General features: G+C 43.0%; 1 protein-coding gene across 1 annotated transcript; it reads left to right on the forward strand.

Moving 5' to 3' along the window:
* Nucleotides 1-24,132: 24,132 nt before the first annotated feature.
* On the forward strand, nucleotides 24,133-97,013 carry SDHA (succinate dehydrogenase complex flavoprotein subunit A). The gene is made up of 15 exons (XM_075826864.1): nucleotides 24,133-24,262; nucleotides 34,773-34,862; nucleotides 38,829-38,990; nucleotides 40,982-41,125; nucleotides 41,891-42,055; nucleotides 43,085-43,233; nucleotides 44,855-44,979; nucleotides 50,191-50,359; nucleotides 58,786-58,981; nucleotides 64,727-64,898; nucleotides 65,815-65,933; nucleotides 78,262-78,373; nucleotides 79,171-79,301; nucleotides 82,259-82,369; nucleotides 96,775-97,013. Exons 1-15 carry the CDS (start codon nucleotides 24,194-24,196, stop codon nucleotides 96,859-96,861), a joined length of 2,001 nt encoding a protein of 666 aa, XP_075682979.1. The 5' UTR covers nucleotides 24,133-24,193; the 3' UTR covers nucleotides 96,862-97,013.
* Nucleotides 97,014-135,456: the final 38,443 nt, after the last annotated feature.

Consider the following 135,456-nt stretch of genomic DNA (forward strand, 5'->3'; position numbering starts at 1 on the left):
GTACTAGCGACGGCCACCCTGTCTTGCAGTAATTGTACCTGCGTCTATAGCACGCAGGTAGAAATACACGCATTAGCTCCGAATGGCCGAGCATGTTCCGTGCCCGACCATTCAGCACCTTACAATGACCCTGATTGGCGGGGCAAAATGACTTGCCCCGCCAAACAGCGCCCTTCAACGATGCTAGCGGCGCGATGATGTCATCGCGCCGCTTCCATGCTTCAAAGGCGCTGATTGACGGGGAAGTCATTCTGCCATGCCAATCAGCGCCATTGAACGACGCGTCGGTCAGCTCCAGCAGACCTGCTCAGAATAGAGCAGATCTGCATTGCCATCGGACGGCGCGGGAACGGGATCATGTGAGCATGTAAAGTTTTTTGTTTTTTTCTAATAAACCTGTGAGTGGCATTATCTACAGAGGGGTTGTCTATATGTGGGGATGTGGGCCACTGTATACAGGGGGATCTATATGTGGGGATGTGGGGCACTATCTACAGGGGGGGGTCTATATGTGGGGATGTGGGCCACTATATACAGGGGGGTATATATGTGGGTACTATATACAGGGGGTCTATATGTGGGGATGTGGGCCACTATCTACACGGGGGTCTATATGTGGGGATGTGGGCCACTATATACAGGGGGATCTATATGGGGATGTGGGGCACTATCTACAGCGGGGTCTATATGTGGGGATGTGGGCCACTATATACAGGGGGTCTATATGTGGGGATGTGGGGCACTATCTACAGGGGGTCTATATGCGGGGATGTGGGCCACTATATACAGGGGGGTCTATATGTGGGGATGTGGGCCACTATCTACAGAGGGGGTCTATATGTGGGGATGTGGGCCATTATATACAGGGGGGTCTATATGTGGGGCACTATCTACAGAGGGGGTCTATATGTGGGGATGTGGGCCACTATATACAGGGGGGTCTATATGTGGGGATGTGGGCCACTATATACAGGGGGGTCTATATGTGGGTCATTATATACAGGGGGGTCTATATGTGGGGATTTGGGCCACTATATACAGGGGGGTCTGTATGTGGGCCACTATATATAGGCAAAAATGATGTGTAGAAAAGGCAGATCCAGCACTCGAATATTAAAATTCCAATTAAGCGTGGTCCCGGGATTTTTGTTTTACCCCTGTTTTTAAAATGACCTAAATAAAAATTGGAATTTTAATATTCGAGTGCTGGATCTGCCTTTTCTACACATCATTTTTGCTTCAATAGCCTGCAGTCGGGATCAGTTCAGGAGGATCTGCAAGCACCTACAGCTTTTTGGATTTACTATATACATTTGGCATCAGTCAAGCATTTTGAAAAACGCATTGGAAAACGCAACTATAGCGTGGTGGTTATGAGGTGAGCAAAACTTTTGGTAAAATATTTTTTCATTTTTCACTATATATAGGGGTCTATATGTGGGGATTTGGGCCACTATCTACAAGGGGGGTCTATATGTGGGGATGTGGGCCACTATATACAGGTGGGGTCTATACAGGGACGTAGCTAGGGGGGGCAGGCGGGGCATGTGCCCCGGGCGCAACTTAGAGGGGGGCGCCAGCGCCACCTCCTCCTGCACTATGATTGTACCTGTGTCTATAGCATGAATGGCCGGGTACGGGGGGGGGGCTTCATCTACACGGGGGGGGGACTTTATCTACGAGGGGGACTTTATCTATGGGGGGGCTTTATCTACAAGGGGGACTTTATCTACGGGGGGCTTTATCTACGGGGGGTGTCTATCTACAGGGGGGCTATATACAGGGGTGGGCGATATATGGAGCACTATATACAGGGGTGGGCTATATCTACAGGGGGGCTATATACAGGGGAGGGCGATCTATGGAGCACTATATACAGGGGTGGGCTATATCTACAGGGGGCTATATACAGGGGTGGGCGATCTATGGAGCACTATAGGGGGAGCTATTTGTTGGATGCTATATACAGGGGTGGGCTATATCTACAGGGGGGCTATATACAGGTGTGGGCTATCTGTGGAGCACTATATATACAGGGGTGGACTATATGTGGAGCACTATATACAGGGGTGGGCTATATCTACAGGGGGCTATATACAGGGGTGGGCTTTCTGTGGAGCACTATAGGGGGAGCTATTTGTTGGATGCTATATACAGGGGTGGGCTATATCTACAGGGGGACTATATACAGGGGTGGGCTATATCTACAGGGAAGCTATATACAGGGATGGGCGATCTATGGAGCACTATATACAGGGGTGGGCTATATATACAGGGGTGGGCTATCTGTGGAGCACTATATACAGGGGTGGACTATATGTGGAGCACTATATACAGGGGTGGGCTATATCTACAGGGGGGCTATATACAGGGGTGGGCTTTCTGTGGAGCACTATAGGGGGAACTATTTGTGGGATACTATATACAGGGGTGGGCTATATCTACAGGGGGACTATATACAGGGGTGGGCTATATCTACAGGGGGGCTATATACAGGGGTGGGCGATCTATGGAGCACTATATACAGGGGTGGGCTATATCTACAGGGGGGCTATATACAGGGGTGGACTATATGTGGAGCACTATATACAGGGATGGACTATATGTGGAGCACTATATACAGGGGTGGGCTATATCTACAGTGGGGCTATATACAGGGGTGGGCTATCTGTGGAGCACTGTATACAGTGGTGGGCTATATCTACAGGAGGGCTATATACAGGGATGGGCTATCTGGAGCACTATATACAGGGGTGGGCTATATCTACAGGAGGGCTATAAACAGGGGTGGGCTATCTGTGGAGCGCTATATACAGGGGTGGGCTATATCTACAGGGGGGCTATATACAGGGGTGGGCTATCTGTGGAGCACTATATACAGGGGTGGGCTATATCTACAGGGGGCTATATACTGGGTTGGGCTATACGTGGAGCACTATATACAGGGCTGGGCTATATCTACAGGGGGCTATATACAGGGGTGGGCTATCTGTAGAGCACTATAGGGGGAGCTATTTGTGGGACCGTATATACAGGGGTGGGCTATATGGCGGCACTATCTACAGGGAGCACTATGGGGGCACTATCTACAGGGGGCTCTATGGCAGACACTATCTACAGGGGGCACAGTGTGTGTGTGTGTGTGGGACACAGTGTATGGTGCTATTATAATTAGAGGTGCAGTGTATGGCGCTATTATATTTAGGGGCGTAGTGTGTGGTATAATGATAACTTTTATCTTTATTTATAGGTGTAGAAATGTTGGAAAAGTGAGAAGCTGAAGACATCTGAGCGGCAAACTGCAGAAATGGGCCTTGACCCAGTCATCATAGAGGTCTGGACCGGATGGAGAAAAAGAACTAGAATTTGAGATGTCACCGGTGAGTCACTTAATGTAAATGTTCATTCTGCCACTAATCAGCACTGTAGTCATTGTATGATCTGCAGCGAGATGATGGGTGGTATGATTATGATATGATTTATTTTTTGTGAAACAGCATTTCCCAGCATATCTGTAATGATGGGGGTAGGGAAACAGACAAGTGAGCCCTAATCTACCCGCCACTCAGTCCCTGCCTACTTGCAACGACCCGCCCTAGGCGACGGGGTACAACTGGGCGACGGTCCCTACACTCAATAAGTGAATGACAGACAAACAGACAAGGGAACACAGAACCTAAGGGAAACGGGGCAGTTGCCCACGGCAACACCGTGAGCAACAAGAGTAGTAAACGAGCCGAGTCAAACCAGGAGAGTACGAGGTGCCAAACGCAGAGCAGGAGAGTAGTGAACAAGCCGAGTAAAACCAGGAGAGCACGAGGTACCAAACGCAGAGCAGGAGAGTAGTCAGTAAGCCAGGGTCAATACGAAGCAGGGACAAATAGTACAAGAAGCTGCAGCAGGGCCAGGAAACCAACAGAGAAGATTCACAAGCAAAGAGGAACAGGAAAGGCAGGTATAAATAGACAGAGGGCGGGAGCTAGCTCCGTCTGGCCAGGCTGCGATAGGCTCTCCCACTCCTAAGCCTGCCATCCTGAGTGGTGGAAGATGGAGTCAGTCTCACAGACCTAGAAGCAGGTGCAGACTGATTACCTATGGGCATTGATAAAGAAGCTGTGCCTGGCAGATCCTTTACAGTACCCCCCCCCTTTTAAGAGGGGCCACCGGACCCTTTCTAAGTGGACCTGGTTTATTGGGCAAATGAAGGTGGAACCTCCTGACCAATATCCCAGCGTGAACATCCCGGGCGGGTACCCACGTCCTCTCCTCAGGCCCGTATCCTCTCCAATGGACCAGGTACTGGAGGGAGCCTTGGACTATCCTGCTGTCCACAATCTTGGCCACCTCGAATTCTACCCCCTCAGGGGTGAGAACAGGGACCGGAGGTTTCCTCGAGGGAGCCAAGGACGGGGAGCAGCGTTTAAGGAGGGAGGCATGAAACACGTCGTGTACTCGAAAAGATGGGGGCAACTCCAGTCGGAAGGAGACAGGATTGAGGACTTCAATGACCTTGTACGGCCCTATAAACCGGGGAGCAAACTTCTTGGACGGGACTTTCAGGCCCAAATTTTTTGACGATAGCCACACCAGATCCCCGACCATAAACAAGGGGTTAGCAGAACGTCTTCTATCTGCCTGAGTTTTTTGTATGCTCTGGGACGCCTCTAGGTTCTTCTGAACCTGGGCCCAGACTGTGCACAGTTCCCGATGAACGACTTCTACCTCCGGATTGTTGGAACTACCAGGTGAAACGGAGGAAAACCGCGGATTAAACCCAAAATTACAGAAAAAGGGGGAGACCCCTGATGAGTTACTGACCCGGTTATTAAGGGAAAATTCGGCGAGGGGAATGAATGAGACCCAATCATATTGACAGTCAGAGATAAAACACCTTAAATATTGTTCTAGAGACTGATTAGTCCTCTCAGTTTGGCCATTAGTTTCAGGATGGAAGGCAGAGGAGAAGGACAGATCAATCTCCAACTTTTTACAGAAGGCTCTCCAAAACAATGAAACAAATTGTACCCCTCTGTCAGAAACAATATTGACAGGGACCCCATGGAGACGCAGGATGTGTTTGACAAACAAGGTAGCTAACGTCTTAGCATTGGGTAGTTTCTTGAGGGGCACAAAGTGGCACATCTTACTGAAGCAGTCTACTACAACCCACACCACAGACTTGCCTTGAGATGGAGGCAAATCAGTGATAAAATCCATAGAGATATGGGTCCAAGGTCTCTGGGGAATGGGCAAAGAACGTAGTAAGCCCGCTGGTCGGGACCTGGGAGTCTTGGACCTAGCACAAACTTCACAAGCGGCGACGTAGGCCTTAACGTCTTTAGGCAACCCAGGCCACCAATAGTTTCTGCCAATGAGGTGCTTGGTACCCAGGATGCCTGGATGACCAGATAGTGCGGAGTCATGATTTTACCTAAGTACCCTTAGCCGGAATTGCAGGGGAACAAACAGCTTGTTCTCAGGAAGGCTCCCGGGAGCTGAACCTTGATCAGCCGCAATCTCAGAGACTAAATCAGAATCAATAGAGGAAATGATTATACCTGGAGGCAAAATACAAGCAGGATCTTCCTCCGAAGGAGGGCTGGCCATGAAGCTACGAGACAGTGCATCAGCCTTAATATTTTTAGACCCAGCCCTATAGGTAACCAAAAAGTTGAATCTGGTAAAAAATAACGCCCATCGAGCTTGTCTCGGGTTTAGCCTCCGGGCAGATTCTAGGAAAACCAGATTCTTGTGGTCGGTAAGGACCGTTACCTGGTGTCTAGTCCCCTCCAGGAAGTGGCGCCACTCTTCAAATGCCCATTTAATGGCTAAGAGTTCGAGGTTGCCAATATCATAGTTACTCTCAGTTGGCGAAAACTTCCTGGAGAAGTAGGCACAGGGGCGGAGATGGGTGAGGGACCTGGTACCCTGGGACAAGACAGCCCCCACTCCCACCTCAGATGCGTCAACTTCCACGATAAATGGCTCCATTTGGTTGGGCTGAACCAGCACTGGGGCACTTCTTAATGACCTCAAAAGCCTGGACAGGAGGCCAGTGGAGGAGATCAGCACCTTTGCGAGTGAGGTCCGTAAGAGGCTTAGCGATGACCGAGACGTTAGCAATAAATCTCCTGTAATAATTAGCGAACCCCAAAAAACACTGTAACGCCTTCAGGGAGGCAGGTTGGACCCATTCCGCCACAGCCTGAACCTTGGCGGGGTCCATGCGGAATTCATGAGGAGTGAGGATTTGACCCAAAAATGGTATCTCCTGTACCCCAAACACACATTTTTCGGTTTTGGCAAACAGTTTGTTTTCCCGAAGGACCTGGAGCACCTTCCTGACATGCTCAATGTGTGAGGACCAGTCCTTGGAAAACACCAGTATGTCATCAAGGTACACTACAAGAAATATCCCCAGGTAATTTCTCAAAATCTCATTTATGAAATTCTGGAAGACCGCAGAGGCATTACACAACCCAAAGGGCATGACGAGGTATTCGAAATGGCCTTCGGGCGTGTTAAACGCAGTCTTCCACTCATCCCCCTCTTTGATGCGAATAAGGTTATACGCCCCCCGTAGATCCAATTTAGAGAACCATTGGGCCCCCTGAACCTGATTAAAGAGATCAGGAATCAACGGAAGGGGATACTGGTTCCTTACCGTGACCTTATTCAGGCTACGGTAGTCAATGCATGGCCTAAGACCACCATCCTTCTTCCCCACGAAGAAGAAGCCAGCACCTACCGGAGAAGAAGAGGGACGAATGTAACCCTTGGCCAGGGATTCCTGGATATACTCTCTCATGGCTTCACGTTCGGGACAAGAAAGATTAAATATCCTACCCTTAGGAAGCTTAGCTCCTGGTACCAATTCGATAGCGCAATCGTATTCTCTATGAGGAGGTAACACTTCGGAGGCCTCCCTAGAGAAAACATCAGCGAAGTCCTGAACAAACTCGGGTAGCGTATTCGCCTCCTCAGGGGGAGAAATAGAATTAACAGAAAAACATGACGTACAACATTCATTACCCCATTTGGTTAGCTCCCCAGTATTCCAGTCAAACGTGGGATTATGCAACTGCAACCAGGGAAGGCCTAAAACCAAATCGGACGATAATCCCTGCATCAACAGTACAGAGCATTGCTCCAAATGCATGGAGCCAACAAGGAGTTCAAAAACAGGGGTATGCTGTGTAAAATAACCATTAGCAAGAGGAGTGGAGTCGATACCCACTACCGGGACAGGTTTAGGCAAATCAATCAGAGGCATAGCAAGAGACATAGCAAATTCCACAGACATAATATTAGTAGAGGACCCTGAATCCACGAAGGCACTGCCGGTAGCAGACCTACCACCAAAAGAGACCTGAAAGGGAAGCAAGATCTTAGTACGTTTCCTATTTACTGGAAATACCTGTGCGCCCAAGTGACCTCCCCGATGATCACTTAGGCGCGAAAGTTCTCTGGCTGCATTCTTACGCTTAGGACAGTTGTTCACTTGATGCTTGTCATCCCCACAGTAGAAGCAGAGACCATTCTTCCTGCGGAATTCTCTACGTTGTTGGGGGGACACGGAGGCCCCGAGTTGCATAGGTATCTCTGAGTCTTTCGGGGAGGAACGAAGCAACGGAACTTCGGGAGGCATCATGGGGGAGTCGGAGGAGAAAACACATAAACGTTCATGTTGTCGTTCCCTGAGACGTCGGTCAAGTCGTACCGCTAAAGCCATAGCCTGGTCTAGGGAGTCAGAAGAGGGATAGCTAACTAGCAGGTCTTTCAGGGCATTCGACAGACCCAACCTAAACTGGCACCTTAAGGCAGGGTCATTCCACCGAGAAGCTACGCACCACTTCCTAAAGTCAGAGCAATACTCCTCAACAGGTCTCTTACCTTGACGTAAGGTCACCAGCTGACTCTCGGCAAAGGCAGTCCTGTCAGTCTCGTCATAAATAAGTCCGAGAGCAGAAAATAAACAATCAACGGAGGAAAGTTCAGGGGCGTCAGGAGCCAAGGAGAAGGCCCACTCTTGGGGCCCTTCCTGGAGCCGGGACATAATTATACCCACCCGCTGGCTCTCAGAACCTGAGGAATGAGGCTTTAAATGAAAGTAAAGCCTACAACTCTCCAGAAAGGAGAGAAAAGCCCTCCGGTCCCCTGAGAACCGGTCGGGCAACTTGAGGTGGGGTTCAAGAGGTGCGGTGAGGGGAACTACCAAGGTAGCATCAGGCTGGTTGACCCTCTGAGCCAGGGCCTGGACCTGTAGGGAGAGACCCTGCATTTGCTGAGCCAGGGTCTCACGGGGGTCCATAGTGGTGTCAGGGACCGGGTAGACTAGGTATGGGCTTGTGATTATGTAATGACCGGGGGGTAGGGAAACGGACAAGTGAGCCCTAATCTACCCTCCACGCTGTCCCTGCCTACTTGCAACGACCCGCCCTAGGCGACGGGGTACAACTGGGCGGCGGTCCCTGCACTCAGTAAGTGCACGACAAACACGACAAACATACAAGGGAATACAAGCAAGGGAAAGGGGCAGTTGCCCACGGCAACACCGTGAGCAACCAGAGTGGTGAATGAGCCGAGTCAAGCCAGGAGTGTGCGAGGTACCAAACGAAGAGCAGAAGAGTAGTCAGTAAGCCAGGGTCTGTATGGAGCAGGAACAAAATAGAAGGAGCTGTAGCTGGGCCAGGAAACCACACGAAAAAGAATCACAAGCACTGGAGGAACAGGAAAGGCAGGCTTAAATAGACCGAGGGCGGGAGCTAGCTGAGTCTGGCCAGGTTGCGATAGGCTCTCCCACTCCTAAGCCTGCCAGCCTGAGTGGTGGAAGCTGGAGTCAGTCTCAGGGATGTAGATTCAGGTGCTGACTGATTAATTAAGGGAGTTAACCCCGAAGCTGTGCCTGGCAGATCCTTTACACTGATCTTGGTTATGGTGCTGTATATATGTCAGAGCTTGTTTCTAGTGCTGTATTTATGTACTGAGCTTGGTTGTGGTACTGTATATATGTTATAGCTTGGTTCTGGATCTGTAATTATATAGGATATATTTATAATAACAAAATTGCAGGGCAGATGGAATTGTTCTCAATTCATTGTATATTTCATGGGAACCTGTCTGGTAGTTTTAACCCCTTGAACCGCCACCATGCGGTAATACATGACCTGACAATATTTCCAAACATTCCCTTATATGTTTTTTTCAGATGCAGCAAAATCTTTAAAATCCACTTTTAAAACGGCGCACACTATTTGCTAATTACTCATTAAAGGGTTATGGGGCGGTGCCGCTATCCTGAAGAGTCACATAGTCCTGCCTCCAAACCCAGCTTTCCATGTCTGATTGACATCTACCTGGCTGATACAACTTTCTCGGATGTGCCTTGTGGTACTATACACAAGGGGGGGCTGTGTTGCACTATACACAAGGGGGCTGTGTGGCACTATACACAAGGGGGAGCTGTGTGGCACTATACACATGGGGGAACTGTATGGCACTATTTACAAGGAGGAGGGCTGTGGCTCTATCTACAGGAAGCTGAGTGTGGCGCAATCTACAGGGGTCTGTGTGTGGCACTATCTACTAAGGGGGGCTGTGCTGCACTATCTACAAAGGGGGGCAGTGTGGCACTATATGCAAGGGAGGGGGCTGTGTCGCACTATATACTGTGGGAGCTGTATAGCGCTAGATACAGTGGGGGCTTTATGGTGATATCTACAGGGGGCAGTATGGCACTATCTACAAGGGGGAGGTGGGGGCGCTATCTACAAATGGGGTGTGACACTGTCTATAGGCGGGGCTATATAGCACTGTCTGCAGTGGGGCTATTTGGCACATTCTACTGGGGGCACTATTTATAAGGGGGGCTTCTTGTGGCACCTGGGGGGGGCCCAGTCAAGTGTTTGCTATGGGGCCCAGTCTTTCCTAGTTACGCCCCTGCCTTGAGTCCTTTCTAGTTGCCCAGAGATGACTGAAGAGATTTACCCAATCTACGATCATGTAACCAGGATTCCGGTAACACGATTGAAGAAGGTAGTCGCCTGTGATTATGCTGCGGTCAATCAGGGTTGCCAAACTCCACTTCAGATATTTCTGGACAACTGAGCTAAAAATCACGGACAGACCAAATGTTTTACGGACACATCACTAAATCATTGCCTGCGCACTGTGCAGTGTTCTAGGAGTAACTCACCAGTCACAGACTCACTTGTAGCTTTCACCTGCTAACTTCGGTGATGTTTTCTCTGATTAGTCGTTCACTTTCCCTAGCGCCGCACACAGCACCAGGATTTAAATAGCGCCACACAACCCCCCCTTGTAGATAGCGCCACACAGCCCCCCCTTGTAAATAGTCCCACACTGCCCACCTCGTAAATAGCTCCACACAGCCCCCCCTTGTGAACAGCACCACAATGCCGGCCCTTGTAAATAGCACCACACAGCCGCCCTTGTAAATCGCTCCACACTGCTGCCCCTTGTAAATAGCACCACACCACCACACTGCCCCCTTGTAATTAGCGGTGCACAGCTCCCCCTTGTAAATAGCTCCACACTGCCCCCTTGTAAATAGCTCCACACTGCCCCCCCTTGTAAATAGCTCCACACTGCCCCGCTTGTAGATAGCTCCACACAACCCCACTTGTAAATAGCTCCACACTGCCCCCCTTGTAGATAGCTCCACACTGCCCCCTTGTAAACAGCACCACACTCCTCCCCTTGTAAATAGCACCACACAGCTCCCCTTGTAAATAGCACCACACAGCTCCCCTTGTAGATAGCCCCACACTGCTCCCTTTGTAAACAGCGCCACACTGCCCCCCTTGTAAATAGCTCCACACTGCCCCCCTTGTAGATAGCTCCACACTGCCCCCTTGTAAACAGCACCACACTCCTCCCCTTGTAAATAGCACCACACAGCTCCCCTTGTAAATAGCTCCACACTGCCCCCCTTGTAGATACCCCCACACTGCTCCACTTGTAAACAGCCCCACTCTGCCCCCCTTGTAGATAGCTCCACTGCCCCCCTTGTAAATAGCTCCACACTGCCCCCCTTGTAAATAGCTCCACACAGCCCCCCCTTGTAAATAGCGCTGCACAGAACCCCCTTGTAAATAGCTCCAAACAGCAAACAGAGTGGAGAGCGGTAGTGGTAGCCTACCGCTACCACTCTCCGCTTTGCCTAACGTGACTCACCGAGGTGGTCATGTTACAGAGGTCCTCTTCTGGCTGGGATCAGTGACAGCCCGGGAGTGGACCAGTCCAGTCACCTGACCTGAGTCACCGGACCTCATGTCGCTGATATGAGGTCATGTGACTGGATTGGTCCATTCCAGGCACCGACCTCACTTGGCAGCATATTTTCAGATTCCGCTGTCAAGCAGAATCTGAAAATATGCCAGGCCGCGGCCTTTGCACTGTGAATGTACATTTTGGTGCATGCGCAGTGCAAAGTTCTGGGAGAATAAGGAAAAATCCCAGACGGTGCTTTTTTCTGCCGGACGCTACGGACGGCAGAAAAAAACACCCATTTTTTGTGGACTGTCCGTAAATTTATGGACGGTTGGCAACCCTGGCGGTCACGGACCGTGGCAATCAAAGCGTTAAATAGCTGGGGTTAGAATATTTTGTGATCCTAGCTGTATTTAGCCAACTTCTCTAAGAAGAGGAGCTGTTAGCAACAGCTACTGCTAAGAAAATGAACGCTCACCGGAGCGCTCATAAACCTTTTCTACAGCAACGCCAAAAAATGTTGTCGTAGACTAAGGACCTGCATCGCCTGCTGTCAAAAGACCGAGGGCGGTCATTAAGGGTTTAACCACCCTTACCTCGCAAATTCTTCAATGTGATTTTTTTGTCCTTTCTATCAATATTGTTGGGATAATGTGATCATTATGCTGCTATAAATCAATAGTAGGATGTTTAACCCCTTAATGACCGGCGATATGCCTTTTCACGGCGGTCATTAGTGGGCTTTATTCTAGAGCGTCGTCTTTTCACGGCTGGGCTTTAGAACACGATTGCTGATATCTCCAAACCCTAGCTGTTAGGTTACAGCTGGGGACTTGAAGACAACATTAGGGGACCCTCTGAAAGGAGGTGACCGCTGTGCGCCAAATACATCGGTTAGCCACTATTAAAATACGCAGCGCCAACGACTGGATAAACAAGACACCAGGAGGAATAACTGCCTGATGAAGGTCTAAATTAAATTTGCTAAAATCACGAACTTGTGTGCCTAATACTTCTTTTCTGCTGAGAACACTGTTAGAGTAATTTGTATAAATAAAATAACTGTTATTGTAATTCATATTAATATTATCAAAATGACTGCATCATATTGTTTGAGATATGTATTAGATATGTTTTTAATCTTCTCTTAAATTAATGTATTCCCTATCATCTAAGATAGGGTAAAGATGACATCATCTGGCATTTCAAAACTAATGAATAGCAGGATTCATACTAGGAAGAAAGTCATTACCTTATATGAAAGTATTTTTTTATGTATTCCGATATGTACTTGGCATCATCTGATTGGTTAATGTGTGTTAAGTGAAAGCATGAACCTATAAATAAAGGCTCTGTCCAAAGCCATTTTAGATTTCTGTACATTAAACCATTGTAAACCAGAATCTTACAGTTGGAGGCCCCAGCGAGATCTCATCAAAACCCGCCTGATCCAAAACTAGCATGGAATTTCCCTTTGGAGAAAGGGACAGTAAAACTGGTGAGTAAACCATTGTCTTGCTAATCAAACTCTCCCTCTCTCTGTGGGGTAAGTCCCTTGCGGGTCTTGTGGGCAGCAGAGAATCTCTGTGAATTTGTCTGGGATACTGTACGTGTTATATGTGTGCGCTTTATGTATGCCAAGTGTATGATTGAAATATGAGGGGAATAGCTGTTTGGCACTGTTAGTGTCTATTATGCTGTGCAAGGTAATGATGTATATAGGTGTATGCTTCTATTAATATTAATGTATGATAAGAGCCATATCTGAGTCAGCGGAATGGTCCTCTTCAGTATGGTAATCCCACCACAACTTCTATTACTAGGCTCTCCAGTACTGCTAGTAATCCTCACATTAAGGGTTAATAGTAAATCTTGCTATGCATAGCTGAACTTTAGAAAAGGTGGGAGGGAAACAGAGGGAGTAGATATTGTGGTACTACAAGCCCCAGTTTCTTGCATGTTCCTCATCCTGATTGGTTCTCCCTCTGCTGCCTTATCTCTTCTTGAAGAGATCCTGTTACACAGCTCATCCAGCTATGTCTGTTCTTATCCCCCTTCCCCCTCCCCTTCTGAAAGCCTGGAAATATCTTTGTCCAGTGTCTTCTGTATCTTTATTATAAAGTAATAGTTTTAAGTAGGTATTGGCATTTGTAAAACCACTGAAACCAGCCGCCGCCACCCCCTCCTGCAGTAATTGTACCTGCGTCTGTAATACACAGATACAAATACATGCATTAGTTCTGAATGGCCAGGCACGGAACTTCACGGAGCCTTACAATGACGCTAATTGGTGGGGTAAAATGACTTGCCTTGCCAATCAGTGCCTTTTAACTACGCTAGTGGCGTGATGATATCATCGCGCCGCCTCCGTTGTTGAAAGGTGCTGATTGACGGGGGAAGTCATTCTGCCCTGCCAATCAGCGCCTTTCAACGACACTAGCAGGGCGATGACGTCATTGTGCGGCTTGCATCATTCAGCACCAGAAGACCTGCTCAGAAGAGAGGAGGTCTGCATTGACACCAGACGGCACGGGATCATGTGAGTATGTAAAGTTTTTTGTTTTTCTCTAATAAAACTGTGAGTGTCATTATCGACAGGGGGGGCTTTATCTACAGGGGGGTCTATATGTGGGGATGTGGAGCACTATATACAGGGGGAGCTATATGTAGGTCACTCTCTACAGGGGTGGGCTATATGTGGGACACTGTATACAGGGGTGGACTATATGTGGAGCACTATCTATAGGGGTAGCTATTTGTAGAACATTATCTACAGGAGTGGGCTATATGTGGGACACTATTTACAGCGGTGGGTTACATGTGGGGCACATGTGGGGCACTATCTACAGGGGGAGCTATATGTCAGGCACTATCTACAGAGGTGGGCTATATGTGGAGAACTATCTAAAGGGGAGCTATATGTAGGGCAGTACGGTGGCTCAGTGGTTAGCACTACTACCTTGCAGCTCTGGAGTCCATATGTGGGCACTACAGGGGGCTGTATGTGGGGCACTATCTACAGGGAGCTGTATGTGGGGCACTATCTACAGAGGCTCTATGGGGGTCACTATCTACAGGGGGCATGGTGAGTGTGTGTGTGGGACACAGTGTATGATACTATTATAATCAGGGAACGGTGTATGGCGCTATTATAATTAGAGGTGCAGTGTATGGTGCTATTATAATCAGGGACACAGTGTATGATGCTATTACATTTAGAGGTGCAGTGTATGGTATTATATTTAGGGGTGTTGAGATTTTATCTTCGTTTATAGGAGTAGAAATGTTTTAAAAGTGAGAAGCTGAAGACATCTGAGCGGAAAACTGCAGAAATGGGCTGTGGCTGGGAGTAATCATCAGAGTGGTCTGGACCGAAGGGAGAAAAGAGAAAAATAACTAGAATCTGAGACGTCACCGGTGAGTCACTTAATGTAAATGTTTATTCTACCACTAATCAGTAATGTAGTCACTGTATGATCTGCAGCAAGATGATGGATTGATTATGATTTGACATTTTTTTGTAAAACAGCATCTCCCAGCATATCCTTACCATTATTTGGGAGCTGTCGTTTTACGCCGTAGAACCCTATACCGCAGGGGTTGTACTAAATTAAGCTGTATTTGTTCTCGCGGTGTATATATGTACTGAGCTTGGTTCTGGGGCTGTATATATGTACTGAGCTTGGTTTGGGGGCTTTATATATGTACTGAGCTTGGTTCTGGTGCTGTATTTAGGTACTGAGCTTGGTTCTGGTGCTCTGTATATGTACTGAGCTTTGTTCTGGTTCTGTATTTATGTGCTGAGCTTGGTTCTGGTGTTGTATTTATGTACTGAGCTTTGTTCTGGTACTTTATCTATGTACTGAGCTTTGTTCTGGTGCAGTATATATGTACTGAGCTTTAGTCTGGTGCTGTATTTATGTACTGAGCTTGGCTCTGCGGCTGTACTTATGTACTGAGCTTGGTTCTAGTATTGCATATATGTATTAAGCTTGGTTCTGGTGCTGTAAATATATGTAAAGCTTGGTTCTGGGGCAGTATTTATATACTGAGCTTGGTTCTGGTACTGTAATATATATATATATATATATATATATATATATATGAGCTTGCCTCTGGAGCTGTAATTATATAAGATATATTTATAATAACAAAATTGCAGGGCAGATGGAATTGTTTTCAATTCATTGTATATTTAATGGGAACCGGTCTGGTAGTTTTAACCCCTTGAACAGTCTCCATGCGGTAATACATGAGCTGACAATATTTCCAAATGTATGTTTTTTTCAGATGCTGCAAAATCTATAAAATCAACTTTTAAAACCGGCGTACACTATATGCTAATTACTCATTAAAGGGTCATGGGGCGGTGCCACTATTTTGAATAGTCACATCGTCCTGCCTCCAAACCCACCTTTCCAGGTTTGATTGACATCCCCTCGCTGATGCAACTTTCTTTCATTTGAGGAGGCTGGTAGTGATGTAGAACAGCCAGGGGGATGTCAATCAAAATCTAGGGGGCGCCATTACAATTTTCGCCTCCGGCAGCAGGAAAGCTAGAATCGGCCCTGAGGCTACAGGCCACTTTAGGCCTGCAGCCTATAAGGTGCTGGGAAGACTCCCAGCGCATGCCGGCGTGATGACATCACTGCATTACGCTGGACTGCGCATGTGTCCCGATCATTGCAAGAATGGGGCAAAGTAAGCACAATATATTTTGGGGGGGGGGGCTGTGGGGCACTATATACAAGGGGGGAGCAGGGTGGCACTATATACAAGGGGGGAGCAAGATGGCACTATATACAAGTGGGGAGCAGGGTGATACTATATACAAGCGGGGAGCAGGGTGGCACTATATACAAGCAGGCTGTGTGGCACTATCTACAAGGGGGGCTGTGTGGCACTACTAAGGAGGGACTGTGTGGAACTATCTACTAGGGGGGCTTTATGGCACTATTTACAAGAGGGAGGGCTGTGGCGCTATCTACAGGGGTCTGTGTGTGGCACTATCTACTAAGGGGGGCTGTGTGGCACTGTATACAAGGGAGGGGGATGTGTGGCACTATATACAGGGGGAGCTTTATCGCGATATCTACGGGGGGGCGGTATGGCACTATTTACCCCGGGGAGGTGGGGGTGCTATCTACAAGTGGGGTGTGACACTGTCTACAAGGGGGCTGTATGGCACAATCTACAGGGGACACTATCTATAACGGGGGGCTGCGTGTGGCACCTATGGGGCCCAGTCTTTCCTAGTTAGGCCCCTGGTGGTAACAGTGTTACTGAGCCTCAGCCAGTATGGGAGAGTGGGATGTTGTACTTAGGACACATGGACTTAACCGTATGATGCTGTGAGTCACTGCCTCCCCGCGGGAATACTGTTCCATACTAAAAACATGTTTTAGTATGGGACAGTATTCCCGCGGGGAGGCAGGGACACCTTGCGTCAAACATAACTATGATGCTAGGAGCTCGGCTCCCTGAATTGTGTTCGGTCTGGGAAATGCAGCCGACGTGCAGTCCGTATATCAAGGACCGAACATGGTCGTGTGCATGAGGCCTTAAAGGCTATGTACACCTTTGAATTATTTGTTTATTTTTATTAATAAAAATGTCTATCAGTGTGTATGGTGCAAATTTCTAAATACTTTTTATTAAAAATAATTTTTACATTTTGAGATACAGCTGCTCTGTATCCTGTATACAGAGTAGCTGTATCTGGCACTGAAATATGTATCAGTCAGGTCAACCGGACTGATGGGTTCAGTGTTAGCTGGTCCTGCGTGTTTATGACACGCAGAATCGAGCTGTTACCGATCACATCTAAGTTCATAATTTAGATGTAACCGATAACAGGTGATCCGGCCAATGAAATATTTTTTTTTATTTTTTTTTTACCTTAAATGCATTTTTTCCATCTATTGTAATCTCGCCCTCTTGGTTGTGGACTAATATTTCAGTTTGTTCTACTGTCTTCTCTACGGCCATTCACAGTTTGCAATGCATGTGAATTTCCTGTATATGGGTGGTGTTACAGTCAAACCTAGGTCCTGTGTCTCATGATCTACAATTAGGTCCAGAATTATTTGGACAGTGACACAATCTTCATGATTCGGGCTCTGCATGCCACCACATTGGATTTGAAATATAACAACGGAGATGCAATTCAAGTGTAGACTTTCAGGTTTAATTCAAGGGGTTGAACAAAAATATCCTGTGAAACGTTTAGGATTCGCAACCATTTTTCTACACAGCCTCCTCATTTCAGGTACTAAAATAGAATGAAAAAAACACGGCGCCACATAGTGCAGATGAGTAAAAAAGGGACAGGGGAACACATAATATAACGTGCTCACCTTGAGAATGTGAATACTGGCAGGTACCACAGTTAAGAGTGTGGAATGCACTTAGCAAATTGACGAGAAAACGCTGCTGCCCGGTTCCATAGGCAATAATCACAAGGAGTTGCCGATATTAAGATAATGTAAAAAGCAGAAAAAGGAACCACAGTGGCGCTGCTTAGGATGAAAATGAACCCAAGTTCATGTTCAATAACGATTGAAATAGAATGGATGCTACGCGTTTCAACACCGGACTGGTGTTTTCATCAGGCAAGAGAAATACATACAATCGACATAGGTATATATATAAGGGGGTAAACATCAAGATTGTAATAATTAATTGATTGAATACGTTGCAACAGCGTGCCGAAAAAAACGCCAAAGAGAGGCGGGTCAGAGTTCAAAGATCAAAGAAACACGAGGCTGGTTGTATACAGCCACGGAAAAATACAAGTGTATAAACATTAACAATATGAAAAATTGTGTGTGTAAAAAACAAAAGCAATACAAAAACGGCAATACAAAAAGGACAAAGTTATTATAAATAAAAACATAAAAACTCACCAGGGTAGAGAGGAATGACAGCTAAAAGCGGAGCAGTAATATGATAGGGCTTAATCGGAGTCGATGCAAACGCAGGGAATACGGGAGCCAAAGGTATTGGAAAAAGAGGACATGAACCGCAAGATAACACGCAAAAAAGACAGTCAGTTTGGATGGGAAGGAAACAAGGGGAAATAAAAGGGTGAGCTGTTGTAAAAGTAATTTTAGATATGACTGGAAGAAGCTTTTGTATAAATGGATCACTAGTCAAGATAGTAAAATAAGAGGACATGAGTCGCAAGATGATACGCGAAAAAGACAGTCAATTTGGATGAGAAGGAAACAAGGGGAAATAAAAAGAAAAGGGTGAGCAGTTGTAAAAGTAATTTTAGATATGACTGAAAGAAGCTTTGTATAAATGGGGACAGGCATAATACACTGCAATGTATTATAAATGTGATCAGATAATCGCATAGTGAAGTCCCCTAGTAAAAAAAAAAAGTAAAAACATTTTTTTTTAGAAAAAGTAAAAAAAAAAAGATGAAAAACCCACTTTTCCCCTTTACAAACTGCTTTATTATTAAAAAACAAAATAAAGTAAAAAAGTTACACACATTTGGTATAGCCGCGTCCGGAACGACCCCAACTATAAACGTATTACATCATTTAACCTACACGGTGAACGTCGTAAAAAATTAAATAAGAAAACATGTTTTGAAAAAAAGTGATCAAAAAGTCGCATCTACTCCAAAATGGTATTGATAAAAACTACAAGTCGTCCCGCAAATAAAAAAAGCCCTCATACAACTGCATCGGCCAAAAAATAAAAAGTTATGGCTCTTCAAATATGGAGACAAAAACAAATAATTTTGAAAAAAAAAAAAGTGTTTTTAATGTGTAAAAGTAGTAAAACATACAAAATCGATACAAATTTGGTATCGTTGCAATCAACCCACCGAATAAAGTTATTGTGTTATTTATACCACACGGTAAACGACATAAATTTAGGATGCAAAAAAGTGTGGCGAAATTGCAGGTTTTTTCCTATTCCCCCCAAAAAAAGTTAATAAAACGTAATCAATAATTTATATGTACCCCAAAATGGTGCTATTAAAAATTACAACTTGTCCCGCAAAAAACAAGACCTTATACAGCTATGTTGACGCAAAAATAAAAAAGTTATAGCTCTTGGAATGCGAAGATGGAAAAACTTAAAAAATGGCTTAGTCATTAAAGGGAATGTGTTGTCAGCAAAACATGTTTTTTTTTTTTTTAGTTAAACAATTAGTGTATAGGTGATTAAACATTGTTCTAATTTATTTTTTTTTTTTTCACGAGTCAGAAAATATTATAAATTGGATTCAATTGGATTCTAATTTATAATATTTCCCATTGCTGGTCACTAGATGGAGCCATTCCCAAAATTGCAGCATTGCATGTGGTAAAGCAACCACATTGCTTTATGCTGCAAAATTGGGTAAAAAGCCCTCGCTCTAGTGAGCTCTCAGCATCCCCCCCTCCTTTATCCTGGCTAGTGCCGGGAGAAACGAGGGGTTTGAACGGTCTAACCTCCTACACTGTGTGTCGCCATTTTTTGAGCTAACACACAGTGTAGAAGGTTTACATACAGTAGTAAACACACACTGAACACAAACATACATAGAAATCCCATACCTGCTCCAGTCGCCGCCGCCGCTCCCTCCGGTCCATCCGCTCCGTCTGCTGCCGCTGCTCCATGTGCACAAGTCCGGAAGCCGCGACCGGAAGTAGTAATCTTACTGTCCGGCCGCGACTTCCGGTCCACAGGAAAATGGCGCCGGACGGCGCGCATTTCAAATTGAACTGTGTGGGAGCGACGCATGCGCCGTTCCCACACAGCGGCGTACATGATAGTGGATGGAACGGGCCCCGTTCGCAGTCCCTATGGGACTGGAGCTGCCGTATTCCATGTCTGTATGTGTCGTTAATCGACACATACAGAAATGGAAAAAAAAATGGCAGCCCCCATAGGGAAGAAAAAGTGTAAAAATAAGAAAAAGTAACACACAAACACACAAATTAATCCAAATGTTTTTAATAAAGCACTAACATCTTTAACATATTAAAATTTTTTTTGTGGAATCACTGTTCCTTTAAAGGAACAGTGTCATCACAGAAAATTTTTTCATATGTTCAAGATGTTAGTGCTTTATTATAAACGTTTATATTTATTTGTGTGTTTGTGTTTTACTTTTTCTTATTTTTACACTTTTTCTTCCCTATGGGGGCTGCCATTTTTTGTTCCATTTCTGTGTGTGTCGATTAACGACACATACAGACATGGAATACGGCAGCCACAGTCCCATAGGGACGGCGAACGGCTCCCGTCCCATTCACTTGTGTGTACGGCGTCTGTGTGGGAACTGCGCATGCGCCGCTCCCACACAGTCCAACTTGAAATTGGCGCCGTCCGGCGCCATTTTCCAGTGGACCGGAAGTCGCGGCCGGACAGTAATATTACTACTTCCGGTCGCGGCTTCCGGACTTGTGCACTTGGACCAGCAGCAGCAGACGGAGCGGACGGGCCGGAGGGAGCCGCGGCGGCAGGAGCAGGTAAGAGATTTCAATGTATGTTCGTGTTTGTGTGTGTTTACTACTGTATGTAAACCTACTACACTGTGTGTTAGCTCAAAAAATGGCGACACACAGTGTAGGAGGTTACACCGTTCAAACCACTCGTTTATCCCGGCACTAGCCAGGATAAAGGAGGGGGGGATGCTGAGAGCTCACTAGAGCGAGGGCTTTTTACCCAATTTTGCAATGCTGCAATTTTGGGAATAGCTCCATCTAGTGACCAGAAATGGGAAATACTATAAATTAGAATTAATTTATAATATTTCCTGACTCGTGAAAAAAATAAAAAAAATGTGAACAATGTTTAATCACCTACACACTAAATGTTTAATTAAAAAAAAAACAACATGTTTTTCTGGCAACACATTGCCTTTAAGGTCTAAAATAGGCTGGTCATTAAGGGGTTGAGCAGGATTAGGAAAATATGGCTGCCATCATCGCCGGAACTCAGCGGTATCTTACAGCTAACATCCGGCTATAATGGCGGGGACCTAAATTAACCCCTTCAATGCAGCGTTCAAACGCGATTGCTACATTTAAGATGTTTGCAGCTCATCGGAACCCCAGCAATGAAATTTCCGGGGTTCCGGTGGCTGCAATGGCAACCGGAGGCCTAATACTGGCCTCCCAGTCTGCCTAGCACGGAAGCCGGTCAAGATCCGCCCGGCGGCGGAGCCTGATCAGCTTCCGTAGCCGCCGGCTCAGGAGCTGATCCAGCGTCATCAGCGGTGGAAGTCAGCTGTATGTTACAGCTGACATCCACCTGTAACGGCAGGAAACCGACCTAGCTCCGATCCCTGCCATTAACCCATTCGATGCAGCGATCACTGCATCTTAGCGGTTACTAGCAGATCGCAAGCCCTGACAGGCAATCAGGACTGGCGACTGCTGCTATGGCAACAGGAGACACAATGGCCTCCTGCTCTGCCATTACGGAAGGCAATTAGGCCCCGCCGGGAGGCGAAGCCCAATCGGCTTGCGGTCAGTAAATAACTGACAGATCTAATATATTGCACTATGTAGGTAGTGCAATGTATTAGAAAAAACAAAACATCAGACAGTTGGACCTTCAAGTCCCCTAGTGGGACTTGAGAAAAAGGGTATAAAAAAGTGTAAAAAAAAAAAAAAACAAGTTTGAAAACATAATAAAAGTTTCAAGTAATAAAATAAATCAAGTCCTTTATTATTGAAAACAAATAATAAACCATATGTATTTCGTATCGCCGCAACGGTAACGGCCTGAGGTATCAAAATATTATATTATTTATTGCATGCGATGAACAGCGTAAAAAAATAACTCTAAAAAAATACTAGAGCTTCTGTTTTTTGGTCACTTTGCCCTACAAATATTGGAATAAAAAGTGATCAAAAAGTCGCACGTATCCAAAAATGGTACCTATAAAAACTATAGCTTGTCTCGCAAAAAACAAACCCTCATACACCTCCGTCGACGATAAAGTTAAAGAGTTATGGTTCTCACAACTTGGCGACAGAAAAAATACATTCTTTTTACAAAAGTAATTTTATTGTGCAAAAAGTTGTAAAACATAAAAAAATGCTATAAATATGGTGTCGCCGGAATCGTACTGACCCGCAGAATAAAGTTAACATGTAATTTATAACGCATGGTCAAGGACCTAAAACTAGGGAACCAGGAAGGGGAGGGCCAAAAACATTTCTGCTGGAAGTGACGGTGCCCGTATTATACCAGGACAACACTTTCCCAGTTCCCCAAACTGCAAAGGTGCGGAGTGTGGACCAAAAGGGGCATAAGAAAAGACGCCATATATCAGTGCAACACCGGCCTGTGCAGAAAGGATTGCTTCACAGCGTAACACACATCTATGTATCATTTTATTATTTTTTTTACCCCATTATTATACCACCTGACTATGCCCCTGATGTACTCTGCCCAGCTCACATATGCCCCACATTATAAACTGAAATACCAGTAAAACTCCAAACAAAACTACTACCAAGCAAAATCAATGCTCCAAAAGCCAAATGGCGCTCCTTTCCTTCTGAGCCCTACAGTGTGCCCAAACAGCTGTTTACTTCCACATATCTGGCATCGTCACACCCGGGAGAACCCTTTTAACAATTTTTGGGGTGTGTCTCCAGCGTCATAAGCTGGGCATGACATATTTGCCACTGAAATGGCATATATAGTGAAAAATATAAATTTTTAATTAGCACCAACCACAGCGCATTCATTTATGAAATAGACCTGTGGGGTGAAAGTGCTCACTACACCCCTTAATAAATGCCTTGAGGGGTGTGGTTTCCAAATGGGGTGACTTCTCAGGGGTTTCTTTTTATTATTTCACATCAGAGCCTCTGCAATTGTGAACCAATACTTTGTAAGTCGCCAAATTAGGCCTCAATTTCGCTTGGTACTCTTTTACTCCTGAGCCTGGTCGAATGTCCAGGCAAAAGATTAGGGCCACATGTAGGGTGTTTCTAAAACCGGGAAACAGCGCATAATAATTAGAGAGCGGTCTTGTTATGGTGGCACAAGCTGGGCACCACATATTGGCATATCTATGTAAAAAATTCAATTTTCACTCTGCAACATCGAGTGCACACTAATTTCTACAAAACACCTGCGGGGTTAACATGCTCACTACACCACTAGGTGAATGCATTGAGGAGTGGTTTCCAAAATGGGGTCACTTCTGGGGGGTTTCCACTGTTTTGGTCCCACAGGCGCCCAGAAACCAATCCAGCAAAATCTGCACTCCAAATGGCGCACCTTTCCTTCTGAGCCCTGCTGTGTGCCCAAACAGCAGTTTATGACCACATATGGGGTATTGCCCTACTCGGCAGAAATTGCTTTACAAATGTTGGGGTTTTCCTTTATTTGTTATACATCTAAGAGTACAAAGGAGGCAAAAAAGACATAATTGTTTATTGCTGCTGTATTGAGGGAAAGGTCTGGTTCTTACATATGAATTCAGTGTAATAGCTCACTAGGCTCCCCAATATGCACGTATACTGCTTCCCATAGCCCCCTCACGCACGTACACTGTTCCCTGTGGGTCAGACCCTCCTCAATAACGACCCCAGACCCATCTTTACCACCAAAAATACAAAACCCAGACTAGATACCACCTCAATCCAGACCAGACCATCCTTAGCTCCTCCAACACAGACCCCCAGAGCAGAACTCCCTACTCCAACACAGACCAACTAAGCCGTTCACAGCGTCTCCCCCGCCGCCCACTCTGCACGAAGGTGCATAACCGCGATCACGTCAGCATCTCCAAAGATATCCTACAGATTCCACCACATATATTAGTAGCGTCCAATGACGACTCTCTGACAAGTTAGAAGTCTCCGCCCATGTCACATGACATTATGTAACCGTTTGCTCGTTCTGATAAAGTTCTGTGAAAAGGGGCGGTGCCTCCCTAGTAGAACGCAGTATTTGCCCTGCTTGTCAGGCGCCGGTGTTAGCTGGCAACATGGCAGCGCTGAGTGCGGCAGCTTCGCGGCTCCTGGGAAAGAGGTTGTTGGCAGGCACAAGCCGTAAGGTGAGCAGTGATGTTGCATAACATGTCGTGAACTCAGGACAACAGCAATATGCTTTTCTACTGTACATAGCGCCGCGGTTTGTTGTGTAACAGAGGTAGCGGAGACTGGGCGGGGCCAAGTGAAGGTCAACTCCTCTCTTTGGAGTTCGGTGCTGATTACTGGCTAGTAGGGACACGGTCATGCTTTTTATTCTTTTAGTGATTGGTTGAAGGGCGTGGTCACGTGGGACTGCGCTGTGTTGTCACCTTTTCGCTAACTGGAAAGGGCAAAGGGTGACGCTTTGAGAGGGCAGAGGACATGGCGCGTGATGCCTTCTAGTCACTTCTCATGAGGCACGAACCAATGGCAGCCTATGGGAATTACCAGTTTAGGAACATTTGCCTCTGAGACCTCCAGACACGTGTGAATAAAGGCAAAGAGAAGTGATCATGGAGTGTCCTATTAAAACCATGATACAAATCTAACTAGTATGTTTATTGTCTTTAGTTATGATCAGTTGGCTGAGTCCACATTACAACTAATGATAATACTTGTGATCATCTGAGGGGTTTTACAGAAAGCAGCGAAGTTCTTAGACCCACAATGATGTTAATGGGGGAAAACAACAGCGATTCCACCCAAAGGTTTGCTGCGTCAGTAGATAGAAAATTGTTGTCATACAGGAACTAGAATTATTCACTTTATAGGCTATGTACAACATTTCATCTATTATTTATTTTCATATATTTGTTTGAGATGATAAACAACTTTCACATTTCACTTTTATTATTAATTTTTGTTTTACTTTTTACGATCTAGCTTCTATGTATCCTGTATACATAGAAGCTGCATCCTTCTGGTTCCGTCAGATCAGCAGGACTGACCGCTCCTGTAAAAAATCGAATTAACCTGATGAACTTTGATGTCGTCCGTGCAGCGGATCTGACGGAATTGGCTTTCTATACATAGAATCTGTGTCTTGAAAAGTAAAAAAAATTTAAATAAAATTCGATTTAAAAGTTGCTTAAAATCACTTTACATAGCCGTTAAAGGGGATCTGTCCTCAGAATATGGTGTCCTGCCAGCATATTATAAGGACCCATCGACTGGGGTTTTATATCAAATGGCGCAAAAATAGTTTGGTAAATGGCCAATAAGACAGAACACAGTGGGCTCATGTCTGTGTGTGCATAGTCACCCCGCTGATTGAGGGTTTTTCCTATTGAATTCCATAGGGAAGAAGAAATCCACAATAATTCTGTTACAGATTACCTGCAAAATCCACGATTCCAGATAGTTTTGTTTCACCACATTCTGAGAGCCATAACTTTTTTTTTTCTTTTTCCATGGATATGAGGGACGGGCTGTAGTTTTTATTGGTATCATTTTTTGGTACGTCCAACTTTTTGATCACTTTTTATTAAATTTTTTTTTTTTCGATCTAAAACGACAAAAAACGGGTTTTGGCAGTTTAAATTATTGGGTTTTTACTGCGTTCACTGTGCGAGTTAAATAATAATTGTAATATTCAGACTTTTACGGACGCAGCAATACCAATTTTTTTATTTTTACATTACTTTAGAGGAAATATGGGGAAAAGGGTGGTTTTTTAAAAATCATTATATATATATATATATATATATATATATATAAAAAACGCAGTAACGGCACCAGGACTTCAGGGTAGATGAAACAGGGTGGATTTATTCACCTCAAGTGAGTGACGTTTCGGTTCAACAGAGAACATTTCTCAAGAGATATATATAATTTTTTTTATTTAATGTTTTTCACCACTAATAACTTTATTAACCCCTTCCCGCACCTTGACGTAACTGTACGTCAATGTGTGCAGTAAGTTCGCGCACCTTGACGTGCAGTTACGTCTGTGCTTTGACAGTTAACCGCCGCGCGGCGCTACACCGCAGCGGTGGTTAACTGTGCAGGGCGTCTGCCCTGCAATCCCCGTTGCCGATCAGCGGCCTATCGCCGCTGATTTCGGCAGTTAACCCCTTAATTGCGGCGTTCGATTTGAACGCCACAATTAAGGTGTTTAGCGCCGATCGGCAGCCCCCATGTAAAATCACGGGGGCTGGCGATCGCACCGATGGCAATTGGACGACAGACAATGACTTCCGGGTTGCCATGTACAGAAGCCTATGAGGACCAGCCGGAGGGTGTTCGTCGTAGTCTTCCTGTCAGTGTGACTGTCACGTCACAATGACAGTTGGAGTACATTACACTACGTGTGTAGTGTAATGTACTCTAGCAGTGATCAGAGCTGCAAGTCTAAGTGTCCCCTAGTGGGACAAGTGAAAAAAGAATAAAAATGTTTTTAAAAAAGTGTAAAAATAAAAGTTAGAAGTGACATAAACATGAACTGCTTTTTTTCCTATAATAAGTCTTTTATTATAGGAAAAAAAATGAACACGTAAAAAAAAAAAAGTACACATATCTGGTATCACCGCGTTCGTAACGACCCCAACTATAAAACTGTAATATTATTTTTCCTGCACGGTGAACACCGCAAAGAAAAAAAATGAAAAACAAAGCGAGAATCACTATTTTTTGGTCACCACCCCTCACAAAATATACAATAAAAAGTGATCAAAAAGTCGCATGTACGCCAAAATTGTACCGATACAAACTACAGCCCGTCCCGCAAAAAACAAGCCCTTACACAGCTTTTTTGACTGAAAAATAAAAAAGTTATGGCTCTCAGAATATGGTGACACAGAAAATAAATAATTTTCTAAATACGTTATTTTATTGCGCAAACGCTGCAAAACATAAAAAAACCTATATACATATGGTATCGCCGTAATCGTACCGACCCGCAGAATAAAATATAACGGTCATTTATAGCCCAGGGTGAACGCCGTAAAAAATAAATAAAAATCATTGTCAGAATTGATGGTTTTTGTCACCTGGCTTGCCGAAAAATGGAATAAAAAGTGATCAACAAAATCGCATGTACCCCAAAATGGTACCAATGAAAATGACAGATTGTCCCGCAACAAATAAGCCCTCATGCAGCTCCGGTGGTGAAAAAATAAAAAAAGTTCCAGCTCCCAGAATATGGCGATGCAAAATGTGCAGAGCGTTCCAAAAGCGGATAGGATCGGGTGCCATTTATAAGTGCGACACTGGCCACATATCTGCAGATTATTATTTATTTACCCCATTATTATACCCTCTTATTATGCCCCTGATGTACTCTGCCCAGCCTACATGTGCCCGCACATTATAAACTGAAATACCAGCAAAACGCCAGAGCTACTACCAAGCAAAATCTGCGCTCCAAAAGCCAAATAGCGTTCCTCCCTTCTGAGCCCTACAGCGTGCCCAAACAGCCGTTTACGTCCACCGATATGGCATCGCCATACCCGGGAGAACCCTGTTAATATTTTATTTGTGGTATTTGTGGCACAAACTGGGCACAACATATAGTGCACTAAAATGGCACATTAGTGGAAAATTGTAATTTTCACGTTCCACCATCGGCTGCGCATTAAACCCTTTGCGCACCATGACTTAATAGCATGTCGTGGTGTGGGGGGTGATATATGGAGCGTCACACGCGCTGAGCCCTGCGCCATACGCTGCGGGTGTCAGCTGTGTATTACAGCTGATACCCGGGACTAGGGATGTCACGATACCAGAATTTGGACTTCGATACCAATACTTCGTTTAGTATTGCGATTTCGATACCAATTTCGATACTTTTGAAAACAGTAATAAAAAAAAAAATTCTTCCGTTTTCTGAGGTGAGGCGCGACGTGTGATGAATTTTGAACGCGCCTCACATTAATAGTAATTAATCCCATCATGTTTCTCAGTCATATTGGGTTAATGTGCGAGGTACATGATGGGGTTAATTACTATTAATGTGAGGAACATGGAGGTTAAATTCATCGCACCTCGCGCCTCACATTAATAAGTGAATGAAAGCCGTGTTTATTTCATTTTTTTACAGCGTACACATCATAAATGATGCAAAAACATTGTTGTGCGCGCCATTACTGAATTAGTATATTTTATGTATTGAGACTTATTTTAATGTTTATTGTAAAAAAGGCGTATGTGTATTTTTTTTTTAAATTTAACAATACTTTGTTTTTACTTTATTTTTAAACTTTAATGTACTGACATATATCAGATATGTGCCAGTACATTAGCCTGTGGACAGATAGCACACAGGCAGTTGTTAGGACATACTTGGGTATGTCCTAACAACAAGAAATATGGTAAGACAGCCCTGGGGTCCGTCAATAGACCCTGGGCTGTCTGCCCATATATGGTATGGCCCTCGATCGTGTCACAGGAATTCCCTGTGACGCGATCCAGGGGCATCCCCCCTTCTCATTTTCCCCTGAATGCTGCAGTCCGCTGTGATCGCAGCATTCAGGAGAATAGCGGCGGAGATGAGAGGTTTCTCTGATCTCCGCCGTTATAGAGCGGGGCTGCGGCTGTGTAATACAGCCATTGCCCCGCTCCTGACAGGAAGTGCGTGCGCGGTCAGCATGAGGAGGTGCGGCCGGCGCTGCACTAATGAGCGGCAGTTCAGGCACTGAAGACAGAACATGGGGGTGTTTTGTAGCGCGCCCGCCATGTTCTGTTTTCAGTGCCGCCGCTCATTAGTGCAGCGCTGGCCGCATCGCATCATCCTGACTCCGCAAACTTATCATGACTGAGGAGCGGGGCTGTGGCTGAATTACACAGCCGCAGCCGCGCTCCCATACATTCATGTGTTACTATACTGAGCTGTGCGGCTGCGCAGCTCAGTATCGAAATACAGGAAATAGCGGTATCGAACCGTTTAGGGATGCACAGTATCGAAACAGTATCGAAGTTTCGATGCACCGTGCATCCCTACCCGGGACTAACGGACAGAAACAGCGATCGCGCTGTTACAGGAGCCTGTAAAAATCACAATATACTGCAATATATTAGTATTGCAGTGTATTCTACCAGTGATCTAACGATCGCTGGTTCAAGTCTCCTAGGGGGACTAATAAAATATGTAAAAACAAAAGTAAATAGTTATTAGTGGAAAAACTTAAATAAATATATACATACACAAAATTGGTATCGCTGCGTCCGTAAAAGTCCAAGCTATTACAATATACCATTATTTAACTCGCACGGTGAACGTCGTGAAAAAGAAAGCATTTTAAATGGCAAAATCGCAGTTTTTTGGTCACCTTGGCTCTACCAAAAAAATGTAATAAAAAGTGCTCACAAAGTCTTCGGTACCAAAAAATGGTACCAATAAAAACTACAGCTCGTCCCGCAAAAAATAAGCCCCCACACCGCTCTATTGACGGAAAAATAAAGACGTTGTGGCTCTCGGAAAGCGGGGAGGAAAAACGAAAAAGAAAAAGCAAAACATGGATCAGTCCGGAAAAGGTTAATTTATTTTCTAATGAAAAAACATTTATGACCACATGTGAGGTATAGCCGTACTCGGGAGAAATTGCTTTACAAATGTTGGGGTGCATTTTCTCCTTTATCCTTTGTGAAATTTAAAAAATTCAACATTTTAGTGGAAATAATGTTGATATTAATTTTCACGGCCTAATTCTAATAAATTCTGCAAAAGATGTGTGTGGCCTAAATGCTCACTATACCACTAGATAGATTCCTTAAGTGGGGTTACTTTTGGGCGGTTTCCACGGTTTTAGTACCTCAGGGGCTTTGCAAGTTCGACATGACACCCAAAAACTATTCCAGCTAAATTTGTGCTCCAAAAGCCAAATAGCGCTCCTTCCCTTCTAAGCCCCGGTGTGGGTCCAAACAGCAGTTTATTACCACATATGGGGTATTTATGTAATCAGGAGAAATTGTTTTACAAATGTTGGGGTGCTTTTTCTCCTTTATGCCTTGTAAAAATTAAACATTTCTAAGTTCTTACAGAAAAAAAAGTCGATTTTTACCTTTACAGACTAATTCCAATGACTTCAGCAAAACAACTGTGGGGTCAAAATGCTAACTTTACCCCTAGAAAATTTCCTTGAGGGGTGTAGTTTCCAAAATGGGGTCACTATTGGGGGGGTTTCCACGGTTTTCATCCCTCCAGTGCATTGCAAACGTGACACGGCACTGAAAACTATTCCAGCAAAATCAGAAATCCAAAATCCAAATGGTGCTCCTTCCCTTCTGAGGCCTGCTGTGGGTCCAGACAGCAGTTTATTACCACATATGGGGTATTGCTATAATCGTAAGAAATTGCTTTACATATGTTGGGGTGCTTTTTCTACTTTATTCCTTGTAAATATTTAACATTTTTACGTTTTTTCACAAAAAAAGTAGATTTTCATCTTCACATACTAATTCAAATAAATGTAGCAAAAAAACTGTGGGTTCAAAATGCTAACTATACCCCTAGATAAATTCCTTGAGGGGTATAGTTTCCAAAATGGGGTCACTTTTGGGGGGTCTTTACTGTTTTGGTACCACAAGACCTATTCAAACCTGACATGGTACCTAAAATAGATTCTAAAAAAAGGAGGCCCCAAAATCCACTAGGTGCTCCTTTGATACTGAGGCCTGTGTTTCAGTCCATTACCGCACTAGGACCACATGTGGGATATTTCTAAAAACGGCAGAATCTGGGCAATAAATATTGAGTTGCGTTTCTTGGGTAAAACCTTCAGTGGTACAGAAAAAATTTATTACAAATAAATTTTCGAAAAAAAAAAATGAAATTTGTAAATTTCACCTCTACTTTGCTTTAATTCCTGTAAAACGCCTAAAGGGTTAAAACACTTTCTGAATGCTGTTTTGAATACTTTGAGGGGTGCAGTTTTCAAAATGGGTTGATTTATGGGAACTTTCTAATATATAAGGCCCTCAAAGCCACTTCAGAACTGAACTGATCCCTGAAAAAATAGGCTTTTGAAATTTTCTTGAAAATATGAGAAATTGCTACTAAAGTTCTAAGCCTTGTAACGTCCTAGAAAAATAAAAGAATGTTCAAAAAACGATGCAAACATAAAGTAGGCATATGGGAAATATAAACTAGTAACTTTTTTGTGTGGTATTACTATCTGTTTTACAAGTAGATACATTTAAATTTAGAAAAATGCAAATTTTTGCTAATTTTCTCTAAATCTTGGTGTTTTTTACAAATAAATATTGAATTTATCGAACAAATTTTTTCCCTAACAAAGTACAATATGTCACGAGAAAACAATCTCAGAATCACTTGGATAGGCAAAAGCATTCCAGAGTTATTACCACATAAAGTGACATGTCCAATTTGAAAAATCGGCTTCGTCCTGAAGGCCAAAACAGGCTCAGTCCTGAAGGGGTTAAACAGTTTGTTTTTTTTTTACACCATTTACTAATCCCCCTAGGGGACTTGAACCAGTCATTATTAGATCGCTGGTACAACATACTGCAATACTAATGTATTGCAGTATATCGTCTCTATAACGCCTCAGATGCGGTGGTCGCGATTGAACGCAGCATTTGAGGGGTTAAACGGCCAGGAACAGCGGCATCGCTATTCCCGGCCGTTAGTCTGGGCTGTCCGCTGTAAAACAGGGCTGACACCCACAGGGTATGGAGGGCACCCAGCCCGTGAGCGCCCTCCATACTTTCCCTTGACACTTTAAAGCACAGACAAGGCAGCAGTTCAAAAAGTAAGTACAGCATACATAAAAGAAGTGAAGGGTTTGGTATACAGTCAGGTGCGGAATGGAGACATGGAAAGTTGTGTTTCCACTGGAGGTCTTCTTTAAAATAAGAAAAATCCTATATTCCCCTCCTGTGGCAATTCTTCCCTGGTCCCCTTGTGGTCTCTGTACATGCAGCCTCCAGAGATGACGTGTCATGGCGACACATGACTGCTGCAGAAAGTCACAATCACAGGCTGCACTGGTCACATGTGATGTCATTGTTAGAGGAACGGCGGGGGACCACGGAAGCACTGCCAGGGGAGGTAAGTGTAGTGTTTTGTTTTTTAAGACACTCGCCGCAGGTAAATCTGCACCAAAATGCGCATGATTTGGTGCAGATTTTCTGCTCCGGACTTGCCCACGGCTTTCTGCCTGACCAATTGCATTATTGTTGTTTTGTAATGGGCAGCAATTGTTCCTGAACTGGGTGGTTTGGGCCTGGTACGCCAGTACTAATTCACACATGTGTTGGGTAATATGGCATATTTTATTGAAAAATGCCACATTTTATAGGACGTTCACTGCAACTCTTTTTAAGAGAAAGATGGTGGAAAACTTTCATGCAGGCAGTGCAAAAGCCACAGTTAAAAAACCTCTACCAGTATATCAAAACTCTCTGAAGAAAGCGGCTGTCACTCAATGGAGCCAATCCGAGATCAGACCCCCCCCCCCCGGGCTCCAGTAAGATCAGACAGTGCTTTCCGCATCATGTAAAGTTCATGAAGGAGTGTCCGATGTATGCGGAGATTGGTGCCACGTGACTAGGACGATATGTGCCATGCCCTTAATGACATTGATTCTCTAACCTCTAATATTTTAGGCATTTTAACTATTCCTGTTTTTGTAACTAGCTCTTGTTCAGAAAGAGAAACTGTGGAAGTTATGTGCAAACCAATGCTATAAGGAGCTTCTGTATTCATAGCGTTCTGAAGGACTTTTGTTGCCTTTTAATGGGCATTCTGTGTGATGTGGCGAGTTGTCATTCCAGGGCATTTCTTTTGTTTATTTCAGTGTTGGCTTGAGATATAAAGCCTTGTTCACACAGTGCAGATTTTGCATGTATTTTCTGAGCGTAAACCAGGAACAGAACCTAAAATAGAAGAAATATAGAAAGGAAGGCCTTAGGTCTGCTGTCCTGAGTCCATTTCTAGTTTTGATTAAAAAACGCATGCAAAATCTGCACTGTGTGAACAAGACCTAAGGCAGGCTTTACGTGTTTGGATAACACATATGATTCTAGTATTGCATGGCGATTGTGACTACGATTTCATCATGGTATCGAATAATCGCCACACAGTCACGATCAGCGCTATGGTCGAGCAATCGGTAAATCATGCATTTTATCAAAGCCACCGTAGTTCGACTGCTCAACAATTAAAGCGTTAAATGGGTATTCCCACCTTAGATGTTTACGGCATATTCAGAGTATATGCCGTAAATGTCTGATAGGTGCTGGTCCCAGAGTTGTGACCAGCACCTATCTCGGCCGCCACATCCAGACAAGGGATGAGTGGAGAGGTGGCCCGCTTGCTCGGGTGTTTACCAGAACTCTCATGGAAATCAATGGAAGGAGGTGTGCAAATGTGTCGACCTCCATTTATACCCTGCCTGGATGGTGTTGGGTTCTCAGATAGGTGCGGGTCCCAGAGCTGGCACCCACATCTATCAGACGTTTATGGCATATCCCATGAATATTCCTTAAATGTCTAAGGTGGGAATAACCCTTTAAAGAGGCTCTGTCACCAGATTATCAGTACTATAGTACTATTATTATATAGTACTATCTCCTACATAATCTGATTGGCGCTGTAATCTAGATAATAGTGGTTTTTATTTTGAAAAACAATGATTGAGCAAGTTATGAACACTCTTAGATTTATGCTAATTAGTTTCTTAATAGACAACTGGGCGTTTTTTTACTTTTTACCAACTGGGCATTGTAAAGAGGAGTGTATGACGCTGACCAATCGGCGTCATACACTTCTCTTCATTCAGGTTTAGCTGTACTCACAGCACAGCGTGATCTCGCGAGACTCCCACATAAACTTTACCGAAGTGTCTCGAGAGTGAATAGACATCGCTTCCAGCCAGGATGCGATGTCTATTCATACTCCCGACACTTCGGTAAAGTTTCTGTGGGACTTACTCACACAGCACAGCGTGATCTCGCGAGATCGCTCTGTGCTTTGAGTACAGATGGACATGAATGAAAAAAAGTGTATGACGCTGATTGGTCAGCGTCATACACTCCTCTGTACAATGCCCACTTGGTCAGAAGTTAAAAAAACGCCCAGTTGGGAATTAAGAAACTAATTGGCATAAATCTAAAATTGCCCTCTGTGGATGCTGCCGCAGTGCCCTCTGTGGATGCTGCCGCAGTGCCCTCTGTGGATGCTGCCGCAGTGCCCTCTGTGGATGCTGCCGCAGTGCCCTCTGTGGATGTTGTACTAGCGCTCTGCCCGGGACTCCGCTCTGGGGAAGACCCTGACATACTGTCCATATATGGACAGCGATGTCAGGGAATTCCACAGCGTCCCGGAGCAGAGCCTGTACTAGCGCTCTTCTCGGGACTCCGCTCTGGGGAAGACCCTGACACACTGTCCATATATGGACAGCGATGTCAGGGATTCCAGAGTCTAGCGGAATTTTCTGGTTACCTGCTATCAGAGAGCAGTGCATTGTGGGTGCTCAGATAACAGGTTGAGCAGTTGAGTCTCCTGTCTGACAGCAGAGCACAGATAAACCACTGTTTGCAAGAGCAAGCATACAAATCGAGAGAACCTGAAATAACTGAACAAAACTGTAACATGTTGCTGTAATATTTTTATATAATAAACTATTTGTCTTCTAGAAATGGACAGCAGTGTCCCCTGCGTTAACTAGGACTTTCCACTTCACCGTGTACGGCAAGAAACCTGCATCTGCTCAAGTCTCTGATTCGGTAAGCTTTGCTTTGCTTTCCACAAAATATTTTCCACATGGTACAGTCAAGCCCTTATATTCTTGTGCTGATTGGTGCTATATGTTTATAGCCCGGCTCTAACCCTTATTTCCCTAGTGTAATATTATTATTGTACATAGTTACATAGTTGATAAGGTTGAAAAAAGACAGAAGGTGGCAACCCCCCCCCATGAGGCAGAATCTAATTGCCCCATACTAAGGGGAAAAAAATCTCCTCCCCAACTTCAAATATGGCAATTAAAATAGATCCCTGGATCAACGCTCCATGTACAGCATCTAGTTCTCATAACTTGTAATATTATAAGATGTCCAGGCCCTTCTTGAACTTGTTCAATGAATCAACCATCACAACACCCTGTGGCAGAGAGTTCCATAGTCTCACTGCTCTTACAGTAAAGAATCCCCGTCTGTGATGGTGGTGAAACCTTTTTTCCTCTAGACGGAGAGAATACCCCGTTATCCTTGTCACAGGCCTAGGTGTAAGAATATCATTAGAAAGATCTCTGTACTGTCCATTCATATATTTGTACATTGTATTGAGATCGCCCCTAAGTAGTCTTTTTTTCTAAAATGAATAGCCCCAAGTTTGATCACCTTTCTTGGTACTGCAATACACCCATTCCCTTAAAGAGAACCTTTCACCTGCCCATACATGTGCAGCATGTAATGGGCAGGGCTGTACAAATCCTGGGGCACTTAACATTTTTTCCCTATCTTCCTCCGTTATCTAGATATCAGTGCCGTTTTATATTTGGCACCCAATATTGAAATAACCCCCTGAACTGTCAATGGGGCGTGTAATTGGCAAGGGAGCATGTAACATCGCTGTGACACTGTCCAATCAGCTACGGACAATGTAACAGCAAGAGCTGGAGAGAGGAGAACGTGTGTGCAGCTCGAATCTGAGCGCGCACCCACCCTCTCACTCTTCAGCTCTCGGCAGACAAGACTGATCTCTCGCGAGAGAGCACACAGTCTTGTTGTCCTTGTCTGGCGAGAGCTGAAGAGAGAGCATGCACAGGCATGCTCGCACCGCTCTGAGCTGCGCATGCGAGCTCACACGCTCTCATCTCCCCAGCTCTTGCTGTGACACTGTCCGTAGCCGATTGGAGAGTGTCACAGCGATGTTACACGCCCCCTTGACCCATTGACAGTTCAGGGGGTTATTTAAATATAAAACGGCACCGATATCTAAATAACGGAGGAAGATAGGAAAGAAATGTAAAGTGCCCCAGGATTTGTACATCCCTCCCTATTACATGCTGCACTCAGCTGCACATGTATGGGCAGGTGAAAGGTTCTCTTTAATTACGTTGGTTGCCCTTCTTTGCACTCGTTCTAGTTCAGCCACGACCCCCTTATACACAGGTGCCAAAAATTGTACACAATATTCCATATGTGGTCTGGCTAGAGATTTGTATTGAGGCAAAACGATGTTCTTGTCATGAGCATCTATGCCTCTTTTGCTGCATCCCATGATTTTATTTGCCTTGGCAGCAGCTGCCTGGCGCTGGTTGCTTAAGTTTAATGTCTATCGATATACCCAAGTCTTTTTCAGCGGCAAGCGTCTTTATTTCCATTGTTGACCTGTGTTATGTTGACCGCTCTTAAAAAAGCAATGTAGGGAAATCTGAGTTATGTTTACTTTTTACAGACCATTTTACATTTTGAATGTAGACTTAATCGGGTAGTACATTGCATTACTTACCTTATACCGATCCTGAGTTTGACTCCATTATAGTCCAGAGCTGTAGACACAATGCTGGAGACTTCAGAGCTGTAGTCTGCCAGGATTCATAGCTTGATCAACGTCTGCACACAAACATTTCACAAACTCATAGACCCAACGCATCTCCTAACAGCAACCACACTGAATGCGGCTCTGGGCTGTAGTGCAAGCTGTAACTCTGGCTGGGATGGTTAAAACACGAAATGGTTTAGGAGCCAATTTGACTTTAGTGCTTGGAAATAAGAACTCTCATAGACCTCCGTAGAAAACCAACCAAAAAGATGAATGCAGCAACAAATTTCTTAGTGCATTGGCCTCCTGGCCTATGTGCGGTACCAGATGCAGGATCAGAACAACTTATTAACTGGGTCACTCAAATTTGTATGTAGGTTGATATTCTATAAGGTGGTGGACATACAGTGCTTTGCAAGAGTATTCATCACCGCCTCCCTCTTGGTGTTTTTCCTGTTTTGTTGCATTACAACCTGGAATTAAAATGGATTTGAAATTCGATTTTAAGTAATGGACCTGACAACATAGTCCAAATTGTTACAGTGGAATAAAAAAACCCTAAAAACTTGTTTATCCCCTTCATTCACCAGGACGTGCCGGTACATCCAGGTGCAGGGGGGGTTTTACAGCTGACACCCTGGACTAATGGCCAGGAACAGCGTTAGCGCTGTTCTTGGCCGTTTAACTCCTCAATTGCTTTGTTCAATCGCGACCGCAGCATCTGAGGCGTTATAAAGTGGGGGGAGACCCCCTCCGACAGCTCATCGGCGCCCCCACAACGCGATCGTGGGTCACCGATGTTTGTCATGGACTGCCTTCACTCTGCCTTTGTTAAGCCTGTAAAATGACTATACACGGCAATAAATTAATATCTAACGATGGCTGGTTCAAGTCCCCAGGTTGACTAATAAACTGTAAAAATATAAAAAGTGAAATCAAGTAATTTAATTTATTTTACTTTTTTTTAATTTTTATTTTAAACCTGCAAAATCCTGAGTGCATAATTTTTCACTCCCTTTGCTATGAAACCCCTTATAAGGGCTGGTCAAACCAATTAACTTTAGAAGTCACATAATTAGATGAATAAGGTCCCCCGTGTGCAGTCACATGATCTGCCACATGATGTCGGTATAAATAACTTGTTCTGAAAGGCCCTAAGCCTGCAACACCACTAAGACCTAGTTTTTTTAGCGCTGATTTTGACTTGAAACCAGCACCAAAGAACGGCCCAAATCTCCCTATATTGATATTTTTTGCCTGGCGTTGTTTTGGGAAAAAAAAAAGCGTCGTGCCCTATCTTGAAGCGGTTTCCGCCTCTGAACCTTCATTGAAATCAGTAAGCGGCAGAAAAAAATTGCGGCGCTCGTTTAAAGTGTTTTTTAGTGCGGTTTTTTTAATTCTCTTCATTAAAGTTGTGAAGTATAAATCAGGATTGGGTTATTTAAAAACAAATATCCCAAACTTTGATCATCTTACAGAGCGTCATTATAACAAAATGGAAGGAATATGGCACAACTACAAACATGACAAGAAAAAGCCTCCCACCAAAACCCACAGACCGGGCAAGGAGGGCATTAATCAGAGATTCAACAGAGAGACAGAGGATAACACTGAAGGAGCTCCAAAGATTCACAGCGGAGATGGAAGTTTCTATCCATAGGACCAATGTAAACCGTACACTCCACAGAGTGGGGTTTTATGGAAAAATGGCGAGGAAAAATCCAATGCATAAAAAAAACCAATGGGGAAAACATGTTTTGAGTTTGCCAAACAGCATGTGGCAGACTCCACCATCACATGTCAGAACGGGACCCCAACGCAGATGTGGACAAATCCCCCGAGAGACTTGTATCTGTAATTGCAGCAAAAGGAGGCCCCAAAAAGTATAGCCTTTCAGGGGTAAATACTCACACAGTCCTTTTTTTTATTTTTTTTATGTCTTAATAGTTTGTGTTACAGTAAAAAAAAATACATATTTTGCACCTTCAAAGTGGTAGGCATGTTGTGTAAATGGCACAAACCCGTTAAAAAAAATAAAAAAATCCCCAAGGTTAAAATGCAACTAAACCGGAAAAACCACAAGCGGGTGACTACATTCGCAATGCAGTGTACGCTAACCTCATTTTTTTTTTTTGGTCTTAAAAAAAATCTCTTTAATATGGGCCACTGTATTGTCCACTTTCTTAAATGATTTTGTTTTCCAGATTTCCACACAATACCCTGTAGTGGACCATGAGTTTGATGCAGTGGTGGTGGGCGCTGGTGGTGCAGGATTACGAGCAGCGTTTGGCTTATCTGAAGCGGGCTTCAATACAGCATGTATCACCAAGTTATTTCCTACACGGTCTCACACCGTGGCAGCGCAGGTGGGTGCTTCAGAGTCATTTACCATAACATTGTGTTACTGAAATTACAATTCAATTTATCGGCTCTACTACAGTTTTTCATTTCCGCTTGAGCACTAATTCATGAAGTATAGGGTGTATAAAAGACCGGAACTTTAAGGCCATGTTCACACATGGCTGATAGGCTGCGTAAAAGTACACGACATATCTGTCCTGGAAACGGCAGGGAATTCCGGCGAAAAACCGCACCAAATTGCAGAAAACCCCAGTCACCGTTGTCATAGTGACACTTTCTTGTGTTCTTGTCCAGACCGGCCTCCAGGGATGACACTGCAGCAGTCACATAGGAAGAAGAGTCATCCTAGGTGGCTGGGCTGGACGATAACAGAAGAAAGCGTCGCTATGACAACGGCCGGTATGTAAGTATTCGTTTTACACCAAAAAAAGTGTTGTGTTTTTTTTGCAGGTTTTACCCACCTATTGAATTGATTCCAAAGCATAAATTGACGTTTTGCAGATAAAGTAAACGCGCCGCAGGTCAATTTATGAACTTTTTTTTTGGGCAGATTTTTTTTTTTTACTGCAAATCTCATCCACTCTGCTGCTACTTTAATACGTTGCATATTTTCCGCAATGAAATCCATTGTGGAATATCCGCCATGTTTACGCTACGTGTGAACATACCCTAAGCATTACTAGCCACTTTAATACTGGAGTTATTTTGAGCCTTAGGCCCCATGCACATGGCCGTACACGTAATCACGATCCATGATTACGGGCACAGCCGGCCGCGGACAGCCGCCCGTATGGGACGCACAGTCCGTAAAAAGCAAAAAATAGGAGTGAATGGGTCGGTAATTACGGATGAACTCTACGGTCGTGTGCATGGTGCCTTAATGACCAGCGATCTTCTGCATGTGCTGGCGAGGCATCTGATCTTTGCCTTTGCAACCAGCCTCCCTGTAACATCTCCAACTGTCGGGTTTAAGTACTAGCAGGAGAGTTGGCTTGCTTTATATGTGGAGCTCTACTTTAGACCAAGATCACACACACCGTTTTTTGGTGCAGTTTTTGGCTGTTTTTTGAGCCATACATAGAAATGGACACAAAAGAAAGGAGATGCATCCGACTTTTCTTTGAACCTTTTTCTTCCTTTTGGATTCCGTTCTGGCTTTGGCTCAAAAAGCGGAGCTAAAAACTGCATGTGTGATCCTGGCCCTAAAATGATACACCCTATAAAGGAGAGTATTTTATCACTTGCTCAGGTCCCCTCTATTACCAAAAGTTACGCTTCCTTCCCCAGGTCTCCCTCCCCTCCTTTGTCTCTGACTGCACTTCATGGACCTATGTCTGTGTGGAATGTATTTCCGCATTGTATTCTCTTTGCATGTACATTACGTTAGGCCATATGCCAAGTTTAAAGGCCTGTATAATTCCATTGCATGGTTTTTGTCACCCTGCTTTCACAGTAGCCCTCTGGATTCCTCAGTGTGGCCTTCAGCTACTCAAATCCTATAATTCCTTTGTTCTAGCGTGTGGGTGCTGTCATTTCATTACCACCACCTATAATTCCTTCTTTCTCTACTCCCTTCAGACCAAGCAGAAATACATCAAAATAGTATTTTTATAGTCCATAAACCATCCACCAATCGAAATTGCCATTCACATAGTCATTGTGCATCCGGTCTGATATGGATGCATCAAAAGGGAAAAATAAGGTAACTCAAACCGACACCAAGCATGATATAAATCCAAAAAGCTTGTATCCAGGCCACGTGTGGCACTATCTATATATCTACTGTATATGGACTAGACGGACCAGCAGAGGCGTTCTTGCCTCTCTATGCAATCTTTCCTTTCCATTCGAACACAACCTAAGGTCATATTTTATATTTTCTCAAATTGTGCACATTTGGCTCTTAGAAAATCCAGAACGTGAATGCAGATTTATCCGTCCACTGTAAGTTCTGGTTCTTTATAATTCTGATCATTTAACCTCTTGCATTATTTAGGGAGGAATAAACGCAGCTTTGGGTAACATGGAAGATGATGACTGGAGGTGGCACTTTTATGACACCGTGAAGGGCTCTGATTGGTTGGGTGATCAAGATGCCATCCATTACATGACAGAGCAGGCACCTGCTTCCGTTATTGAGGTGAGTGCTGGTCCATTTTCGTTAGCTTTTTTTTTTAAATTATTATTATCTATTATTATTTTGTACAGCAACATACCATGATACAGATAGGAAGTGGCATTGGTCTTTAATTGCATAAGACAGGATGACCGGTTCTGAAAATGGAAAGAAAACGGGCTAGGGTATAGAAAAACTAATGCACCTATATGGCATAGATGGTTCGTTTTTACCTTTGTCCAAACAGAGTTGGGCTTGGAATAATATATTTGAGAAATTCTATTCATGTAGTCCTATAGTATAACCGTTATATGGCGTATACTTCCTCTAGCAATTGGTGTGTATCCGTCAGTTTTAAGGCGTTTGCCCTCAATACCTGTTAGCCAAATTCGGACTGTTAACATATTACAGATTTTGTATTTATTGTTTTCCCTTCTATTGGCTCAAAAGATTGGGCTTTGTAAAGTACATATTAATAATGGACGTGTTCTTATAAATATGTAGTCATGGAATAGAATCGCTGGTAATAGTTGCATGGACAGTAAAATTTATTGCATGAAATTTTGTTTTGTCGAGTGTTCCAAATGTTTTTGGTCGTTTCCTAGTAAATGCATATTGAAAAGTACTACGGTACTTTTTATGGCCTAAAACTTCAATTTTACCATTTAACTTTTAATCTTTTTCATATAAGCCTAATGTTTCTTCACATCCAAAACTTGCTTGTGCTTGGTATTTATTTCAAACCTGTACATTTTAAAAAGCCAAATGTTTCTGTCCTTTTCCGGGCAGCTTGAAAACTATGGAATGCCTTTCAGCAGAACGGAGCAAGGTAAGATCTACCAGCGTGCTTTTGGAGGGCAAAGTCTGAAGTATGGTAAAGGTGGGCAGGCTCATCGCTGCTGCTGTGTGGCAGACAGAACTGGACATTCATTGCTACACACCTTGTATGGAAGGGTAAGGCAAAACATTAAAAAGCATAAATAAGGCCTCTGTTTTTAATATGTATTTAATGTATAGAAGTATATTTATACCCTCTCCTATCTATATATATATATATATATATATATATATATATAAGTTGTGCGGCCTCCCAGCTTAGTATTGTAATACATGAATGTAGTTAACCAGGGCTGCGGTTGTGTAATACAGCCATTGCCTAACGAGTGCGCGCGCAGTCAGCATGAGGTGATGCGACCAGCGCTGCACTAATGAGCGCCAGCACTGAAGACAGAACATGGCGGGCGCACTGCAAAACACCCCCATGTTCTCTGTTTTCAGTGCCTGCGCCGCAGCTCATTAGTGCAGCGCCGGCCGCATCACCTCATGCTGACCGTGCTTGCACACTTGTTGTCAGGAGCGAGGCAATGACTGCATCACACAGCTATAATGGCGGAGATCAAAGCTGACTGCAGCATTCAAGAGGAAAATGAGAAGGGGGGATCCCTGTGATGCGATCGAGGGACATACCATATATGGGCAGACAGTCCAGGGTCCATTGAAGGACTCCAGGGCAGTCTGACCATATTTCCTGTTAGGGCATACTTAGGTATGTCCTAACAGCTGCCCGTGTACTATAAGTACACAGGCTAATGTACTGGCATATACCGTATTTTTATAACTATTAGACCAAGTATTGAGTGCATATATTGTACATTCTTTTCAGTAGGCCTACATTTCGGTATTAAAAATAATTTTTGAAATTGGGCTTATTTAATATTCTAATTTTCTGAGAGACAAAATTTTGGGTTTTCGTTAACGGTTAGCCATAATCATCAACATTAAAAGAAAAAAATGCTGTAAATAGATCACTCTGCGTGTAATGAATCTATAGAATATAGGAGTTTCACTTTTTGAATTGACTTACTGAAATAAATTAACTTTTTGATGATATTCTAATTCATTGAGATGGATATAATATATTTTCTTTCAAAAGTGTACCGTTTTAATGCTTTGCAATAAGGCATCTTTAATCCTGTGTTACAGTCTCTCCGATACGACACCAGCTATTTTGTAGAATATTTTGCCTTGGACCTCCTAATGGAAAATGGAGAATGCCGTGGTGTTATTGCTTTATGCATGGAAGATGGATCCATACACCGTTTCAAGGCTAAAAACACAGTAATAGCTACAGGGTAATATATTTATTTTTAATTTGCAGCTGACATTAAATGTTTTGCCCGGTCTGGTCATGAAATTAAGGTTCTGGTGCTCTCAAGAAGCCATCTGTAAGAAACAAACACCTTTTAAAGGGTTGTCCGGGTTTTACATCTCTCTTGCTAAGAGCAGGAACGCTGATAAAAAATATAATATTTCAATCCTCCATGGCGCTGGTGGTCCCCGCTGGTACTTTGTTGACTTGTTCTGCAGTGATGACCTACTGTTCTTGCACGTGACTACTGCAGACAATCACTGGCCTCGGTGGTGATGTATGGCACAAGACCGCATGAACGACACGTCATCACTGTAGGACAAGTCAACAAAGATCGGTGGGGAGCAACGGTGCTGGAGCGGTGGGGGATTAAACAGGTGAGTATTGTGGGTTTTTTTTGTGTTTTCTTTTTTTTTTTTTAATCAACTTTCCTGCTCTTTAATATACATTTTATTTTCCATAAAGTTTTTTTAGATGCTAAAAATAAAAGGGAATTATGTAGTATGTTATGCTTGGTGCACAAAAATACTGTTCACAACGCACCTTCCAAGTTTAACAAATAAATGCCTTACATTTGCTTGCGTTTGCTGAAATGGCCGTTGCACATGACAGAGTCCGTGAAAAAGGACCGACTTTCCGATCCGTGGAAAGATAGGACATGTCCGATCTTTCCATGGATCCCGGTCGGCGTACACTGTCATGTTCATGAGGCATATTGGTGTATTTAGACGTTGCAGTTGAGGTGCGGGTAAAACCAGCGAAATAAACGTAAGCGTTTTTACCAGAATTTGGTGCCTTTTTTCGGTAAAAAATAAGTTGAAAAATGCATTTTTTTATGTGATTTTTTTTTTTTATTTTTATTTATTTTTTCTTTTTTTTTTATCTGCACTTTAACCGCAATGTCTGAATACTCAGAGAGGGGACGTAGAGAACTCCTCTTTTTCTCACTATTTACAGACTAAGGCCTCATGCACACGTCCGTACTTTTTATCCGCAATTAGGAATCCATACATTTCTATAGGCCACGGACACCTTCCCATATATTTACGGGTAAGTGCCCGGGCCATGGAAGTGACCCGCAAAAAATAGGACATGTCGTATTTTTTGCGTTTACGGACCAGGCGCCTATACTTTATAATGTCAGCACGGCGGTGCACAGTCCCGCGGCCTGTCAGTGCCATAACTGTGGATCTTACACACGGATACGGACGTGTGCAGAGAGCCTTATTACTACATTTAGCTATGAGCTAAGATCCTGGAGACCAAAAAAATTGAGAAAATAAAGCTTTTAGTTCGAGAACCTCATCCGGAAGGCTGTCCTCTGTCAGGTTTCCTCATCATAGTATCATCTTTATTGCCCATCTGCTGTTTTGCCTTTTTTGCACTGAACCTTTTCATCTCTATAGCTCTGTTGAAGAGCCATATACCGACCATGTTTGAGATCTCTCGTAACCCCCTTCTTACATCAAGTAATGGGCGCTTCCTGGGAGCTTGCTGATGAGTGGACATTATTTATTAAGAAGTGGTTTAGCCGAAAAGAAAAAAATATGATTTTAATTTCTTTAAATCTAGATGGCTTACTCTCATTATCTTTTATCTTCTAGAGGATACGGCCGTACTTTTTTTAGCTGCACTTCAGCGCACACATGCACAGGTGATGGCAATGCTATGGTGACACGAGCTGGCCTTCCCTGCCAAGACTTGGAGTTTGTACAATTTCATCCAACAGGTATAGTCTTTGTGTACCTCTAATATTGTACGTACTGCTTCAGTGTTTTAATGTTTCATTTTATTGGAATAATTGTAGTATTATGCAAACTCAAGGTGACTGTCCACCTTTAAACACCATGTAGTTTTTAGACCCAACATTAGGCCCCAATTTTTTTTTGAGTTATTTATATATATATATATATATATATATATATATATATACTCGGAGTCCTGAGAGAAGCGTGCTGCTGATATCAATGCGAGCACGCTTCCGTGTTTGTAGTTGGAACAGAATATCTATACACAATTTAATATCGCTGGCGCAGTAGCCAGCTTCATAATGAACAGACCCCTGATGAAATAATTACACCGAAACGCGTAGGGTCAGACAGAGGGGATATATAGCGTAGGTGACAGCATCATTGATATTTTACCCTGACACTGGGGCTCTCAGGAGTGGTAACTGGAGACTCCGGTGTTGTGGGTGCTAGCCGCTGTAACACCAATGTTTAAACGTCTTTTGATCCCATATATCATATAAGTATATTCATTCAGTAGGGTTCGCAATTGAATCAGTAAATGAATTCTCCTATATAGATTTTTTCAATAATTTAGCACGGTGGGCTTTTGTCACGGTGGTGATTGTATCCCTGATTTTAGCGAGTTATTTAATAAAAATGTACACATTTTACTCATTAGTCACGATCGGTGAATAGGTCCAACATTAGGCCCCAATTTTTTTTATTTCCAATTAACATTATTCTTTATAGCGGTCAGAGCTCTGTTTTGCTGACCCTTAGCTCCAAATCCTTGTGTAGACATAGACATATCAGAAGTTTTTTTTGAAAGTACAGTTACTCTTTAACCCCTTCCTGACATCCGCTGTATAAATACGGTGCTATCGAAAGTGATTCCCGCAAACCGCAGTACAGTTACGTTGCGGTGATAGTGCGGGCTCAGCAGCTGAGCCCGCACCATCACCCCCTGGTGTCAGCTGTATGCTGGCCTCCGATCCGGTCGATTAACCCCTCAGATGCTGCGCTCAATAGAGATCGCAGCATCTGAGGGGTTTTTAAGCCACCGGCACCCCAGCAACGTGATCGCTCGGTTACTGGTAGCTGCAATGGCAACCGGAGGCATAATACTGGCCTCCCGATTCGGAGTCGGGGCATAAAAGGCTTCTGGTGCGACGGCAAGATGGCACCGACTCCACTTCCGGCTCAGAAGCTGAGCCAGCGTCATCAGCAGTGGGTGTCAGCTGTATGTTACAACTGACACGCTGCTGTAACGGCAGGGAATGGAGCTAGCTCCGATCCCTGCCATTAACCCCTTAGATGCATCAATCGCTGCATCTTAGTGGTTTGTAGCAAATCGGCAGCCCTGCCATGCGATCGCAGGGCTGCCGATGGCTACTTTGGTAAGAGGAGGTTACTCTGCCGTTTACGGAAGCCTATTAGGCCCTGTCTGGAGGCGGAGCCTAACCAGCTTGCTGTTAATGAACGACTGACGGTTCTAATACATTGCAATTCCACGGTAGTGCGATGTGTTAGAACAGCAATCAAACAGTTGGACCTTCAAGTCCCCAAGTGGGACTAAAAAAAGCGGAAAAAAGTTGTTAAAATGTTTGAAGCAATAAAATAAAAAACAATTGCCTTTTTTCCCTTATGAAGTCCTTTTATTATTGAAAGAAATTAATAAACCATACATATTTCTTATCACCACATCCGTAACAGCCTGAACTATAAAAATATTATGTTATTTATCCCGTGCGGTGAACGCCGTAAAAAAACAAAACCTCTACACTACAAAAACAATGCCAGAATTGCTGTTTTTTGGTAACTTTGCCTTCCAAAAATTGGAATAAAAAGTGATCAAAAAGTTGCATGTATCCAATAATGGTACCAATTAAAAACTACAGCTCGAACCGAGGGTAACATTTCTTCTGTTTCAAACGGCGATTTATCAAGGCCCTAAATTTAGGGAACCGGGAAGTGTAGGGCTCAAACATATCTGCTGGAAGTGAGGGCACCTGTATTATACCAGGACAACACTTTCCTAGCAAAATTCTCAAAACTGCAAAGGTGCAGAGTGTGGACCAAAAGGGGGATAAGAAAGGAAACCGTTTATCAGTGCGACACTGGCCTGTGCATAAAGGATTACTTCACAGCGTACCACACATTTATAGATTACAAATTTTATTATTTACCCTCTTATTGTGCCCTGATGTATCCCGCACAGCTTACATGTACCCCCACATTATAAACTGAAATACCAACAAAGCTCCAAACAAAACTACTACCAAGCAAAATCCGCGCTTCAAAATCCAAATGGCGCTCCCCCCCTTCTGAGCCCTACAGGGTGCCCAAACAGCTATTTGCTTCCACCGCGCCATCCGCAGAGCAATCGGTTAAGGAAAAGAACTGTGGGGTGAAACCGCTCACTACACCCTTAAAGAGAACCTTTCACTTTCCCAAACATAACCGATAAAAACACAGGGACATATACAAAACCACCGAAAAAGGCCATACTTACAAATGGACACAGCCAGGTCAGAAATGCTGATGAAAGGGCGAGCAGGTGCTTTAAATAATAATAGCCACTCCCACTGGTCTTGAGGGGAGTGGTGTGTGGTGCATGGGATGTGTAGTAAGAAATAATAAATGAATAGTGTGTGTGCAAGTGTAATACTATAAGTGAAATATAGGGGGCAGTAATAAATGAAGTGCCTCAATAGAAATAAATGGATAATGGGGTGCAAGTGAGTGAAACATGGAGGGATAGTGTGTACGTCATGAGGCACAACGTGTATAGCCAGGTAGAAGCCTATTTGTGACGCCTTGATAATTCATAGAGCGGGCTACCCTGCTTGCTATGCCAAACAACAACACACCATGCTCTCCCAGCATCAAAGACCCGGCTGTGTCCAAGAGAAGCGAATATACATAATAATGAATAATACCTGGGGTATTGGTAATCATTTTGGCCAAAAGGACGCAAGCTCGCAATCCACGACAAGGATCCCCAGACTTGCGCAGCATGTTATAGGAAAAGCTTCACAAACACGGTCTCACGTAAACGTATTTTTCGAACTCCTTCCGATATTTACATATCGGTGACGTTATATTTGGTGCCCGATATGTAAATAAGCCCCTGAACTATCAATGGGGCGAAAAAGCAAGGGGGCGTGATGTCTTCGCTCTGACACTGTCCAAACAGCTGCAGACCGTGTCAGGGCGACTTGTGCTGTGTTCCCTCCCGGGAGAACACACACAGACTTGGTGGTTGTGCCGCAGATAGCGTGTGGCGCGCCCTCACGCATGCGCGCACGGCCGTTCACTCGCACATCGACATCACCACTCCCTCCGCCACGGAACGAGAAGAGACGACGAGGAGATCTCACATCCGTCGTTGTGCACGCGAAAGGCCGTGCGCGCATGCGTGCCCACGCTATCTGCAGCACAACCACCAAGTCTGTGTTCTCGCGGGAGAGAACACCGCACAAGCTTCCCTGACACTGTCCGCAGCTGATTGGACAGTGTCAGAACGAAGACATCATGCCCCGTTGCCTTTTAGTTAGTTAGAAACGCCCCATTGACAGTTCAGGGGCTTATTTACATATCCGGCGCCAAATATAACGGCACCGATATGTAAACAACGGAGGGAGTTTGAAAAATAATTTTACGTGAGGCAGGGTTTGTGAAGCCCTGCCCGTTACATGCTGCACTCAGCTGCACATGTTTGGGGATGTGAAAGGTTCCCTTTAATAAATGCCTTGAGAGGTGTAGTTTCCAAAATAGGGTCACTTTTCAGGGCTTTATTTTATTATTTCACTTCAGAGCCTCTGCAATTGTTAACCAATACTTTGTAAGTTACCAAATTAGGCCTCAATTTCTCGTGGTACTCTTTCACTCCTGAGCCCTGTCTAATGTCTAGGCAGAAGATTAGTGCCACATGTAGGGTGTTTCTAAAACCAGGAAAAACAGCATAATTGTTAGAGAGCTGTCCTTTCATGGTGTTACAAGCTGGTCACCACATATTGGCATATCTATGGAAAAATTTGCTATTTTTCACTCTGCGATTTACCCATACGGGGTTAATATGCCCACTACATCCCTAGGTGCATACCTTGAGGGGTGTAGTTTCCAAAATGTGGTCACTTCTGGGGGGTTTCCAATGTTTTGGTCCCACAGGGACTTTGCAAATGCAACATGGTGCCGAGAAACCAATCCAGCAAAATCTGTACTCCAAAAGCCAAATGGAGCTCTTTCCCTTCTGAGCCCTACCGTGTACCCAAAAAGCAGTTTATGACCATATATAGGGTATTGCCGTACAGTTTATTACCATATATAGGGTATTATCCATATACGGGTGCCGTACACCCTCAGATGAATTCCTTGTGGGGTGTTGTTTGCAAAATGGGGTCTCTTTTGGGGTGTGGTTTTATTTTTTTGCCATCACATGACCTATTTAAACCTGACATGGTGCCTAAAATATAATCTAATAAAAAGGCCACAAAATCCATTAGCGGACAAGGGCCACGTGTGGGATATTTCTAATAACTACAAAACCTGGGCAATAAATATTGAGTTGCGTTTCTCTGGTAAAAATTTCACCTCTACGTTGCTTTAATTCCTGTGAAACTTCTAAAGGGTTAAGAAACTTTCTAAATGCTGTTTTGAATACTTTTGAGGGGTACAGTTTTTTAAAGGGGGTGATTTATGGGGGTTTCTAATATATAAGGCTCTAAAAGCCACTTCACAACTGAACTGTCCCTGTAAAAATAGCCTCTTGAAATTTTCTTAAAAATGTGAGAAATTGCTGCTAAAGTTCTAAGCCCAGTAACAACCTAGAAAAAATAAAAAGATGTTCAAAAAACGATGCCAATCTAAAGTAGACATATGGGGGATGTTAATTAGCAACTATTGTGTGTGGTATAACTGCCTGTCTTACAGGCAGATGCATTTAAATTTTATAAAAATGCATTTTTTCGCTACATTTTGTAGTTTTTCACATTTAAATACTGAATGTATCAACCAAATGTTAGCACGAACATGAATTCCAATGTGTCACGAGAAGACAATCTCAGAATCACTTGGATAGATAAAAGCATTCCAAAGTTATCAAATAAAGTGACACATGTCCGATTTTGAATAAGGAAGTTGGAAACTGGCTGCAGCAGGAAGGGGTTAAAAGAAAATTGTAATTGTTTTTAATTTACCATTTCTTTCAGGTATTTATGGAGCTGGGTGTTTGATTACTGAAGGATGCCGTGGTGAAGGAGGCATTCTTATTAACAGTGAAGGTGAAAGATTCATGGAAAGATATGCACCTGTTGCTAAGGACCTCGCCTCTCGTGATGTTGTATCCCGGTCTATGACCATTGAGATTCGCGAAGGAAGGTAAGTCTTCCTTCAAATATAAGAATCTACTAAAGGGATACAATTCATGATTAAATATATTTGTAGTAAAAACTGTAAAAGAAAAAAGCTTATTCTTTTACAGTAATACAGGAGTTTGCTTACATTCCTTTTCATAATTTCCATTTTGTTTAACTTGATTTATAAATCAAATTACATATACTTGTATATTAAAGAAATAACTAAAGTAGCATAAAATAGGGTAAACAAGCTTTAACCGCTTCCTGACCACCGACGGTAAATTAACGTCGGCGCTTGCTGGGCTTTGTGCAGCGCTGACATTAATTTATGTTCCTCCTAAAGTCGGTGATCGGGTCCCCCAGAGTGCGTCTAACACCCAGAACGGGCTGTTGCTATCAGCCTCTGGTCCGGGTGCTCTCATCAGGGCCTGATTGGTTGAGGTCCCAATCATGTGATCGCTATGATAGCCAATCATAACGACCACAGGGAAAGTTTGATGTAGTAACAAACTTTCCCGGCACTTGATGGTTATAACTTTCTCTCGCCTCCTGTCAGTGTGAGTTCGGAGGAGAGAGAAGACAGAGAGTGTTAGCAGCGTGATCGGGTGTCTCAGAGTAGCGCTGACACCCAGATCTCGCTGTTAACACCGGCCTCTGGTCCCGGAGACATGATCGGGACCTGATTAGTTCAGGTCCCGATAATGTGATCGCAGGGAATGTTTGTTGCTGCAACAAACTTTCCCGGTGACCGATTGCGGGTGCTGCCGTTGGTGGCATGGTAAAACCGGAGGCCATACAACGGCCTCTGGGTCTGCCATGCATGGAAGACTATATGATCCTCATATGCTTCCTGTCAGTGTGACTCTCCGCGTCACACTGACCGTTTATAATACGTTACACTACATAGGTAGTGTAATGTATTATAGCAGCTATCGGAGCTGCAAGTCTTCAAGTGAAAAGTAATAAAAATGTTTTATAAAAGTGTAAGAACAAGTTATAAGTTACAGAAACGTTCGTAACGACCCAAACTATAAAACTATAATATATTTCCTGCAAGGTGAACACCGCAAAAAAAATAACAATGCCAGAATCACTATTTTTTGGTCCCCACCCCTCCCAAACTATAGAACAAAAAATGATCAAGAAGTCGCATGTACCCCAAAATAGTACCAATAAAAACTACAACCCGTTCCGCAAAAAACAAGTCCTTACACCGCTTTTTCGACAGAAAAATAAAAAAGTTATGGTGACACAAAAACAAAACTATTTTATAGAAAAGTGATTTTATTGCGCAAACGCTACAAAACATAAAAAAACACTATATACATATGGTATTGCCGTAATCGTATGGCCCCCGCAGAAAAAAGTTAAATGCCGTTTATAGCGCACAGTGAACCCCCCCCGTAAAAAAAAAAAAAGACAAAAAACATTGTCAGAATTTGTTTTTTTTGTCACCTTGCTTGCCAAAAAATGTAATAAAAAGTGATCAAAAAATGGCATGTACCCTAAAATTGTACCAATGAAAACTACAGATTGTCCCGCAACAAATAAGCCCTCACACCGCTCCGATGGAGAGAAAATAGAAAAGTTCTGGCTCTCAGAATATGACAACGCAAAATGTGCAGAGCATTCCAAAAGCGGATAAGATCGGGCACCATTTATCAGTGCGACACTGGCCACACATCTATGAATTATTATTTATTTACCGCATTATTATACCCTCTTATTATGCCCTGATGTACTCCGCACAGCTTACATATACCCTGATGTACTCCACACAGCTTACATATACCCTGATGTACTCCGCACAACAATAATACCCTGATGTACTCCGCACAACTTACATATACCCTGATGTACTCCGCACAACTTGCATATACCCTGATGTACTCCGCACAACTTACATATACCCGGATGTACTCCGCACAACTTACATATACCCGGATGTACTCTGCACAACTTGCATATACCCGGATTTACTCCGCATAGCTTATATATATATCCTGATGTACTCTGCATAGCTTACGTATGTCCTGATGTACTCTGGACAGCTTATGTATACCCTGATGTACTCTGGACAGCTTACGTATACCCTGATGTACTCTGCACAGCTTACGTATACCCTGATGTACTCTGCACAGCTTACGTATACCCTGATGTACTCTGCACAGCTTACGTATACCCTGATGTACTCTGCACAGCTTACGTATACCCTGATGTACTCTGCACAGCTTACGTATACCCTGATGTACTCTGCACAGCTTACGTATACCCTGATGTACTCTGCACAGCTTACGTATACCCTGATGTACTCCAAACAAAACTACTACCAAGCAAAATCTGTGCTCCAAAAGCCATATGGTGCTCCCTCCCTTCTGAGCCCTACAGCGTAGCTAAACACTAGCTTACGTCCACATATATGACATTTTATATCCGGGAGGACCCGCTCAACATTGTATGAGGTATTTGCCTTCAGTGGCACAAACTGGGCACAACATATTGTGCACTAAAATGGCATATCAGTGGAAAATTGTAATTTTCACTTTGCACCATCTGCTGCGCATTAACCCCTTCGCACACCACGACTTAATTGCATATCGTGGTGCGGGGGGTTAAATATGGAGCGGGCTCACGCGCTCAGCCCGCTCCATATGCTTCAGGTGTCAGTTGTGTACCACAGCTGACACCCGGAACTAACAGGAACAGCAATCGTGCTGTTACAGGAGCCAGTAAAAATGACATTATGCAATACATTAGTATTGCAGTGTATTGTACCACTGATCTATTGATCGCTGGGTTAAGTCCCCTAGGGGGACTAATAAAATGTGTAAGTAAATAAAGTTATTAGTGAAAAAAATATATAATAAATTTAAAGTCCAAAAAAAAACCTTTCCCATTTTTCCTCTAAAGTAGTGTAAAAAATACACAAAATTGGTATCACTGCGTCCGTAAAAGTCCGAACTATTACAATATACCATTATTTAACTCGCATGGTGAACGCCGCAAAAAATAAAGAATTTAAAACGCCAAAATCACTGTTTTTTGTTCACCTTTTTAGCTTTTGAAAAAAACGGACGAAAAAGTTGTATGTGCCAAAAAATGGTACCAATAAAAACTAAAGCTCGTCCCACAAAAAATAAGCCCTCACACCACTCCGTCGACCAAGAAACAAAAAAAGTTCCGGCGCTTGGATTGTGGTGAATCAAAACGTTAACAAATCGTTTTTACTTTGTAAAAGTAGTAAAATATATAAAAAAACACGTATAAATTTGGTATCACCTTAATCGTATCAAGTCTCAGAAAAAATTTAAGTTGTCGTTTTTACCGCACGGTGAAAGCCGCAAAAACGAAACCCAAAACACAATGGAGGAATTGTTTCCAATTTCAGCCTGCAAAGAATTTTATTTGAGTTTCCCAGTACATTAAATGGTGTCACTAGAAACTACAACTCCTCCTGCAAAAAATAAGCCCTCACACCACTCTACTGACGGAAAAAGAAAAATACTTTATGGTTCTTAGAAAGCGGGGAGGGAAAAATTAAAATGAAAAAGCAAAAAAATTGAGTCCTGAAAGGGTTAATTAAGCTCTACTGAAAAACCATTTATGACCACATATGGGTATTGCCGTACTCGGGAGAAATTGCTCTACAAATGCTGGGGTGCTTTTTATCCTTTTATCCCTTGTGAAAATGAAAAAATATATATTTTAGTGGAAAAAATGTTGATATTCATTTTCACAGCCTAAATCTAATAAATTCTGCAAAAGACCTTTGGGGTCTAAATGCTCACTATACCCCTAGGTAGAGTCCTTAAGGGGTATAGTTTCCCTAATGGGGTCAGTTTCGGGGTGTTTACACTGTTTTGTTATCTCAGGGGCTTTGCAAATGCGACATGGCACCCGAAAACTATTCTAGCTAAATTTGAGCTCCAAAAGCCAAATAGCGCTCCTTCCATTCTGAGCTCTGCTGTGGGTCTAAATATCAGTTTATTACCACATATGGGGTATTGTCGTAATCAGGAGAAATTGCTTTACAAATTTTGCGGTTCTTTTTCTCCTTTATTCATTGTAAAAATGAAACATTTCTATATTTTTTTTTAGAAAAAAAAGTCTATTTTCATTTTCACGGTCTAATTCCACTAAATTCAGCAAAAACCTGTGGGGTCAAAATGCTAACTATATGCCTAGAAAAATTCCTTGAGGGGTGTAGTTTCCAATATGGGGTCACTTTTGGGGGTTTCCACTGTTTTGTTCCCTTCAGGGCGTTGCAAACGTGACATGGCACTGAAAACCAATCCAGCAAAATCTGCTCTCTAAAATCCAAATGGCGCTCATTCCCTTCGGAGCCCTGCTGGGGGACCAAACAGCAGTTTATGACCACATATGGGGTATTGCCTTAATCGGGAGAAATAGCTTTACACGTTTTTGGGTGCTTTTTTATTCTTTATTCCTTGTAAAAATTCAACATTTTGAAAGATTTTCATTTTCACAGACTAACTCCTGTGGAGTCAAGATGCTGACTATACCTCTAGATAAACTCCTTGAGGTGTGTTGTTTCCAAAACAGTGTCACTTTTGGGGAGTTTCCACTGTTATGGCACTGCAAGACCTCTTCAAACCTGACATAGTGCCTAAAATATATTCTAAAAAAAGAAGGACCCAAAATCCTCTAGGTGCTCCTTTGATTCTGAGACCGGTGTTTCAGTCCATAAGCACGCTGGGGCTACATGTCGGATATTTCTAAAAACTGCAGAATCTGGGCTATAAATATTAAGTTGCGTTTCTCTGGTAAAACTTTCTGTGTTACAAAAAAAATTACATTTTTAAATTTCCCCTCTACTTTGCTTTAATTCCTGTGAAACGCCTAAAGAGTTACGAAACTTTCTGAATGCTGTTTTGAATACTTTGAGAGGTGCAGTTTTTAAAATGGGGTGATTTATGGGGTCTAGCTAGTATATAAGGCCCTCAGCCACTTCAGAACTGAACTGGTCCTTGAAAAAATAGCCTTTTAAAATGTTATTGAAGATGTGAGAAATTGCTGCTAAAATTCTAAGCCGTGTAATGTCCTAGAAAAATAAAAGAATGTTCAAAAAACGATGCAGACATAAAGTAGACCTATGGAATATGTAAAATAGTGACTCTTTTGTGTGGTATTACTGTCTGTTTTACAAGCAGAAACATTTAAAGGGAATGTGTTGCCAGAAAAACATGTTTTTGTTTTTTTTAATTAAACATTTAGTGTGTAGGTGATTAAACATTGTTCAAATTTTTTTTATTTTTTTCACGAGTCAGGAAATATTATAAATTAATTCTAATTTATAATATTTCCCATTGCTGGTCACTAGATGGAGCTATTCCCAAAATTGCAGCATTGCAAAATTGGGTAAAAAGCCCTCGCTCTAGTGAGCTCTCAGCATCCCCGCCCTCCTTTATCCTGGCTAGTGCCGGGATAAACGAGGGGTTTGAACGGTCTAACCTCCTACACTGTGTGTCGCCATTTTTTGAGCTAACACACAGTGTAGTAGGTTTACATACAGTAGTAAACGTACACAAACACGAACATACATTGAAATCTCTTACCTGCTCCTGCCGCCGCGGCTCCCTCCGGCCCGTCCGCTCCGTCTGCTGCCGCTGGTCCAAGTGCACAAGTCCGGAAGCTGCGACTTCCGGTCCACAGGAAAATGGCGCCGGACGGCGCCAATTTCAAGTTGGACTGTGTGGGAGCGGCGCATGCACAGTTCCCACACAGACGGCATACACAGAAGTGGATGGGACGGGACCTGTTCGCAGTCTCTATGGGACTGTGGCTGCCGTATTCCATGTCTGTATGTGTCGTTAATCGACACATACAGAAATGGAACAAAAAATGGCAGCCCCCATAGGGAAGAAAAAGTGTAAAAATAAGAAAAAGTAAAACACAAACACACAAATAAATATAAACGTTTTTAATAAAGCACTAACATCTTTAACATATTAAAAAAAAAATTGTGATGACACTGTTCCTTTAAAATTAGAAAAATCATAATTTTTTCAAATTTTCTTTACATTTTGGTGTTTTTCACAAATAAGCAATGAATTTATTGATGACATTTTTCCACTAACATAAAGTACAATATGTCACGAGAAAAAAAAATCTCAGAATTGCTTGGATAGGTAAAAGCATTCTGGAGTTATTACCACATAAACTGACACGTGTCAGATTTTAAAAAATGGGACTGGTCCTAAAGGCCAAAATGAGCTCAGTCCTGAAAGGGTTAATGGTACCTACAGTTATAGTGAATTATCATTTTGTAGCACAAAGCTTTTATATTTGGCATATTTTTAAAGGCATACACATCAAAAGAAAAGGTATCCGTGGCACTCACCATTTGTAAAAAGTCTTCTTTATTGAGATAAAAGCATAGTCACAGGATCCACGCATGTCTTTTCTGTTTTCGTGTATTTATTTGGACTGTCTTTTGTTATACTGTTGAGTACCTGCAAATCAAGATTTTTAGAAAAATCTTCGCCCAAACCCATTTATGGTTTGATTTAGGCCAAGTCTTAATCCCATGGGTGTGCAGGAATCTGGGATCTGCGTTACTCTGTGCAGGTTGCTTGCTTTGAAGGACTAGTTTAGCTGCCCGTGATTCTGCTTTTTTTTACATTTCTAACAAAATCGTGAAAAATTCACAGGTGGCTGCCTTCCACATTAAGCCTGCAGGCTAAAGGACCGCTTAATGAAACCACTAAATGTGTGCACGCCTTCATACAGCAGCCCACATCTCCGCTTAATCATCCCCCTGTAATATGACTTGTGAAAAGGAGGGTATTTTAGAGTAACGGCAATCCTACATTAATTTTCAGGTTTGGATGCAGAGGTGTCTTAATTTCTTGTTAATATCATTGGTGGGAAACAGCACTATGGGTTTAGGCCCCCTCCCACTAGGATGCGGACACTAGGTCTTGGTTCCACCCTGGCAGGCCATACCCTTCCCACAGATACTGGCTAATACAGTTTTTAGTCTAGTGTTCGTAGGAGGAAGACGTGACCTGAGGTCTGCTGCCGTTTTTTTTAATTTTAGTTTTATTTATTTCTGATCTTTAGTTGCAGGATGGTTGTCAGCCTGTTCTTGGCCTAATCCGCTTCCTGCAGGTGTCGTGAAACCATGAAGCTCTGCACTAAATTTCCCTCATCGCTGGACTCTTAGCCTGTCTCTTCTGCTTTTGTAGACAGAGTTTCAGTAACCCCACTATATGTGCAGGGTTACTGAAGAGTGACCTGTGTTTACACGAAGACTCCTGGGGGTTAGTATGTCATCCAAACATATCCCTCCAGGAGGATCCTGTTGCATAGTCTTTCTCAGGATGTGATTGGGAGTGTGGGAAGTCATTTTTATCTTACTCCTGGGACAATGTTTTGTTTGTGGGACAAATGGCGATTTGCGCTTTTTGGCGCCGCTCGTCCCGCCAGTGCTGTGCTTTGGCTTTTAATATTAGCCCCCGGCTTTTTCTATGCCTGGGCTGTAGTTTTCTCCGTTTTTACTCCGCTTGTGACAGGCCGGCGGCAGTTTGATGGGCTATCCCCTCCCTCCTCCGTGCCATCTATTGATTGCAGGAATGTTTCCCCGGGAGGTGGGGATGGGGCGTATATTTATAGACCTTCGGCGTCTCTTCTGTCTTCAGGAATCAAAATTAACAGTTGTCATGCAGGTGTTAATACGTGGTGTAAGGGACTCTTTATATAAAGGGTGATCCCATCTCCCCTTCTCAGGAAGTGGCACCCTTATAGCGCAAGATGCTATGTTTTCCAAACCGTAGGGAATTTAAGAAGTTTCTATCGAGTATAGACGTTCTAACAAACGTCTTACGGTTTAAAAATGTGCAGAACGGTTTCCTTTCTGGGGGACATGATCTCAAGATGGTCTGTTTTTTCCTTTAGTGGATCCACCTATCTCAAGGCTATCATGGACCCCTGCCATCTCATTGTCAGACGTGGCTTCACTTAGTGACCCTCTGATTTAAGCCACAGGTTATGCATTGCTCCTGGCTTTTGCATTTGCTTAGATGGGTAAGCCTGTTTGTTGTGGGATTAGCAGCAGTGCTGCAGGATGTATTCATTGGGGACGTAGATCCTGCCTTCTTATTTTGGTTTGTTTATGACCTGGGACATGTTGTTGTTTTGACTATTTTGGTTGTTTTCTCCTGGGACCATGGACATGTTTTTTTTTGTTTTTTTTTCTACTACTGCTTTTGTACAAATTGAATTAGCCAGTGTCTATGGGAAGGGTCCGGCCTTCCTGGGCAGAGCCAAGACTCTTTTCTACCTTCTGTTGGTGGCCTATACCCATGGTGCTGTGTTCCCCAATGAATCCAACAAAAATTTTGAGTAAAAAAATCTTGTTTTGCTTCCATTCTGTATTACACATTCACTTTTTTTTCCTCATCATATCTTTTTTTTCTTCCTTTACAGAGGCTGTGGGCCAGATAAAGATCATGTCTACCTACAGCTTCACCATCTTCCACCTCAACAGTTGGCTTCCCGTCTGCCAGGCATCTCAGAGACTGCAATGATCTTTGCAGGTGTAGATGTCACAAAGGAGCCCATACCTGTGTTGCCCACTGTCCATTATAACATGGGGGGCATCCCAACTAACTACAAAGGACAAGTAAGCCTACTAAGAGATTATCTAACTATTACACTGCTAATTAAATTGTATTATGGAGCACTGTAACGCTCTTCACTGAACTGTAATTCTATATTTGTATATTTTTTGCTTTGTCACTTAGGCTAATAATAATAATAATAATAATAATCTTTATTTATATAGCGCCAACATATTACGCAGCACTTTACAATTTAGAGGGAACATGAAACAAACAATATCAGACATTACATAGTGACAAAGTTCATTTACAATTCAAACCTGGGGAGTGAGGACCCTGCTCGCAAGAGCTTACAATCTATGAGGACATAAGGGAGACACAAAGTGTAATAGTGTTTGTTCTGTACAATGGTCCGGCCATTTTTATACACATGCGGTAGTAACATAAAGCTGCATGAGCCGGTCACCAGCCAGTATCCGTGTATGACGGACACGAAGAGAAGGAGTGTGAGGGAATCTTATTCTGATGACTAATCTAAATGGAGGGCCATGGAAAGGAGTCAGATTAGGGAATGTTATAGGCCTGTCTAAATAGATGTGTTTTCAGGGCACGTTTAAAACTGTGGATATTGGGAATTAATCTGATTGTCTGGGGTAGCACATTCCAGAGGACGGGTGCAGCACGAGAGAGATCCTGGAGACGGTAGTGGGAGGTTCGGATTATGGAGGATTTTAATCTAAGGTCGTTGGCAGAACGTAGAGCCCGAGTAGGGTGGTAGACAGAGATGAGGGAGGAGATGTAAGGAGGTGCAGCACTGTGGAGAGCTTTGTGGGTGAGAGTAATAAGTTTGAATTTTATTCGGAAGGGGATGGGCAACCAGTGCAGTGACTGGCACAGATTAGAGGCGTTGGTGTAGCGGTTGGTCATAAAGATGAGCCTGGCTGCTGCATTGAGGATAGATTGGAGAGGGGAGAGTTTAGTGAGGGGAAGACCGACTAGTAATGAGTTACAGTAGTCAAGACGAGAGTGAATCAGAGCAACAATGAGAGTTTTGGCGGTTTCCTCCGTAAGAAAAGAGCGGATTCTGGAGATGTTTTTGAGGTGAAAATGACAGGAGCGTGAAAGTGATTGTATGTGAGGAGTAAAGGAAAGATCTGAGTCAAAAATAACCCCGAGACAGCGGGCGTGCTGCTTAGGAGTTATGATAGTGCCACACACAGAGATGGAGACATCAGGTTTAGGGAGGTTAGTAGATGGTGGGAACACAAGGAGCTCAGTTTTAGAAAGATTCAGTTTCAGATAGAGAGAGGACATGATGTTAGAGACAGCGGACAGACAATCACTGGTGTTCTGTATTAGAGCAGGGGTGATGTCACGGGAAGAGGTATATAATTGGGTGTCATCAGCGTAGAGATGGTACTGGAAGCCAAATCTGCTGATGGTTTGTCCAATAGGAGCTGTGTAGAGAGAAAAGAGGAGTGGACCTAGGACTGATCCCTGAGGAACCCCGATATCAAGGGGAAGAGGAGAAGAAGTGGAACCAGCAAATGACACACTGAATGAGCGGTCAGAGAGATAGGAGGAAAACCAAGAGAGAGCCGCGTCCTTGAGGCCAATAGAGTGGAGCATGTTAAGTAGGAGTTTGTGGTCTACAGTGTCAAAGGCTGCAGAGAGATCCAAAAGAATCAGGAGAGAGGATTTACCGTCCGATTTAGCCGCCAAGAGATCATTTGAGACTTTAGTAAGGGCAGTTTCTGTGGAGTGTAGAGTGCGGAAACCAGATTGTAAGGGGTCAAGAATGGAGTTAGCAGAGAGATAGTGGATAAGGCGAGAGTAGACCAAGCGTTCCAGGAGTTTGGAGATGAAGGGCAGATTAGAGACTGGTCGGTAGTTGGCAGCGCTGGATGGGTCAAGTGTTGGTTTTTTCAATAATGGGTTTATAATGGCATGTTTAAAAGCGGAGGGAAAGATACCAGAGGAAAGAGAGAGGTTAAATATTTTAGTCAGGTGACTAGTGACAGCTGGGGAGAGGGACTGGAGGAGGTGTGAGGGGACAGGATCACTAGGGCAGGTAGTAGGACGAGAAGAAGAGAGGAGCCTCGAGACTTCTTCTTCAGTTATTGGGTCAAATGCTGAGAGTGAAGAAGAGGGAGTGCGGGGGGGAAGGGGATCGATGTTACTAGGGGACTGGGAGTTAATATCATGCCGGATGTTGTCAATTTTAACTTTAAAATAATTGGCCAGGTCTTCAGCACTGAGATCTGTGATTGGCGTCTGCACTTTAGGACTAAGGAGGGAGTGAAAAGTATCAAAGAGGCGTTTTGGATTATTAGATAGTGTGGAGATGAGAGAAGTGAAGTAGACTTGTTTGGCGCGGTGAAGGGCAGAGTTGTAAGTTTTGAGCATAAATTTGTAATGGAGGAAATCTGCTGACATGTGCGATTTTCTCCACAGTCGTTCGGCACATCTCAAGCACCGCTGAAGAAAGCGGGATTGAGGCGTGTGCCAGGGTTGTCGTCGTCTTTGTCGGGTGGTTCGGAGTGTAGTGGGGGCTGCTTCATCCAATGCATTTTTGAGAGTGTTATTATAAAGTTTGGCAGCCAGATTGGGACAGGAGAGGGAAGAGATAGGGGACAATGAGGACTGTAGACTGTCTATGAGTTTCACAGTGTTAATGGCATGTAGATTTCTGTATGTCTGATACGTAGGGATGACCTGAGGAGGCAGAGAATATTTGATAGTAAAGCAGAGAAGATTGTGGTCAGAAAGCGGGAGAGGAGAGTTAATAAAGTCAGAAACTGAGCAGAGCCGGAAGAAGACCAGGTCAAGTGAATGCCCGTCTTCATGTGTAGGAGAGTTAGTAAGTTGTGACAGACCGAGGGACGAGGTTAAAGATAGAAACTGGGAGGCAGATGAGGAGATTGGGTTATCAATGGGGATGTTGAAGTCACCCATGATGAGAGTGGGTGTTTCAGAGGATAGAAACTGTGGAAGCCAGGCAGCAAAATGATCCAGGAATTGGCGGGATGAGCCCGGTGGGCGGTAGACAACTGCCACTCGGAGGGGAAAAGGGTGAAAGAGTCTGAGGGTGTGGACTTCAAAAGAGGGAAATGTGAGTGAGGGGACCGGGGGAATGACCTGGAAAGTGCAGTGTGGGGAAAGAAGTATACCTACTCCTCCACCCTGCCTGTTCTCAGTTCTGGGGGCATGAGAGAACTGGAGACCACCATAAGATAGAGCAGCAGGGGAAGCAGTGTCAGACAGGTGTAGCCATGTTTCTGTAAGAGCCAGAAGGTTGAGAGAGTTAGAAAGGAATAAGTCATGAATAAAGGTGAGTTTGTTGCACACGGACCGAGAGTTCCAGAGAGCACAGTTAAAAGAGACAGGAGAAGACATACAAGGAATGGCAAGAAGATTTGCAGGGTTTCTATGTGTGGCAGGTAAGTGGTTGAGCTTGGCAGAAGAAAAGGGAGGCCCAGGGTTGGGAGAGATGTCCCCTGCAGCGAGTAGCAGGAGAATGGAGAGAGACAGCAGATGGTTCTGTGATTTATGAGAGTGTTTTTTATGTTGGGCAGTGGGATGAGATGGGTTAAGTTGACTGAGGAAAGTGAATAGTGAATGGGAGCTGTACATGGGCGAGGCAAGGAGAGAGGGACTGATGTAGACTGTTTTTGGGCAAGTCTTAAATGGGCGATAGGGTTGAAAACCAAGTGCAGCTATAATGATGAGAGCGGTGGCAAACATGTTTGTTTACAGATAGTTACAAATCTAATATTGAGAGCGTGAGCTAGTTTGTCTGGTTTGGTAATGCAGCTTACCTGTCACTGACCCTGTGCAAGTGCCATGTATAACTGCCAGGACACTTTGACAGTATGACACTTAGACAGGGATGACTTCTGCCGTCGTGCCCCCCTGCACGAGTGCCTTCCCCATATGCTACATCTAAATTTATAGGGGAGTAGATGCTCAGATCTAGCCCTAATTAAGCTCGTTCAGCTATTAATCAAACCAACTAGACACATGAGGTGAAAAGCTATGCAGAGATAAACAAACAAACTAGCAGGTCTGGATGATCATAAAACTTAACGACGATCAAACACTTTGACAAAACTTTGAGATAACATTAGACTATATAGCAAGACAGGAAAGCAGAGTACCATAAAATAAAAGTTTCAGCTTTTTGAAATGCAGCTACAGCAGGGATGAGGTTCATGCAGGAATGAAATAGATTATATACCATAAAATAAAAGTTTCAGCTTTTTGAAATGCAGCTACAGCAGGGATGAGGTTCATGCAGGAATGAAATAGATTATATACCATAAAATAAAAGTTTCAGCTTTTTGAAATGCAGCTACAGCAGGGATGAGGTTCATGCAGGAATGAAATAGATTATATACCATAAAATAAAAGTTTCAGCTTTTTGAAATGCAGCTACAGCAGGGATGAGGTTCATGCAGGAATGAAATAGATTATATACCATAAAATAAAAGTTTCAGCTTTTTGAAATGCAGCTACAGCAGGGATGAGGTTCATGCAGGAATGAAATAGATTATATACCATAAAATAAAAGTTTCAGCTTTTTGAAATGCAGCTACAGCAGGGATGAGGTTCATGCAGGAATGAAATAGATTATATACCATAAAATAAAAGTTTTAGCTTTTTGAAATGCAGCTACAGCAGGGATGAGGTTCATGCAGGAATGAAATAGATTATATACCATAAAATAAAAGTTTCAGCTTTTTGAAATGCAGCTACAGCAGAGATGTAGTTCATGCAGGAATGAAATAGATTATATACCATAAAATAAAAGTTTCAGCTTTTTGAAATGCAGCTACAGCAGAGATGTAGTTCATGCAGGAATGAAATAGATTATATACCATAAAATAAAAGTTTCAGCTTTTTGAAATGCAGCTACAGCAGGGATGAGGTTCATGCAGGAATGAAATAGATTATATACCATAAAATAAAAGTTTCAGCTTTTTGAAATGCAGCTACAGCAGGGATGAGGTTCATGCAGGAATGAAATAGCTTATATACCTGTATGAAGAGAAGAGAGATGGATGTTAGATCTGTGCCATGTATAACTGCCAGGACACTTTGACAGTATGACACTTAGACAGGGATGACTTCTGCCGTCGTGCCCCCCTTCACATCACATTTTTTGGCCTACGCTTAGCGTGTATGTGGGGAAAGCTCCTGACGTTTACGTTAAACGTGTCCATAGGGCTCCACTAGCCAGACAGAGGCCAAATGTCCGTACTTTTGGCCTCCGTCGGGCTGATATACGTCAGTAGACCCTTTCATATTTGTTGGAGGATGGTAAGTGTACTAGACTACACTTTTCCATCCCGATAGACCCCGCATGGAAAAAACAGTATACCGCGCGGTATACTTTTTTTAACATAGGAATCTATGGATGACGTATGCCATTGTATGATATACGTCATAGTTCTACATTTAGTGAATAAGTCATGGGCTTTTCAATAGCCTTTCATAGCGCATACTCTAAACGGATATTATTATAGTCTATGGGCGACGTATGCCTTAAACGGATGCTTAATAGTGGCATCCGTTGATCATAGACTATAATAGTATCAGTTCAGTGTATACGTCATTAAAGTTCATGACGTAGGCATTTAATGTACGCCATTAAATTCTATGGTGATGGAAAGAAATATTAAGACCGTCCGAACCTACGTTTAACGTATAAGACGGTAGCTTTTCTCTAAGTATACGTTAAAACGTAGGCCAAACACCTGATGTGAACATAGCCTTAATGTTTTTGCTGTTTTTTTTCTTTCTTTCAGGTGATTACACATGAAAATGGTGAAGACCAAGTGGTTCCTGGCCTTTATGCATGTGGTGAGGCATCTTCAGCCTCTGTACATGGTGCCAATCGGCTTGGTGCAAACTCCCTCCTAGATTTAGTTGTGTTTGGCCGTGCCTGCGCACTTAGCATAGCAGAAACCTGCAAGCCTGGTATGTCTTTACTTTTTAATAATTTTTTGTTCTTCATTAGGGATTAATTATTTTTACTTTATGGTACTCAAAGATCATTTTTTTAAATAATTATTGATCAATTTATTCGTATTAATTTAAATGGGCTTACTAAAGGTAAAGTGTAACCGTTGTTTGTTTTTTACGCATAAATCAATAGTACAAGCGAATATATGAAACTTTGGTATATATCTTCTTAGAGAAAATTGCCTCTTTCACCACTTCACAGGCTTCTCCTCCTCACCCCTGCCACCTGTACTGATCACTCACTCTCAATTCACTGCTAAAATTCATGTGCAGTGAGGCAGAGGTGAAGACAGGTTACACCTGCCTATAGAAGGCTATGGAGGGCGAAGCCAGAGGAGGGAGCTGCTGTAAAGTAAAACACTTGCTAGCAGCAGCAAGGAGACACTTACACAGCAGTTGTAGTTGTGAATCCAGCACTGGGGTAAGATTAAACACTAGAAGCAGCAGTGTCTGTCTCTTTCAACGGTCTCCCTCATCTTCCTCCCTTCTCCGTAGATTTCTATGGGCAGCATGTAACCTGATTCCCCAGTGAGCTGTCTTCATCTCTGTCTCATTGAATATCTATTTTAGCAATGAATCGAGAGTGAATGATCAGTGCAGGAGGAGGGGAAGAAGTTCTCCAATATGATATATTCCAAAGGTTCTTATATTAGACTATTGATTTAAGGAAAAAAATTTAAATGACGGTTACACTTTAAGCAAGTGTAATCAAATGAAACCTTTTTATCATCACAGTATACAATTAATGAACGTATGGTCATGTTGCTTGATTTAGTGACATATAAAAAGCGTCTCAATACTTTATCTAATATTTCCATTCAATGTAAAAATCCCTTTTAAATAAGAAATACTCGACGTTCATATTTTCTAGGAGACACATTGCTTCCAATAAAAGCTAATGCCGGAGAAGAGTCTGTTGCAAATCTGGACAAATTACGGTTTGCCAATGGGGGCACGAGAACTTCAGAGTTGAGAATCAACATGCAGAAGGTATTACACTACACCAGTGCTTTAAAACATTCATGCTTATAAATGTATTCTCTTTCCATATGACTCAACGCACCAACAACCACCCATTCATCAAATATTAAAATAATAGTTGCCTTATATTAAGAACAAATAAGGAATTGAACTGTGTGCAGGATGTATGCAGAGTTTTTAATACATGTTGCCTTTTCCCAAAATGTGTGTGATATCTTTGCTTACATCCAGAGCTTCCATAGATGAAGGGACCATCTGTGAGTTTTCCTTATCTCTGGATGGGCTAGTTGGAAATTAAAGGCTATAATGCCTTTAGCTGCATTCCCAGATATATAAAAAAATTTCAGTATTGTAACCTGGTAACACAATTCGTATGATTAAAAAAAAGTCAATCTTGTCCAACCTATTCTCATAGTTGATAAGGTTGATAAATGGCATTTGTCCAACCTATAATTCTACCGTATTGGATACTTTTAACTCATTACACCTTTTAAAGGCTATGTAAAATTATTATTTTTTATAAAAGTTTTATTTTATTATGAGCAACTTTTGAATTGGTTTATATTTAAAAATAAATAAAAAAATACTTTGAGATGCAGTTTTTTTCTATCCTCTATACATAGAGGCTGTATCTTGTGGTCAAATCCATCAGGTCAGCAGGACGGACTGCTTAAAGAGTCTCTGTCACCACATTATAAGTGCCCTGTCTCCTACATAAGGAGATCGGCGCTGTAATGTAGGTGTCAGTAATGCTTTTTATTTAAAAAAACGATCTATTTTCACAACGTTAGGAGCGATTTTGGTTTATGCTAATGAGCTTTCTTAATGCCCAAGTGGGCGTATTTTTACTTTCAACCAAGTGGGCGTGGTACAGAGGAGTGTATGACGCTGACCAATCAGCATCATGCACTCCTCTCCATTCATTTACACTGCACTAGCGATATAGTTATATCACTATGTGCAGCCTCATACACAAGCCCTAACATTACTACAGTGTCCAGATAATGAATACACATGACCATCCAGCCTGGACGTCATGTGTACTCAGAATCCTGACACTTCTGACTCTTTTCTTTGAGATTTCCAGCAAGGGAAACGAAATCTCGTTTAGCTCCGTAATCTCGCGAGATTTCGTTTCCGTTGCTGGAATCTCAAAGAAAAGAGGCAGAAGTGTCAGGATTCTGAGTACACATGACGTCCAGGCTGGATTTCATGTGTATTCATTATCAGGACACTGTAGTAATGTTAGGGCTTGTGTATGAGGCTGCACAGAGCGATATATCTATATCGCTAGTGCAGTGTAAATGAATGGAGAAGAGTGCATGATGCTGATTGGTCGGCGTCATGCACTCCTCTGTACAACGCCCACTTGGTCGAAAGTAAAAATACGCCCACTTGGGCATTAAGAAAGCTCATTAGCATAAACCAAAATCGCTCCTAACGTTGTGAAAATAGATCGTTTTTTTAAATAAAAAGCATTACTGTCACCTACATTACAGCGCCGATCTCCTTATGTAGGAGACAGGGCACTTATAATGTGGTGACAGAGCCTCTTTAAGTGAACCCTGGTTCTGCGTTTCTCTTGCATGTAGGATCCAACTCGTATCGATCGCATATAAGTTTATGAAGTTTAGCATTTACTGAAACAGTCAGTCCTGTTGACCTGACAGATTTGGCTTTGACCGCAAGACATATCTTCTATGTATACAGGATACATAGAAGCTGTGTCTCAAAAAGTTAAATTGATTTTATAAAAAAAATAATTGCCTTCAAAAGTGTACATAGCCTTTAATTAGATTTACAACCATCTACATGCTGTCGCTAAATATATTCTACAATATAAAGTGTTTCAATTCCTTTAGCCATACACTTTCTTTACATAGCACTTTCAGTATTTGCAGATACTACTGAGCTCTGTAAAGGATTCAACACAGAGGAGAATAATATAATATTACAGAGGGATTTGGGGAAGCGGAAGTTGCGGCAGAGAAATGGCAAATTAAGTTTATTCTGGTTAAATGTAAGGTTATGTACTTTGGCTGAAGGAAACAAATTCTACAATTATACATTAAATGGTAAAACACAGGGTAAAACTGCCACTGAAAAACACTTGGGGATATTGGTGGACAGTAAATTTAACTATGGCAACCAGTGCCAGGCAGCTGCTGCCAAGGCAAATAAAATCCTGGGATGCAAGAGGCATAGATGCTTATGAGAAGAACATAGAGTTTCCTCTATACAAATCACTAGTCAGACCACGGAATATTGTGAACAATTCTGGGCACCTGTGTATAAGAAGGACATGTCTGAACTAGAACGTGTGCAAAGAAGGGCGACCAAGGTAATTAAGGGAATGGGTGGATTGCAGTACCAAGAAAGGCTATCAAACTTGGGGCTATACAGTTTACAAAAAAAAGACAGCATAGGGGTGTTCTAATTACAATGTACAAATATATAATTGGACAGTACAGAGACCTTTCTAATGATCTTTTTACACCTAGGCCTGTAACAAGGACAATAAATTTGGTATCACCGTAATCGTATTGAGCCAGAATAAAGAGAAGTTGTCGTATTTACCGCACGGTGAAAGCCATAAAAACAAAACCCAAAAAACAATTGAGGAATCGCAGTATTTTCCAACTTTAGCCCGCACATAATTTTTTTTCAGTTACCCAGTACATTATATGGAACCATAATAAATGGTACCAAAAGAAACTTCAACTCCCCCTGCAAAAAATTAGCCCTCACACCTCTCTATTGACGGAAAAATAAAATAGTTATGGCTCCTGGAATGCGGGGAGTGAAAAATGAAAAATCAAAAAATGTCTACATCCCGAAGGAGTTAATGACCAGCTATTTTTTGCGTTTTTCCATCGTCGCATTCCAAGAGCTATAACTTTTTTTTATATTTTTTATTTATCTATTTTTTTCTTTTTGCAAACGCTACAAAAGAAGCAAACAAAAAGAAAAAAAAAATCAGCAAGATGTCCCATGACAATAGCATCTCTGAACACTTATACCATTTTTTGCATATTGTAGAATGTACAAACAGTATAAAATACTTCAAATGGTCCTGGATAAAGTGATGTCAGAGGTAGAGATTGTACCCCAAAGACAAATTGAAAAAGTGTAAAAAGTCGTAGGACATAAACCACACTAAATAAACCTTAAAGAAAGGGAAGGATACAGGGGGGTGGGGGGAAGGGGAAAGAGGATGGACACGTGTATCCTCCATTGTTGCCGTGACGTATTACAGATATTAAGGAATCCTATTATGATTGGTGTCACACCAGATACCAAGTTGTGGAGCCAAAGCATGCAATTAGTTTTTGTTTTGTATGAAGTGGTAAGAAAGGTATAAAGTTCTCCCATAACAAAAAAAAGGCTTCAGTTTTGTGCTCTTATCGAAGAAAGGTTTCCACCCAATCCATTCTGAAAAGATAAGAAGATATTTTTTCTAGGAAAATGCGATGCGAGGGGGGGTGCGTTATTTATCCAAAGCTGGAGGATCGCGTTCATAGCAGCCGGAGAGACATAATACAGTAATTTGTTGTGATTTTTCGGAGAGGGGGTCATGGAAGGTGGCAGTATTCCAAATAGACCCCACTTCTGGGTGGAGGGGCATTGTGTAGACAGGGTGTTTGACACAAAATATTGTACTTTTCGCCAAAAGTCAACAATAGTTGGGCATAACCAGCGACAATGTAATACGTCTGCGTGCGGTGCGCCACACTTCAAACATGAATGGTCAGAGGACAACCCCAGGGAAAAAAATAAATTCTAAAAAGTATCCCTCAGCCTTGGTTTGCCTTCCCTAATACCCCCTATCAACCTCCTAACCCGTTTCTGTTTGATCTCGATTGTCACTGCTGCTCTTTCTGTTTGTTTACACCCCTTGCTTCTGGTCCTGGCTGTTTCCTGTCTTGTAACCCACCATTCCCATGATCCGTTGCTGCATCTGAGGAGACAGCTTGAATCCCCCCCCCCCCCCCGCTTCCTCCAAAGCATCTCTACTATTTGCATACTGCCACGCCCCTCTATAGTCACAGGTCCTTCCCTGCTCTAATTCCAGGCAGCTCCCTCCCTGCACACGGTCTTACACACTAGAATCATCATTATCCTTTGTGCCTCCATCTATCCCTGATCTAAGTACAGGGACCCATCTCCCTCCCCGCCCCTTTCACAGCCTGATAAATGTAAGTCTGCCCACTCCACCTATGTCACACATCTTGGTACACACAATCCAGTCAGCACATTTTCCTCACCTGCTGCTGGATCTGTTCCAAGAGATCCTGTATTAGGCCCTGTTCACACTGAGTTTTGCAGGCAGAAAATTCTGCCTCAATATTCTGCCTGGAATTCTGAGGCAGATTTTGTTCTGCCTGCACGCCATTTGCCTGTTTCTCGCAGCGTTTTTGCCCGCAGCCGTTGAGGGCCGCGGGCAAAAACGCAGCGAAAAACACTTTCTCTGCCTCCCATTGATGTCAATGGGGAGTCAGAGACGTAAACGCCCGAAAATAGGGCCACTTCTTTTTCCTGCGAGCGGTAAAACTTGTAAAAACGCCTCCGCCTCCCACTGAAACCAATAGGAGGCGTTTTTGGGCGCGTTTTCCGACGCGGTTTCCTCAGTATAGGCCATCAATATCTGATCTGTCAGGGTCCAACAACCGGCACCCCCGTCGATCAGCTGTTTTGAAGGGGCCACAGTGCTCGTAGGAGCGCTTCTTCCTCTCCATTTCTTTTACTGCTCACATTGTGAATCGCGGTTCACAGTATTACAGCCTTCTCCCATTCAAGTGTATACTGTAATACTGTGAACCGCCGCTACCAGTGTGTCCGCGATTCACAGTGTGAGCAGTAAAGGAAATGGAGGGGAAGAAGCGCTCGTACGAGCACTGTGGCCCCTTCAAAACAGCTGATCTGCGGGGAGACGGGCCACCCCAGATCAGATATTGATGGCTTATCTTGAGGATAGGCCATCGATTTTTGTAGACTGGAAAACCCCTTTGACACCCCAAATATGATTACTTTATGGAAAGTAGACCCCAAGGTATTAATTTAACGACATATCAAAGATTTGAAAATCTGCCGTGTAAAATGTCTGTAGCAGATTAGTTTTGTAAAACCTCATCTATTTGCCTTGTACTCCGCGTGTTATGTGGTTACTTTGGCCACGTCACAGGTTGTCCGACCAAAGATCACTATGTCCCATAGCCTACACCGCAAGTAATGAAAGTCAATGTGGTCGCGTTGTGACCTGCAAGTAACTGCGACACGACTGTTTGGATTTCTTGCAACTGAAGCCCGGTGATACAGCTGTCTTTGGGCACACAGTAGGGCTCAGAAGGGAAGGCCCGCCATTTGGCTTTTGGAGTGCAGATTTTGCTGGATTCGTTTCTGAGCACTGTCGCATTTGCAAAGACCCTGTGGGACCAACAACACTGGAAATCCACCAGAAGTCAACCAATTTTGGAAACACCCCTCAAGGTATTCACCTAGGGGTGTAGTGGGCATGTTAACCCTGCAGGTGGTTTCCAGAAATTTGTGTGCACTCGATGTTGCAGAGTAAAAATGGGAATTTTTCCATAGATGTGCCCAACTTGTGCCACCATAACAAGACAGCCCTCTAATTATTATGCTGTGTTTCCCGGTTTTAGAAACACCCTACATGGGGCACTAATCTTTTGCCTGGACACTCGACTGGGCTCACGAGTGAAAGAGTACCATGCGAAATTGAGGCCTAATTTGTCAACTTACAAAGTATTGGCTCACAATTGCAGGGCTCTGATATGAAATAATAATAAAAGAAACCCCTGAGTAGTGACCCCTATTTGGAAACTTTATCCCTCAAGGAATTTATTAAGGGGTGTAGTGAGCATTTTCACCCCACAGGTCTTTTGCATAAATGAATGTGCTGCGGATGGTGCAAAGTAATAATTGGAATTTTTCCCTAGATATGCCATTTCAGTGGCAAATATGTTGTGCCCAGCTTATGCCACTGGAGGCACGCACCCCAAAAATTTGTTAAAAGGGTTTTCCCGGGTATGGCGATGCCGTATATGTGGAAGTAAACTTCTGTTTGGGCACTCAGTAGGGAGGCAGCACCATTTGGCTTTTGGAGCGTGGATTTTGCTTGGTAGTAGTTTTGTTTTGTGGTATTTTAATTTATAATGTGGGGGGGGGGCATATGTAAGCTGGTCAGAGTACATCAGGGGCAAAGTCGGGTGGTATAATAATGGCGAAAAAAAACAACATAATCCATAGATCTTTGTTACGCTGTGAAGCAATCCTTTCTGCACACGCCGGTGCCGCACTGATATATGGTGTCCGTCCTTATCCCCCTTTTGGTACACACTCCGCACTTTTGCACTATTTATCTGTGAGTCTAACTTCGCATGGGACTATACACAGTGTTCCAAATTATTATGCACATTGGATTTAAGTGTCATAAACATTTAATTATTAGTTTTTCAATTAAACTCATGGATGTATTGTGTCTTAGGGCTTTTTGGATCATTGTAATCAATCTCAGACACCTGTGATAATTAGTTTGCCGGGTGTGCCCAATCAAAGGAAAACTACTTAAGAAGGACGTTCCACATTATTAAGCAGGCCACAGGTTTCAAGCAATATGGGAAAGAAAAAGGATCTCTCTGCTGCCGAAAAGCGTGAAATAGTGCAATACCTTGGACAAGGTATGAAAACATTGGATATTTCAAGAAAACTTAAGCGTGATCATCGTACTGTGAAAAGATTTGTGGCTGATTCAGAGCACAGACGGGTTCGTTCAGATAAAGGAATAATGAGGAAGATTTCTGCCAGACAAATTAATAGGATTAGGAGAGCAACTGCTAAAATGCCTTTGCAAAGCAGCAAACAGGTATTTGAAGCCGCTGGTGCCCCTGGAGTCACGTGAACCTCAAGGTGTAGGATCCTCCAGAGGTGTGTAAGTGTGCGTAAAGCTATTATTCGGCCACCCCTAAACAATGCTCACAAGCAGAAACGGTTGCAGTGGGCTCTGAAATACATGAAGACTAATTTTCAAACCGTGTTGTTTACTGATGAGTGCCGTGCAACACTGGATGGTCCAGATGGATGGAGTAGTGGATGGTTGGTGAATGGCCACCATGTCCCAACAAGGCTGCGACGTCAGCAAGGAGGTGGCAGAGTCATGTTTTGGGCTGGAATCACGGGGAGAGAGCTGGTAGGCCCCTTTAGGGTCCCTGACGGTGTGAAAATGACCTCTGCAAGGTACGTAGAGTTTATGACTGACCACTTTCTTCCGTGGTACAAAAAGAACCGTGCCTTCCGTAGCAAAATTATCTTCATGCGTGACAATGTACCATCTCATGCTGCAAAGAATACCTCTGTGTCATTGGCTGCTATGGGCATAAAAGGAGAGAAACCCATGGTGTGGTCCTCAACCCTATTGAGAACATTTGGAGCATCCTCAAGCAAAATATCAATGAGGGTGGGAGGCAGTTCACATCAAAACAGAAGCTCTGGGAGGCTATTCTGACATCCTGCAAAGATATTCAAGCAGAAACTGTCCAAATACTCACAAATTCAATGGATGCAAGAATTGTGAAGGTGATATCAAAGAAGGGGTCCTATGTTAACATGTAACTTGGCCTGTTAAGTTTTTTTGATTGAAAGAGCTTTTGATTTCTGTAAATATGACCTCCTGATGCTGCAAATTCAACAAATTACCATTTTAGTTCTCTTTACAGCCTTTAAAATGTTTTGATCTCTGTTGGGCATAATAATTTGAAACGGTGCATTTTGAGTTTTTTACGTCTAGAAAAAAATCTGTTATTAGGAGATTTTGTTCAATAAAATTCACATTATACTCCAACGGTTGATGGCTTGAAGATTATACTGACTGTCCTTTGCATCGACTATTTAGGAAAATCAGCGAAAAATAACATTTGCATAATAATTTGGAACGCGGTGTAGGAGGACAATTTGTTGGCCATAATGTATGAAAAGTTTCCTCCGATCAAGGAATATTGACATCCAGAATCCACCTCCATTTTGCATTTTACTTCATTCAGTGTTACCTCAGGATGCTGCTTATGTCCCTTTTTGTGAGTTTCTATTATGTTGACAAATTCTGAGGCATATTCACTGACCTCTAATTAGGGCTGGGCGATTTTGCCAAAAAATAAACTGTCGTTTTTTGATTTTTTTTCAACCCTATGAGCGGTTTTCTATTTGAATCCTGTTTGTTTTTTTTTTTTATAACTATTCAATAAACTGAAAAAAATACCAAGAGATAATTTAAAGAAGAACTCCCATGAAAATGTTTATTTCTTTGTGTGTTTGTAATAGGCATCCTGTACACGTATATATTTGTTTCCTCACCGAGCGCGTCTAGCTTTCAATACAAAGGCTCCGTTCGGTTCGGCCATGCGGTCACAGCGGCAGTAAAATGGCAGAAAACTTCACTTTAGGCCCCCAGGTTGTACCCCCATAGATTTAGTGCCCACTGTAGATAGTGCCGCGCAGCCCCTCTCCCTGTAGGTAGTGCCTTTGGGGCTCCCTCTAGGAGTGGAATCCCCAACCAGAGCATTGCCGACGGTCTGGCCGGGGATTCACCGTCAGAGGCAACCCCAGAGCTATAGTCCCGGGCAGAGCGCTACTAGCACTCTGCCTTGGACTCAAGCTCTGCTCCTGACATCACTGTCCATATATGGATTTAGATGTCCGGAGCAGAGTTGAAGTCCCGGTAAATGCTCTGTTCTGGTACTCCGGCTCTGGGGAAGCCCTGACGTCACTGTCCATATATGGATAGTGATGTCAGGGGCAATCCCAGAGACAAAGTCCCGGGCAGAGCGCTACAAGCACTCTGCCTGGGACACTACTCTACTCCTGACATCACTGTTCAAATATAGACAGTGATGTCAGGGGCTTCCCCAGAGATGGAGGCCCGGAGGAGAGCTGCTTCTAGCGCTCTGCTTGGGACTCCTTCTCTCCTCCTGAAATCACTCTCCCTATATGGACCGTGATGTCAGGGACTTCGGCACCAATCTCCGTTTACATTCCCCACTCCACCATTCTTTTTCTGAATGACCTCCCGCCATTGGCTGGCCGCATATGAATTCATAAGCTGACTGCCAATAGAAGACTAACAGATGCAGTACTGGCATGCCGTGCCAGTACTGCGGAGTATTAAGTCGGGCTGACACAGTGTGTCTACTCTCTCCTCACGTGTCCTGTGTCTCCTCTCTCCTCACTGAATGACTGTCAGTGTCAGCGCAGGGGTGCAACAGTGGGAAACGAGCGACTCCGTTTTAGTCACAGGTGACAATGCGGCGGGGTGGAGCTTCTTCCCGTAGCTCAGCCTGACAGTGAGATTATGAAATCGGTTCTATGATTTAAAAACAGAATCGTCACATGACTCAAGGGCGAATTAATCGAATTCATTTTATTAATCACCCAGCCCTACCACTAATTCAGGAACACCACTTGATATATTAACCTTATGGGCTGAATTGTGTGAGGAGTTCTCTTTTACTTGTTTGTGTCTTGGTATATTTTGTCCCTGGAGACACACTCTCTGTATGTGACCGTGCCGTTTACATTTGTGGTAGACAGCATTTTTAAAATGGCATTGATCTCGTCTGATTTTCACCACAGCTGTATCAACTCTTTTGTGGGCTTGATGTGCTGCTTTGTGCAGACTGTAATGTAGCATTGCGCTCTCTATTATGCAGCAGATTTACATTTGGATTATGTATATTACCAGAAGATGTCTGTATTTCTCTTGTATGAAAAAATGGCGCCTCTTAAGCCAGTGCCTCCTCTTGAGCTATAGCGAAGGTTAAGTTTGGCTTGGCTAATAATTTCCTCTGAAGCGCCTCCTCTCTGATACCACACACAAGTCTGTCTCTTAATAGGGACTGTTGTTAAAATTGCAGTTTTCTGACAATCTGCGCAGCTCACAATGTAAGCCGCAATACGTTCACCTGGAAGCTGATTCCTTTTATTATAATGGAAACGCCTCTAAGTTTCAGATGGGGTAGGAATAAAATGATTTTTTTAACACTGTAATGATCTCCCTGGGTTTAGTAGGGGACACCAGAGAACGGGCAATATGAAATGCCCTGGGGCCCATGACAGCAGCACGACTCTGAACAGCATCAGATACTTTTATATGCTCCTAGGTAAAACATGACTCCGCATATGTATTCCTTAAATATGGGTTTGAGACATCAAATTCCTCCATTTGACCGATGGTAGCCATTTTATAGTTGTATTATTGTATAAGCCAGTGTTTCCCAACCTTTTCAGGCTCGAGGCACCCCTGGGGAAAAAAAATGTCCTCAGGGCACCCCTACCAAAAATTGTTTACAAAAAGACAAAAAAAACGCAATCTTTGTTCACACAGCATTTTTTTTGTAAGGCCGAAAAAAGAATCTGCCTCAAAATTCCTTCAGTAATTTTGAGGCAGATTTTGAACTGACCGCATTGTTTGAGCCATTTTTTTTTTTTGTAGTGTTTTCTGTCCACATTTTTTAAGCAGTCAAAGATAATACAAAAACCGCAGGCAAAAAATCAATCTAAACAAGCGCCGCAGGTTTTTTTCTGCGTCCTATTAATCATAATGGGAGGTCAGAGGCGGAAACCACTCAGACCCACCATGAGTGGGGGACTCACAGTAAAATGACCATCAGCCCCCCACTCAGTAAAATGACCATCAGCCCCCCACTCACAGTAAAATGACCAGCCCCCCACTCTAGTATCACGACCATCAGCCCCCCACTCTAGTAAAATGACCATCACAGACAGAAAGTGTGCTTACTCCTGGGGAAGGAATAAATAAGGAGGTATCAGAGGAGAGAACTACAACTTCCAGCATGTCCACGCCGTTATTATGGGATATCAGAGGACATTACAGGGAGAAGGTATAAGAGGACTACAACTCCCAGCATGTCCAGGCTGTTATGGGACATTAGAGGACATTACACGGAAGAGGTATAAGGAGAGAACTACAACTTCCATCTTTCCCCTGGCTCCAGTTCTCACAAAATTGCTGAAAAACTATTAAGAAATACTTACCCTGCCCAGGTCCGCAGCGTTGGCTCCTCTCCCTCTGTCAGGCTCTTCTAGTGGGAAGTGGTGGGCGGTACGTACGTACGTACGTACGTACGTACGTACGTACGTACGTGCGTGCGTGCAGCCTGCGGCTGGTCCTGATAGGCTTCCTGTCTACAGGAAGTTACTGAGTAGTTCCCGATGCACACTGTCGGTGACCCGCGATGGCATGTTCGAGGGCCCCCCCCCCCCCCGATTCTGAAAATTTAAGTGCCGCAGCATTTAAAGTGTTAAGCGGGCGGAATTAATGTGAGCAAAGCCGTCACCTGTCGAGTATGGAGCGTGCTCAGCCCGTGAGCGCGCGCTATACTTCCCCTTGGCGACATCGCAGTAATAGTACGTCGTATGTCGCCAAGGGGCCAATATATAAGGCCCTCAAAGCCACTTCACAACTGAACTGGTCCACGTAAAAATAGCCTTTTTAAATTTTCTTGAAAATGTGAGAAATTGCTGCTAAAGTTCTAAGCCTTGTAACGTCCTAGAAAAATAAAAGGCCGTGAAAAAAACGATGCCAAACTAAAGTAGACATATGAGGGATGTGAACTAGTAACTACTTTGTGTTGTATTACTTACTATCTGTTTTACAAGTAGATATATATAAGTTTAGAAAAATGCTAATATTTGCACATTTTCTCTAAAATTGAGTTTTTCACAAATATTGAATTTATCGACCAAATTTTTTCACTAACATAAAGTACAATATGTCACGAGAAAACAAACCGAATCGCTTGGATAGGTAAAAGCATTCCAAAGTCATTACCACATACAGCGACACATGTCAGATTTGAAAAAATCGTGTGTCCACAAGGCCAAAACAGGCTGTGTCCTGAAGGGGTTAAACCACTGTGACAAACGGAAACCATTTGCACCGGATCCGTCACCATTGAAATCAATGGTGATGCAAAACGAAACCTATAGCTTCCGTTTGTTTGTCAGGGTTACGTTCATGGGTTCCTCTGACGGAAAGCTCCGACGGAACCCATGAACGGAGTCCCAACGCAGATGTGAACGAAGCCTTAACAAAATGGAGAATGAGAGGAAAAACAAGCAAGTCTACACATATGCGAATGAACATGCAAATAACGGACTTTTTTTTTTTTTAAAAGCCTCCTAGTTACAGTGCCATCTAGTGACACTGGACAGACATAACAGTCAATACATTACAGTAACTGTGTAACTTATAGAGTTGTATTGAAGTCAAGCCATGTAATCTGGAGCACACAATTTGTTTTGGCTACAGACTATGCAGAGTCATGCTGCTGTATTCCGAACTGGCCCGGTACTACAGGAAGGATGTGAAAAGTTGAGTGCGGTTAACGCTTCCATGGATGACATCAAAACATATGACCGAGGTACGTAGGGGTCTTTTTAATAGTATTGGTTGAACATCTTTAATTGCCGTAGTTTCCTTTTTTTATCCTGCCTGTCGCTGACTGGCAAAATTATCTCTGTAGACCAAAAATTTGTCACGTTCGCCAATTTCATAACACATTGTATCATTCAACACCCATAGGTGGCACATATTGTCAGTTGTTTTAGAGTGTGTGCAAAACGAGGCACGTGAAGTATTGGCAAGGTAATGTTGTATGAAATTGGCCCAATGAAGGGCATCAGAGTGGCAGGCAGGTGCCTATACGTTTGGTATGCCGAACAACTTTGCTAATATGAGGCTGATTTCAAGAGTAACCCGTCTCCTAATTCAAGGGTTTTTGGAACGGATTTTCAAAGCATTTTTCATTTTTACAAGCGTTTTTGAAGCGTTTGCCAATGAGAAATAAGAAAAAAAAATCATCTTGTAAAACGCTTCAAGAAGTGCTCCGAAATACGCCAGCAAATAAGTTGTTCGCACATTGGAAAAAGATTTTACCACTTAAGCAAACAGATGTGGCTAAATAAAAAATTTGGGTGAGAGTCTATTCACACAAGGTGATCAAACACACGCTGTGGTTTCGTGGAAATCCGAGCAAATACTGTGATTTGACTGTACAATGTGAATAAGCTCTTCGTGGCCTGTGGCATGAGAGACTCTATAATGGTCATCTCCATTCTGGTTTTCTCTGATTCCAAGTGGCCGGGGCTATTGTGCTATGATTTGAGGATTGATGGGTTAATGATTCGATGGTTTTATAATCCTTTTATCTCATTTTAGGAATCGTTTGGAATACTGATTTGGCAGAGGCACTTGAATTACAAAACTTAATGCTTAATGCACTTCAGACCATTTATGGAGCTGAAGCCCGCAATGAAAGTCGTGGTGCTCATGCCCGAGAGGACTATAAGGTGAGAATGTTAAAGGCCTTATTCAGATGGCCGTACTCAGTCCATGATATACGGATCGCGTGTCGGCCGTATGTCCCGAACCGGCCACGGTTCAGGGAGCCGGCTTCTAGCACCATCGTTCTCTATAATGCGAGTAGTCCCTTCCTTCCTGAAGAAATACTGTCCCGTACTGAAAACATGATTACAGTATGTGACCGCATTCCCGCGAAGAGGCAGGGACTCCTAGCATCATACATAACTGTGATGCTAGGAGCCGGCTCCCTGAACTGTGGACGGTCCGGGGAATACAGCCGACACACGGTCTGTATATTCCGGACCGAACATGGCCGTTTGAAAAAGGCCTAATGTATATTTTAGATGGGCTTTTGTGTATAAAGCCTCTTATTATGGTTTTTTAACCCTTTGGCACCGCAGCCATTTTTTGGTTTTCCATTATCCTTTTTTCCTCCACACCTAAGAAAGCCATAACTTATTATTTTTTTTTACGTTGAACACAGGCTTGTAATTCTGCAGCGCTCTCTGTCTGTGTTTGTTCTCACGGGAGGGGACACCGCGCAAGCCGCCCTGACACTGTCCGTAGCTGTACACTGACATTGTCAGAGCAAAGAGATCACGCCTCTTTGCCATTTAGTTAGATAGAAACGCCCCATTGACAGCTCAGGGGCTTATTTACATATCAGGCGCCAAATAGACTGGCACCATTATGTATAACGGAGGAAGATAGGAAAAAAATGTAAAGTGAGACTGTGTTTGTGAAGCCCTTCCTATTACATGTATGGGCAGGTGAAAGGTTGTCTTTGAAACTCATGCACAAGACTGTTCCGGTTTTGCAGATCGCAAAACATGGATACTAGTGGCTTCCATGTGCTCTCCGTTTTTTGTTTTTTTTGGGTCTTATATACTAAAATGGGTAAGACGGGCCATAAATACAGGCAATAATAGGATTTGTTCTATAATTTGCCGAACTTATACACAGATCCGCAAAAAAAAGGACCTCAAAGAAATGAATGGTTCAGTATGCTATCTGCAAAAAAACCGGATGGGACACTGAAGAAATAAGGCCCAATGCACACAAACGTATTTTTGCGACCGCAATTCACCCGCAAATCTGCAGGTGAATTTCGGCCCCATTCATTTCAATGGGCCCATGCACACGACCGTAGTTTCCACGGTCGGTGCACGGCCCAGGTGCTTGGCCCAGGAGCCTGGACCGCAAAAAGAACGGCCGTGTCTTATTACGGCTGTGTTTTGCGGTACAGGCTCATAGAAATTCATGCACGCGGCCGTCCGGCCAGAAAATCATGGCCGTGCACCTGGCTAAGTTCTTAGGCCTCATGCACACGACTGTAGTGTTTTTCTGGTCCGTATTTTGCAGACTAATTGTCATCCGTAGTGCTTCCGTGTGTCATCCACAAAATGCGGATCATATAAAAACGTTCAAGGAAATTTCCTAACGTCGCTTCCACAAAATTACGGGTATCACACGGAGGTGTATCCGCAGTTTCCACGGGTCCATTGACTTCTATGGTCAAGTCTGTAGCAAATTTGTGGGCCGTAATAAGACCTGTCTTGAGATTCTGCGGCTCATATTTACGATCCTGGAAGGAACCGTGAAAACCACGGTCATGTGCATGGTGCCATAGCAATGAATAGGTCTGCAATTCACTCGCAGATTTGCGGGTGAATTGCAGACGCAAAAACACGTTCGTGTGCATGAGGACTTAGGCTCCATGCACACAAACGTGCTTTTGCGGCTGCAGTTCCTCCGAAAAGCAACGGGAGAATTCCGGCCCCATTCATTCCTATGGGCCCATGCACACGACCGTGGTTTTTACGGTCCGTGCATGGCCCAGGAGCCTGGACCGCAGAAAGAACGGACATGTCTTATTACAGCCGTGTTCTGTGGTTCAGAGGAAATAATGGACGCGGCCATGTGCACGGCCCGTGATTTGTGGGCAGCTCGGGGGTGACACTCCGCGGCCGGCCGACCCGAAAATCACGGCCGTGCACATGGCTACGGTCGTGTGCATGAGGCCTTATGAAATGACCCTGCCTTACGTAATCTGTATTTACGAGTTTATACTATGCCAAACCTGCACCCCGAAAAAAAGAAAATAATTTCCGCTTTTCCGTAGGAATTACTAGATATTCGAGTTTTCATTTTTTAGCATCTTCTAAAAGGAGCACCAATCTTTAGAATCCAAAAACAGAAAATAACAAAAACACTCATGTTTCTCTCTCCTGTTTTACGCCAGATCACAAATTTAACTCTTGAAAAACAATAGACAGGCAGTGTATACTTCTCTTTAGAGGCAGCCCCCTCCCCCTAGAGTTCAGGTGGAAGGGGGATCGGTCTAGGTTGCGTACTTATTGTCTGCAGAGTGAGGAATGGTACCGCCATGTAATGCTGTTGTCACTATGTGTGTACTACTGCTGGTACGGTTACTGCACCTTTCACGTGTTTTACCGTGCATTGCTGTGGTTTTGCTTCTTCAGGTGAAACAAGATTTTTTGCCATCCTGCACGAGTGAAAGCCCCCTTAAAAAGTTATTCCTGTCACAAAGTAATTACATATCGTGGCAAAGTAATGGCATGTCGTTTGGATTGCTATCGCTTTCTGATCGCCAGGGGTCCGCCTGCTGGTTATCTCATTGATCCCGAGATTAAATCGGCCACATCGCCCTTTCCATATTGAAATCATACACTCCCTGCATAATTCATACATAATGGAAATGAGGATTTGTCTTCTAAAGGGGATTTACTGTCATTTTACATATTTTTATTGGTTTTATTAATACTGTAACATTTGCTACAAATTAACAGTTTCGTTCCTGAAAGCTGAAATATCTAAGACACATTGGAGCACTGCTCGGCGGCGCCACTAGTAGTCGTTAAACTGCCCTATTCCACTTTATAAAAAAAAATTTTCTTTTATGCTACTCTACTTTTTGTTTTAGGTCCGAGTTGATGAATATGATTTCTCTAAACCACTGCAAGGACAGCAGAAGAAACCATTTGAAGAACACTGGAGAAAACACACACACTCATATGTTGATAAGAAGGGCAAGGTAATTTGGTTGCAAGTATCTTCTCTGTATATGTTACAACAGGCTTTAACCCCTTCCCGCCATCCGCCATATATATATACACGGCGCTGTCGGGCACCATCACCGCCGGGTGCCCAGCTGTATGTTACAGCTGGCACCCTGATGTAACGGCAAGGACCGAAGCTAGCCTCCGATCCGGGTGATTAACCCCTCAGATGCTGCGTTCAGTAGAGATCGCAGCATGTGAGTGGTTTTTAGCCACCGGCACCCCAGCAAATTGATCACTGGGTTTGCACTGGCAACCAGAGGCCTAATACTGGCCTCCCGGTCTGCCAGCAACGGAAGCCTCATATGCCCCGCTCGGAGGCGGGGCCTAAAAGGCTTATGGTACCATTGGCAAATGGTGCCGGCTCAGCTTCCGGCTCAGGAGCTGAGCCGGCGTCATCAGCAGTGGGTGTCCGCTGTATGCTACAGCGGATACCACGATGCAACGTCAGAAACTGGAGCTAGCTAGGATTCGAAAGCCATCGCTGCATCTTAGTGGTTTGTAGCAAATCAGCAGCACTGCCATGCGATGGCCTCCTGTTTGCCATTACGAAAGCCGATCAGTCCCGACCAGAGGCGGAGCCTGATCGGCTTGCTGTCAGTGAACAACTGACCGTTCTAATACATTGCACTACATAGGTAGTGCAATGTATTAGAACATCAATCAGACAGTTTGAAAGTGTGAAAAAAAGTTTCAAGTAATAACATAAAACACAATCGCCCTTTTTCCCTTATCAAGTCATTTATTATTAAAAAAATAAAATAAAACTATACATATTTGGTATCGCCGCGTCCGTAGCGACCTGAACTATAAAAATATTATGTTACTTGTCCCGCTCAGTGAACGCCGTAAAAAAAAATACTGCCAGAATTTCAGTTTTTTTGGTCACTCTGTCTTCCAAAAATTGAAATAAAAAGTGATCAAAAAGTTGCATGTATCCAAAAATGGTACCTATAAAAACTATAACTCGTCTCACAAAAAAGCCCTCGTACAGCTCTGACGACAAAAAAATTAAAACGTCATGGCTCTTACAACATTGTGACAGGAAAAATACGTTCTTTTTACAAAAGTAATTTTATAGTGCATAATGTGTGGCGAACGCTATATATAAAAAAAAACGATGCCAGAATTGCTATTTTTTGGTCATCTTGCCTCCCAAAAAAAAGATTAAGTGATCTAAATGTCGCATGTACCCAAAAATGGTACCAATTATAACTACATCTCGTCCCGCCAAAAAACAGCCCTCATACCATTACGTCTATGAAAAAATTAAATAAGTTAAGGCTCCAATAAGTCAGGAAATAAAAAATATGCAGTTGTGCTGGCCCGAGGGGAACATTTTTTCTGTTTCAAGAGGCGATTTATCAAGGCCCTAAAATTAGGAAACCAGAAAGGGGAGGGCCCAAACATATCTGCTGGAAGTAATCTATGGATTGGATTATTTTATTGTTTACCCCATTATTCTACCACCTGACTATGCCCCTGATGTACTCTGCCCAGCTTACATGTACCCCCACATTATAAACTGAAATACCAGTAATACTCAAACAAAACTACTACCAAGCAAAATCCACGCTCCAAAAGCCAAATGGCGCTACATCCCTTCTGAGCCCTACAGTGTGCCCAAACAGCTGTTTACTTCCACATATATGGCATCGCCATACCCGGGAGAACCCTTTCAAAAACTTTTTGGGTGTGTCTCCAGTGGCACAAGCTGGGCACGTCATATTTCCCACTGAAATGTCATATCTAGGTACAAATTAAAATTTTTACTTTGCACCATCCGCAGCACAATCATTTATGGAAAACACCTGTGGGGTGAAAATGCTCACTACACCCCTTAATAAATGCCTTGAGGGGTGTAGTTTTCAAAATTGGGGCACTAAGGGGTTTTCTCTTATTATTTCACAGAAGAACCTCTTCGATTGTGAACCAATACTTTGTAAGCCACCAAATTAGGTCTCAATTTTGCATGGTACTCTTTCACTCCTGAGCCCTGTCCAGGCAAAAGATTAGGGCCACATGTAGGGTGTTTCTAAAACCGGGAAACACCGCATAATAATTAGAAAACTGTCTTGTTATGGTGGCACAAGCTGGGCACCACATATTGGCATATCTATTGAAAAATCCCATTTTCACTCTGCAATATCGAGTGCACACTAATTTATGCAAAACACCTGCGGGGTTAACATGCTCACTACACCTCTAGGTGAATACCTTGAGGGGTGCAGTTTCCAAATGGGGTCACTTCTCAGGGGTTTCTTTTTATCATTTCACATCTGAGCCTCTGCAATTGTGAACCAATACTTTGTAAATCGCCAAATTAGGCCTCAATTTCGCATGGTACGCTTTCACTCCTGAGCCTGGTTGAATGTCCAGGCAAAAGATTAGGGCCCCTTGTAGGGTGATTCTAAATCCGGGAAACACTGCATAATAATTAGAGAGCTGTCTTTTTATGGTGTCACAAGCTGGGCACCACATATTGGCATATCTATGGAAACAAATCCCATTTTCACTCTGCAACATCGAGGCCTCACTAATTTTTACAAAAGACCTGCAAGGTTAACATGCTCACTACACCCATAGGTGAATACCTTGAGGGGTGTAGTTTCGAAATGGGGTCACTTCTGGGGGGGTTTCTACTGTTTTGGTCCCACAGGGGCTTTGCAAATGCGACATAGCGCCCGGAAACCAATCCAGCAAAATCTGTACTCCAAAATCCAAATGGCACTCCTTCCCTGCTGAGCCCTACCGTGTGCCCAAAAAGCAGTTTTATAACCACATATCGAGTTCTTCCGTACTCCAGAGAAGTTTCTTTACAAATGTTGGGGTTATTTTTTTCATTTATTTGTTGAGAAAATTAAAAATTTTGAGCTAAAGCAACGTCTTATTGAAGAAAAGGGATTGTTTTTATTCTCACTGCCCAATTCTAATAAAATCTATGAAACCCCTGTGGGGTCAAAATGCTCACTACACCCGTAGATTAATTCCTCATGGGGTGTAGTTTCCTAAATTGAGTACATTTTTGGACGTCTTCTCTGTTTTGGTTCTTCAGGGTCTTTGCAAATGCGACATGGCCTCCGCACACCATTCCTGCTAAATTTGAGCTCCAAAAGCCAAATGGCGCTCGTTCCCTTCTAAGCCCAGCCGTGTGTCCAAACAGCCGTTTATTACCACATGTTGGGTACTGTTTTATTTGGGAGAAATTGCTTTACAAATATTGCTTTTTCTCCTTTAGTCCTTGTGGAAATTAGAGAAAATTAGCTAAACCTACATTTTCTTTTGAAAGAATGTAGATTTTAATTTTCACGGCCTACTTCCAATAATTTCTGCAGTAAACCTGTGGGGTCAAAATGCTCACTATAGCCCTCGATAATTTCCTTGAGGGGTCTAGTTTCCCAAATTTTGTCACTTTTGGGGGATTTCCACTGTTTTGGCACCGCAAGAGCCCTTCAAACCTGACATGGAGCCAAAAATATCTTCTAATAAAAAGGAGGCCCAAAATCCACTAGGTGTTTCTGAGGCCGGTGCTTCAGTCCATTAGCGCACTAGGGCCACATGTGGGATATTTCTAAAAACTGCAGAAGCTCGGCAATAAATATTGAGTTGCATTTCTCTGGTAAAGCTTTCTGTGTTACAAAAAAAAATGGATTAAAAATGAATTTCTGCAAAAAAAATAAGAAATTTTGTAAATTTCACCTCTACTTTGCTTTTAATTCCTGTGAAACGTCTAAAGGGTTAAGAAACTTTCTAAATGCTGTTTTGAATACTTTAAAATGGGGTGACTTATTGGGGGCTTGTAATATAGAAGGCCCTCAAAGCCACTTCATAACTGAACTGGCCCCTGTAAAAATAGCCTTTTGAAATTTTCTTGAAAATTAGTGAAATTGCTGCTAAAGTTCTAAGCCGTGTAATATCCTAGAAAAATAATAGAATGTTCAAAAAACGATGCCAATCTGAAGTAGACATATGGGGGGATGTTAATTAGCATTCTCGTCCTGCAGTTAAACTGTCACCGCTTGTAAACAAACGGTGACAGGACAGTGACTTCAGCTGTCACAGACAGCTGAGCGTCACAGCTATCGGCGGTGGGACCAATCACGGCTCTCCCCCCCCCCCCCCCCCGTGGATCGCTGTGATTGGTCAGTCACTCCAGACTGACCAATCACAGCAGAAAAGTGAATTGCCGCCCTTCCTCTGTGACGGATCTCCTCATTTCTGTCACAGTTGTGACAGTTCTGAGGAGATCGGACCACAGTGAATTTAGTGTGTCCCCTCACAATTGTAAAACAGCACACAAACCCGTTTTTTAACCCCATAGAGCTCCCCAATCCACCTCCCCTTCCCTCTCCTTTTGCCTAGTTACTTAGTTTGTTAAAAAAAAAATAAAATTTTTTTAAAAAAAATCTAAAAAAATTATAGGTAGTGTAGGATATATATAGGTGATTATTTGATGTGTGTGTATATATATATATACACACATGTATATTATATACATACATATATACGTTATATAGTGTGTATGTATGTATATATATATATATAGGTAATAATATACGCTATATATATCGTGCGCAGACGTCCAAAAAAGAGTGTTAACCCTTCCTGCGCTGACGTTTTAGGCGCGATTTTTTTTTTAGCATAAAATAAAAAGTTAAAATTTTAAATCTAAAAAAATTTAGTAGTAGTTTTAGGTAGGTTTACATATATACACACACGCATACACCAGGTTTCTGACGACATTTCAGACGTCGTTTTTTTTATTTGTCATAAAATTTTTAAAAAAGTATAAAGTTATGGCTAAACAGAATTACACTGTGGAGGAGGCCTACGCCATGCTGTGTTCAGACACAGACACGGAAACCGCCAGTGAGGATGAGGAACAGTTCCTTATTTTGTCATCCTCTAGCGATAGTGAGGAACCCCCACAAAGGCGGAGTAGGCAGAGTGACAGTCACTCAAGTGACTCCAATTGGGTGCCCCCAAATATTTTTTCACCCCAAATTCCTGAATTCACTTCTGCCCCAGGAATAAAAATTGATACCACTGGGTACACGGAATTAAAATTTTTTCAAATTTTCTTCACGGAGGAATTGGTGAACCTAATGGTCACCCAAACAAATATTTATGCCGAACAGTATCTGGCCAGTCACCCCGCGTCATATTACGCTAGAGGCCAGAAGTGGCATCCAACATGTGCTGCAGAAATTAAAAAGTTCTGGGGGCTCCTTCTTAATATGGGGCTTATTAAGAAACCCACCATACGGTCCTACTGGTCGACCGACGTTCTGTATGCTACCCCAATGTACAGGGCTGTAATGGTGAGAACTCTGTTTGAGGCAATATTGAGATTCCTCCATTACACGGACAACAGCCAGTGCCCTCCGCCTGGTGACCCCAACCAGGACAGATTATTTAAAATTAGGCCGCTCATTTCACTTCTGAGTGAAAAATTTTCAGAGGCATACACCCCTAATAAAAATATTGCCATAGATGAGTCACTCGTGCTCTTCAAAGGAAGGCTACGATTTAGGCAAGTAAAAGGGCAAAATACGGGATCAAAATTTATAAGCTCTGTGAGAGTGAAAGTGGGTACACTCACAGATTTCGAATTTACGAGGGTCCCCCTGTCCTCAATATAAGCGGCAAAATTGTGTGGGACCTTTTGTACCCCCTGCTAGATAAAGGTTGTAACCTTTATATAGATAATTTCTATACTAGCGTCCCATTGTTCCACTGCCTATTTGATAAAAATACAGTCGCCTGTGGCACAATACGGAGGAATCAAAAGGGCCTCCCAAAAAATTTGGTCGACCAGAAACTGAGACCTGGTGATAGCAGGTCATTGACTAATGGGACTGTGATGGTGACCAAATTTAGGGATAAAAAAGATGTTTTTATCATCACGTCCATTCATGGGGACAGCAGCACCCCTGTTCTAGTAAGAGGGCGTAATGCCACCGCCCTCAAGCCTGTGTGTATACAGGAATATAACCAGCACATGGGTGGCGTAGACCTGGCAGATCAAATGCTACAGCCATACAGCGCAATGAGGAAGTCCCGCGTATGGTACAAGAAGACTGCAGTGCACCTCATACAAACAGCGCTGTACAATTCTTTTATTATTTATAGGAAGTCAGGGAATCAAGCACGGTATCTTGAATACCAGGAAAAAGTAATAAAGCAACTACTTTTCAAAGACCGAGCAGAAGAAGCTGCAAGTACATCCCATAGCAGCGAGGCCAGCAGAATTGTATCAGGGCAGCACTTCCCAAGTGAAGTGCCCCCCACTGAGAAAAAGAGAAGACCATACAAAAAATGTCGCGTCTGTTATAAAAACGGAATGCGAAAAGACACGGGCTATCAGTGTGAGACTTGTCTTGATAAGCCAGGATTGTGTATCAAGGACTGTTTTCGCGCCTACCATTCCTCCCTAAATTATTAATTTTATGACGTACTCTCTACTTTTTTTTTGCCCATTTTTGGCCTTTCATCCCTATTTCCGGTACATTATTGCCCATTTATGAATTGGAATATAACCTAAAAAAAAAACCTAAATACTTCATTATACCCCTAGATGAATACTGAAAAACTAAATACTTCATTATACCCCTAGATGAATACTGAAGTACAGTGTTTTCTGCTCAGTCACTTCAGAAAGTCTGCAAATAAATTGTGCCTGGAATTCATCTAACTAGGCCCAAAAAGCCACAAGGCGCTCCTTCAGTTTTATCCTCTCCCGTAATTCTAGCTAAAAAAAACCGACATGGTCAACATAATCACTATACCCCTAAATGAATACTTTCAGGGTGTAGTTTCCAAAATGGTGTAACTTTTTTGGAGTTTCCACTGTACTGGCACCTCAGTGGCTCTGTAAACGTGACATGACACCGAAAACCATTCCAGCAAAATCTGTTCTCAAAAAGCCAAATGGCACTACTTCCCTTCTGAGCCCTGCCGTGGGTCCAAACAGCAGTTTATTACCACATATGAGGTATTCCCCTAATCAGGAGAAGTTTCTTTACAAATTTTATGGTTCTTTTTCTCTTTATTCCTAGTAAAAATTAAAAATGTCTACGTTTTTTCAGAAAAAAAGTCGATTTTCATATTCATGGCCAAATTCCACTAAATTCTGCAAATAACCTGAGGGGTCAAAATGCTCACTATACCCCTAGGAAAATTCCTTGAGGGGTGTACTTTCTAAAATGGGGTCGCTTTTGGGGGGTTTCCACTGTTTTGGTACCTCCAGGACGTTGCAAACGCGACATGGCACCGAAAATCATTCCAGCAAAATCTGTGCTCCAGAATACAAATGGCGCTGTTTCCCTTCTGAGCCCTGCCGTGGGTCCAAACAGCGGTTTATTACCACATATGCGGTATTCCCGTAATCGGGAGAAGTTGCTTTACAAATTTTGTGGTTCTTTTTCTCCTTTATTCCTAGTAAAAATTAAAAATGTCTACGTTTTTTCAGAAAAAAAGTCGATTTTCATATTCATGGCCGAATTCCACTAAATTCTGCAAATAACCTGAGGGGTCAAAATGCTCACTATACCCCTAGGAAAATTCCTTGAGGGGTGTACTTTCTAAAATGGGGTCGCTTTTGGGGGGTTTCCACTGTTTTGGTACCTCCAGGACGTTGCAAACGCGACATGGCACCGAAAATCATTCCAGCAAAATCTGTGCTCCAGAATCCAAATGGCGCTGTTTCCCTTCTGAGCCCTGCCGTGGGTCCAAACAGCGGTTTATTACCACATATGCGGTATTCCCGTAATCGGGAGAAGTTGCTTTACAAATTTTGTGGTTCTTTTTCTCCTTTATTTCTAGTAAAAATTAAAACTGTCTACGTTTTTTCAGAAAAAAGGTGGACTTTCAATTTTACAGACTATTTCCAATAATTTTAGCAAAAAACCTGTGGGGTTAAAATGCTAACTATACCCCTCGATAAATTCCCTGAGGGGTGTAATTTCCAAAATGGGGTCACTTTTGGGGGGTCTCCACTGTTTGGGCACCACAAGACCTCTTCAAACCTGACATGGTGTCTAAAATATAATCTAAAAAATGGAGGCCCCAAAATCCTCTATGTGCTCCTTTGCTTCTGAGGTCCGTGTTTCAGTCCAAGAGGACACTAGGGCCACATGTGGGATATTTCTAAAAACTGTAGAATCAGGGTAATACATTTTGAGTTGCAATTCTTGGCTAAAACCTTCTGTGGTACAAATTTTTTTTATCACAAATTAATTTTGGCAAAAAAAAAATGAAATTAGTAAATTTCACGTCTATTTTGCTTTAATTACGGTGAAATGCCTAAAGGGTTAAGAAACTTTTTTGAATGCTGTTTTGAATACTTTGAGGGGTGCCGTTTTTAAAATGGGGTGATTTATGGGGTCTATCTAGTACATAAGGCTTTCAAAGCCACTTCAGAACTGAACTGGTCCCTGTAAAAATGGCCTTTTGAAATTTTCTTGAAAATGTGAGAAATTGCTGCTAAAGTTCTAAGCCTTGTAACGTCATATAAAAATAAAAGAACGTTCAAAAAACGAAGCAAACATAAAGTAGACATGGGGGATGTTAACTAGTAACTATTTTGTGTGGTATTACTATCTGTCTTACAAGCATATACATTTAAATTAAGAAAAATGCTAATTTTCACATTTTCTCTACATTTTGGTGTTTTTCACAAATAAATACTGAATTTATCGACCATTTTTTTTCACTAACATCAAGTACAATATGTCACGAGAAAACAATCTCAGAATCGCTTGGATAGGTAAAAGCATTCTGGAGTTATTACCACATAAAGTAACACATGTCAGATTTGAAAAAAATCGGCTGTGTCCTGAAGGCCAAAACAGGCTGTGTCCTTAAGGGGTTAATTGGAACTATGTCGTTTATTTCCACTACAATTAGCTGAAGGGAAAACGAGGAATCTGCCTGTGGCTTCTACAGCAATAGCTGGTTGCGGGTGGTAGGCTACTCCTTGAGTACAACCCCTTTTTAAAAACAAGGTGTGCTTTATTATCTTTTCATTTGCTGGTCTGTGAGAGATTGCATTTTTGTGTGCAAACAACCTGTTAAAACAGTTGTCGTATTAACCCCTTCCCTCTTTAGCCACGTTTGGCCTTCCTGACCGAGCCTCATTTTTCAAATCTGACATGTTTCACTTTATGTGGTAATAACTCCGGAATGCTTTTACCTATCCAAGCGATTCTGAGATTGTTTTCTCGTGACACATTGGACTTTATGTTACTGGCAAAATTTGCTCGATATGTTCAGTATTTAATTGTGAAAAACACCAAAATTTTGCGAAAAATTGCAAAAATTAGCATTTTTCTCAACTTAAATGTAACTGCTTGTAAGACAGGCAGTTATAACACACAAAATTGTTGCTAATTAACATCCCCCATATGTCTACATTAGATTGGCATCGTTTTTTGAACATCCTTTTATTTTTCTAGGACGTTACAAGGCTTTGAACTTTAGCAGCAATTTCTCACATTTTCAAGAAAATTTCAAAAGGCTATTTTTACAGGGGCCAGTTCAGTTGTGAAGTGGCTTTGAGGTCCTTATATATTAGAAACCCCCAAAAAGTCACCCCATTTTAAAAACTACACCCCTCAAAGTATTCAAAACAGCATTTAGAAAATATCTTAACCCTTTAGACTTTTCACATGAATTAAAGCAAAGTAGAGGTGAAATTTACAAATTTCATTATTTTTTTGCAGAAATTAATTTTTAATCCAATTTTCTTTATAACACAGAAAGTTTTACCAGAGAAATGCAACTCAATATTTATTGCCCAGGTTCTGCAGTTTTAGGAAATATCCCACATGTGGCCCTAGCGTGCTACTGGACTGAAGCACCGGCCTCAGAAGCAAAGGAGGACCTAGAGGATTTTGGGGCCTTATTTTTATTACAATATATTTTAGGCACCATGTCAGGTTTGAAGGGCTCTTGCGGGGCCAAAACAGTGGAAATCCCCCAAAAGTGACCCCATTTGGGAAACTACACACCTCAAGGAAATTATCTAGAGGTGTAGTGAGCATTTTGACTGCACAGGTTTTTTACAGAAATATTGGAATTAGGCCGTGAAAATTAATATCTAAATTTTTTCAAATAAAATGTAGGTTTAGCATTTTTTTTTCTCATTTCCACAAGGACTAAAGGATAAAAAACACCGTAAAATTTGTAAAGCAATTTCTCCCGAGTAAAACAATACCCCACATGTGGTAATAAACGGCTGTTTGGACACACGGCAGGGCTTAGAAGGGATGGAGCACCATTTGGCTTTTGGTGTTCACATTTAGCAGGAATGGTTTGTGGAGGCCATGTCACATTTACAAAGCCCCTGAGGGGACAAAACAATGAAAACCCCACACAAGTGACCCCATTTTGGAAACTACACCCATTGAGGAAATTATCTAGGGGTATAGTGAGAGTTTTGACCCCACAGGTTTTTTGCAGAAATTATTGGAAGTAGGCCTGGAAAATAAAAATCTACATTTTTCCCAAAAAAATTTAGGTTTAGCTATTTTTTTTCTCATTTCCACGAGGACTGAAGGAGAAAAAGCACCGCAAAATTTGTAAAGCAATTTCTCCTGAGTAAAACAATACCCCACATGTGGTCATAAACGGCTGTTTGGACACACGGCTTAGAAGTGAAAGAGCGCTATTTGGCTTTTGGAGATCACATTTAGCAGGAATGGTTTGCGGAGGCCATGTCACATTTGCAAAGCCCCTGAGGGGACAAAACAATGAAAATTCCCAAAAAGTGATTCCATTTAGGAAACTACAACCCTTGAGGAATTCATCTAGGGGTGTAGTAAGCATTTAGACCCCATAGATGTTTCATAGAATTTATTAGAATTGGGCAGTGAAAATAAAAACCTTTTTCTTAAATAAAACGTAGCTTTAGCGCAAAATTTTTCATTTTCTCAACAAATAAAGGAAAAAAAAGAAACCAACATTTGTAAAGCAATTTCTCCCGAGTACAGCAATACCCCATATGTGGTCAGAAACTGCTATTTGGGCACATGGCAGGGCTCAGAAGGGAAGGAGCGCCATTTGGAGTGCAGATTTTGCTGGATTGGTTTCTGGGTGCCTGTGGGACCAAAACAGTGGAAACCACCCAGAAGTGACCCCATTGTGGAAACTACACCCCTCAATGCATTTACCTAGTGGTGTAGTGAGCATGTTAACCCCGCAGGTGTTTTGTAGAAATTAGTGTGCACTCCATGTTGCAGAGTGAAAATGGGATTTTTTCCATAGGTATGCCAATATGTGGTGCCCGGCTTGTGCCACCATAACAAGACAGCCCTCTAATTATTATGCGGTGTTTCCCGGTTTTAGAAACACCCTACATGTGGCCCTAATCTTTTGCCTGGACATACGAAAGGGCTCAGGAGTGAGAGAGTACCATGCGAAATTGAGGCCTAATTTGGCGATTTACAAAGTATTGGTTCACAATTGCAGAGGCTCTGATGTGAAATAATAAAAAGAAACCCCTGAGAAGTGACCCCATTTGGAAACTGCACCCCTCAAGGCATTTATTAAGGGGTGTAGTGAGCATTTCACCCCACAGGTCTTTTCCATAAATTAATGCGCTGCGGCTGGTGCAAATTAAAAATGTATATTTTTCCCTAGATATGCCATTTCAGTGGCAAATATGTTATGCCCAGCTTATGCCACTGGAGACACACACCCCAAAAATTGTTAAAAGGGTTCTCCCGGGTATGGCGATGCCATATATGTGGAAGGAAACTGCTGTTTGGGCACGCTGTAGGGTTCAGAGCTGAGGGAGCGCCATTTGGCTTTTGGAGAGCGGATATTGCTTGGTAGTAGTTTTGTTTGAGTATTGCTGGTGTTTCCGTTTATAATGTGGGGGTACATGTAAGCTGGGCAGAGTACATCAGGGGCATAGTCAGGTGGTATAATAATGGGGTAAAAAAACAATAAAATGATCCATAGATGTGTGCTACGATGTGAAGCAATCCTTTCTGCACAGGCCGGTGTCGCACTGATATATGGCGTCCTTTCTTATGCCCCTTTTGGTCCACACTCAGCACCTTTGCAGTTTGGCGAATTTTGCTGGGAAAGTGTTGTCCTGGTATAATACGGACACCGGCGCTTCCAGCGGACATGTTTGGGCCCTCCCTTTCCTGGTTCCCTAAGTTTTGGTCCTTGATAAATCGCCTCTGCAAACAACTGCATAATTTTTATTTCCTGACTTATTGGAGCCATAACTAATTTTATTTTTTTCATAGACGTAGTTGTATGAGGGCTTTTTTTTGCGGGACGAACTGTAGTTATTATTGTTACCATTTTGGGGTACATGCGACTTTTTGATCACCTTTTACCTTATTTTTTGGGAGGCCAGGTAAACAAAAAACCGCAATTCTGGCATCGTTTTATTTAGTTTTTTTATACAGCGTTCACCAAGCGTTATAAATTACATGTTAACTTTATTCTGCGGGTCAGTACGATTCCGGCGATACCTATTTTATAGGACTTTTTTATGTTTTGCAACTTTTTGCACAATAAAACTACTTTTGTAAAAATAATGTTTTTTTTCTGTCGCCAAGTTGTGAGAACCATAACTTTTTAATTTTTTTGTCGACGCAGCTGTATGAGGGCTTGTTTTTTGCGAGACGAGCTATAGTTTTTATAGGTACCATTTTTGGAATACGTGCGAGCTTTTGATCATTTTTTATTCCAATATTTATAGGTCAAAGTGACCAAAAAACAGAAACTCTGGTATCCGTTTTTTATGCGGTTCACCGCGTGCAATAAATAATATAATATTTTGATACCTCAGGTCGTTACGGTCGTGGCGATACCACATACGTATGGTTTATTATTTTTTTTCAATAATAAACGGACTTGTTAAAACGCAATCCCCCATTTACTCTTATTTTATTGTTTGCAACTTTTATTGTTTTCCAACTTTTTTATTTTTTTCACTTTTTTTTTTTTACACTTTTTTTACACTTTTTCTCAAGTCCCACTAGGGGACTTGAAGGTCCAGCTGTTAGATTTATTTTTTTCTAATACATTGCACTACCTACGTAGTGCAATGTATTAGATCTGTCAGTGTTTCACTGACAGCAAGCCGATTAGGCTTCACCTCCCAACGGGGCCTAATCGGCTTTCGTAATGGCAGAGCAGGAGACCATTGTGTCTCCTGTTGCCATAGCAGCAGTCGCCAGTCCCGATTGCCTGTCAGGGCTGGCGATCTGCTAGTAACCGCTACGATGCAACAATCGCTTTCGATTGCTGCATCGAAGGGGTTAATGGCAGGGATCGGAGCTAGCTCTGGTTCCTGCCATTACAGGTGGATGTCAGCTGTAACATACAGCTGACTTCCACCGCTGATGACGCCGGATCAGCTCCTGACCCGGCGCCATCTTGCCGGCCACTACGGAAGCCGATCAGGCTCCGCCGCCGAGCGGATCTTGACCGGTTTCCGTGCTAGGCAGACTGGGAGGCCAGTATTAGGCCTCCGGTTGCCATTGCAGCCACCGGAACCCTGGCAATTTCTTTGCTGGGGTTCCGATGAGCTGCAAACACCTTAAGTGCAGCGATCGCGTTTCAGCGCTGCACTTAAGGGGTTAATGGCGAGGATCGAAGCTAATTTCGGTCCCCGCTGTTACTGTCGGATGCAAGATACAGCTGAGATCCGACGATGATGGCACCGGCTCAGCTTCTGAGCCGGTACCAAACATTTGGCGTATGGGTACGGCAAAATGCGGGAAGTCAATGCTTTCCATGGCGTACCGATACGGCAAATGTCGGGAAGGGGTTAATGACAAGTACTACCATAAAAATGTGTTAACCTACAACCAACCCTGTCAAACAGAAAACCTTCATCTGTCGATAAGGGTAAGTTCACGCGCTCAGATATGGTGCAAAAATTTCAGCGACTGTCCTATTCACCTGAAATACATGTTGCAGGTACAAGCCCATTCTGATGGAGGTGATAGATTTTCAGTTGCAGAACTTTCTATAACAAATCTGCCGCATAAACGTAAAATAGGAGTTTTGCGTAAATAAACCTTTTGAGTTTAATTTTGTTGAAAACTTTATTATAAAACACACACAAATAGTAAGGCCTCGTTCACATCTGCGTTGGAGGCTCCATCAGGGGCCTCTGTCGCAGATCCGGCCAAGATTACCGGAGGCAAAAGCACAGCATGCCCTGCTATTGTCTCTGGTTGTTTCCATTATTCCCTTGTTCTGCTCCTCTGATGGAGCAGAACAATGGAAAACACCAACGAAGGTGTGAACATTGCCTGAGCTTCTACCTAAAACCTGGGCTTTGAATATTTTTTCTTCTATCCCCTTGCATTATTGTTCAGCATGTTAAAGCTTTGCTTTTCTCTTCTAGGTAACTTTACAATACAGACCTGTAATTGACACAACCCTGGATGAACAAGACTGCGCATCAGTCCCTCCTGCCATCCGATCCTACTAGTTGCACCACATTCTTGGATGATTAACTCTGATGTGTTGTGTATAATAGCTTTCTGACAGTACAGTGCTTATGCACAATGCTCTGCTGCTTTCAAACTTGCAAAACACATGCTCATCAATACTAAATAAACTATCTATGACCATTTAACTAAATGTAATTTCCAAAACCTAATTGTCCTCATTCCTACACATTGCTTGATAACTCTTTGTACTTTGTAAAAAGTAAGGTGGAGTGCCTGAGTTGCATAAAAAATATATAACTAATTTTTCCCACGTATCACATCACCGTATAGGGCCAATTTCACACAAGAGTATTCTTCGTCAGTATTAGGTCTGTATTTTTTTGTGCATAAGATGGAAGCACCGTTAATCTGTAAGGCTGTTGACATCGGTGTATAAAATATGTGCATGTTTTTTCAAACGTAGCATACGCTATTTTCATCCGATTTTCAGATTGAAAATATCCATTGAATTCTATGGAGTGTTTATGTTCCCACAGTGGAGTTATATAGTTATCACACACGGTTGTGTTTCGGACCCTAAAGAAGAAATTTCCACTCTGCTAATTACATGGCCCAATAGCTGCACTGCATTCACTGACCTTCACTCCTAACTGTGATCATTGGCTGTTAACTAACATTATTATTCAGCACACAATCCCCCCCACCAACATTGTTTGCCACATACTGGCATCTACAGTGGTAACAGGGGACTTAATGGTGCATTCGGCGAGCTACACCTGGCGTTGAAGATCCATTTCGCTTCTTAGTTTTGGAATTTTCTGTTTGAATTTTTTTTCATTTAATTTTGTCATTGCAGAGCCAAACATACACTTATTCAAGTAAATTAGTTATAAGGAAAACATTTACCAATAGTAGGCACATTAAAAAGAAAATTCCATGTCTCGTCAGGGTAGATAAATTTTAGATCTATCTACAAAACTTGCAAGATTTGGATTCAATAAGCTCAAAGAGATGATAGTATTCAATCAATAGTTACATCCGCTCACAGGTGTTTAAACGTCATATCACCGGAGGTAAAAGAGTTACCGTATATATCGGCGTACAAGACGACTTTTTACACCCTTAAAAAAATGTCAAAAGTGTGGGGTCGTCTTATATGCCGGATATTGTCTACATTAGGGATGCACGTTGCAGCCGCACAGCTCAGTATAGTGACACATGAATGTATGGGAGCGCGGCTGCGGCTGTGTAATTCAGCCACAGCCCCGCTCCTGAGTCATGATAAGTTTGCGGGGTCAGGATGATGCAATGCGGCCAGCGCTGCACTAATGAGCGGCGGCACTGGAGACAGAACATGGCGGGCGCGCTACAAAACACCCCCATGTTCTGTCTTCAGTGCCTGAACTGCCGCTCATTAGTGCAGCGCCGGCCGCATCACCTCATGCTGACCGCGCGCGCACTTCCTGTCAGGAGCGGGGCAATGGCTGTATTACACAGCCGCAGCCCCGCTCTATAACGGCGGAGATCAGAGAAACCGCTCATCTCCGCCGTTATTCCCCTGAATGCTGCGATCACAGCTGACTGCAGCATTCAGGGGAAAGTGAGAAGGGGGGATGCCCCTGGATCGCGTCACAGGGAATTCCTGTGACGCGATCGAGGGCCATACCATATATGGGCAGACAGCCCAGGATCTATTGACGGACCCCAGGGCTGTCTTACCATATTTCATGTTGTTAGGACATACCCAAGTATGTCCTAACAACTGCCTGTGTGCTATCCGTCCACAGGTTAATGTACTGGCACATATCTGATATATGTCAGTACATTAAAGTTTAAAAATAAAGTAAAAACAAAGTATTGTTAAATTTTAAAAAAAATACACCTTCACCTTTTTTACAATAAACATTAAAATAAGTCTCAATACATAAAATACACACATTCAGTAATGGCGCGGACAACAATGTTTTTGCATCATTTATGATGTGTACGCTGTAAAAAAATGAAATAAACACGGCTTTCATTCACTTATTAATGTGAGGCGCGAGGTGCAATGAATTTACCCTCCATGTTCCTCACATTAATAGTACGGTAATTAACCCCATCATGTACCTCGCACATTAACCCAATATGACTGAGAAACATGATGGGATTAATTACTATTAATGTGAGGCGCGTTCAAAATTCATCACACGTCGCGCCTCACATCAGAAAACGGAAGAATTTTTTTTTTATTACTGTTGGCAAAAGTATCGAAATTGGTATCGAAATCGCAATACTAAACGAAGTATCGGTATCGAAGTCCAAATTCTGGTATCGTGACATCCCTAGTCTACATATTGTCTACACACAGGTTGTGTGTTACCTTGTGAGCCTGCAGTCCGGTACACAGGCTCCCGGGATGCACGGAATCCGCCACGGATCTGAGGGAAGCCGGTATTAGCCGCCAGGGAACATCTCTGTAAGATGCTCTGGCCCGCCCTTTCCTCTCATTCCCTGCCTCTCAGATCTCGCGCGATGAAGCAGCCTATCTGCGCATGCGCGAGTTCAAAGAGACAGAGAGTCCTGGGTCCTGCCGCCGATGGCCATAGTGAAGCGCTCCTGCACGAAATGGTGAGTATATCTTAAATTCTATATTTTAAGGGTAAAAGTTGGGGGTCGTCTTATACGCCCAGTCGTCTTATACGCCGACATATACGGTATGCCAAATTTTTGCTTGTGATGTTAACATTTATTGTTTTGATTTAGAATTAAATGTGTAGTATTTCCAGTGCATTTGCATTGTTAAACTCCCTGCTATTTTTTGAACACTACTGTACATCATATAAAAACAAAAAATGTACACCTTAGGCTTCTATACGACTGTAATAACCTGAAGAATTAATTTAACAGTTTATTTAGCGTGAAGAGTGAATGATATAAAAAAAAAAAAAAAAATTCCGAAAATCACTTTTTTCTAAATTTACGCCGCAAAAATACATTTCATAAATTACACAGTAACTTATTTGTACCCCCCAAACTACGCAAGAAAAAAAATTAAATGTCTCTCACATCAAGCAAGGCCTCATAAAGCCACGTCAATGAAAAAAAGTTATGGCTGCTGAAAGGCAGAGTGGCAAAAGAAAAAAAAATCGAGTTGGCCATGAAGGCTTCTACAGGCATGATGATTTTTTTTTTTTTTTTTTACAAACCATATGCCTCCCCTTATTCCCTGCCTCCTCCACATTCCAGATCTGTAAAAAAAACTTTTTTATTGCCCCGCTATGCCCCCTGCTTGGTTTAGCGGCTAAAATGCTAATTTTGAGTGAAGAAGCCGAGTGGAGGAGACCTCCGCTCTCCGTAGGCAACGCATCGCTGTGATGCTGTCCAATCAGAGCGGACAGAGATGCCTACGGAGAGCGGAGGTTTTTCTGCATCGCTGTGAGGCTGTCCTCTCCTATTGAGGTATTTGTGGTATATTTTAAAACCTTCCACCAAGGTAGATTGTAAATTCGTACTCTACTTAAGTCATAATGGAATCACTGGAGTAGGACTAGAGTTTGCTAATATATAACTTTTACTCATATCTTATAAAAAGTGTGCAATAGAAACACACTGAATAAACTTCCCAGCCAGCTTCTTTCACTGCAGACACCGTGACGTCACCCACAGGTCCTTCAACCTTGGCGTCGGAAGAGAGAAGACACCACAGCTCCAGGCATACAGTTGAATTTGCAGCAGCATCACCATGTTCAGTTAAGCATAGCAAACTCCCTAGAGACGAACATATTAACCTTTTGAACGCCTTTCAGCCGATGTATCTTCTTTGTCCGATGACAAGGTTGAAGGACCTGTGGGTGACGTCACGCTGTGTGTCTTTAGTGAAAGAAGCTGGGTGGGAACGATGAGAAGTGTATGATGCTAATTTGTCAGCATCATACACTTCTATTCACAACGCCCAGTTAGTAAAACAAGTAAACGCCCAGTTGTTAAAAACACAATACACGCCCAGTTGGAAATACGAAAAAAAACACGCCCAGTTGTCCATTTCAAAGCTCATTTGCATAAATATAAAATTGCTCATAACTTGGCCAAAAATGATAGTTTTAAAAAAAAAAAATAAACGTTCCTGTTATCTACATTGCAGCGCCGATCACATGCAATAGGAGATAGGGATTTGATAATCTGGTGACAGAGCCTCTTTAACTAGGAATTCCCTTCCTCTAGTGAACACTCGCCAGTGACGTATCTAAGGGTGTTTTCGCCATAGGGAGCGGTTACTAAGCCGAGTACAGAGCTCCTCCCAAAAGGGGTGGTGCCTGTTTCCGTGGCAATGCATAGCTCCAACAACCAGAGTAGTGAGTCAGTGGGTATCGGCCCATTGTTACAGCAGCCGATCCACTAACAGCGGAATCGCCCGCTGTAAACAAAGGGTCAACAGGCATCCAAACGACACCTGTCTTCACAAGTGAAACAGACCCGCTGTCAGGTAAGTCTGGGAGGGAGGGGTAGTGTGTTTTACGTTTCCTCTGGTGTTTATGCAATAACTGCAACACACTTTGGATGCAGCTTGCTCCACCAGAGTTAGAAGACTACACCAGGAGCTAGTTTGTGTTTTGTTTTTTTTTTAGTTTTAGTCATGTTCATGTGTCTTGTTTATTTGATGAATTTTTAATGGGACATTTGCGGCAGTGACCATCTATTATTTCTATCAAGGTGGCTCTAAACTTTATGTACAAAAAATGTATTTTGTATATATATATATATATATATATATATATATATATATATATATATATATATATATATACACATACATATTCCAGTTCTATGCTCGGCGAAGGAAGTAATCTTAACCCATAAGATAGTCTATGAGGTCCATAAGGTGGTTGTTTGATTTCTAAAATAAGTTTAAATGAAGCAACAATAATTTAGTTGCTCATTCAATTCATGGGGTGCCGAGGAACCCAGTTTAGATATCCATCTGGACTCTATTTGGAGAACTATTTTATCTGTCGCCTCCCCTTATCGATGGATGAATTAATTCAATAGCTGTAAATTTGAGGCATTTTGCATCCCCCTCTCCTATTGGACCGCATCACATCGCTGCACGAGGCCATGCCTACTTTGGTCAACTGAGGTTTCCTCCTCTCTGTACCTTTACTCAAAATTAACATATTAGGCACATATTCGACATATTTCCGCTTCAGGAGTTGCCCCTGATGTCACTGTCCATATATGGGCTGAGATATCAAGCGCTCCATTCAGGAGCGGAATCCCCAGCCACAGGGGGATTATGCACCTTCAGGGAGCTACAGTGGCGCTATCTACAGGAAGAGGGCGGTGCTATCTACAAGGGGGCTGTGTGGCACTGCCTACGAGGGGGCTGTGTGGCAGCTACCTACAAGGGTGCTCTGTGGCACTACCTACAAGGGGGGCTGTGTGGCACTACCTGCAGGGGGCTGTGTGGCATTACCTACAGGGGGCTGTGTGGCATTACATACAGGGGGGCTGTGGTAATATCTACAGAGGGCAGTATGTGGCATCTACAGAGGGAAGTGTGTGACAAAAAAATTTACAAATTAAATCCATCCGTTTTTTAAAATGGACAGGGAAAAAGACCGATACAAAACGGCTCAAAATCAGCCGCTAAAAACGGAACGGAAATGGAACACAAGGGGGTTATGTGGCAGCTGCCTACAAGGGGCTGTGTGGCTCTACCTACAAGGGGGCTGTGTGGCACTATCTACAAGGGGCTGTGTGGCACTATTTACAGGGGGCATCTGTGAGTGGCGGACTGATGGTCATTTTACTGTGAGTAGGGGGCTGATGGTCATTTTACTGTTCGTGGCGGACTGATGGTCCTTAAGTGGTTTCCACTTCTGACCTCCAATTGAAATGAATTGGAGGCAGAAATGACCTGCGGCGCTAGTTTGGAGTGCTTTTTTGCCTGCGTCAACGGCATTCGCTTCAACGGCATAAAAAAAAAAAATCATCAAATAAAGCTGTCAATTCAAAATCTGCCTCAAAATTCCTGAAGGAATTTTGACGCATATTTTTTCTGCCTTCCAAAAATGCAGTGCGATCATACCCTAAGAGTGTAGTGCTTGATTTTAGGCGTTTCTGTCTTTCCCTAAACAATTTTTATTAGGAGTGCCCTGAGGAATTATTTTTTTTCCATGGGTGCTTCGAGTCCGAAATGGTTGGGAAACTCTGTACTAGGCTACAGGATCACGACGGCCTACGCAAGGATCCCATCGTCGGCATTGTGGAGCAGCTAAGTTCGTCGTGGGAACAGGGCCTAGGTGAGTAAAAAAATTTTTTGTTTGGGGGTACACTGTTTACAAGGGAGAGGTGAGCTGTATGGCACTGTCTACATGGGGGAGGTGGGGGGGGGGGGGGCTGTATGGCACGGTCTACAAGGGGGAGGTGGGGGGCTCTGGCACTGTCTACAAGGAGGAGGTGGGGGATTATGACTGTCTACAGGGAGGCTGTATGGCACAATCTACAAGGGAGCACTGTGGAGGCCACTAAACGGACATTATACTGTGTAGGGGCACTATAGGGGGCAACATACTGTGTGTGGCAGTTAATGCTTCTGGTTATGCCCTTCACCTGTATTTTTTGCCTCGGTCTGGGTAAGCAGATTTATGTAGCTTTTTTTTTTTTTAATGTTTTACCAGTTTTTTTGTATCACCACAATCTGTGAGCTTTTTTATTTTTCTGTCGATTGTCGGTATGAGGATTTATTTTTTGTGTGGTGAGCTGCAGTTTTTTTTGGTACCATTTTGGGGTACATGCAACTTTTTGATCAATTTACATTCCAATTTTTATGGGAATAATGGTGATCAAAATGCTGCAATTCCTGTTTTCAATTTTACTTTTATTTTTTACAGCGTTCGCCGTGTGGGTTAAATAATGTGATATTGTAATAGTTTGGACTTTTATGCATGCAACAATACCAGTGATGTTATTTTTGAATGGCGAAAGGGGCGGTTTTGAACTTTTCATAAAGTTTATTTTTAATGGGCAAAAAAAATATAACTCCCTTGAACTTGAACCAGCTATTGTTGGCTTGCTTGCACTATATACTGCAATACCAATGTATTGCAGTATATTGTGATATTGACAGGCTCCTATTTAGCCCCGTCAGAGTCAGGGCTTAATAGGAGCACAAAGATGGCAGACCTGGGGCATTCAGTAGGCCCCCAGGCTGCCATGAAAACCATGGGCACACCTAGATCACGTCACGGGTGGAGGGGTTGTTGGAGGGGGCCACCCCTCTCTAACGCCTTATATGCCATGGTCGCTATTGAACCTGGCATCTAAGTGGTTAAACTGGCAGGGCCTAATAGGCTTCTGTACTTTATGGACCAGGAGGCCGTTGTTAAGCCTTCGGTTGCAATAGCAACAATTGGCACTTCAGCGATTGTGTCGCAGGGGTGCTGATCGGCTACAAACCACCTCGATGCCTCGGTCACTTTTGACCATGGCAAATAAGGGGTTAATCGGCGGGGATTGCAGCTAGCTTCGGCCCCTGCCATTATAGCAGAGTGTCAGCTGTAATATACAGCTGACACCCACTGGTGATGGCATGGGCTTAGCTTCTGATCCCGCTCCATCACAGCAACGTACAGTTACGTGGTTTTATGTTAAGACATTAGCACATCTCAGGCACTGCCAAAGACAGAAAACGAAATCTCAGCCTACTTTAAACAGGCGTAGATCTTTGGTACAATTTGCGCCATTTTTTACAGGCCACGTCCCTCCTGATGAACCCAAACCATTTCAAAAGTGGTGAGAGAAGAGGAAAGTTGCAAATTTTAGCGCAAATATTGTGTGTGCCAAAATGTTTAACTTTTTTACACCAGATAAATGGCGTAAAGCTGATAAATTTACCCCTATGCCTGTAACATTAGTATGGTTGCAAAGAGACATATGTCCATCAAGTTTCACCAGTTGGCATTTTTTTAAATTAACTTCATTTAACATTTTACACAAATTAAAACTGTGCACAGCTGAGAATGAGTACCTATTAGTCACAGAATATAATACTGATTAACAGCCAAAAATAAAAGAACCCAAAGAACTTACACTGAATGGGCACTTTATTAGACACTCATATAGTAGCGCATTGGATACCCTTTAGACTTTAGAACCGTAGCAATATATCATGGCATAGATTCCACTCTGTGTAGAAATCGTTCTACAGGAATATACAGACAGAATAGCTTCTCGCAGTAGCCGCAAAAGTGTCCGTCTGCCATATGGTAAACCGCTGCCATGAATGGATGAACTTAGGCCTCAAGTGCACGACCGTAGCCTTGTAGGAGTGTCACCCGCGAGCCGCCCGCAAATCGCGGGCCGTGCACCTGGCCGCGTCCATTATTTTCTATGAGCCTGGACCGCAAAACACGGTGGTAGTAAGACATGTCCGTTCTTTCTGTGGTCCAGGCTACTGGGCCATGCACGGACCGCGGAGACGGTCGTGTGCATGGGCCCATAGAAATTAATGGGGCCGCAATTCTCCCGTGGATTTTTTGGGGAATTGCGGCCGCAAAAGCACGTTCGTGTGCATGGGGCCTTATTCAACCACAATGCTTAGGTAAGCCCTACTGTTCAAACGTACATCCTCCGATATCAGATGACCCAGGGTGGGCCGAGAAAACTTCTTCACACCATTCCTCCATCTCCACAAGCCCGAACAGTTGACACCTGATAGGAAGGGTTCATCGATTCATGCGGCTGCGCCAAATTCTGACCCTCCCATCAGCATGAGCCACAGAAATCTGGATTCATCTTACCAGGCAATGTTTTTCCACTGCTCAGTGATCTAATAATGCACTCTTTTACCCAGCGGAATTTTGCCTTTCGGTTTCCTTTAGACAACAATGACACAAATTAGTTGTCTACTTTTATAACCCATCCATGCTAAGGAACAACAAGTTGTGCGTTGGGACACATTCGCTTGAGTACCAGGGTTGTGTTAAGCTGCAATATACTTGAGTGTGAACACCACCTGTTCGTCAACAACTCTTGACATCTTCCTCTGACCCTTGTGTCGACGAGTTGTTAACATCCACAGGATTCCCGCTTGCTGGATATTTTTCCCTCGATTCCCAGTATACTCTCAACACGAGGTTGGCAGTTTTTTGTTTTTTTTTTTAAATGCTGGCCTCGGCGAGGGTAGCCCTGATGGCCATGCCTAGTTCGAAGTCGCTCAGGTCGCTCGATTTTCCCATTCTAATGTGGGTTTACATTGAAACTAATCAATGGAAAACTTAAGCACTTGATGCTGCACCCTGGCATTACATGTCATTTTTTTCAGAAGTGGATCTAAAAAAGTAAAGGTATAACGAAAAGACTGATGCATCTGTTTTTTTTTTTGTGTCCACTTCTGTGTTTGACTAAAAAAATTGCTACAAAAACTGCATCACAAATGCATGTGTGATCCTGGCCTAAGGGATCCTGATTTTTTTAAAATGAAATTAATCCATTGGGGACAAATGATGTGAGGCTTGGATCATCTGATATAAGGGAATAGCATAGTTCTTTTATGCGGTGTACCAAGCCTTTGTACAAGCCCTGACAAATATCTTAACGAATCAGATATCACAAGATAATCAATTATACAGCAGCAGTATAGACCACATCCCATGGTCTGCATAAACCACATAGGGGGTAAGCAACTATATCACCTGGTAGTGGTATCTTGGCCAGGACCCGGTGGGCTTGTTCAACCATAAATTGGATAGAGTGGATTTCTGTCATTGCCCTACAAGTGTCTCTCGTGGCTCCCTCAGCTTCTCAGGAAGACCTGCAATGCGGATATTGTTCCACCAACAGTGGTTTTTTCAAGTCATCTGCTTGTAACTGCCAGGCTTCTACTTTACTGGAGGTAGCTTGTAGGTTGACTCAGATGAGGTTCATGAGGAAATGTCAAACAATGGAATATCACAGCACCAAATATATGCTTATAGGGGTGCAAGCCTCAACAGAACCTGATCCAAAGTCCTTTGATGTAATCCAAATAGAGTGACGAGACAGCACATCCAAAAAAAATGTGGAATTTATTCACCCAAATATGCAATGTTTCAAAGGTCCTATGAGATTGAAACGTTGCATATTTGGGTGAATAAATTTCTCTTTTTTTTTTGCATGTGCGGTCTAGTCTATCTATTTCAAGGTTCATGAGGAGTCCTGCACGAGATACGTGATCCACCAACTCACTCACATGGATTAGGCTCACGTCTATTTTGATCTTCTCAATCTTTCCCTTGAAGGAGCTTTTACGAGTGTTAGCACAGCTCCTCATGGTTATTGAGACTTGGTTCAGTATCCAAATCACTATAAGTAGTGACCTGGCGATGTCCATATCGACCTTGATCAGCTGTGGCCCCTGAAGTAGTACCGTCTTAGTTTACAGTGCGATTGTATTCTTGGAGTTTCTCCACCACAGATTGGATTTTATGATGACTCATCATGAAGTTCAGAGGCAGGGTAAGTTACTAAAAAAGTGGATCTTTCAATCCAGGATGAGGCGGGATGAATTGTAAAGTGCTGTGGAATATGTTGGCACTATATCAATAAAGATTAATATTATTATGAAGCAGGGTAGTGAGGCCAAATGGTGGAGCTCTGTTCACATGTCGCTAGCCAGTTTGATTGTAAGCCACCCCCAAACAGTTGCCCTTTTAATGGGTTACCGTTGCATCTTTTCATGTGTATGTTGTGCCACAAAAGGTGGGGAAGTGCTGAAAAAAAGCAGAGCTAAAGAGGTCCATGCAAAAAAACTAGGGCTAATTGGAAAAGAAAGCAAGGAACTGAAATTGGAAACATCAAGATTTAATTGTTGCTTTCTGCACCTGTTCAGTATAGTATTCAGGGGCGGATTATAATGAGGGCAATCTGGGTCACTTCCTGGCACCCAGTGCTCCAGGAGAGGGCTATGAAACACAACCAGTCAGGCAATGAGAGGCTGTTCTTGTGACATCTAATGCTGCCATCCAGCGGTCCTGCAACTGCTACAGTATGTCTGATGTGACATGTAGGAAAAGTGTGCATCCTCCATTCGTGATGCATCACATCACATGACAATAACGTCGTGCATCCTGTCCATGGATCCACCTGTGTTCATCAGTTTGACGCCTGGAAAATGTCTTACAATGGGCTACCTTTTCCTCTACCACATCTCAGCTGCCCCAAACTGCTGCTAACATCTCTTGGCCTCACCAGCAGTCAGGTAACAGGACATTAATTTGTGTATGTGTTTTTATATATGCAGTACTGTGCAAAATTTTAAGGCAGATGTGGAAAAATGCTGCAAAGTAAAAATGCTTTAAAAAATAGAATTGTTAATGAAAAGTAAATGAACAGATGAGAAATCGAAACCAAATCAATATTTGGAGTGACCACCCTTTGCCTTCGAAACCGCATCAATTCTTCTAGGCACACTTGCACAAAGTCATGGATTTTGTATGATTATAGTCAAGTGTATGATTATCTAATTATAGCAAACAGGTGATAATGATTATCATTTTCATATGTATTTTGGAACACAGTCATTAACTGTAACAGAAACAGCTGTGTAGGAGGTTTAAACTGGTGTAACACAGCCAAACTCTGCTACAAAGGTGAGGTTTTGGCAGTTTAATGTCACAGGTCCACCATGGCAAGACTGAGCACAGCAACAAGACACAAGGTAGTTATAATGCATCAGCAAGGTCTCTCAAGATTTTCAAAGCAGGCTGGGGTTTCAAGATGTGTTATTCAAGCTCTTTTCAAAAAGCACATAGAAACAGGCAACGTTGAGGACCATAGTCACAGTCAATGGTTGGCCAAGGAACCAGTGCAGCAGATTAAAGACTTACTTACATCCTTACTTCCCTTTGAAATCAGATGTCCAGCAGTGCCATCAGCTTAGAACTGGCAGAAACCAGTGGGACCCAGGTACACCCAACTACAGTTTGGAGAAGTCTGGCCAGAAGTGGTCTACATGGAACAGTAGCTGCCAAAAAGCCATACTTCGACGTGGAAACAAGGTCAGGTGACTCAACTATGCATGAAAACATAGGGATTGGGGTACAGAAAAATGTCAGCAGGTGCTAGACTGAAGAGTCAAAATATTTGGCTATAACAGAAGGCAGTTTGTTCGCTGGAGAGCGGTACAATAATGAATGTCTGCAGGCAACAGTGACGTATGGTGGAGGTTCCTTGCAAGTTTGGGGCTGCATTTCAGCAACTAAAGTTGGGGATTTGGTCAGGATTAATGGTGTTCTCAATGCTAAGAAATACAGGCATATACCTATGCATCATGCAATACCATCAGGAAGGTTTGGTTCCAAATTTATTCTGCAGCAGGGCAACGACCCTAAACATACAGCCAACGTCTTTAAGAATGATCTTCAGTGTAAAGAAGAACAAGGAACCTTGGAATTGATGATATGGCCCCCACAGATCTCTGATCTCAACATCATCGAGTATGTCTGGGATTATATGAAGAGACAGATGAATTTTGAGGAAACCTACACCCACAGATGTGTAGTTAGTTCTCCAAGATTTTTGGAACAACCTCCCTGCCGAGTTCCTTCAAAAACTGTGTGCAAGTGTACCTAGAAGAACTGATCCTGTTTTGAAACCAAGGGTAGTCACACCAAATATTGATTTCATTTGGATTTCTCCTGTTCATTCACTTTGCATTTTGTTAATTGATAAAAACTATTAAAACTTCTATTTTTGAAAGCATTCTTACTTTGCAACATTTTTCCACATCTGCCTAAATGTTTTGCAAAGTACTGTATATGACTGTATGCGAAATATATCTAATGAGAGTATTGTATTTCTGTGGTGAGCATGCAATTAAGCGAGTTCGAGTATGTTGTAAATGTGCGAATGAGTGCGTCCAAGTATGCAGTGAAGGTGGGTATGAGGGCATCCATGTATATAATGAACTTTTGTTTAGGTCTGTGTGTTATGAGCATGTGGGTGAGTTCATCACTGTATTTAGTACGTGTGCATTGATGTGTGTGGTGCGCATGTCTATAAGTGCATATATGTGTGTGGTGAGTGCGCTTCCATGTGTGTGTAGTGAGCGTATGTGTATGTGATCGTGTGTGTATATGTGTTTTCATAAGTGTGGGGAACGTGTGTATGAGTGCGACTGTCACGTAGAGTACGTGGACCCACTGGACCGTACTGCCTTGACGGTATGGCAGCTGGCCAACAGGATACAAGTAAAGTCAATAGTTCGAATGGGTGTACCTGTGGTAACTTCAGATAGTAGCAAGATAGGCTTGGATGGGACCTTGGCAGCAGGCAGACACCAGGCGTGGTGTAACCAGGCAGATGTAGTACTCCGCACAACACGGCTCCAACATTCAATGGCACTAGGACCAGGATAGCACGGGATGCAGGAATGGGAACACTAGGAGCTGGAAAACACTTAAGGGACCATTTGCAGAGACGAACATAGGTAATGACAACAACGCCCAGGCAATGCAGGAAGGGGCAGGGCCCTTATAGTCCAGGGGGCTCATGGGCTAAATAGGTTATCAAACTACGGGAACCAGCAGAGTGAAGCAGAAGATGCGGGCCAGCGCTCACTTATCCATGGCTGCGGCCGTCAGGAGGTGAGTAAACCTGACAGCCCGCGGTCATGGGTGTTCCAGTATCCCCCCTCTTACGCCTACTCCTCTTTGGGCCAGAGCGAGAGAGAAACTTCTTCAGGAGAGTAGGGGCATTGAGGTTCTCCTCTGGCTCCCACGACCTCTCTTTGGGACCAAACCCCCCTCCAATCCACCAAAAAAAAAGTTCTTCCTCATACTCTCTTGGTGTCCAGAATCCCCTTAATCTCAAACGTATCCGAAGAACCGCTGTGAGCAACTGCAGGACTAGGAATCTTGGAGTAGCGGTTCAGGACAACAGTCTTCAGAAGGGAGACATGGAAGGAGTTGGGGCTCTTGAGGGTAGGGGGCAGCCAAAGCTTGTAGGAGACAGGGTTGATCTGTTGCAAGATCTCGAAGGGTCCGAGGAACCTGTGAGCAAACTTGTATGATGGCCTGCTTAGCCGGATATTTCTGGAGGACAGCCAGACCTTGGTACCAAAAAGAAACTGGGGAGGTCCTCTTCTCTTTGTGTCTGCCTTACGTTTCATGCAGTCCACCGCCAGCAGAATGGAGGATCGAGTTTGCTGCCAGATCTGCAGGAAGTCCCTAAAAGCAGAATCGACTGCGGGCACTTCGGACATAACGGATACCGGGAGAGGAATTTGTGGGTGTTGGTTGTAGACGATGTATTTCTTCTGGACTCGCTTGCATGGTTATTGTACGAGATCTCGGCCCAAGGAAGGAGCTGCACCCAGTCATCATGCTGCTTGCAGATGAAATATCGTGGGTAGTTCTCCATGATTTGATTGATCCTCTCGACTTGACCATTGGACTGAGGATGGTAGGCTGAGGAAAAGTCCAACTTTACATTAAAGAGTTTACGGAGGACTCTCCAGAACCATGAGGTGAACTGAAGCCCCCGATCAGACACGATATGCCGAGGCAAGCCATGCAAGCAGAAGATGTGTTCGATGAAGAGGTCGGCCAGTCGAGAAGTAGAAGGTAGACCGGTCAGCGGAATGAAGTGAGCCATCTTGGAAAATCGGTCCACCACCACCCAGACTGTACTGCATCCCGCAGAGGGAGGTAGATCCGTAACAAAGTCCTTTGCTATATGCTGCCAGGGAGCATCGGGCGCCAACAGCAGGTCTGGAGTGAGCGACCTTGTTAGCTGCACACAATGAGCAGGTGGAAAAAAAGTCCATGATGTCTTTGGGCAGCGTTGGCCACCAGAAAAGATGGGCAATCAGATCTCTGTTCTTACAGTTCCCCGCGTGACCTGCGAGTCTAGAGGAGTGTCCACAGTAGAGGATTCTCCCTCGGTTAGCCAGGCGCACAAAAGTCCTCCCTGGAGGAATGTCCCCAACTTGCAGAGGATTGACAGAGACCATGCAAGATGGATCAATAATGTTCTGTGGCATCTCCATGGTGTCCTCTGTCTCTAAAGACCTGGACAAGGCATCGGCAATCACATTCTTGTCGGCCGGGCGATAATGGAGCCCAAACTGGAACCTGGTAAAGAACAGTGACCACCTGGCCTGACGAGGATTCAGCCATTGGGCTGTCTGGAGATAGGTGAGGTTCTTGTGGTCTGTAAAAATCCGGATGGAATGAGCTGCACCCTCTAGTAAATGTCTCCACTCCTCCAGGGCCAACTTGATGCCCAGTAACTCCCGATCCCCAATCAAGTAGTTGCGTTCTGCGGAAGAGAAGAGCTTGGAGAAATATCCACATACCATAGACTTGCCCTTGGAACCTCTCTGGAACATTAGTGCACCAACAGAGGAGGCGTCCACCTCCAGCGAGAACTGTAGAGAAATGTCGGCATGATGGAGGATAGAAGCTGACGTGAATGCACTCTTCAGGCTATTGAATGCGGACTCTGCCTCAGGAGTCCACACCTTGGCATTCATGCCCTTCTTAGTGAGGTCAGAGATAGGAGAAGTTTGGAATAAACTGTCTGTAAAAATTGGCGAATCCCAGAAAGCGCTGTATGGCCCTCAAGCCTTGAGGGCGTAGCCATTCCAGAACGGACTTTACCTTTTCAGGATCCATCTTGAGCCCTATATTCGAGATAATGTAGACGAGGAAGGGCAGAGCATCCTTTTCAAACACGCACTTCTCCAATTTAGCGTACAGACGATTCTCTCTTAACCGCAGCAAAACTTGACAGACATATCTCTGATGAGTCACAGGATCTGGAGAAAAAATCAAGATGTCATCAAGATAGACCACAACACAAACATAGAGGAGGTCACGGAAAATGTTATTAACAAACTCCTGGAAGACCGAGGGAGCATTACACAGGCCGAAGGGCATTACTAGATACTCATAGTGTCCATCACAGGTGTTAAATACAGTCTTCCATTCGTCACCCTGGCAAATCCGGATTAGGTTGTAAGCCCCACGCAGGTCTAGTTTGGAAACATTTTTGGCATCGCATATACCATCAAATAATTCAGAGATCAGCGGCAACGGATATTTATTCTTCACCGTGATTTGGTTGAGACCCCGGTAGTCAATACAAGGACACAGGGAGCCATCCTTTTTCTTGACGAAAAAGAACCCGGCTCCTGCCGGGGGTGAAGACATCCGTATGAAGCCCCTCTCCAAGTTCTCCTTAACATAGGTGGACATGGACAGAGTCTCTTTCAAGGAGAGAGGATATATCCTACCTCGGGGAATTGATGCACCAGGGATCAGCTCGATAGGACAGTCATACGCCCGGAGTGGGGGAAGTGTCTCTCCGCCTCCCTTTTGCTGAAGATGTCCGAAAATGCAGCATAATGACCAGGCAATCCTGCCAATGATCGAGGCAGAGAAGGCTGGACCGAACAACTCTGCACCAGGCATCGGCTGTGACACTCAGGGCCCCACTGGAGAACCTCTCCAGAGTTCCAGGACTGGGGCATGTAGTCGGAGCCAAGGCAGACCCAGCAGCACAGGGTTAACGGCCTTGGACAGGACATAGAATGGTAGAAGTTCGGAGTGGAGATCCCCTACTTGGAGCTTCAGCGGCTTGGTCACAACTATAACTGGGTCTGGCAGAGGTAGTCCATTTACTAATGCAACCATCAATGGTCTCTCCAGAGGGGTAGTAGGTAATTGGAGAAGGTCCACCAGGTACTTCAAATGAAATTTAGCAGTGGATCCAGAGTCCAGATACGCAGAGACCTGATCCATTTTCTCACCGGACACTATGGTCACGGGTATGGACAACTTAGATGGAAGTCCTTCTTTACCCAAAGTTGTCTCTCCTACCAACTCTAGGCTTTGGGTCTTTTGGGGACACAGACACACAAGATGGCCTCCAAGGCCACAATAAAGACAGAGTCCCGAAGTGCGTCTGCGTTGTCTCTACTGGGTAGATAGCTTACATTGATCCATCCTCACAGACTCCAGAGGAGGATCAGCATCTGAGGAAGGCAGGGGTTGCTGCATGGTTTGGACCAGAGTAGAAAGAGCTCACACCCGACGAACCTCTTGGAGCCGTTCTTGGAGCCTTCTATCAATCCGGGCAGCCAGGAGGATGAGGTCATCCAGGGTAGACGGCAGGTCTCGAGCGGCAAGTAATCTTAGGAGACAGTCCATGCCATAATGTAGCCACCAGGGCCTCATTGTTCCACAACAGTTCTCCCGCCAGGGTGCGGAAGTGGATGGCGTACTCGCCCAGAGAGATGTCTCCTTGGCGTATGTTCAGCAAGGAAGCCGCAGAAGAGGAGACTCGTCCAGGCTCCTCAAACACTGTGCGAAATGTCCGGAGGAACCCCTGGAAGTCACGGGTCTCTGGTCCTGGTCTTTCCCAGATAGGGTGCGCCCATGCAAGGGCCTTGCCAGTAAGAAGAGAGATGATGAAAGCGACCCTTGCTCCATCAGATAAAAATGCCCTTGAATACAGGCTGAAGTGGATCTGGCACTGGTTCAAAAATCCACAACAGGTACTTGTGTCTCCATCATAGCGGTCAGGAAGTGGCAAAGAAAAACGAGGATCAACACTGCCAGGAGGTGTAGTCTGAGGAACAGTACTGCCAGAAGGTGTAGTAGGAGGAACGGCAGCTCGTGTCTCCTGCCGACGTGCAAGAATGTTCAACACCTGGAGGAGTTTGTCCTGTCGAGACCGGAGGTCTAGTATATCCGCCCGCATCTCTTGTGATGTCGTCATTATCTTGGATCGACCCGCGGGGTCCATGGCCTGAGCGTACTGTTATGTAGGGTTCGTGGACCCACATGGCCATACCACCTTGGCGGTATGGCAGCTGGCCAACAGGGCGCAGGTCAGAGTCTATAGTTCATATAGGGTATCTGTGGCAGCTCGGACAGTAGCAAGGCAGGCTTGGCTGGGACTAGGCAGCGGGTAGACGTCAGGCGTGGAGTAGCAGGACAGGCGTGGTATACAGCACAGCACGGCAACCGCTCAACACGGCACTAGATCAGGATACAGGTTTCAGGAACAGGGAACACTGGGAGCAGGAAACACTAGGGGACCATTTGCAAGACAAACAGGATACGACTACAACGCTCAGGCGTGTGAGGAAGGGGCTGAGACCTTCTTATAACCCAGGCTGCTTCTGGGAGCAATCCGCTAAATCTCCCACATGCGTGAACTCTAGCTTCTTGAGTCTGGACGGAGCTCGCGAGCGCACCCTGGTGGTCACTGTGGAACAGGACGGCCGTATGTGCAGACATCTCTGGAGAGAAGGGCGTTGACTGGATGGAAGGAGTTTGTGGTCAGCGACCACGGACGTTACAGTCCCTACACAGTATAATACTGTAGGTGATGGTTGGAGACTGTCAGTAAGTAGAGACACAGCCCTTTGACAAGGGGAATCTTAACACTCATTTATCAATGGTGGTGTTGACTATAGACACGGCAGGGCAGGATGGCAGTGGAGAAGGGGGGCCCAAGTTTGGGAAACAGACCTTTAACTCTACACCACCGGGTTAAAGCAGACCTGCTGTCCAAGTTTAAATGGTTCTGCTAACTGTGGCTTCTTCGTTCTCAGGGACCGTGCGTGCGTGTGTGTGTGTGTGTGTGTGTGTGTTTGTGTTTGCTGGCAGTCAGACCCCCACTGATCAGAAAGTGATGGAATATGCTAGTGACATGCCACTTAAGAACAGGATATTATAACTGTACGTCTGAGGGACTAATATAACAAACAGCACAAAGCAATATTGAGCTGCTTGTTTAATAGAAGAATACAGCAAGATTCCAGTTTATGAGGACACTCTGTCTGTCCCCTTCCGTTCCACTCATCGCTGATTGACAGCTATGGGTGTATTAGCTTGTATACAGCAGTGACCATCAATCAGCACTGTAAGGGACTGCGGTCCTCATGAATACTGACTCTCAAACTGGAGTCCACTGTATTATTTCTATTAAACAAACAGCAACATATTTCTAATGTAGGGTAGCTTTAATACCCAATATCCATATACAGCACACCTGCTAACTCTCCCAGAATGTCCAGAATACTTCTGGAAAAAATGAGATATGGTGTCTGAGTTTTTTAGGGGTCTGTAATCTGTATCTTTAGGGGTCTATTCTGGGATCTGTATTTTTTGGGTGGTCTAGGCTAGGGTCTATATTTACTTAGGCCAGTCTGGGGTCTATTTATTTAGGGGTCCTTTTTTAGGGGATCTGGTGTATGGTCTATATTTTTTAGGCCGTCTGATGTCAGGTTTTTTTTGGGTCTGGTTTCTGTATTTTTTAGGGAGTCGTGTCAGGGGTCAATATTTTATAAAAAATTTTTTTTAAGGTGAGAATCTATATATTGGACTGTACTTGTTGAGGGCATTTGGTATGTGGTCTGTATAGATTTTGAGGTGCGCTGAAGGGGCTTATATCTACTATTTGTGATGTGTGTCCTATATAAATGGGCAGGACATAAAACATCAAAATTTTGTGCAGCGCACCATATTCTATTCCTCCCTTTCGAATCTTCCTTCTCAAAAGTTGGCGGGTGTGATATACAGTAGGCCTCATTTATCAAAACTGTAAACTTCTTTTGTTGCCCATAGCAACCAATCCAAGCTGAGCTCTTATTTCTCAAACTGCAGTGATTAGTTGAATGTAATACAGGTAGTGCATGCAGTAAACATTTATATGTAGTCAAACGCTTTCTGCAGAAAACAATATTAACTGCTTGGCACCGCAGCCATTTATATTTTTTGTTTTTTTTTCTCCCCACATTCCAAAAGCAATAACTTTTTTTATTTGCCGGTCAGCGGTGCTGATTTTGGCAATCAACCCCTTAAATACGGCGATCGCCGCATTTAACGGCTTAGTAGCAGATTGGCAACCCCCACAATGCAATTGCAGGGGTGCCGATGGTTGGCATGGCAACCGGAAGCCAGAAAATGGCCTCCGGGTCTGCAATGTATGGAAGCCTAAGCTCATAGGCTTCTATTATGTCACTGTCCGTTTCAAACTGTATTCAAAATGTATTCTAGCAGCGATCAGTGCTGCAGGTCTTCAAGTCCCCTATTGGGACAAAAAAAAAGAAGTTAATAAAAATGTTTTAGAAAAGTTATGGGTTAAAATAACAAAAACTTTTATTATAGGAATAAAAAGAAAACACATAATAAATAAAGTACACATATTTGGTATCACCGCGTTCATAACGACCCAAACAATAAAGCTATAATGTTGTTTTTCCCACACGGTGAACACTGCAAAAAATAAAATTAAAAATAATACCAGAATTTTTCGACTATGCTATTGCTTCCGGAAAAATGACGGGTCTGGTGCACAATAGACACAAACGGATACCATGGGCAGCGGATCTGTCACCATTGAAATCAATGGTGATGGAAACGGAAACCTCCAACGGAACGTCAGAACGGGACCCCAACGTAAATGTGAACGGAGCCTTATCCTTGAGAGTCTGGAGAATGGTTTTGTTTACTATAAGGGATGGGTAGTTTGACTCTTGGCATCTATGACGTGGTATATTTTGGGAAAATATGGTTTTACATTTAAAAACACTTCTAAACCTTTGATTGATTCAGGACAAAACATATTGTCATTATATGCTATTGGCTAAATCAAATCAAAATCACCCTCACATTGTAAACGATTGGCTGGAATCAAGCTACTCCTTTTTCGAAAGATATTATTATAATTGCTTGATCAATAAACGTCTTAGAAGGATATTTGAGTATACAAGCATGGTCTCTGTGTCTTTCTTCTCTCCAATATAGAGATATAACCTATGATTTAGATCTGGATAAATTCCCTAGGTGGGTATCGGTTGATATACCCATTACAAATTTCAGTCTAATGTATTTTTGGGCCATGATTGCATCAACAAGTACCAATGAAAACTATAGATTGTTCCGCAACAAATAAGCCCTCACACAGCTCCGTTGGAGAAAAAATAAAAAAGTTCAGGCTCTGAGAATATAGTGACGCAAAAAGTGCAGAGTATTCTAAAAGCGGATAAGATTGGGCACCATTTATCAGTTCAACACTGGCCACACATCTGTGGATTATTATTTATTTACCCCATTATTATACCCTCTTATTATGCCCTGATGTACTCCGCACAGCCTACATATGCCCCCCACATTATAAACTGAAATACCAGTAAAAGCCCAAACAGAAAACTACCAAGCAAAATCTGCGCTCCAAAAGTCAAATAGCCTCCCTCCCTTCTGAACCTTAGTGTCCACAAAGAGCAGTTTACGTCCACATATATGGCATCGCCATCTTTGGGAGAACCTGCTTAACATTTTATGAGGTATTTGTCTTCAGGGGCACAAACTGGGCACAACATATTGTGCACTAAAATGGCATATCAGAGGAAAATTGCAATTTTCACTTTGCACCATCCACTGCGCATTAATGTAATAACACGTCATAGTGCAGGGGGTGACGAATGAAGCGGGTTCACGTGTTGAGCCCACTCCATACACTGCGGGTGTCAGCTGTGTATTGCAGCTGACATCCGGGACTAATGGACAGCATCAGCAACCGCACTGTTAGGGTATGTTCACACGGCAGCCTCCGTTACGCCTGAAATTACGGAGCTGTTTTCAGGAGAAAACAGCTCCTGAATTTCAGACGTAATGGCATGTGCAGGCGTTTTTAGCAGCGTCCATTACGGACGTAATTGGAGCTGTTTTTCCATGGAGTCAATGGAAAACGTCTCCAATTACGTCTCAAGAAGTGACATGAACTTCTTTGAGGCGGCCGTCTTTTTTACGTAAAAAAAATGACCGTCGGCACAGTACATCGTAAAACCCATTCAAATGAAAGGGCAGATGTGTGCCGACGCTTTGGAGTCCGTAAATAGGGTGTGTGAACCCAGCCTCACAGAAGCCTGTAAAGATGACAATATACTGCAATACATTAGTATTGCAGTGTATTGTACCAGTGATCTGATGATGGCTGGTTCAAGTCCCCTAGGCGGACTAATAAAACGTGTAAAAAGTTTACTTGTAAAAAAAAATAAATATTAAAATTAAAAAAAAAACAACAATTTTTCCTCTAAAATAATGAAAGAAATAAAAAAAATTAACAAAATTGATATCGCTGCGTCTATAAAAGTTAGAACTATTACAATATACCATTATTTAACTCGCACTGTAAAAAAAATAAAGAATTTCAAATGTCAAAATTGCTGTTTTATGGTCACCTCAACTCTCAAATTTTTTTTAATAAAAAGTGATCAAAATTTACATGTACCAATAAAAACTACAGCTCGTCCCGCAAAAAATAAGCCCTGACACTGCTCAATCGACCAAAAAAGTTATGGCTCTCGTAGGCATGATGAAACAAAACAATTTTTTTTTTTAAGAAATAGTTTTTTCTTTGTAAAAGTAATAACATATTAAAAAAATGATATAAATTTGGTATCACCATAATCCTATTGAGTCATAGAATAAAGTTAAGTTGTCGTTTTTACCGCACGGTAAAAGTCGTAAAAACGAAACCCAAAAAACAATGGAGGAATCACAGTTTTTTCCAATTTCAGCCCTCAAAGAATTTTTTTTCCGTTGTCAATAGAAACTAGAATTCCTCCCGCAAAAGATAAGCTCTCACACCGCTCTATTGACAGAAAAATAAACAAGTTATGGCTCCTGGAAGGCAGGGAGTCAAAAAGCATAAAATGGATCAGTCCAGAAAGGGATAATTAATTTAGAATTAAAAAACATTTATGATCACATGTGGGGTATTGCCGTACTCGGGAGACATTGCTTTACAAATGTTGGGGTGCTCTTTCTCCTTTATCCCTTGTGAAAATGAAAAAATTCCACATTTTAGTGGAAAAAAATGTTATAAATATACATTTTTACGGCCTAATTCCACTAAATTCGACACAAAAAAACTGTGAGATCAAAATGCTAACTATACCCCTAAAAAAAATTCTTGAGGGGTGTAGTTTCCAAAATGGGGTTAATTTTGGGGGGGGGGGGTTTACACTGTTTTGATCCCTCCAGGGCGTTGCATGGCACCAAAAAACAATTCCGCAATATCTACGCTCCAAAATAAAAATGGCGCTCCTTCTCTTCTGAGCCCTGCCGTAGATCCAAATAGCAATTTATTACCACATATGGAGTATTGCCGTTAACGATAGAATATATTTTTTGAAATGTTGGGGTGCTTTTTCTCCTTTTATTTTTTTGTAAAAATGTAACATTTCTGAGGGGGGGGGGGCGTGGCCGGATTCCGGAGGAAGAAGTCGTTTGAGGCAGGAGCTACGCACAGTGATCATCTTCAGCGGCTCAAACATCACCTGGTAACCTATCAGAACAGGTTTCACATACTCACCATCCTGGTGAGATCCACGATCATGATCCGCAGCAAGAAGAAAGACTCCAGTCCACCAAAACTAACGGCTTTCTTCCCGCCAGTCTCCTCCACCCAAGAAGGCGTTGGATCCGGAGCGTGGCGGAGGCCGGCTACATAACAAGCTACACTGGAGGTGAGCAAAAACCCTCCCTTACCTCACACAGCCTTTCCCCTGAGGGAGTGCCCATTTCCTCAGCAGAGATGATACTCTTGCTTCAAGAGCTAAAATAATCTCTCCATAAAGACATACATGCAGCCATTTCTCTCATGAATGCTAACATTTCTGAATTGGATGAAAGAACAACTCATTTGGAGTAAAAAATTGAGGAATTTGTTGGGACCCATAACTTATTAGTGAGCACTCACAATGACATGGAAGATGATATCTACATTATAAAGCTGAAATTTGCTGATCTAGAGGACCGCTCTAGGAGAAATAATATTAGATTCAGAAACATTCCTGAATCTATCTCGGATTCACAACTACAGGAATTCCTAACTGATCTTTCTACAGCTCTCGTTCCTTCATCTACGGAACATGATTTGATTATTGGTAGGGCTCACAGAGTTCCCAAGCCCAGAAATATGCCGGCCAGTGCCCCAAGAGATGTACTTGCACGTCTCCATTTTTATAAATTCAAAGAAGCAGTAATGAAATCTGCGATTCACAAGCAAGAACTCAGAGAGAGGTTCCAACAGATCTCTCTATATGCAGACCTATCCGCTGCTACCCTCTCTAGAAGAAGAGAGTTTACAGTTTTCACCAAGATTCTAAGAGAAAACGGTATTGCTTACAAATGGGGTTACCCTGTTAAATTGATTATCAACAATAAAGGCTCTACTCATGTTATAGTAGATCCAGCAGACAGTGTCACACATGGGCCCTGTATCTAAACCTACCACGTGTTACTAATGTTTTTTTTTGTGTTTATGCTTTTTTTACAGGTTTGGATGTTGAACTACGTCGAATTCGAGGACTACTTCGATGGTTGCTTTTTTTATTTTCAATAAAATGGTTAATGAGGGTTGTGTGTTTTTTCTTTTTTTCAAGAACATATTTTTTTCTGAGTCTTTGTATTTTTTTTAAACTTTATTACTACTGCCTTAGTAATGGCCGCTGCCTGATTGACAGTGGCCATTACTAAGATGATGCTTAGTGTTAGCCGTTAAAAAGGCTAACACTAACCCCCCATTATTATCCTGGGACCCACCGCCACCAGGGGTACCAGGAAGAGACGGTTACAATCCAGTACCCGACCAACACCACAGATACTAATGGTGGCCCTGAGCCTGTGGGGAATCGGATAGGAGTAATATTTTATGAGTGGACAGTCTGGGGGCCAGATTTTGCAGCTCCAAGGACCCTTCCTCGTCATTTAAAATGGTGTTTGTTATATATTGATATATAAAATGATGTTTATGTATGTTTGTTAATAAAATGGCTGCTGTGGCCAAAATGAATGCAACCCAAGTCTCGGTGTTATTATTTGGAACTGGTGGGTTAAGGTTTATGGTCACTTGACAGTCAGGGGGTCCAGGGCTTAGGTCTCAGAACGTACTCGGCTATCCCATGGTCATGCTGATCCAAAAGAAGCTGCAAAACTTCAAACAGTGGTCCCTCATTCAACCACAAGATGGTGATGGATCTCCACCGAGAAAAAGGCTTCCACCTACTCTCACTCAGTAATGGATTAAATCTCCTGATGGTCGTCATACCCGGGCTGCTACCTGAAGTCATAATCATTAGACTCCTTGTTACCATCTAAGTTACTACAAACTAGTAATCTTGAAATATGTGCCTTATCTAATTGTTGCACGTGTCACCTCCCAATCGTCTACGTGTTTATTTACTACTACCAGTGTTATTTGATAGTTTTGATCCTGGGCGTTGATGCCCAATTTGCTTCTCATTGGAACTACTACTATTCTTTCGTATTCGTAACCTCCCTCCAATTCTGGTTACTTCAACTGAAGTCGCCTTGTAGGTTCTTCCAAACCTGGACTGTAACCCCTATTGTGTACTGCTGTATACTGTTTTATGTTATTTACTCATGTTTTCTACCATTTGTTCACTTAGTTACCTCAGTCAGTGTGAAAATGTGGGTAATTTTCATCTTCAGTCTTATGCATTGATTGTCACTTTCCCAAAACCAGACAAATCCTCCGATACTCCTGACAACTTTCGCCCGATCTCTTTACTCAACGCTGATCTAAAGGTTTATGCAAAAATATTAGCAGCTCGATTGGTTGACATCTTACTCAAATTAATTAAGAATGATCAGGTAGGGTTCATTAGAGGCCGCCAAACCTCAGATGGCATGCGGCGATTCCTAGATATTATTGAGATAGTGGAGACTTCTTGTCCCCTTCTCTGCTTCTCTCTTTGGAATGCAGAGAAGGTGTTCGACAGGGTTGACTGGGGTTACTTAGAGTCTGCCTTAAAAAAAATTGGTTTCCAAGGTATGTTCAGTAATTAGGAGAGGAATACTAGTGTGATGATGTTATTCCAACCACCAAGCAAAACCTCTCCTCTTATAGTATATTGCACTGACACACCTCACTGAAATAGGGGATAATCCAACGCGTTTCCGTGCCACTAATACAGGTGACACATCATCAGGGATTATCAAATCAGTTTATTTATCGTTTCATCTATTACTGCCGTTGAGCACAGTTGTGTGCTAAGATGAACCTCACGGCGCGTGTACGACTCTAATGCATTGGCCGCACACGCGCCGGCGAAGTTCCGGTCTATTTGACAGGCCAAAGCCCACCCACTCAGCTGACGTAGCTGAGGCCAGGCACCAACCCGCAGTGGCCACGTCAGAATATGACGTTGCAGGAGGAATGCCGAGCCTCCTATCCAGCAGCCAATCAGCTGTTCATTTCAACGCTACAGCGTCCCACGTTGCCTAGGAGATCTCCAGGCGGATCATATTCACTGCCGTATGAATTCAAAACCTGCAAACCAATGCAGCTCAAACGAGAGACACAGAAAAACGGCCAATGCATTAGAGTCGTACACGCGCCGTGAGGTTCATCTTAGCACACAACTGTGCTCAACGGCAGTAATAGATGAAACGATAAATAAACTGATTTGATAATCCCTGATGATGTGTCACCTGTATTAGTGGCACGGAAACGCGTTGGATTATCCCCTATTTCAGTGAGGTGTGTCAGTGCAATATACTATAAGAGGAGAGGTTTTGCTTGGTGGTTGGAATAACATCATCACACTAGTATTCCTCTCCTAATTACTGACCACCTTATCTGAAGCCTGTTCTATTGTAATGAGGGCTAGGATAGCTCATTTTTAAAGATTTATCAATTAAACAATATTTTAATCGTTCTACTTCAGGCAGTAAATTTGAATAATTAACGGAACGTAACAACCTTATCATTGTGCACATTTTGCTAAATTTAACTTTTTTCAGGATTGGAGATGGCAGGATTTCTAACTGGTGAATTCAATACTGACAAATGGATGCACGATGCAAAGGAGGTCTTCTCTGAAAATGAGATTGTACTTCCTACTCAGAGTTTAAACATTAATGCGTCATTTCGCCAATTGACAAAAATATATAAAGACCACATAAGATCTTGGTGGGAAATTCAGACTTTAGAAACATATAGTAGGAATAAAATTGTCCCTAGGGGTCTTAGAATTTCCCTGACTCCAGCAGCAAGAATCAGATCCCCAGACTTATTGAAGAAATGGGAAACTGAGTCTATTGAGTCTTCATTAAGATTCATGGGTCTGTTATTAGAGGAGGAAAAAAATGGTCTGGTCAAAAGCACACAACAACTTAAAGAAGCGATAATATCGGCACAAAAATTCTCCACTAATATAGAGTACGAGAGGAAAGAAATCGTCCTACAGCAAGCAGTGGAAAAATTTACGAACCATATAAAAGAGCGAAAACATTATCAATTTGTTCGTGACACGCTTGATTTTAAGGAAGGAAAAATATTCGATTATAGCATAAAATCTAGCACCACTCTCGAACCTGAAACTGACATTTCATCGTCAGAGCAGGAATACTCTGATTCTGAACCAGGGAGAAACCATTTTAGGAGACAACGGGGAGGGATGGATCAGACTCGTTATCCCACCCGTGCTAACATGAGGGGAAGAGGTAGAGGAAAAGGACAAGGCCGCGGGGGTGGTTTTTTAGCCAAAAGCCACCCTATCTCGGATTACCTCTTGAGAGACAGAAGGGACATCTAAGCCATAGGTCCAGATCTGATGAGGATGAGTCCCAGGTTATTAATCTATCCTCTCGCGTACTTACAAGTGATGAAATTGGTATCCTAAAAAGAGGGTTGTCATTTGTCCCTACAAACAGATTTAATTTGTTCACCTGGGTAAAGGATATTAATTTATTTGCTCGAAAATTAAAATGGAAAAAATTCTTTCTGACGCATGATCGTCGTAAATGTCTAGAATTGGGCATAACGGAGGATGAGTTACCAGACCTTAGATTATTGGAAGGACTATGGGAGGAAGGCCAAAGAGAAATAGGTGAGGGTCCATTTACAGACCTGAGGGCCCCATCGACAAAATTTGCACCTTTAAATGACAACACCCCCATTGATGTGTTCGTAAAAGTTGTTGAAGACCAACTTAGGTCACTTGATGACTGCAGGATAGGTCATTTCAACACAACTAAGGAGGAAATGACGGGACTACGATCCCTTGAAATCGATGACACAATTGTTATAAAGCCGTCTGATAAAGGCGGAAATATTGTGGTCATGGATCGTAGCCGCTATATAACAATGTGTCTTCATATTTTGCAGGATCAACATTGTTATAGGGTTCTGGAGTCTGATCCTACTAAGATTTTTAAAAGTCAATTGAAGGACATTTTGGATTCAGCAAAAGCTTTAAATTTGATAAACGAAAAAGAATTTAAATTTATGTATACCGATTTTCCGCAAGTTGCAACATTTTACAGTCTACCTAAAATTCACAAAGGGACGACCCCTCTTAAGGGTCGCCCAATTGTATCTGGGATAGACAGTTTGACGCAAAATGCCAGTGTATATGTGGATCGTATCCTCAGACCTTTTGTATTATCACTACCCTCATATATTAGGGATACTATGGATGCCCTGAGGAAACTTGAAGGCATCCGTCTTGATCATGATGTGCTTCTTGCCTCATTAGATGTGGAGGCGTTGTATAGCTCTATTCCCCATGAGCAGGGATGCTGTGCCATTGACTATTTTTTGAGAGACAAGGGCACACAATTTAGGGCCCACAATGAATTTGTCATTTTATTGTTGAAATTTGTATTGGAGCATAACTTCTTTTTGTTCAATCAAAAGATTTTCCACCAGCTAAAAGGGGTAGCCATGGGAAGTCCATGTGCCCCGACTTATGCCAACTTGTATTTAGGCTGGTGGGAAAAAGAATGTGTCTTTACGGATTTGATGGAACAATGGACCTCCTGTATCCTTCTATGGATTAGATTCATAGACGACATTCTGATCTTGTGGAAAGGAACAAAGGCACAATTCATGGAGTTTGTAGGTGCCCTTAACATAAACAACCTAGGTCTCTTTTTTACGTCAGAGATTAATGATAATAAGATCACATTTCTCGACGTCACGATTTCTAAGACACCCTCAGGAGCCATTCAAACCAATATGTTTAGGAAATCCACTGCCACAAATAGTCTCTTGAGATGGGAAAGTTGTCATCCCGTAAATTTGAAACGGGGCATCCCAAAGGGCCAATACCTGAGGGCACGCCGAAACTGCTCGACCATATCCGACTATAAGATTTCGGCTCATGAATTAGAAAACAGATTTCGGCGGAGAGGGTATCCGAGAAAAGTACTCAAAGCCGCATATCAGAATGCATTAGGTAGAAATCGGGATGACTTATTGAACCCTAAACCGAAGGAAGTGGAGGAGGAAATGGTGAGGGTTATTGGTACCTTTGACTCCTCTAGTGTGGAGGTTAGGTCCATCCTACAACGTTTTTGGGGCATTCTGCAAGCCGACCCAGACATTGGGGGTTTGGTAGGAAAATCTCCCATGATCACCTATAGACGTGGATGTAATGTTAAGGATCGGTTAGTTCATAGCCATTTAAATATCCAGGATTCTGTTGGCACCTGGTTGAATCGTGGCTTAAAAGGAAGCTTTAGATGTGGGTCCTGCAAAGCTTGTGAGTCAATACTATGCAGCAGCAATTTTAGAAGTACCATTACGGGGAAAAGTTTTGAGAACAGGTCCTACATAAATTGCAAAACCAAGGGGCTGGTGTATCTCATCACCTGCGACTGTAAAAAGCAATATGTAGGGAAGACCAAAAGGGAGTTCAGAAGGAGGATTAGAGAGCATATTGGGGATGTTAGGCGACAAGAGGATACCTCAGTGGCCCGTCATGTCTGGGAATGTCATGGGGGTGACTCCTCAAACCTTAAATTTCAAGGGGTGGAATGCATCAGACAGACAATAAGAGGTGGTGACGTGGATAAAAGGATTATGCAAAAAGAAGCGCAATGGATCCATCGTCTTCAGACTATTTGTCCCCAAGGTTTAAATGAACAGATCTCCTTTGCCTGCTTCTTATAATATTTCCCTAGTACGTCTAAATACTCGTTCAAACTCATATGTAAAATCTATTATTTGCTGTATATCCCCAAGTTCTTATACGGTTTTTTATACGGTTTTTTGGAGTTATACATTATCACAAAGATTAATAATTACTTTGCAGAATCTCATGGACATCTGACAAAAATAATTTTTTGTCAATTTTTTTGTCATTTAGGCTACCAATGTCACTCCAAGATCTGTCCATAATTTTTTTGGGTTTTCATCGGTCTTCTTGTTTGTGTGTTTTTTTGTGTTTTTGTGTTTTTATGTTTCCTGTACATAACTATATGGTAAAACATGGATCATATAAGCACAACTAAATTTATCGAGCATTAGATCATATATACGAACTATCTATTGGTTTTTTGCCAAGGATATTAAATACAGGTATCTTGTGACAAGTGTTTTGACATGCGGTTTGATATGCGGTTTTTTCAGCGACATGTGGACATTTTTCCCAATCTGGGAACGTGCCCATCTCCTTATCAGCGATCTTTGGGTTTCTTCCCTATGTCTTTGTGTGGCGATTTTGTTGCGCTTCGTGTTTTTCTGTGTCTCTCGTTTGAGCTGCATTGGTTTGCAGGTTTTGAATTCATACGGCAGTGAATATGATCCGCCTGGAGATCTCCTAGGCAACGTGGGACGCTGTAGCGTTGAAATGAACAGCTGATTGGCTGCTGGATAGGAGGCTCGGCATTCCTCCTGCAACGTCATATTCTGACGTGGCCACTGCGGGTTGGTGCCTGGCCTCAGCTACGTCAGCTGAGTGGGTGGGCTTTGGCCTGTCAAATAGACCGGAACTTCGCCGGCGCGTGTGCGGCCAATGCATTAGAGTCGTACACGCGCCGTGAGGTTCATCTTAGCACACAACTGTGCTCAACGGCAGTAATAGATGAAACGATAAATAAACTGATTTGATAATCCCTGATGATGTGTCACCTGTATTAGTGGCACGGAAACGCGTTGGATTATCCCCTATTTCAGTGAGGTGTGTCAGTGCAATATACTATAAGAGGAGAGGTTTTGCTTGGTGGTTGGAATAACATCATCACACTAGTATTCCTCTCCTAATTACTGACCACCTTATCTGAAGCCTGTTCTATTGTAATGAGGGCTAGGATAGCTCATTTTTAAAGATTTATCAATTAAACAATATTTTAATCGTTCTACTTCAGGCAGTAAATTTGAATAATTAACGGAACGTAACAACCTTATCATTGTGCACATTTTGCTAAATTTAACTTTTTTCAGGATTGGAGATGGCAGGATTTCTAACTGGTGAATTCAATACTGACAAATGGATGCACGATGCAAAGGAGGTCTACTCTGAAAATGAGATTGTACTTCCTACTCAGAGTTTAAACATTAATGCGTCATTTCGCCAATTGACAAAAATATATAAAGACCACATAAGATCTTGGTGGGAAATTCAGACTTTAGAAACATATAGTAGGAATAAAATTGTCCCTAGGGGTCTTAGAATTTCCCTGACTCCAGCAGCAAGAATCAGATCCCCAGACTTATTGAAGAAATGGGAAACTGAGTCTATTGAGTCTTCATTAAGATTCATGGGTCTGTTATTAGAGGAGGAAAAAAATGGTCTGGTCAAAAGCACACAACAACTTAAAGAAGCGATAATATCGGCACAAAAATTCTCCACTAATATAGAGTACGAGAGGAAAGAAATCGTCCTACAGCAAGCAGTGGAAAAATTTACGAACCATATAAAAGAGCGAAAACATTATCAATTTGTTCGTGACACGCTTGATTTTAAGGAAGGAAAAATATTCGATTATAGCATAAAATCTAGCACCACTCTCGAACCTGAAACTGACATTTCATCGTCAGAGCAGGAATACTCTGATTCTGAACCAGGGAGAAACCATTTTAGGAGACAACGGGGAGGGATGGATCAGACTCGTTATCCCACCCGTGCTAACATGAGGGGAAGAGGTAGAGGAAAAGGACAAGGCCGCGGGGGTGGTTTTTTAGCCAAAAGCCACCCTATCTCGGATTACCTCTTGAGAGACAGAAGGGACATCTAAGCCATAGGTCCAGATCTGATGAGGATGAGTCCCAGGTTATTAATCTATCCTCTCGCGTACTTACAAGTGATGAAATTGGTATCCTAAAAAGAGGGTTGTCATTTGTCCCTACAAACAGATTTAATTTGTTCACCTGGGTAAAGGATATTAATTTATTTGCTCGAAAATTAAAATGGAAAAAATTCTTTCTGACGCATGATCGTCGTAAATGTCTAGAATTGGGCATAACGGAGGATGAGTTACCAGACCTTAGATTATTGGAAGGACTATGGGAGGAAGGCCAAAGAGAAATAGGTGAGGGTCCATTTACAGACCTGAGGGCCCCATCGACAAAATTTGCACCTTTAAATGACAACACCCCCATTGATGTGTTCGTAAAAGTTGTTGAAGACCAACTTAGGTCACTTGATGACTGCAGGATAGGTCATTTCAACACAACTAAGGAGGAAATGACGGGACTACGATCCCTTGAAATCGATGACACAATTGTTATAAAGCCGTCTGATAAAGGCGGAAATATTGTGGTCATGGATCGTAGCCGCTATATAACAATGTGTCTTCATATTTTGCAGGATCAACATTGTTATAGGGTTCTGGAGTCTGATCCTACTAAGATTTTTAAAAGTCAATTGAAGGACATTTTGGATTCAGCAAAAGCTTTAAATTTGATAAACGAAAAAGAATTTAAATTTATGTATACCGATTTTCCGCAAGTTGCAACATTTTACAGTCTACCTAAAATTCACAAAGGGACGACCCCTCTTAAGGGTCGCCCAATTGTATCTGGGATAGACAGTTTGACGCAAAATGCCAGTGTATATGTGGATCGTATCCTCAGACCTTTTGTATTATCACTACCCTCATATATTAGGGATACTATGGATGCCCTGAGGAAACTTGAAGGCATCCGTCTTGATCATGATGTGCTTCTTGCCTCATTAGATGTGGAGGCGTTGTATAGCTCTATTCCCCATGAGCAGGGATGCTGTGCCATTGACTATTTTTTGAGAGACAAGGGCACACAATTTAGGGCCCACAATGAATTTGTCATTTTATTGTTGAAATTTGTATTGGAGCATAACTTCTTTTTGTTCAATCAAAAGATTTTCCACCAGCTAAAAGGGGTAGCCATGGGAAGTCCATGTGCCCCGACTTATGCCAACTTGTATTTAGGCTGGTGGGAAAAAGAATGTGTCTTTACGGATTTGATGGAACAATGGACCTCCTGTATCCTTCTATGGATTAGATTCATAGACGACATTCTGATCTTGTGGAAAGGAACAAAGGCACAATTCATGGAGTTTGTAGGTGCCCTTAACATAAACAACCTAGGTCTCTTTTTTACGTCAGAGATTAATGATAATAAGATCACATTTCTCGACGTCACGATTTCTAAGACACCCTCAGGAGCCATTCAAACCAATATGTTTAGGAAATCCACTGCCACAAATAGTCTCTTGAGATGGGAAAGTTGTCATCCCGTAAATTTGAAACGGGGCATCCCAAAGGGCCAATACCTGAGGGCACGCCGAAACTGCTCGACCATATCCGACTATAAGATTTCGGCTCATGAATTAGAAAACAGATTTCGGCGGAGAGGGTATCCGAGAAAAGTACTCAAAGCCGCATATCAGAATGCATTAGGTAGAAATCGGGATGACTTATTGAACCCTAAACCGAAGGAAGTGGAGGAGGAAATGGTGAGGGTTATTGGTACCTTTGACTCCTCTAGTGTGGAGGTTAGGTCCATCCTACAACGTTTTTGGGGCATTCTGCAAGCCGACCCAGACATTGGGGGTTTGGTAGGAAAATCTCCCATGATCACCTATAGACGTGGATGTAATGTTAAGGATCGGTTAGTTCATAGCCATTTAAATATCCAGGATTCTGTTGGCACCTGGTTGAATCGTGGCTTAAAAGGAAGCTTTAGATGTGGGTCCTGCAAAGCTTGTGAGTCAATACTATGCAGCAGCAATTTTAGAAGTACCATTACGGGGAAAAGTTTTGAGAACAGGTCCTACATAAATTGCAAAACCAAGGGGCTGGTGTATCTCATCACCTGCGACTGTAAAAAGCAATATGTAGGGAAGACCAAAAGGGAGTTCAGAAGGAGGATTAGAGAGCATATTGGGGATGTTAGGCGACAAGAGGATACCTCAGTGGCCCGTCATGTCTGGGAATGTCATGGGGGTGACTCCTCAAACCTTAAATTTCAAGGGGTGGAATGCATCAGACAGACAATAAGAGGTGGTGACGTGGATAAAAGGATTATGCAAAAAGAAGCGCAATGGATCCATCGTCTTCAGACTATTTGTCCCCAAGGTTTAAATGAACAGATCTCCTTTGCCTGCTTCTTATAATATTTCCCTAGTACGTCTAAATACTCGTTCAAACTCATATGTAAAATCTATTATTTGCTGTATATCCCCAAGTTCTTATACGGCTTTTTATACGGTTTTTTGGAGTTATACATTATCACAAAGATTAATAATTACTTTGCAGAATCTCATGGACATCTGACAAAAATAATTTTTTGTCAATTTTTTTGTCATTTAGGCTACCAATGTCACTCCAAGATCTGTCCATAATTTTTTTGGGTTTTCATCGGTCTTCTTGTTTGTGTGTTTTTTTGTGTTTTTGTGTTTTTATGTTTCCTGTACATAACTATATGGTAAAACATGGATCATATAAGCACAACTAAATTTATCGAGCATTAGATCATATATACGAACTATCTATTGGTTTTTTGCCAAGGATATTAAATACAGGTATCTTGTGACAAGTGTTTTGACATGCGGTTTGATATGCGGTTTTTTCAGCGACATGTGGACATTTTTCCCAATCTGGGAACGTGCCCATCTCCTTATCAGCGATCTTTGGGTTTCTTCCCTATGTCTTTGTGTGGCGATTTTGTTGCGCTTCGTGTTTTTCTGTGTCTCTCGTTTGAGCTGCATTGGTTTGCAGGTTTTGAATTCATACGGCAGTGAATATGATCCGCCTGGAGATCTCCTAGGCAACGTGGGACGCTGTAGCGTTGAAATGAACAGCTGATTGGCTGCTGGATAGGAGGCTCGGCATTCCTCCTGCAACGTCATATTCTGACGTGGCCACTGCGGGTTGGTGCCTGGCCTCAGCTACGTCAGCTGAGTGGGTGGGCTTTGGCCTGTCAAATAGACCGGAACTTCGCCGGCGCGTGTGCGGCCAATGCATTAGAGTCGTACACGCGCCGTGAGGTTCATCTTAGCACACAACTGTGCTCAACGGCAGTAATAGATGAAACGATAAATAAACTGATTTGATAATCCCTGATGATGTGTCACCTGTATTAGTGGCACGGAAACGCGTTGGATTATCCCCTATTTCAGTGAGGTGTGTCAGTGCAATATACTATAAGAGGAGAGGTTTTGCTTGGTGGTTGGAATAACATCATCACACTAGTATTCCTCTCCTAATTACTGACCACCTTATCTGAAGCCTGTTCTATTGTAATGAGGGCTAGGATAGCTCATTTTTAAAGATTTATCAATTAAACAATATTTTAATCGTTCTACTTCAGGCAGTAAATTTGAATAATTAACGGAACGTAACAACCTTATCATTGTGCACATTTTTCCAAGGTATGTTCCTCACAGCGATAATGTCTCTTTACCCGAATCCCAATGCTTCAGTGTATACTTCAGGTTTTTTTATCCCCACCATTTAAAATAACAAATGGTACCAGACAAGGTTGTCCAATGTCTTCACTCATTTTTGCAATGGTGAGGGAACCTTTTGCAGAGCACATTAGAAAGTCTGAACTTATAACAAGTATACCCGTGGGAAAATTATAACACAAAATAGGTCTCTTTGCAGATGATGTCCTGATGGCTTTGTCTGATCCCAAAAAGTCTCTTCCGGCAGTTATGGATGTTATACAAAAGTTTAGTTCTGCATCCTACTACAAATTTAATGCTTCACAGTCCCAAATACTAAATTTAGGCCTCAAACACTCTATGATACAGGAATTATCCCAAAAATATAGGTTCAATTGGGTTAAGAATTCCCTCACTTATCTGGGAATAAAACTTACATTTCTTACATCCCCATCTCTTACATTTCTAGTAGTAGAAGTTTATATGGAGCAGGATGAAACCCAGAGTTAGAGCCAATGTATTACACTAAGGGTATGTGCACACACACTAATTACGTCCGTAATTGACGGACGTATTTCGGCCGCAAGTCCCGGACCGAACACAGCGCAGGGAGCCGGGCTCCTAGCATCATAGTTATGTACGATGCTAGGAGTCCCTGCCTCTCCGTGGAACTACTGTCCCGTACTGAAAACCCGATTACAGTACGGGACAGTTGTCCTGCAGAGAGGCAGGGACTCCTAGCATCGTACATAAGTATGATGCTAGGAGCCCGGCTCCCTGCACTGTGTTCGGTCCGGTACTTGCGGCCGAAATACATCCGTCAATTACGGACGTAATTAGTGTGTGTGCACATACCCTTATCTAACCATGATGGTGGCCTTAATACCTCATCTTTTCTCCACTATTACAGAGAAGCAATATTTTTTTTACATTTTTTTTCTGGGCAAAAGGTAACACCAAGCACTGGGTAGATATTGAACTCTATTTCTTAAACAATTACTCTCTACAACTCCACCTAAATACCTTCTCCATTTTCAAAACAAATTCTTCTTCTCGCTCTAGTCTTTTAACGCTTCGTGCAATATTTCATGTGTGGATTGCAATCTCAAAACAACCAGATCTTTACAAAACTGATTTCTTTTCAGAGCCTCTAGAGTTACTGGAGTTGGCGATACCTGGGTTGCATCTTGCCCCATGGAAAAGTTTGAATATTACTAAAGTAGGTTTATTATGGCAGGATGGCCAATTAGTCTCTTTTCAACATCTAAACACAACTTACAAGATATCGCATACAGAATTTTAGAAATTTTTACAGATTAGACACTTCCTGTTAAGGATCTGCCAGGCACAGCTTCTGTATCCACGCCCATAGGTAATCAGTCTGCACCTGCTTCTATGTGAGACTGACTCCATCTTCCACCACTCAGGATGGCAGGCTTAGGAGTGGGAGAGCCTATCACAGCCTGGCCAGACGGAGCTAGCTCCCGCCCTCTGTCTATTTATACCTGCCTTTCCTGTTCCTCCTTGCTTGTGATTCTTCTCTGTTGGTTTCCTGGCCCTGCTGCAGCTTCTTGAACTACTTGTCCCTGCTTCGTATTGACCCTGGCTTACTGACTACTCTTCTGCTCTGCGTTTGGTACCTCGTACACTCCTGGTTTGACTCGGCTTGTTCACTACTCTCCTGTTCTACGTTTGGCACCTCGTACTCTCCTGGTTTGACTCGGCTCATTTACTACTCTTGTTGCTCACGGTGTTGCCGTGGGCAACTGCCCCGTTTCCCTTTGTTCTGTGTTTCCTTGTCTGGTTGTCTGTCGTGCACTTACTGAGTGTAGGGACCGTCGCCCAGTTGTACCCCGTCGCCTAGGGCGGGTCGTTGCAAGTAGGCAGGGACTGAGTGGCGGGTAGATTAGGGCTCACTTGTCTGTTTCCCTATCCCTGTCATTACACTTGCTGTATGGTTTTCCCCTATCACCCACATCGTTTATGTTTATTTCATACATGGTTATCAGCGACACAACCTTCTCAGAAAGGTATTTCTAGATGCTACCAATTAATAAAACTGGGGGATATTGATCCACTTTCTCAATTGAAGAGCACATGGGAAACTGACTTAAAATGAACAATTTCTGACAAACAATGGAGATTGTTTTTTAGCTACCTTTCTAAAACGTCTAAATGTATTTCACACCTGGAAATAAATTCTAGGAAAATATTCTACGACTGGTACTTCACACCAGTGAAATTACAAAAAATCTTTCCTAGATTATCCAACCTCTGTTGGAAATGTAAATCTGATGTTGGAACATTCATCCACCTCTGGTGGGAATGCCCTGTGGTGAATAGATTATGGCTTGAGGTGTTTGACATGCTGTCTGGGCTATGCGAAACATGGCTTCCACCAGTTCCTGCCTTGGCATTACTGGGAATAGGTTTTGAAATGTTATCTAGTGATCACACCACAATCATCTCTCATGCCTTAATGTCCACAAGACTACAAATTACAAATCACTGTAAAAATAATTGTCATCCAAACTTGCAAATGGTTATTAAAGGTATCAATAACAATTGTTGGCATGGATTGACCTTTGCAGGAGCCTATTGTAGACGCTCTATACTATTGACCAAAGGGAAGCTGTGGCCCGATAGCTCATTCAGCTCTTTTCCCCCAGCCTTTTTCGAATGAATTCCCTTCTAGGGAACTTACGTTGATTCTAATCTTGAAAATGCCTATACCTTTTATCTCTAACATTTAACTGATTCCGCAAAGGATTTATTCTCTATGGAGTGTATTGTATGTATATTTTTTCCTACTGACAATAGCCATACACATGCTGACTGTGTTTTGTTATGATCACTGTTTCTTACCCCCTCCCCATGTCAATATCAATGTCTTCAACAGTGGCGTAACTAGGAAACACTGGGCCTGATAGAAAACTTTTGACTGGGCCCCCCTCCCCTGGTTGCCACACACAGC

This window comes from Rhinoderma darwinii, chromosome 5, assembly GCF_050947455.1.
Source record: "Rhinoderma darwinii isolate aRhiDar2 chromosome 5, aRhiDar2.hap1, whole genome shotgun sequence".
Taxonomy (NCBI): Eukaryota; Metazoa; Chordata; class Amphibia; order Anura; family Rhinodermatidae; genus Rhinoderma; species Rhinoderma darwinii.

What these genes read in the sequence shown, in the direction of transcription:
- SDHA (XM_075826864.1), top strand. Translation starts at nt 24,194, where the DNA reads ATGGCAGCGCTGAGTGCGGCAGCTTCGCGGCTCCTGGGAAAGAGGTTG. An exon ending in TGGCAGGCACAAGCCGTAAG is followed by an intron (nt 24,263 to 34,772) that starts GTGAGCAGTGAT and finishes TTTGTCTTCTAG; the next exon opens with AAATGGACAGCAGTGTCCCC. An exon ending in AACACAGTAATAGCTACAGG is followed by an intron (nt 43,234 to 44,854) that starts GTAATATATTTA and finishes TTTATCTTCTAG; the next exon opens with AGGATACGGCCGTACTTTTT.